Source organism: Zalophus californianus, chromosome X, assembly GCF_009762305.2.
Source record: "Zalophus californianus isolate mZalCal1 chromosome X, mZalCal1.pri.v2, whole genome shotgun sequence".
NCBI classification, from domain to species: Eukaryota; Metazoa; Chordata; class Mammalia; order Carnivora; family Otariidae; genus Zalophus; species Zalophus californianus.
Genome location: NC_045612.1, coordinates 82,107,046 through 82,251,224, shown reverse-complemented (window position 1 = coordinate 82,251,224; position 144,179 = coordinate 82,107,046). Strand labels below are relative to the sequence as shown.

The 144,179-nt window shown below is 43.0% G+C and overlaps 3 protein-coding genes, 1 non-coding gene and 1 pseudogene across 5 annotated transcripts; 4 read left to right on the top strand and 1 right to left on the bottom strand.

Moving 5' to 3' along the window:
* Nucleotides 1-76,745: 76,745 nt before the first annotated feature.
* On the bottom strand, nt 76,746-100,649 carry ITIH6 (inter-alpha-trypsin inhibitor heavy chain family member 6). The gene is given in 16 exon segments (XM_035725449.1): nt 76,746-77,249; nt 77,252-78,007; nt 78,009-78,361; nt 78,364-78,565; nt 78,568-78,994; nt 78,996-79,020; nt 79,887-80,058; nt 85,530-85,562; nt 85,564-85,650; nt 90,633-90,802; nt 91,083-91,201; nt 93,068-93,295; nt 94,347-94,457; nt 99,280-99,326; nt 99,328-99,435; nt 100,548-100,649. Coding segments are annotated over 16 exon segments (3,444 nt in total).
* Nucleotides 100,650-102,549: 1,900 nt separating this feature from the next.
* LOC113931405 lies at nt 102,550-103,155 on the top strand (annotated as a pseudogene).
* A 7,516-nt stretch (nt 103,156-110,671) lies between these two features.
* LOC113931282 (melanoma-associated antigen D2) lies at nt 110,672-118,903 on the top strand. 2 transcript variants are annotated; one of them, XM_027609106.1, is made up of 13 exons: nt 110,672-110,805; nt 112,278-112,351; nt 112,734-113,222; nt 113,830-114,138; nt 114,254-114,317; nt 114,576-114,655; nt 115,211-115,305; nt 115,988-116,067; nt 116,161-116,203; nt 116,526-116,588; nt 117,655-117,769; nt 118,168-118,586; nt 118,776-118,903. In XM_027609106.1, exons 2-12 carry the CDS (start codon nt 112,307-112,309, stop codon nt 118,576-118,578), a joined length of 1,794 nt encoding a protein of 597 aa, XP_027464907.1. In that variant the 5' UTR covers nt 110,672-110,805; nt 112,278-112,306; the 3' UTR covers nt 118,579-118,586; nt 118,776-118,903. The 2 variants fall into 2 exon arrangements, with proteins under 2 accessions (XP_027464907.1, XP_027464906.1); XM_027609105.1 differs by lacking the exon at nt 110,672-110,805 and adding an exon at nt 111,311-111,397.
* LOC113931683 lies at nt 117,353-117,477 on the top strand. Its single transcript, XR_003522835.1, has one exon. It is a non-coding gene; the product is annotated as a small nucleolar RNA SNORA11 (small nucleolar RNA).
* Nucleotides 118,904-124,727: 5,824 nt separating the features above from the next.
* Nucleotides 124,728-142,844, top strand: LOC113930400 (inter-alpha-trypsin inhibitor heavy chain H6). The gene is given in 12 exon segments (XM_027607594.2): nt 124,728-124,810; nt 128,389-128,507; nt 128,788-128,957; nt 133,940-134,029; nt 134,031-134,060; nt 139,532-139,703; nt 140,570-140,594; nt 140,596-141,028; nt 141,031-141,226; nt 141,229-141,581; nt 141,583-142,347; nt 142,350-142,844. Coding segments are annotated over 12 exon segments (2,931 nt in total).
* Nucleotides 142,845-144,179: the final 1,335 nt, after the last annotated feature.

Here is a 144,179-nt window from a genome sequence, read left to right as displayed (position 1 = left end):
TGCAGGTTTCACTATGATATGTCATGATGTTGACCTGTTGATTTTGGGAGGAGGTCTCTGTACCTCTTGCCCTTGAATGCCTGTTTTCTTCCCCAGATTAGGGAAGTTCTTGGGTATAATTTATTCAAATAAACCTTCTACCCCTTTTCCCCACTCTTCTTCTTCTTGGAGTCCTATGATAGAGATATTATTGTGCTTTATGGAATCACTGAGTTCCCTAAGTCTACCTTTGTGATCTAACAATTTTCTTTCCTTCTTCTTTTTAGCTTGTTTTTCATAGTTTTATCTTCTATAGCACCTATTCTCTCTCTGCTTCTTCAGTCCTCTGTGACTATATCCAGTAGGTTTTCCATCTGAGTTATAACATTTTTTATTTTGGTTTGAGTAGTTTTTAGGTCTTTTATCACTTCAGTAAGGTTTCTCTGGTGTCTTTTATGTTTTTTTCAAGCCCAGCTAGTAATCTTAAGATTTTTTGTTTTAAATTCTTGTTCAGATATATTGCTTACATCTCTTTTGAGCAAGTCCCCAGCTTTGATGTTTTCTTGACCTTTTTTTTGGGAGAATTATTCTGTTTTGTCATTTTGGCTAAGTTTGTCTTTTGTGTGTTGTGAAAATTTGTTGTTTTCTGCATCTGAGTGTCATGCTATATTAAAAAGGGTCATACACTGTCCAGGGCCTACGAAGAGTTTCTGGGGTATCCTGTGCCCATTCTGCTGTTGTGTTTTTGCTGCCTTTTCCCACTCTTTAACCCACTGCAGAGTTCCTCCTTGATTGCAGTGGGGTGTGTTTGGACCTTTAACTGAGTGTGCTTTGATTAGTTTGTTAAAATAAGTTTTTGGAAAAAAATAAAAAAAGGAAAGGAAAAAGCCTTACTAAAAAAAGAAAAAGAAAAGAAACAAAAACCCCCAAATAATCAAAAAACTATAAGCCTGATTCCAGAGAAAAAGAAAGAAAAGGAGAAGAAAAAAAAGAAACCTGATCTCAGTAAAAAGAGAAAAGGAAATGAAAAACAAACAAAAACAAATGAAAAACTATAAGGTTAATTCTAAAGAAAAGAAAAAAAAAATAAAAAAAGAAAGCCTCGTCCTACTTCCACCAGAACTGCAGTGATACTTTGAAGCACTCTATGATCAGGAGTCTTGGTCCATGTGGGGTGCTGCCTGGCTGGTCTTCTGGGGGAGAGGTCCATTGTGCTGAGTCAGAGTCAGACCTGCCCCATTAAACATGCACTTTTAAGAAATGAGGGGGGAGGGGGGCAGGGTTTGGTGTAAGTGTCTCCACTGGGGGCCACTGTGTTGCTTTGAAATCCGAGCCTATTTGTGGTGAGGAGGAAAATGGCACTCCCAACTCTCTCATCCTAGACAAGGGATCTTACACGCTTGCTATTCAGGAAGCCCTCACATATAGCAAGGGCCGTCAGCACATCAGGTACCACAGCTCTCCTCCGTTTTATCTTTGGTGTGCAGCTGGGTTTCAAAACTCCAAATCTTAAAGGACCTGGCACAGCATGGATCTGCTTCCCTCCTCCAGAGTAGAGCCTCGCCACACTGCATCTCATGTCCTCTGTCCCAGAAAAACAGTCTTATGCATATGCAGTGCATGGAATCAATGGTGTAGCACAGCAAAAAGCAGTGACCAAGTTATCTACCTTCTGTGCACACCTCTGTCCCCTGCTGATGAAAGGACATTTGCTGGTGTTTGCAGGTGTTTTGTCATTGGAGAGGCAATATACCCTCTTCCATATGTACTCCAGGAAGGGGAACGTTCTCTCCCAGTGTGACCCAGGAAATCCCTACACCATGTTGTAGGTGGAAGTGTGACACACTCCTGGGTTAGCAACTCCTTCTTCCTAGAAGTGCATGCCATAGCTCCACCTGGTGAAAGTCACACACTTCCAAAATCTCAGTTTTTGAACTCCAACACATTGTTTGCAAAACAAACAAAGACAAAACAACAATAACAACAACAACAAAAAAAACCTGTGCTACTCAGTACCCCTCACTCCCCAGTCCCTGGTCCGGAGACGTTTTCTTCTTGTGTGAAACTGACACCACAGTCTCTCAACCCCTCTCTCTCCCTTTTCTCTCCCCATGGAATGGGTTCTCTCCTCTCCATGGCACTGCAGTTTTTCTCTCCCCCATCTCACATCTACCATGCTGTATCTCTCCAGCTGTGGAGATACTTCTCCCAGTCCTCAGATCGATTTCCTTGGTGTTCCAAGTGATTCGACTTCAATAGAGCTGTGTTCAAACAGTGAGGAAAGCCTAGGGTCCCCCTACTTCTCTGCCGTCTTAACTCCTCCCCAATTTTAATATGAGGTTTTCCTTCCAGAGTATGAGTTTTCCTTTCCTAGCCATGAAATCCCTTTGTTACCATACTTATTCAAATGGCTTGATTCTTTCCAAATAAGTGTCTGAAGGGGAAGCCTGTGGGGCCTTCAGGGACAGACAGCTCTGTGCCCCAGAAAGGAGTGCTCAGTCTTTACCATCACAGTGGGTAAGAAGAATAAATTTATATCTAGAAAACTCTGGGACAGAGCTAAAAGGAACCCACTACAAGTGATAAATTAGGTTTCTTTGAGATCCTGTGTTTTATCTTGAATATTTATTTGATTTTTGTATTCTTCTCCATAATATATCAATATTATTTTCAAGTAAAATAATATTTCTAATGCCACCCAGTGCACAGTCCTGAGGCCCATTCTGAGCATGTGTACCATAAGGAACAGGCACTTTATTTTTTAAGTTTTTATTTAAATTCCAGTAAATTAACCAATAGGATCCAACAGTACATTAAAAGGATTATTCACCACAACCAGGTGAGATTTATTCCTGAGATGCAAGGGTGGTTCAATGTTCGTAAATCAATCAATGTGAACCATACAGTGTAATATTAGTTTCAGGTATACTGTATAGTGATTCAGCACTTCCATACAACACCTGGTGCTCCTCACAACAAATGCACTCTTTAATTCCCATCATCTATATTAACCTATCCCCCCCACCTCCCTTCTGGTAACCATCAGTTGGAACAAGCACTTTATATCAGTTAAGATATAGTTGCATTTGACAAGGACTCAAAATAATGGCAGTTTAAATATGATAAAAATAGACTTCTCTGTTATGTAAAAGTTCCAAACTGCTATGTCAGGTTGGCTCTGTGTCTCTCTACAGCCCAGATTTTTTTCTATCCCCTCACTACACAATCCCTGGGCAGTTGACTATATCCATATGGTCCATAAGATTAGAGATCCATGCAGAGGTTATTGATCCACCTGATGGTAAAGATAGAGAAACCTGGATAGGTTCAATAGATGCATAAGAGAAAGCTAGCTAGACATAACTTAGTGATAAATTGGTTATAGGGGGTGGCAAGGTGAGAGATGGAAAGTTATCAAGAATATGTCCTATATGGAGAGATAAATGAAGATAACTGGGAAACCTGAAAGAGGAACAGAGTTGGGGGGGGGAAGATCATGAGTTTGGTTTTGGATATGTTGAGACAATACTGAGTGGTTATTAAGAACATAGGTCCGACAGTCAAATTGACTGGGATTGAATTCTAGTCACACAAATTACTTCTCTAACTGCATAATCATAACCCTCTCTGTGCTTCAGTTTCCTTACTTTTAAAATGCAGATAATAATACTACTTAATATGGTTTCTTTGAGGATTAAGCATCTTAGTATATGTAAAGTACTTAGAATTGTGTTGGGGCAGAGAATATTTACAATAACTGGCGTCTATGATGTTAAATCTGAAGTATCTTTGTAATCTTATTGAAGTTATAAAGTAGACATAGATATAAGGTAAGATATATCATGTAGTTAGATATATGGGTCTGGAGTTCAGAGGATCCACCAGGAGCGGAGATAGTTTTTTTTCAAATTTAATTTAATTTTATTATGTTATGTTAGTCACCATACAATACATCATTAATTTTTGATGAAGTGATCCATGATTCATTGTTTTCGTATAACACCAAGTGCTCCATGCAGTACGTACCCTCCTTAATACCCATCACCGGACTAATCTATCCCCCCTCTCCCCTCCCCTCTAAAACCTCAGTTTGTTTCTCAAAGTCCATAGAATCTCATGGTTCCTCTCCCCCTCCGATTTCCCTCCAATTTCCCCTTCATTTTTCCCTTCCTTCTCCTAATGTCCTCCATGCTATTCCTTATGTTCCACAAATAAGTGAAACCATATGATAATTGACTTTCTCTGCTTGACTTGTTTCACTTAGCATAATCTCCTCCAGTCCCATCCATGTTGATGTAAAAGTTGGGTATTCATCCTTTCTGATGGCTGAGTAATATTCCATTGTATATATGGACCACATCTTCTTTATCCATTCAACTGTTGAAGGGCATCTCAGCTCTTTCCACAGTTTGGTTAATGGGGACATTGCTGCTATGAACATTGGGGTGCATATGGCCCTTCTTTTCACTACATCTCTGTCAATCTTATTAATTCTTTCAAAGACCCAGCTTCTAGTTTCGCTGATCTGATCTACTGTGTTTCTGGTTTCTAATCCATTGATCTCTGCTCTAATCTTAATTATTTCTCTTCTAATGTGTGGCATAGGCATCGTTTGTTGCTTTTTCTCTAGTTCTTTAAGGTGTAAAGTTAGATGGTGAATTAGGGATTTTTTTTTTTTTTTTGAGTGAGGCTTGGATGGCTATGTATTTCCCCTTTAGGACGGCCTTTGCAGTATCCCATAGGTTTTGGACTGATGTGTTTTCGTTCTCATTGGTTTCCATGAATAGTTTAATTTTTCTTTGATTTCTTCATTGACCCAAACATTCTTGAATTGAATGGTCTTTAGCTTCCAAGTGTTTGAATGTCTTCCAATTTTTTCTTGTGATTGAGTTACTGTTTTAAAGAATTATGGTCTGAGAATATGAAAGGAATAATCTCAATCTTTTGGTATCAATTGAGACCTGATTTGTGACCCAGTATGTGGTCTATTCTGGAGAAAGTTCTGTGTGCACTCAAGAAGAATGAGTATTCTGTAGTTTTAGGGTGGAATTCTGTATATATCTATGAGGTCCATCTGGTCCAGTGTGTCATTCTAAGCTCTTATTTCTTTGTTGAGTTTCTGCTTAGATGATCTGTCTATTGCTGAGAGTGGAGTATTGAGGTCTCCTAATATTAACATATTGTTATCAATATGCCTCTTTATTTTGGTGAACAGTTGGCTTATGTATATGGCTGCTCCCATGTTGGGGGTGTAGATATTTACAACTGTTAGATCTTCTTGTTGGATAGACACTTTAAGAATGATAACATGTCCTTCCGTGTCTCTAACTACAGTGTTTAGCTTAAAATCTAACTTGTCTGATATAAGAATTGCTACCCCAGCTTTCTTTTGAGGTCTGCTGGCATGGAAGATGGATCTCCATCCCTTCACTTTCGGTCTGGATGTATCTTTAGGTTCAAAATGAGTCTCTTGTAGACAGCATATGGATGGGTCCTGTCTTTTTATCCAATCTGCAAACCTGTGATATTTTATGGGAGCATTTAGGCCATTCACGTTGAGAGTGATTATTGAAAAATATGAATTTATTGTCATCATGTTGCCTGTAAAGTCCTTGTTTCTATATTGTCTCTGTAAATTTCTGTTGTATATCAGTCTTGGGGTCTTTCTCCTTTTATAGAACCCTCCTTAATATTTCTTGCAGGGCTGGCTTGGTGATCACATATTCTTTCAGTTTCTGCTGGTCTTGGAAGCTCTGCATCTCTCCATCCATTCTAAACGGATGGAGATAAAGTATTGCCAGATAAGTATTCTTGGCTGCATGTTCTTCTCGTTTAGTACCCTGAATATGTCTTGCCAGGCCTTTCTGGCTTGCCAGGTGTCTGTGGATAGGTCTGACATTATTCTGATGTTCCTCCCTCTGTACATAAGGAATCTCTCCCCCCTAACTGCCCTTAAGATGGTTTCCTTGGTTCTAAGATTTGCGAGTTTTACTATTACATGCCGAGGCATTGGCCTGTTTTCCTTGATCTTGAGAGGGGTCCTCTCTGCTCTAGGACACAAATGTTTGTTTCATTTCCCAGATTAGAGAAGTTCTCAGCTACAATTTGCTCAAATATATCTTCTAGTCCCCTCTCTCTCTTCACCCCCTCAGGGATCCCAATAATTCTGAAATTGGAACGTTTCATGGTGTCACTTATTTCTCTAATTCTGTTTTCATGGATTTTGAGTTGTTTCTCCCAGACCTCCTCGTTTTCTTTCTTTCCTATCAGTTGGTGTTCTAGATCACTAATTAATTCTTCTGCTTTGCTTACCCTAGCTGTTAGATTATCTAGATTAGATTGGATCTCTTTGATAGCATTTTTAAGTTCTGCCAATTCAGCTTTCTGCCCTTAGAGACTCTATGTTGCCATTAATCGATTTCTCCATTCTAGCTATTGTCTTCACAACTGCTACCTTGAATTCCATTTGCGACATCTTAGTTATATCTGTATCCATTTGTAAATCTGTGGCAGAAGTCACAGTCTCTGAGTCTTTCCTATTTTGGGGGTTCCTCCTCCTAGTCATTCTGTTGAGGGGTGGTTGAGGGAATGTACAGAGTCCAAATTATTGCCCACAACCCAAGCAAGATGCCCCTGTTTTATAGGGACCTTAGAGCTGTTGGCCTCTTGTTCTCTCAGCCTGTCTTCCCAGGGAGGGACCTGCCACGCTGTTACTCAGGCAACCCTGTTTGGGCAGAGTTGCCCTGCCCCCTGTGGGGGGGGATGGGCTCTGTGAAAACCAGTTTTGGGGGCTTTTATTCTCTGGAGGCTTTCCCTGGAGGCTTTCCGTGCCTCTTCCGTGAGTCAGAGCAGAAGAGATCATTTCCAACCCTCTGCCTCAGAGCAGAGAGATCACAGTCTGTTCTTCAGTGAGCTCTCCAGGCTCACTGGATTTCTGTCTGTGCTGTTATAAACCGCAGCATCCTGGGTTGTGCGCCCCTCAGCAGGGCTCCCAGTCCTAGCCTCCAGGTCGGGGCATGGGAGCATGTCTCTGCCCTTTGTGCTTCTAAAACTGCCAGCTGTCCCCAGTTCCCACACATGGCCCCACTGCTCTGGGTTTCGGTCCAGGGGGCTGCCCTAAGTTCCTTTGCCACTGCTACTGGTCTGTAAGTCTGTGCCCTGTCCCCAGCAAAGGAGGCTATTGCTCACCAGGAGTCTAGGATCCCTAGGGCTCCCACCCCCTTCCATTTATCTTTGGATATCTGCCCACAGAATCACAGTTCCCCACTTCATACATTGAAACCAACCATCTGCAATATTCTGTTTGTAGAAATCCAGATATATCTTACCTCTCAGGCTGATTTCATGGGTGTTCAGAGTGGTGTGGTAGATATCCAGCTCAATTCTGGGGACTGGTTGGAATAGGGTCCCCTACTCCTCCGCCATCTTCAGCCCCCTCCTGGAGATACAGTTTTTAAGTGTGCAGAAAAGATTTAACAGAGCAGGCTTGACCACTATCCTTTGAGGGCCTGATTACAAGGTTTGCCCTTGGCTGGTATCTGATAAGTTGGATTTTAGATGGTTTTTCATTATTCCTGAAAGCTGGCAAGAGTGGCTTAGTATGCCTAACTGTTTGTACAAACAATGTAGCTTATGCCGAACACTTGCTTTTGTTCTGGGAGTCTGGAATTTTGGTATGTGCTGGGTAGAAGGTACCTAGGCAGAAGATGTCTATAAGACCAGTTCCGATAAAAATCCTGGGTGTGGAGTCTCTAATCAGCTTGCCTGGCAGACAAGATTTCACATGTATTATTATACCTCACTGCTGGAGGAATTAAGCATGTCCTGTGTAAAACCACTTGAAGAGGAATCTTGGAAATTTGTGCCTGGTTTCCTCCAGATTTTATTCCATTTGCTGTTTCCCTTTGCTGATTTTGTCTGTATCCTTTTCCTGCAACAAATTTTAGGCAGCTGGTATGACTAAATGCTGAATCCTATGAGTTCTTCTAAGGAGTTACTGAACTTGGAGATTGTCTTCAGAACCCTCAAAACAGTGACACATGTAGAAACAGGTGGTGATTGAAGTCATCAGTAGTAATGAGATTCCTAAGAAAAGAGTGAGGCTAGGAGGGGGGACTGAGCCTTGAGAAACCACAGCATTTCGTGGTCGAATTGGAAGATGATCCCATGAAGGTAAGAAGGAAGAGATAGCAATGTCAGAAAAATCTGGTGATTCTTGTGTCACAGAAACCAAAGGAAGAGAAGGTGGCAAGCACTATTGGCAGTGGCCTGATGCTGAAGTATCAAGTAAGATGAAGCCTGAGAAGCTGTATTCAGCAACATCGAAGTCATTAGTGACTTATCAAGGCCTGTTTTGGCAGAGTGAGAAATGGAGGCTTGTTTGAATTTGGTAGCAATATAATGAGTGGGAAATGAATGTTCACTAAATATTCTGGTGTCTCCAGGATGGCTTTTGGGCTCAGAAAATCTTATTAAGAAAATTACCTTTTTCTTTTTTTATTAAGTAATAATTGACATACAACATTATGTTAGTTTTATGTGTACAATGATTTGATATTTGCATATATTGCAAAATGATCACCACAGTAAGCCTAGTTAACACCTGTCACCATACATATTTACAGATTTTTTTCCTGTGACGAGAGCTTTTAAGATCTACTCTCTTAGCAACTTAAAAGTATGCAATATAGTATTATTAACTATAGTCACCATGCTGTACATTGCATCCCCATGACTTACTTTATAACTGGAAGTTTGTACCTTTTGAACCCCTTTACCCATTTCACTCACCCCCACCCCTGACCCCTGGCAACCATCAATCTATTCTCTGTATCAATGAGCTTGTTTTATTTTTTTAAGATTCCACATATAGGGAATGCAAACTGGTGCAACCACTCTGGAAAACAGTATGGCGGTTCCTAAAAAAGGTAAAAATAGAACTACCCTATGACCCAGCAATTGCACTACTAGGTATTTACCCAAATGATCCAAAAATACTGATTCAAAGGGGCACATGTCCCCTGATGTTTATAGTAGCATTATCAACAATAACCAAGTTATGGAAAGAGCCCAAATGTCCATTGACTGATGAATGGATCTTTTACCATTCTTCTTCTTCTTCTTAACACACACACACACACACACACACACACACACACACACACACACACACACACAGGAATATTACCCAGCCATCAAAAAGAATGAAATCTTGCCATTTGCAATGATGTGGCTGGAGCTACAGTGTATTATGCTAAGTGAAATAAGTCAGTCAGAGAAAGACAAATACCATATGATTTCACTCATACGTGGAATTTAAGAAACAAAACAGATGAACATAGGGGAAGGGGGAAAAAAAGAGAGAGAAGCAAACCATGAGACTTTTAACTGTAGAAAACAATCAGGGTTGATGGAGGGAGGTGGGCAGGGAATGTGCTAAATGGGTGGTGGGCATTAAGGAGGGCACTTGTGTTGAGCACTGGGTGTTATATGTAAGTGGTGAATCACTAAATTTTACTCCTGAAACCAATATTACCCTATATGTTATCTAACTAGAATTTAAATAAAAACTTTAAACAAAAACAAAACAAAACAAAAAGATTCCACATATACGTGAGATCATGCATTATTTCTCCTTCTTTGTCTGACTTATTTAACTTAACATAAACAAGATTATTTTTAAAAATTAATACTTCAATTATTAAAGTTTCAAATCCCCAAGCCTATTTGTCCATTAAGTTTTTAAATTCAGCTTGCAAACCTATGTATATGTATAAGAATATACAAATATAGCAAATATAAGCATTTAATTTTAATGGGGTCTTTGATTAATATTTGATCCTACTTACAAATTTAATTAAACTCCTTAGCCTCATTTTACAAAGGAGGAAACCAAAGGTCAGAGAGCTTAAGTTACCTGCTTAATATCACAAAGCCTAGATCTGTCTGATTCCTCTGCCCCATGTTCTTTCCATTAAATTAAACTCTTTCATAATAATGTTGTATATTTTATTTCCCAGGCTCCACCTTCTTTTCTCATGGCTCCACTTGACCCTGTATTCTTACAATTGGTGAAATACTGCAGAGACTATGATCAAAGGACAACTTCTAGGGAAAGTATTTTAGTATTTTCTTCCCCATAGGGGAAGCGTGGAAGTGAAACTCTGCTCAGCTGGGAAAGGTATAGGTCTCTGAGGCAAGCCTTTAACTTCCTCTTTACCAGGTAACAGCAGTTTCTGAGGAACTTCCCTGTCTTAGGAATAGATCCCCCTTAAAGTTCAGGGACAGTAAGGTTAACCCTTAATGCTGTAAAAGATCCTGTTTTCCCTGACTCTGTCACTTTCCAAGATGCATGTCGTTACAGATTCATAAATGATCAGAAAGCAGGACCTTAGTTACATCAGTTTCAGCACAGATACTCTGAGATCTGACCCAATGCTCTTGACTTAGCACTTCACAAAGATGTTCTTCCCTGCTGGGTGCCTGGATTATCCTGGTGTGAACCATGTTGGGAGGGGGTGACTGTGTTATCAAGGAAGACATCTACAGCTCGGCATGTATAAAACAAGTGTACTGTTGTCATCATGAGTGGAAAGAGGATTTTTTTGGAGACAAACAGACTTTAGTGTGTATTCCAAGCTCTACCACTTGCTAGATGAGTTACCAAATCTCCATCACCTGTCTGCCTCTTTATAAAGAATCTTATCTACCTCTTGGAGTCTTTGTGGAGTGACAAATATAAAGGGTCCAGCAACAGTGAGATCAAGGCTATGATTCAGACAATAAGTCCATGTCTCTCTCCTTCAACACCGTGAGCTGCTGAAGGGCAGGAAATTTGTCTGGGTCATATGTGTTCCCCCATACATCCTGAACAGCTTTGTTCAGGCATATTCCTTCATCTGAAAACTGTGGGAGTTCAAGTTGGTGGTTCTTTGCAACTATGACACCCTGTATTTCTATGGAAACTGATATGTGGCTATGCTGATATCAACCTCCTTTACACAGAAAGTTAAATTTTCTGCATTATGATCATTTCCATGTTTTAAATATGCATCTTTGAGCTGCATATAACTTGGGCTGTTTCAGATATGGTTTCTCAATTTCCACTAGGATGGATGATACAGACACAGAATTGTTTCACACACAAAAGATTTAGTACCATAATATGATACTTATAATAAACAACATTCAGTCATTTATAACTAGGAATTTTAGTAAAGTGGGGGACTCCTTGGAGAGGGACATCCACACAGTTAGTGCACATGAAACCTGATGGAGATGAATTTCTTGGCTTTAGTTACTGCTGTGGCTCATACCATATCATCGATGCACAGAGATTTTTGAAAAATCTCAAACCCAGACCAGTAGAAGTTTGTAATAATGCCTTGCCTAGGACAGGACCCTCCTCCCTACCCCCCAGCCACTGTATCAGTTCTTACCAATACAAACCTAGCCCTGAAGTGCTCCCCCCATGCATCAGGACAGCCCTTTCTCATAATCAGGAGCTCCTTGGTTCTGCTCTGCTCATTTCTATGCCTTATATCGGTCACACTCAGAGATGCACACTACTCGTTCAGGCTTATCACACACCAAGTCTCTTACTTTACCCAGTATATATGAAAACAACCCCCAACCTGGCCCTGCTTGGTTCCCCTCAGGCCACACAAGGCAAAACCTGCCACTCCCAACTTATTTCAGCAGAAACTTACTACCCATACCCCAGGGTCTTCCTCATTACTTTCAAGTTTATGGTCAGCCATGCTCCAGCCCAGATCCTTCTCACTCCCACAGGTAGAATAGACACTAATATAGTTACCTTGACCGTGATCAGAATCCTTTTCATTTTAAGAGGACAGCCTGGAATCCACTATGTTCAGGTCAGGGTCCTTTCCAACGTATTGGCAGTTACATAGTAGGATCTGGAACATTAGAGGTGGAAGTGCTTCTAGTCTATAAAGGCAATTTTATATTCAGCATTACCTATACCAGTGATCTTCTGTACAAAACTTCTCTCACTACTTCTTAACACAGGACCCTTCTCTGTAAGCAAGCCTCAAGTCAGACTCTGATATCCTTAGGCCTATACTCAGTTCCACCACCATTAGATACCTTCACCTCTATAGGCCTGTGCCCTGCTAAGTCCCACCCACATCAGGGGCATTCTTCCCCTAATAGGTATATCTAAGAAGTCCACCCATTCCTGGGTCTCTTTATCACACCAACTCTTTTAGTGTTTTTTTTTTTTTTTTTTTTGTAAGCCAGCATCTGCTCAGTTCCTTCCATGACTGGATTCTTCCCTTTTCTATATGCTCCACACTCCTCAGTTCCCTTCCATTACAGGAATTTTACTTTACATATCTACTTGCACCTTCACACAATAGGCTTGAATTCTAATCGTGTCAGCATGTGTAGATCTCATCTCATTCTCCTTAACTCTTACACAGTGCAGGATGCCAGGTGTAGAAACCTTTCCTTTCCTTGGTATTCATTCTTATAGTCAACAAATACATAATGAGCACTTCCTGTGTGTCAAGCACTCATCTGAGTTCTAGGGGATTAGCAACAAAATGAAAATCCCTGCTCTTGAGGTCCATTCATGTTGTCATAAATGGCAAAATTTCATTCTTTTTTATGGCTGAATAATAGAGATAATATTCTTCTGGGGAAAACCAATAATGAAGAGATGAATGTATATTTCAGTGCAATGATCTCCTCCTGCATTCCTCTTGCCTGGTAGCTGTTATTTTGTTCTCTTTCTCACAGCCAATCTTGACAGTACAGATTGTTCTTCCACCTGACACTTCTACCAGCTATTCCTTACCCACCTCAAGCTTCTGACTCAAATATCTCACTGAAACCACTTTGGGCACCACTAGGGATGATCTTCATGAAAATCTCATGATATTTCCTGTTACTCATTTCCTTTAAACTCTCTGCCATCTCTTTCACTTTATGAAATTCTCTACACTCTGGCTTTTCTCTCCCTTCTCTGTTTACTTCTCTTTGTTTTTTTTCCTGAATTATCATCTACACCCTCATTAAGAATGATATTCTATATCTTCAGGCCAAAACTTTTTCTCCAACTCCAAGCCCACATATTCAACCATCTGCTACTCATCTCTGCTTGAATGCCCCACAGGCATTTTTAATCCACTAGGAGTAAAACAACTCATCACTAAAATGCTGATTCTCTTTGCCTCAATTCCTTATACCTCCTTGCTGGTGCATAGAGCCAATGTCCTCCCCAAACCTTCCCCATACTAGTGTCTACTCCTTGGTCCTGCCAACTCTAGAAATTTCTTGTCCCACTTCATTCAGGCCTATCCACATATTTTTGCTTCAGTTGGGAAGATTCTTCCTACTGCTTCAAAGTTGATACCTACATTAGTACATTAGACCCATTTTGAAACTGATACACTCATCATTCAAAGATAGTCAGAGATAGGAGGAAGATGGAGGCAGAGTAGGAGGACACTAAGCTTGTCTCATCAAATGAATACAACTAGACAACTATCATATCATCTTAAATACCCCAGAAATTGGCCTGAAGACTGACAGAACAAATTCCACAACTAAAGGGAGAAAAGAGGCCAAATCAAAGAAAGAGCAGGAGGCATAAATGGCTTTTCTGATGCAGAGAGAAGGAAAAGACTTAGACAAAATGTGAAGACAGAGGAATTTATCCCAAATGAAAGAACAAGATAAGGCCACAGCCAGATATCTAAGCAAAACAGATATAAGTAACAATCCTGAGTGCCTGGGTGGCTCAGTAGTTAAGCGTCTGCCTTTGACTCAGGTCATGATCCCAGAGTCCTAAGATAGAATCGTACATCAGGTTCCCTGCTCAGCAAGGAGTCTGCTTCTCCCTCTCCCTCTGCTGCTGATCTCTCTGTCAAATAAGTAAATAAAATCTTAAAAAAAAATCCTGATGGAGAATTTAAAACAATAATGATAAGGATATTCACTGGGTTTAAGAAAAGAATAGAAGATTTCAATGAGACCCTTACTGCAGAGAAAAAAGAGTTAGAAAAGAATGAATCAGAGATGAAAAATGCAATAAATGAGATTGGAAACATGTTTGATGCAATGAAACGCAGGATAGAAGGTGAGAAATGAATTAGTGACCTAGAAGACAAAGTAATGGAAAGTGATGAAGATGAACAAAAGAGAGAAGGAAGAATTATGGAACACAAGAATAGACATAGGGAAATCAGTGACTCTGTCAAATGTAATAACATTCATATTACATGAGTCCCAGAAGAAGTAGAGAGAGAAAGGGGGACAGAAAATTTATTTGAAGAAATACTAGCTGAAAATTTCCCTAATCTGGGGAAGGAGATCAACATATAGACCCAGGAAGCTCAGAGAACTCTCACCAAAATAAAAAAAAAGCAGGCCAAAACCAAGACACATTGTAATTAAATTTGCAAAATACTGTGATAAAGGAAAAAATCTTAAAAGCAGCAAGAAAAAAGAAGCCCTTAACTTACAAGGGAAAACCAATAATACTAGCTGGAGATTTCCCAACATAAACTTGGCAAGGCAGAAGAGAGAGGAATGATATATTCAAAGTGTTGAATGGGAAAAATCTGCAGCCAAGAACACCCTACCCAACAAAGCTATCATTCAGAATAGAAGGAGAGATAAAGAGTTTCCCAGACAAACAAACAAACAAACAAACAAACAAACACTAAAGGAGTTCATGACCACTAAACCAGTCCTGCAAGAAATATTAAAGGCGACTCTGAATGGAAAGGAGAGATCAAAAGTGACAAAGGATCAAAGAAAATCCCCAGAAACAATGACAAAACAAGTAATAAAATGGCAATAAATTCATATGCATTGAGAGGAGTTAAGATGGCAGAGGGCTAAGGGGACCCTAAGTTTGTCTCGTCCCTCAAACCCAACTAGACAGTTATCAAGTCTTTCTGAACATCCAAGAAATCAGTCAGAGATCTGAGGAAACAAATGTTGCAAGTCTACAAGTAGAAAAGCGACCGCCATTTGGAAGGTAGGAGGTGTGGAGACTTGAATCCGGTGTGATATACCTGAGGATACAGTGGAGGGGAGGGAGCCTGCTTAGGGAGGCTATTGTAAAGTATTACAAGCAGTGGAGTGCAAAAATCAGAACTTTTAGAAGTCTGGTACAGTGGGAGATGTGCCTGGCTTAAAGATGTTTGGGTGGTAAAGCGGGGCAGAATCCCAGGTGTGACAGCATAGTCTCAGGATCCTGGGGGTCGCAAGAAGAATGGATCATGCCTGAGTGCAGCAGAGTTCCCAGGCATAGGTACAAGGAACCTGGCTGAGAAGAGCAACTCTACATGTGGGCTTTTTGCTCTGTGTTGTCATAAAATGTGCAACACTGCATGGTTGTGTGACTGCTTTCCTGAGAGGGGCTCAGCAAAAGGCAGAAGCGTGGGGAGAGCCCCCCCTCCCCTGGGAGGAACAGCATGGGTCCCTGCTACAGGAGTCCCTAAAATTTGGAGCTTTGAAACTCATTCTTTTACCTGCAACAAAAAGGCTCAGACACAAGCAGGATGAACAGAGTTCTGATGGAAACTGGGGAGATAAGAGTGATTGCTTTTCTGTGGTGGCTCACTGAAGAGTGAGGGGTGTGAATTTTCAGCTCCTGGGCTAGAGAGCGGGTTGTCCCCATATTCATCCCGCCCATTAGTACTGAAAGACTTCAAGGAGCAACACAGCGCCACTTAGTGGAGTCCGGAGCCACTTACACTGAGTCCTGCCTCAGCACACTGGAGGCGCATTTCCATTAGGGTAAGTCCACCTGATTTTCAGTGCAACAGGCCACTCCCCCAGAAGGCCAGCACAAACAAATCACTCTCACCAAGCTCACCGATCATAGAGAGCTGCAAAACTTCAGCTCTTGGGGAAAACAGTATATCAAATTCTTTGTATCTTTATTCTTTAGTCTTTTAGTATTATTTTTCAGTTATTTTCTTAATTTTTCAATTTTATTTTGATTTTTCAATTTTTACATACTTTATGTGTGTATATATATACATATTTGTTTTCTTTCAATGTACTATATATATGAACTATATATATATACACTTCATGTGTTTTTTTCTTTGTTTTCTTTCAATGTAGTATATATATATTTTTTCCTTTCTTATTTGTTTGTTTTCTTTCAATGTACTATATATATGTACTATATATATATATACACTTCATGTGTGTGTTTTTTTCTTTGTTTTCTTTCAATGTACTATATATATATTTTTTTCTTCCTTTCTTATTTTTGGATCTAGTTTCTTTTAACAAGCAGAACACCCACACCCAGGATCTAGTTTTTGTTTTGTGTTTTTTTCTGTAGTTGTTGTTATTGTCGTTTTAATTTCTTCTCTTCTTTTTTGGACAAAATGACTATATGGAGAGGTTCACCCAAAAGAAAAGAAGAGGTAGTGCTCACTGCCAGAGATTTATCTCAGTATGGATATAAGTAAAATGTCTGAGCTAGAATTTAAAAAAGAGATTATGAGCACTGGGTGTTATATGCAACTAACGAATAATTGAACACAACACCAAAAATTATATTGGCTAATTGAATTTAAATAAAATATAAAAAAGGAATAAAAAATAAAAAATAAAACATGTTATAAAGATACTACCTGGGCTTTAAAAAGCATAGAAGACACTAGAGAATCCCTTAACATAGAGATAAAGAACTAAAACCTAGCCATGATGAAATTAAAACTGACATTACCAAGATGCAGTCACAAGTGAAGGTCATAAAAAAGAGGGTGAACAAATCAGAAGAGCAAATCAGTGAAATAGAAAAAATGATTTAAAAAAGGAAGTTGATAAATAAATGGTGCCAGGAAAATTGGACAGCTACATGCAGAAGAATGAAACTCGACCATTCTCTAACACCATACACAAAGATAAACTCAAAATGGATGAAAGACCTCAATGTGAGACAGGAATCCATCAAAATCCTAGAGGAGAACACAGGCAGTAACCTCTTTGACATCGGCCACAGCAACTTCTTTCAAGATACATCTCCAAAAGCTAGTGAAACAAAAGCAAAAACGAACTTTTGGGACTTCATCAAAATCAAAAGCTTCTGCACAGCAAAGGAAACAGTCAACAAAACTAAGAGGCAAGCCACAGAATGGGAGAAGATCTTTGCAAATGACACTACAGATAAAGGGCTGCTATCCAAGATCTATAAAGAACTTCTCAAACTCAAGACCCAAAAAACAAATAATCAAGTCAAAAAATGGGCAGAAGACATGAACAGACACTTCTCTGAAGAAAACATACAAATGGTTAACAGACAAATACAAATACAAATACATCATTAGCCATCAGGGAAATTCAAATCAAAACCACTTTGAGATACCACCTTATGCCAGTTAGAATGGCAAAATTAGACAAGGCAAGAAACAAATGTTGGAGAGGTTGTGGAAAAAGGAGAGCCCTCTTACACTGTTGGTGGGAATGCAAGTTGGTACAGCCACTTTGGAAAACAGTGTGGAGGTTCCTCAAAAATTTAAAAATAGAGCTACCCTATGACCCAACAATTGCACTCCTGAATATTTACCCCAAAGACACAGATGTAGTGCAAAGAAGGGCCATATGCACCCCAAGGTTCATAGCAGCAATGTCCGCAATAACCAAACTGTGGAAAGAGCCAAGATGCCCTTCAACAGTTGAATGGATAAAGAAGATGTGGTCCACTAACCAAAGAGGTAAAGGATCTATACTCTAGGAACTACAGAACACTCATAAAAGAAATTGAAGAAGATACATGTCTATACTACCCAGAGCAATCTATACCTTCAATGCCATCCCGATCAAAATTCCAATGACATTTTTCAAAGTGCTGGAACAAACAATCTTAAAATTTGTATGGAATCAGAAAAGACCCTGAATCGCCAAGGAAATGTTGAAAAACAAAAACAAAGCTGGGGGCATCATGTTACCCGATTTCAAGCTCTATTACAAAGCTGTGATCACCAAGACAGCATGGTACTGGCACAAAAACAGACATAGAGACCAATGGAACAAATAGAGAACCCAGATATGGACCCTCAACTCTATGGTCAAATAATCTTCGACAGAGCAGGAAAAAACATGTCATGGAAAAAAGACAGTCTCTTCAATAAATGGTGCTGGGAAAATTGGACAGCCACATGCAGAAGAATGGAACTCGACCATTCTCTAACACCATATACAAAGATAAACTCAAAATGGAAGAAAGACCTCAATGTGAGACAAGAATCCATCAAAATCCTAAAGGAGAACATAGGCAGTAACCTCTTTGACATCGACCACAGCAACTTCTTTCAAGATATATCTCCAAAAGGTAGTGAAACAAAAGCAAAAATGAACTTTTGGGACTTCATCAAGATCAAGAGCTTCTGCACAGCGAAGGAAACAGTCAACAAAACAAAGAGGCAACCCACAGAATGGGAGAAGAGATTTGCAAATGACACTACAGATAAAGGGCTGCTATCCAAGATCTATAAAGAACTTCTCAAACTCAACACCCAAAAAACCCCCAAATAATCAAGTCAAAAAATGGGCAGAAGACATGAACAGACACTTTTCTGAAGAAGACATACAAATGGCTAACAGACACATACAAAAATGTTCATCATCATTAGTCAACAGGGAAATTCAAATCAAAACCACTTTGAGATACCACCTTATGCCAGTTAGAATGGCAAAAATGGACAGGGAAAGAAACAACAAATATTGGAGAGGTTGTGGAGAAAGGGGAGCCCTCTTACACTGTTGGTGGGAATGCAAGTTGGTACAGCCACTTTGGAAAACAGTGTGGAGTTTCCTCAAAAATTTAAAAATAGAGCTACCCTATGACCCAGCAATTGCACTCCTGGCTATTTACCCCAAAGACACAGACGTAGTGGAAAGAAGGGCATATGCACCCCAGTGTTCATAGCAACAATGTCTGCAATAGCCAAACTCTGGAAAGAGCTGAGATGCCCTTCAGCAGTCGAATGGATAAAGAAGATGTGGTCCATATATACAATGGAATATTACTCAGCCATCAGAAAGGACGAATACCCAACTTTTACATCAACATGGATGGGACTGGAGGAGATTATGCTAAGTGAAATAAGTCAAGCAGAGAAAGTCAATTATCATATGGTTTCACCTTTTTTTGGAACATAAGGAATAGTGTGGAGGACACTGCAAGAAGGAAGAGAAAAATGAAGGGGAGTAATCAGAGGCAGAGATGAATCATGATAGACTATGTACTCTGAGAAACAAACAGGGTTTTAGAGGGGAGGGGGGAGGGAGGATGGGTTCTCCTGGTTATGGGTATTAAGGAGGGCACGTACTGCATGGAGCACTGGGTGTTGTACGAAAACAGTGGATCATGGATCACCACATCAAAAACTAATGATGTATAGTGACTAACATAACATAATAAAATAAAAATAAATAAATAAAAAAAATAAAGTCCAAAAAAAATATGGTCCATATATACAATGGACTGTTACTCAACCATCAGAAAGGATGAATACCCACCCAACTTTTACATCAATATGGATGGGACTGGAGGAGATTATGCTAAGAGAAATAAGTCAAGCAGAGAAAGTCAATTATCATGTGGTTTCACTTATTTGTGGAACATAAGGAATAGCATGGAGGATATTAGAAGGAAGGGATAAACAAAGGGGGGAATTCAGAGGGAGAGATGAACCATGAGAGACTATGGATTCTGAGAAACAATCTGAGAGTTTTAGAGAAGAGGGGGTTGGGGGATGGGTTAGCCCAGTGATGGGTATTAAGGAGGGCATGTACTGCATGGAGCACTGGGTGTTATATGAAAACAATGAATCGTGGGTCACTATATCAAAAACTAATGATGTATTGTATGGTGACTAACATAACATAATAAAATAAAAAAATAAAAAAATAAAAAGTAGAAAAAAAAGGAAGCTGACAAAAAGAGGGAAAGAAAACTATTAATCATGAAGGCAGACTTAGGGATGTCAGTGATTCTCTAAAGCAAAATAATATCCATATTATGGGAAGCCCAGAGGATAAGGAGCAGGAAAGGGGTCAGAAGGTTTATTTAAAGAAATTATAGCTGAGAACTTCCCTAGTCTGGGGAAGGAAATTGGTATTCAAGTCCAAAGGCACAGAAAACCCCCATCAAAATTAAAAAAAAAGAAAAATAACTCAACATAATATACTGAAGCTTAAAAATTAGAAAGATAAAGAGAACAACATGAAAGCAGCTTGGGACAAGGGGTCCTTAAGCTGCAAGGGTAGACACATAAGGCTGGCAGCCTTCTTGTCTATAGAGACCTGACAGACCAGAAAGGACTGGCATGATATATTCAATGTGCTAAATGGGAAAATATGCAGCCAAGAATAATTGAACCAGAAAGGCTTTCCAGCAAGAACAGTGTCCAGGACAAACAAAAACTAAAAGAATTCATAAACACCTGCAAAAATATGAAAGCCCTGCAAGAAATATTAAAGGGGATCCTTTGAGCAGAGAGAGAGCCCAAAAGTAACATAGACCAGAAAGGAACAGAAACAGTATATAGAAAAAGTGACTTCATAAGTAATACAATGACAGTAAATTATATATTTCAATAATTACTCTGCTTGTAAATGGGCTAAATGCTCCAATCAAAGGACACAGGGTATCAGATTGGATAAAAAAGCAAGGCCTATCCATATGCTGTCTACAAGAGACTCATTTTAGACCTAAAGACATCTTCAGATTGAAAGTTAGGAGGTGTAGGACCATTTATCATGCTAATGGACAATCCTCATAACAAACAAATTAGATTTTAAACCAAAGACTGTAGTAAGGGATGAAGAGGGACACTATGTAATACTTAAAGGGTCTATCCAACAAGAAGATCTAACAATTATAAATATTTATGCTTCTAACTTGGGAGTGGCCAATTATATAAACGAATTAATAACAAATAAAATAAATACGTTGATAATAATACAATAATAGTGGGGTACTTCAAAACCCCACCCACAGCAATGGACAGATGATCTAAGCAGAAGATCAAAAAAGAAACAAAGGCTTTGAATGACACACTGGACCAGATGGACTTCACAGATATATACAGAGCATTCCACCTTAAGACAACAGAATACACATTCTTCTTTAGTGCATATGGAACATTCTCCAAAATAGACCACATACTGGGTCACAAGTGAGGTCTCAACTGGTAGGAAAAGATTGGAATTATTCAGCGCATATTTCCAAACCAGACTGCTTTGAAACTGAACTCAATCACAGAGGAAATTGGAAGGAAAACAAACACTTGGAGGTTAAACAGCATTGTGCTAAAGAATGAATGGATCAGGGCGCCTGGGTGGCTCAGTTGGTTAAGCGACTGCCTTCGGCTCAGGTCATGATCCTGGAGTCCCTGGATCGAGTCCCGCATCGGGCTCCCTGCTCAGCAGGGAGTCTGCTTCTCCCTCTGACCCTCCCCCCATGTCATGTGCTTTCTCTCTCATTCTCTCTGTCTCTCAAATAAATAAATAAAATCTTTACAAAAAAAAAAAGAATGAATGGATCAACCAGGAAATTAAAGAGGAATTTTAAAAATTCAAGGAAACTATGAGAATGAAAACACATCGGTTCAAAACCTTTGGGATACAGCAAAGGCAGTCCTAAGAGGGAAGTACATTGCAAAACAATCCTCTCTCAAAAAAATTGGAAAAATCGGAAATACACAAACTAAGCTTACACCTAAAGGACCTGGAGAAAGAACAGAAAATAAAGACTAAACCAAGCAGGAGAAGAGAAATAATAAAGATTAGAGCAGAAATCAATAAAATAGAAACCAAAAGAACAGTAGAACTGATCAATGAACCTAGGAGATGGTTCTTTGAAAGAATTAATAAGATCAATAAACCTCTAGCAAGACTTATCCAAAAGAAAAGAGAAAGGACCCAAAATAATAAAATCGTGAATGAAAGGAGAGATCACAACCAACACCAAGGAAATACAGATAACTATAAGAACATATTAGGAGCAACTATACGCCAACAAATTAGGCAATCTGGAAGAAATAGATGCCTTCCTGGAAACTTATAAATTGCCAAAACTGAATCAGGAAGAAATAGAAAACATGAACAGACTCATAACCAGCAAGGAAATTGAAGTAGTAATCAAAACCCCCCCACCAAATAAGAGTCCAGGGATGGATGGCATCCCAGGGGAATTCTACCAAACATTTAAAGAAGCAATAATACTTATTCTACTGAAGCTGTTTCAAAAAATTAGAAATGGAAGGAAAAAATTCCAAAGTCATTCTATGTGGCCAGCATTACCTTGATCCCAAAACCAAAAAAGACCCCATCAGGAAGAATTACAGACTGATATCCCTGATGAACACGGATGCCAAAGTACTCACCAAGATACTAGCCAATAGGATCCAAGGGGTTTTTTTGGGGGGGGGATGCAAGGGTGGTTCAATTCTAACAAATCAACAATGTGACATATCACATTAATAAAAGAAAGAACAAGAGCACTATTATCCTCTCAATAGATGCAGAAAAGCATTTGACAAAGTGCAGCATCCTTTCTTGATTAAAACTCTCCACAGTGTAGATAGAGGGAACATACCACAATATCATAAAAGCCATCTATGAAAAGCCCGCAACAAATGTCATTCTCAGTGGGGAAAAACTGAGAGCTTTTCCCTTAAGGTCAGGAATATGATGGGGATGACCACTCTCACCACTGTTGTTCAACATAGTACCAGAAGTCCTAGTCTTAGCAATCAGACACCAGAAGGAATAAAAGGTATTCAAACTGGCAAAGAAGTCAAACTCTCACTCTTTGCAGATGACATGATACTTAATGTGGAAAACCCAAAAGACTCCACCCTAAAGTTGCTAGAACTCATACAGCAATTCAGCAACATGGCAGGATATAAAATCAATGTACAGAAATCAGTTACCTTTCTCTACACTAACAACATGACTGAAGAAAGAGAAATTAAGGAATCACTTCCATTTACAATAGCACCAAAAACCATAATATACTTAGGAATAAACCTATCCAAAGAGGTAAAGGATGTGTACTCTAAAAGCTACAGAACACGTATGAAAGAAATTGAGGAAGACACAAAGAGATGGAAAAACATTCCATGCTCATGGATTGGAAGAATAAACATTGTTAAAATGTCTGTGATGCCCAGAGCAATCTACACTTTAATTGTAATCCTTATGAAAACACCATCGACATTTTTCACAGAGCTGGAACAAACAATCCTAAAATTTGTATGGAACCATAAAAGACCCTGAATCGCCAGGAGAATGTTGAAGAAGAAAACGAAAGGTGGGGGCATCATGAAGCCAGACTTCTCTTCAACAAATAGTGCTGAGAAAACTGGACAGCCACATGCAGAAGAATGAGACTGGACCATTCTTTTATACCATACACAAAGATAAACTCAAAACAGATGAAAGACCTAAATGTGAGCCAGAAATCCATCAAAATCCTAGATGAGAACACAGGCAGCAGCCTCTTCAACCTCAGCTGCAGCAACTTCTTGCAAGACATGTCTGTCAAGGCAAGGAAAACAAAAGCAAAAATGAACTATTGGCACTTCATCAAGATAAAAAGCTTCTGCACCACAAAGGAAATAGCCAACAAAACTAAAAGGTCACCTACTGAATAGGAGAAGATATTTGCACATGACAAATCATATAAAGGGTTGGTATCCAAGATATATAAAGAATTTATCAAACTCAATACCCAAAAAACAAAAAAATCCAGTCAAGAAGTGGGCAGAAGACATGAACAGACATACAAATGGCCAACAGATACATGAAAAAATGCTCCACATCACTCGTCGTCGGGGAAATACAGATCAAAACCCCAATGTGATACCATCTTACACCAGTTAGAATGTTTAAAATCAACAACATAGAAAACAAAAAATGTTGACCAGGATGTGGACAAAGGGGAACCCTCTTATACTGTTGGTGGGAATGCAAGCTGGTATAACCACTCTGGAAAACAGTATGGAGGTTCCTCAAGACATTACAAATACAGCTACTCTACAACCCAGCAATCTCACTACTAGGAACTTACCCCAAAGATACAAACGTAGTTAAAAGAAGGGGCAATGCACCCCAATGTTCATAGCAGCAATGTCCACAATAACCAAACTATGGAAGGAGCCAAGATACCCTTCCACAGATGAACGGATAAAGAAGTGTGATTCATATATACAATGGAATATTACCCAACCATCAAAAAATGAATTCTTGCCGTTTGCAAGGACGTGGGTGGAACTAGAGGGTATTACGCTAAGTGAAATAAGTCAGTCAGGGAAAGACAAATACCGTAAGATTTCACTCATATGTCGAATTTAAGAAACGAAAGAGATGATCACAGGGGAAGGAAAAAAAATAAAATAAGATGAAAATTGAGATGGAAGCAAATCATAAGTGACACTAAACTCTAGGAAACAAACTGAGCATTTTTGGAGGGGTGGTGGGTGGGGGTAAGGGATAATTGGGTGATAGGCATTAAGTAGGGTACTTGATGTAATGAGCGCTGTGTGTCATTTCCAACTGATGAATCACTAAATTCTAACTCCAAAACTAATGAAAGGAAGAAAGCAAAGATGAAATTAAAAAATACATGGAGACAAATGAAAAAAAAATGTAATGTTTCGAAATGGTTGGGATGCTGGCTAGGAAGATGGTGGCAGAGTAGGAGAACCCTAGGCTCACTTCATCCTGGGAACACAACTAGATAGCTATCAAATCATTTCCTAAATACTCCACAAATAGACCTGAAGACTGAGAGAACACGCTCCAAGGTTAAAGGGAAATAAGAAGCCATACTGAAGAAAGTAGGAAGTGGGGAGACCTGGTTTAGGAAAGAAATGGATCACAGGTGCTATGAAGGGGAGGGAGCCATGGTCACTGCAAAAGGAGAGAGGGAGAGGTGCAAACAGGGGAATGCACAAGGAGAACATTTTCCCAAAGCCATTGGCTTGGAAATTGAGAGGGGCTGAATTTCATGAGTTCTTACAACCAGCGGGGCTTAAAGTCTAGACTTTTAAAGGTCAATGGGCCTAGATGGACTAGAGCCTAGAGGGCACTATGCAGCTCCTGGAGAGAAGGCAGGAAAAAAACCTGGGGGGCAGATGGCATGGAAACAGCAATCTGAAGAGCACCGAGGGCACACAGGTGGATTATTTGCTCTTCCAGGATCACCTCCCCAACAGGTAGCATTCACAGAGCACCTCTCAGGGAACAAAAGAGTGATCTGATGCCATTTCCCTCACCTGACCCTTAGCATAAACACTGAGCCACCTGCAAGAAGCAGCTCAGTGCCAACAGTGGCTGCCTAACTTGCATACCCCAAGCCCCAACCCCTGGAAATCTGGTGGGAATGCCCTTCTCAGTCATGCTTGCCTCAGTCCCAGTGTAGTGGGTCCTTCCTACAGAAGAACAGCACAAAGCCATACCCATACCACATCCCCCGACCAGAGTTCTGCAGGGCCTCAGTTTTGATGGATGTGGTTCCAAGCCTCATTTCACAAGCAGACCAGAACACAACTGGTTAAAACTCACCACACTCAGGCTAGAGACCAAACATTGCCCACAGCATGCAAGGAGAGCCTTTGCAGATGGCTGGCTGGAAGGAAAGAGTGGCCAAAATACAACAGCAGACATTAGAGACACAGCACACATTAGAGACACTCCTGAAGCACCAGTCTCTGGGGATTACATGAACTCTTTTTCATAAGGCCATTACTTTCAGGAACAGGAGACAAAAACTGGCTTTTCTAACACAGAGAAGAAGACAGAGACTTAGAAAAAATGCCAAGACAGAGAAATTGAGGCTGCGGGAAAAGATGGAGGGGTAGGGGGCCCTATTCTAAAGGGTTCCTGGAATTGAGCTGATTATCTACCAGCTGAACACCCACGAAATCAGCCTGAGATGTAAGAAGATAGATCTGGATCTCTACAAACAGAATATCACAGGTGGTTGGTTTCAAGGTATGAAGTGGGGAGCCATGATTCCGTGGGCAGATATCAGAGGATAAACTGCAGTGGGAGAGAGTCTGGCTGTGGGGATCCTACACCACCGGTGAGCGATAGCCTCCCACACTGGTGACTGGGCATAGACTCGCAGGCCAGTAGCACCTGGGAAAGGAATTTAGAGTAACCCCCACCAGGATGGAAACTGGAGCGGTGAGGTCACGCATATGAACCGGGGATGGCTGGCAGTTTTAGAAGCACAAAGGGCAGAAACGTGTCCCCGTGCCCCAACCTGGAGGCAAAGACAGGGAGCCCTGCTGAGGGGTGCATAACCCAGGATGCTGCAGTTTCTAGCAGCACAGACAGAAACAGAAATAGTGTGGCCTGGAGAGCTCACTGAAGAACAGACTGCAATTTCTCTGCTCTGAAGCAGAGGGTTGGAAACAGTCTCTTTTGCTCTGACTCTCAGAAGAAATGTGGAAAACTGCCAGAAAAAGCCGCCAGAGAACAAAAGCCCCCAAAACCGGTTCTCATTGAGCCCATTCCCCGCCACAGGGGGCAGGATAACTCTCTGCCCAAACAAGGTTGCTGGAGTAACAGCACAGCAGGCCCCTCCCCCAGAATAAAGGCTGGGAGAACAAGAGGCCAGCAACCCTTAGGTCCCTAGAAAACAGGTGCATCTTGCTTGGGTTCTGGTCAATAATTTGGACTCTATACATTCCCTCAACCACCCCTCAACAGAAGGACTAGGAGGAGGAACCCTCCAAATAGGAAAGACTCAGAGATTATGACTTACGTGGCAGATTTACAAATGGATTCAGATATAACCGAGATGTCGGAGATGGAATTCAGGGTAGCACGTGTGAAGACATTGGCTAAAATGGAGAAATCAATTAATGACAACATAGAGTCTCTAAGGGCAGAAATGAAAGCTGAATTGGCAGAACTTAAAAATGCTATCAATGAGATCCAATCTAATCTATATAATCTAACAGCTAGGGTAAGTGAGGCAGAAGAACGAATAAGCGACCTGGAAGACAATATAATAGATAAAAAGGGAAAAGAGGAGGCCAGGGAAAACCAACTCAGAATCCATGAAAATAGAATCAGAGAAATAAGTGACACTATGAAGCGTTCCAATGTCAGAATAATTGGAATCCCGAAGGGAGTGGAGAGAGAGAGAGGACTAGAAGATGTATTTGAGCAAATCATAGCTGAGAACTTCCCTAATCTGGGGAATGAAACAAACATTCATGTCCTAGAGGCAGAGACGACCCCTCCCAAGATCAAGGAAAACAGGCCAATGCCTCAGCATGTAATAGTAAAACTCGCAAATCTTAGAACCAAGGAAACCATCCTAAGGGCATTAAGGGGGAAGAGATTCCTTATGTACAGAGGGAGGAACATCAGAATAATGTCAGACTTAACCACAGAGACCTGGCAAGCCAGAAAGGCCTGGCAAAACATATTCAGGGTACTAAACGAGAAGAACATGCAGCCAAGAATACTTTATCTGGCAAGGCTGTCATTTAGAATGGATGGAGAGATGCAGAGCTTCCAAGACTGGCAGAAACTGAAAGAATATGTGACCTCTAAGCCGGCCCTGCAAGAAATATTAAGGGCAGTTCTATAAAAGGAGAAAGACCCCAAGAGTGATATACAACAGAAATGTACAGGGACAATCTATAAAAACAATGTCTTCACAGGCAACATGGTGACAATAAATTCATATCTTTCAATAATCACTCTCAACATGAATGGCCTAAATGCTCCCATAAAACGGCACAGGTTTGCAGATTGGATAAAAAGACAGGACCCACCGATATTCTGTCTACAAGATACTCATTTTGAACCCAAAGATATACATCCAGAATGAAAGTGAAAGGATGGAGATCCATCTTCCATGCCAGGGGACCTCAAAAGAAAGCTGGGGTAGCAATGCTTATATCAGCCAAATTAGATTTTAAACTGAAGTCTGTAGTTAGAGACACAGAAGGACACTCTATCATTCTTAAAGGGCCTATCCAACAAGAAGTTCTAAGAATTGTAAATATCTATGCCCCCAACATGGGAGCAGCCATCTACATAAGCCAACCTTTAAACAAAATAAAGAGTCATATTGATAACAATACGTTAATGGTAGGAGACCTCAATACTCCACTCTCAGCAATGGACAGATCATCTAAGCAGAAAATCAACAAGGAAACAAGAGCTTTGAATGGTAACACTGGACCAGATGGACCTCATAGATGTATACAGAATATTCCACTCTAAAACAGAATACTCATTCTTCTCGAGCGCACATGGAACTTTCTCCAAAATAGACCACATACTGGGTCACAAATCAGCTCTCTGTTGATACCAAAAGACTGGAGATTATTCCTTGCATATTCTCAGACCATAATTCTTTAAAACTGGAACTCAATCACAAGAAAAAATTGGAAGACATTCAAACACTTGGAAGCTAAAGACCACTCTGCTCAAGAATGTTTGGATCAACCAGGAAATCAAAGAACTTAAACAATTCATGGAAATCAATGAGAATGAAAACACATCGGTCCAAAACCTATGGGATATTGCAAAGGCGGTCCTAAGGGGGAAATACATAGCCATCCAAGCCTCACTCAAAAAAATAGAAAAATCCCGAATTCACCAACTAACTCTACACCTTAAAGAACTAGAGAAAAAGCAACAAACGATGCCTAAGCCATGCATTAGTAAAGAAATAATAAGATTAGAGCAGAGATCAATGAATTAGAAACCAGAAACACAGTAGATCAGATCAAGGAAACTAGAAGGTGGTTCTCTATAGAATTAATAAAATCGATCAACCACTGGCCAGACTTATCCAAAAGAAAAGAAAAAGGACCCAAATCAATAACATTATGAATGAAAGGGAAGAGATCATGACTAACACCAAGGAAATAAAAACAATTATTAGAAATGATTATCAACAACTCTATGCCAATAAACTGAGCAATCTGGATGACATGGATGCCTTCGCAGAAACCTACAAGCTGCCAAGACTGAAACAGGAAGAAATTGACCATCTGAATAGGCCAATAACCAGTAACAAGATTGAAACAGAGATCAAAAACAAGAGTCCAGGGCCTGATGGATTCCCTGGGGAGTTCAACCAAATTTTCAAAGAAGAAATAATATCTATTCTCCTGAAACTGTTTCAAAAAATAGAAACAGAATGAAAACTTCCAGACTTATTCTATGAGACCAGCATTACATTAATCACCCAAACTAGGCAAAGACCCCATGAAAAAGGAGAATTTCAGACTGATATCCCTGATGAATATGGATTCCAAAATCCTCAACAAAATTCTAGCTAATAGGATCCAACAATACATTAAAAGGATCATCCACCATGACGAAGTGGGATTTATCCCCAGGATGCAAGGGTGGTTCAACATTCGAAAATCAATCAATTTGATAGAACACATTAATTAGAGGAGAGAGAAGTACCAAATGGTCCTCTCAATTGATGCAGAAGAAGCATTTGACAAAATACAACATCCTTTCCTGATTAAAACTCTTCAGAGTGTAGGGATAGAGGGAATATTCCTCAATTTCATAGAATCCATCTATGAAAAACCCACAGCAAATATCATCCTCAATGGGGAAAAGATGAGAGCCTTTCCCTTAAGATCAGGAACATGTCAAGGATGCCCACCCTCACCACTATTGTTCAACATAGTACTAGAAGTCCTAGCAACAGCAATCAGAAAACAAAAAGAAATAAAAGGTATTCAAATTGGCAAAGATGAAGTCAAACTCTCTCTCTTCGCAGCTGACATGATACTTTATGTGGAAAACCCAAAAGATTCCACCCCCAAATTACTAGAACTCATACAGCAATTCAGTAATGTGGCAGGATACAAAATCAATGCACAGAAATCAGTTGCTTTCTTACACACTAACAATGCAACTGTAGAAGGAGAAAGTAGAGAAACGATTCCATTTACAAAAGCACAAAAAACCATAAGATACCTCAGAATAAATCTAACCAAAGAGGTAAAGATCTATACTCTAGGAACTACAGAACACTCATGAAAGAAATTGAAGAAGACACAAAAAGATGGACAAATATACCATGTTCATGGATCAGAAGAATAAACATTGTTAAAATTTCTATGCTACCCAGAGCAATCTATACCTTCAATGCCATCCCGATCAAAGTTCCAATGACATTTTTCAAAGTGCTAGAACAAACAATCCTAAAATTTGCATGGAATCAGAAAAGACCCCGGATCGCCAAGGAAATGTTGAGAAAGAAAAACAAAGTTGGGGGCATCACGTTGCCTGATTTCAAGCTATATTACAAAGCAGTGATCACCAAGACAGCATGGTACTGGCACAAAAAGAAACATATAGACCAATAGAACAGAATAGAGAACCTGGATATGGACCCTCAACTCTATGGTCAAATAATCTTCAACAAAGCAGGAAAACATATGCAGTGGAAAAAAAGAGAGTCTTTTCAGTAAATGGTGCTGGGAAAATTGGACAGCCACATGCAGAAGAAAGAAACTTGAGCATTCTCTAACACCATACACAAAGACAAACTCAAAATGGATCAAAGACTTCAATGTGAGACAGGAATCCATCAAAATCCTAAAGAACATAGGCAGTAACCTCTTCATCATCAGTCACAGCAAATTCTTTCAAGATACATCTCCAAAGGCTAGTGAAACAATAGATAAATGAACTTTTGGGACTTCATCAAGATCAAAAGCTTCTGTACAGCGAAGGAAACAGTCAACAAAACAAAGAGGGAACCCACAAAATGGGAGAAGATATTTGCAAATGACAGTAAAAAGTGCTGATTTTCAAGATCTATAAAGAACTTTTCAAACTCAACACCCCAAAAACAAATAATCGAGTCAAAAAATGGGTAGAAGACATGAACAGAAACTTCTCTGAAGAAGACATACAAATGGCTAACAGAGATATGAAAAAATGTTCATCATCATTAGCTATCAGGGAAATTCAAATCAAAACCACATTGTCATACCTCGCTACACCAATAAGAATGGCAAAAAATTGACAAGGCAAGAAACAACAAATATTGGAGAGGTTGTGGAGAAAGGGGAACTCTCTTACACTGTTGGTGGGAATGCAAGCTGGTACAGCCACGTTGGAAAACAGTGTGGAGGTGCCTCAAAAAATTAAAAATAGAGCTACACTATGACCCAGCAATTGCACTCCTGGGTATTGACCCCAAAGATACAGATGTAGTGCAAAGAAGGGCCATATGGACCCCAATGTTCATAGTAGCAATGTCTGCAATAGCCAAACTGTGGAAAGAGCCAAGATGCCATTCAACAGATGAATGGATAAAGAAGATGCGGTCCAGGCAGAGCGTTGGTGGTATAATGGTTAGCATAGCTGCCTTCCAAGAAGATGTGGTCCACATATACAATGGAGTGTTACTCAACCATCAGAAAGGATGAATACCCAACTTTTACATCAACATGGATGGGACTGGAGGAGATTATGCTAAGTGAAATAAGTCAAGCAGAGAAAGTCAATTATCATATGGTTTCACTTATTTGTGGAACATAAGGAATAGCATGGAAGACATTAGGAGAAGGAAGCAAAAAGTGAAGGGGGAGAAATCAGAGGGGGATTCGAACCATGAGAGTCTATGGACTCTGAGAAACAAACTGAGAGTTTTAGAGGGGAGGAGATGGATTAGCCCCGTGATGGGTATTAAGGAGGGCACGTACTGCATGGAGCAATGGGTGTTATATGAAAACAATGAATTGTAGATCAGTACATCAAAAACTAATGATGTATGTTGATTAACATAGCATAATAACATAATATAAAATTTAAAAAAAGAAACAAAAGAAATGAACAAATGGAAGAAAAAGAGAGAGATGCAAACTAACAGACTCTACTATAGAGACCTACCTGATTGCTACACAAGCTGTTTCCACATGGTAACTCCAAAAATAAACTATTGGGATTACAGCACGAGAAGTCTTTATTTATTTATTTATTTATTTATTTCGGTCATATCATGTCCTTCTGTGTCTCTAACTACAGTCTTTAGCTTAAAATCCAATTTTTCTGGCAGGCCAGAAAAGACTGGCATGATATATTCAGAGCACTAAATGAGAAAAATATGCAGCCAAAAATACTATATCCAGCTAGGCTGTCATTGAAAATAGAAGGAGAAATAAAAAGCTTCCAGGACAAACAATACCTAAAGGAATTTGCAAACACGAAACCAGCCCTACAAGAAATATTGAAAGGGGTCCTCTAAGCAAGGAGAGAGCCTAAAAGTAACATAGACCAGAAAGGAACACAGACAATATACAGTAACAGTCACCTTATAGGCAATACAATGGCACTATATTCATATCTTTCAATAGTTACCCTGAATGTAAATGGGCTGAATGCCCCAATCAAAAGAAACAGGGTATCAGATTGGATAAAAAAACAAGATCCATCGATATGCTCTCTGCAAGAGACTCACTTTAGACCCAAAGACACCCCCAGATTGAAAGTGAGGGGGTGGAAAACGATTTACCATGCTAATGGACACCAAAAGAAAGCTGGGGTGGCAATCCTTATATCAGACAAATTAGATTTTAAGTCAAACACTATAATAAGAGATGAGGAAGGACACTATATCCTACTGAAAGGGCCTATCCAACAAGAAGATCTAACAATGGTAAATATCCATGTCCCTAACATGAGAGCAGCCAATTATATAAGCCAATTAATAACAAAATCAAAGAAACACGTTGACAACAATATAATAAGAGCGGGGGACTTTAACACCCCCCTGACTGAAACGGACAGATCATCTAAGCAAAAGATCAACAAGGAAATATAGACTTTAAATGACACACTGGACCAAATGGACTTCACAGATCTATTCAGAACATTCCATCCCAAAGCAACAGAGTACATATTCTTCTCTAGTGCCCATGGAACATTCTCCAGAATAGATCACATCCTAGGTCACAAATCAGGTCTCAACCGGTACCAAAAGACTGGGATCATTCCCTGCATATTTTCAGACCACAATGCTTTGAAACTAGAACTCAATCACAAGAGGAAAGTCGGAAAGAACTCAAATACATGGAGGCTAAAGAGCATCCTACTAAAGAATGAATGGGTCAGCCAGGAAATTAAAGAAGAATTAAAAAATTTCATGGAAACAAATGAAAATGAAAACACAACTGTTCAAAATCTTTGGGATGCAGCAAAGGCAGTCCTAAGAAGAAAGTATATAGCAATACAAGCCTTTCTCAAGAAACAGGAAAGGTCTCAAATACACAACCCAATGCTACACCTAAAGGAGCTGTAGAAAGAAAAGCAAATAAAGCCTAAACCCAGCAGGAGAAGAGAAATAATAAAGATCAGAGCAGAAATCAATGAAATAGAAACCAAAAGAACAGATCAACAAATCTAGGACCTGGCTCATTGAAAGGATTAATGATTGATAACCCCCTGGCCAGACTTATCAAAAAGAAAAGAGAAATTACCCAAATAAATAAATCATGAATGAAAGAGGAGAGGTTACAGCCAACACCAAAGAAATACAAACAATTATAAGAACATATTATGAGCAGCTCTATGCCAGCAAATTAGATAATCTGGAAGAAAGGGATGCATTCCTAGAGATGTATAAACTACCAAAACTGAACCAGGAAGAAATAGAAAACCTGAACAGACATATAACCACTAAGGAAATTGAAGCGGTCATCAGAAATCTCCCAACAAACAAGAGCCCAGGGCCAGATGGCTTCCCAGGGGAATTCTACCAAACATTTAAAGAGGAAATAAACCTATTCTTCTGAAACTGTTCCAAAAAATAGAAATGGATGGAAAACTTCCAAACTCGTTTTATGAGGCCACCATTACCTTGATCCCAACACCAGACAAAGACCCCATCAAAAAGGAGAATTACAGACCAATATCCTTGATGAACATGGATGCAAAAATTCTCACCAAAATACTAGCCAATAGGATCCAACAGTACATTAAAAGGATTATTCACCATGACCAAGTGGGATTTATTCCTGGTTTGCAAGGTTGGTTCAACATCCTCAAATCAATCAATGTGATACAATACATTAATAAAAGAAAGAACAAGAACCATATGATCCCCTCGATAGATGCAGAAAAAGCACTTGACAACGTACAGCATCCTTTCTTGATCAAAACTCTTCAGAGTATAGGGATAGAGGGTACATACCTCAATATCATAAAACCATCTATGAAAAACACACAGTGAATATCATTCTCAATGGGGAAAAACTGAGAGCTTTCCCCCTAGGGTCAGTAACACAGCAAGGATGTCCACTATCACCACGGCTATTCAACAAACTATTAGAAGGCCTAGCCACAGCAATCAGACAACAAAAATAAATAAAAGGCATCCGAATTGGCAAAGAAGAAGTCAAACTCTCACTCTTTGCAGATGATATGACACTATATGTGGAAAACCCTAAAGACTCCACCCCAAAACTGCCAGAACTCATACAGGAATTCAGTAAAGTGGCAGGATATAAAAATGCACAGAAATCAGTGACATTCCTATACACCAACAACAAGACAGAAGAAAGAGAAATTAAGAAGTCGATTCCATTTACAATTGCACCCAAAACCGTAAGATACCTAGGACTAAATCTAACCAAAGAGACAAAGAATCTGTACTCAGAAAACTATAAAATATTCATGAAAGAAATTGAGAAAGACATAAAGAAATGGAAAAACGTTCCATGCTCATGGATTGGAAGAACAAATATCGTGAAGATGTCAATGCTACCTAGAGCAATCTACACATTTAATGCAATCCCTATCAACATACCATCCACTTTTTTCAAAGATATAGAACAAATAATCCTAAAATTTGTATGGAACCAGAGAAGACCCCGAATAGCCAGAGGAATGTTGAAAAAGAAAAGCAAAGCTGGCGGCATCACAATTCTGGACTTCCAGCTCTATTACAAAGCTGTCATCATCAAGACATTATGGTACTGGCACAAAAACAGACACAGAGATCAATGGAACAGAATAGAGAGGCCAGAAATGGACCCTCAACTCTATGGTCAACTCATTTTTGACAAAGCAAGAAAGAATGTCCAATGGAAAAAAGACAGTCTCTTCAACAAATGGTGTTGGGAAAATTGGATAGCCACATGCAGAAGAATGAAACTGGACCATTTCCTTACACCACACACAAAAATAGACTCAAAATGGTTGAAAGACCTAAATGTGAGGCAGGAGTCCATCAAAATCCTAAAAGAGAACACAGGCAGCAACCTCTTCGACCTCAGCCGCAGCAACTTCTTCCTAGAAACATCACCAAAGGCAAGGGAAGCAAGGGCAAAAATGAACTATTGGGATTTCATCAAGATAAAAACTTTTGCACAGCAAAAGAAACAGTCAACAAAACCAAAAGACAACTGACAGAATGGGAGAAGATATTTGCAAATGACATATCAGATAAAGGGTTAGTATCCAAAATTTATAAAGAACTTATTAAACTCAAAACCCAAAGAACAAATGATCCAATCAAGAAATGGGCAGAAGACATGAACAGATATTTTTCCAAAGAAGACATCCAAATGGCCAACAGACACATGAAAAAGGGCCCAACATCGCTTGGCATCAGGGAAATCCAAATCAAAACCTCAATGAGATACCACCTCACACCAGTCAGAACGGCTAAAATTAACAAGTCAGGAAACGACAGATGTTGGCGGGGATGTGGAGAAAGGGGAACCCTCCTACACTGTTGGTGGGAAGGGAGCTGGTGCAGCCACTCTGGAAAACAGTATGGAGGTTCCTCAAAAAGTTGAAAATAGAGCTTCCTTATGACCCACCAATTGCACTACTGGGTATTTACCACAAAGATTAAAATGTAGGGATCCGAAGGTGTACGTGCACCCCGATGTTTATCGCAGCAATGTCCATAATAGCCAAACTATGGAAAGAGCCAAGATGTCCATCGACAGATGAATGGATAAAGAAGATATGCTTCATCTATACGATGGAATATTACTCAGCTGACAGAAAGGTGAATACCCAACTTTTACATCGACATGGATGGGACTGGAGATTATGCTAAGTGAAACAAGTCAAGCAGAGAAAGTCAATTTTCATATGGTTTCACTTATTTGTGGAACATAAGGAATAGCATGGAAGGCATTAGAAGGAAGGGAAAAATGAAGTGGTGGAAATCAGAGGGGGAGTCCAACCATGAGAGTCTATGGACTTGGAGAAACAAACTGAGAGTTTTAGAGGAAGGGGATGGATTAGCCCGGTGATGGTATTAAGGAGGGCATATACTGCATGGAGCAATGGGTGTTATGTGAAAACAATAAATTGTGGATCACTACATCAAAAACTAATGATGTATCGTATGGTGACTAACATAACATAATAAAATAATATAAAATTTAAAAAAGAAACAAAAGAAATGAACAAATGGAAGAAAAAAGAGAGAGATGCAAACTAACAGACTTTTTACTATAGAGAACAACCTGATTGCTACACAACCTGTTTCCACATGGTAACTCCAAAAATAAACTATTGGGACTATAGCATGAGAAAATTTTCTGCAGAGCAAAGGAAACAACCAGCACAACTAAAAGACATCCTATTGAATGAGAGAAGATACTTGCAAATGATATACCCAATAGGGTTAGTATCCAAATATCTATGAACTTATAGAACTCAACAATGAAAAGAAATAAAAAACAAATGATCAAGTTAAAAAATGGGCAGAACAGATGAACAGACATTTCTCCAAAGAAGACATACAGATCTCCAACAGACACATGAAAAGATACTCAGCATCACTCATCATCAGGGAAATGCAAAGTAAAATCACAATGAGATATCACCTTAACCCCATCAGAATGGCTGAGATAAAAAACTCAAGAGAAAACAGTTGTTGGCAAGGATCCATAGAAATAATGACCCTCATGAACTCTTGTTGGGAATGCAAATGGGTACAGCTACTGTGAAAGAGAGTATGGATGTTCCTCACAAAATTAAAAGTAGAACCACCCTATGATCCAGTAATTGCACTACTGAGTATTTATCCCCCAAATACAAAAACACTAGTTCAAAGGGAAGCATGCACCCTTATGGTTATTGCAGCATTATTTACAATAGCCAAATTATGGAAGCAACCTAAGTATCCGTTGATAGATGCTTGGCTAAAGACGAAGTGGTAGTATACAAATGCAACAGACTATCATTCAGCCACAAAAAGGAATGAAATCTTGCCATTTGCTACAACCTGGATGGAGCTAGAGAGTATAATGCTAAATGAAATACATCAGAGAGAGATAAATACCATATGCTTTTACTCATATGTGTAATTTTTTTCATGCCTGATATTTATTTATTTATTTGTTTGTTTGTTTATTTATTATTTTATTTTTTAAAATTTTTTATTAACATATAATGTATTATTTGTTTCAGGGGTACATGTCTGTGATTCATCAGTCTTCCACAATTCACAGCGTTCACCATAGCACATACCCTCCCCTATGTCCATCACTCAGCTATCCCATCCCTCCCACCCCCCTCCACTCCAGCAACACTCATTTTGTTTCCTATGATTAAGAGTCTCTTATGGTTTGTCTCCCTCTCTGGTTTTGTCTTGTTTCATTTTTTCCTCTCTTCCCCTGTGAGTAATTTAAGAAACAAAACAAACAAAGGGAAAAAAAGAGACAGAGCAAAAGACCAGACTCAACTATAGACAACAAACTTGGAGTTAACAGAGTGTGAGTGGGTGGGTGTATGGGTGAAATAGGTGAAGGGGATTAAGAGGTATAAACTTCCAGGTATAAAATAAATAAGTCATGGAGATGAATGTTGCAGCATGGAAAATATAGTCAATAATATTGTAACTATGTTGTATAATGACTAATGGTGACTATACTGATCTCGGTGAGCACTGAGTAATGTAGAGAATTATTAAATCATTATGTTGTTCACCTGAAATGTAGCATTGTATGTCAACTATACCTCAATAATAAAATAGAAATAAAGAAAGGAAAAGAAATAGCATAGTTGTTGGAGACAGAAGTGCCTGGGATAATTTATGTCTCTTTCAGTTATTGATTGCATATACTTAGATCAGTTTACATTACATTGCCAAGTATCCTGTAAAAATGGGCATAAAATGACCAACTCCTTTGAATGACATAAAGCAAAATGAGATAATGACGGTAAAATCAATATATATAGGTACACACATGTATTTAGCATAAAGTTGTCAATAAATATTATTTATATTAATGATTTTGATTTTAATGATTCCATTCCAAACCTGTTTTAAATACAATATGCCTCTAATCAGAGGGAAAAGGAATTGCTCCCATTCACAATTACATCAAAAGCAACGAAAGACTTAAAAATAAATTAAACTAAGGAGGGGAAATATCTCCATACTGAAAACTAGAAGGAACTGATGAAAGTAATTGGAGAAGACCCAAATCAATGGAAAGGGATCTTGTGGTCATGGATCAGAAGGGTTAATATTGTTAAAAATGTCAATGCTACCATAAACCATCTATAGATTTGATGCACTCTCTATCAAGATTTCAATGCATTTTTTTACCGAAGTAGAAAAAGGCCCTCTAAAATTTATATAGAACCACAAAAGACCCCAAATAGCACTACCACCCCCCAAAGAAATCTTGAGAAAGGAGAACAAAGCCATAGATATCACACTTTCTGATTTCGAGTTATACTCTAAAGCTATCGTCATCAAAACGGTATGGTACTGGCATGACAATGGAGAAATAGACCAATGGAGCAGAATCAGGAGCCCATAAATAAACCCAAGCACATATGGTTAACTAATATTTGACAAGGGAGCCAAGCATACTTAGTGGAGAGAAGACAGTCTCTAAATGGTGCTGGGATAATTGAATAGTCACATGTAAAAGAATGGAACTGGACCCATATCTTACACCACGTACAAAAATCAACTCAAAATATATTAGACCTGAAGCCATGAAATTCCCATAAGGAAACAGGAACAAATCTCCTTGACATGGGTCTTGGTAATGGCTTTTTTGGATAGGACACCTAAAGCAGAAGCAACAAAACAAAAAATAAACGAGTTGGACTACATCAAACTAAAAATCTTTTGCACAGTGAAAGAAGCCTTCAACAAAGTGAAAAGACAACCTACAGAATGGGGAAAACATTTGCAAACCATATATCTAATAATGGGTTAATATCCAAAACATATGAAGAACTCATACAACTCAATAGCAAAATATCAAATAACCCAATTAAAAACTGAGCAAAGTATCTGAATAGACATTTCTCCAAAGAAGATCTATGAAAAGCCAACAGGTACATGAAAAGATGCCGTTAAGCATCATTGGTCATGAGGGAAGTGCAAATTGAAACCACAAAGAGATATCACCTCACAGCTATTAGAAGGGCCATCATCAAGAAGACAAGAGATAGCACAGGCCGGCATGTATGTGGAGAAAAAGGAACACTTGTTCACTGTTGGTGGGTTTGTAAATTGGTGCAGCCACCATGGAGAACATTATGGAGGATTTTCAAAAAATTAAAAATAGAACTACCATATGATCCAGCAATTTTGTGGATATTTATTTCTTAGAATGAATCCAAAGGTAATAAAAACATTAACTTGAGACTATATCGGCACCCCCATGTTCATATCAGCATTATTTACAATAGGTAAGATATGGAAAGTGCCTCTGATGGATGAATAGATAAAGGAGTTGTGATGCACACACACACAAACATATACATATATATACTCACACATATACCACACTATACATATGTCTATACCACATATATACATATATATGTATATACATATATACCACACTATATGTAACATGGACATACCACATTATATATTATACATTTGAATGTTATTCAGACATAAAAAGGAAAAAAAATCTTACCATTTGTGAAAACATAGATGGACCTTGAAAGGATTACGCGAAGTGAAATAATTCAGGGGCCCCTGGGTGGCTCTGTCGGTTAAGCGTCTGCTTTCGGCTCAGGTCGTGATCTCAGGGTCCTGGGATGGAGCCCCACACTGGGGTCCCTGCTGAGCAGGGAGTCTGCTTCTCTCTTCCTCTGCCCCTCCACCCCGCTTGTGTCCTCTCTCTCAAATAAATAAATAAAATCTTTAAAAGAAGTGTAATAATTCAAACAGAGACAGACAGATACTGTATGATCGCACTTGAATGTGGTATCTAAAAAAACAAAACCGTCATAGAAAAGGAGATCAGACTTGTGGTTACCAGAGGCAGAGGGTGCAGTGAAGGGGAATTGGAGGAAAGTGGTCAAAAGGTGCAAACTTCCAGTTATGATAAATAAGTACTACGATATAATGTACAACATGATGACTATAGCTAACACTGCTGTGTGATATATAGGAAAGTTGTTAAGAGAAGAAATCTTCTTTTAAAAAAATTTAATTCCATACACTTAACATACAGTGTTATAATAGTTTCAGGTGTACAATATAGTGAATCAACCCTTCCATACGTCACCCAGTGCTCATTGTGATAAATGTACTCTTTAATCCCTGCCTTCTATTTTACCCACCCTCCCCCCACCTCCTCTCTCACAACCACCAGTTTCTTCTCTATAGTTAAGAGTCTGTTTTTTGGCTTCTCTCTCTCTCTCTCTCTCTCTCTCTCTCTTTCTTTTATACTTTGTTCATTTGTTTTGTTTCTTTCTTTTTGTTACTTAAATTCAATTAGCCAAGGTATAGTACATCATTAGTTTTTGATATGATGTTCAATGGTTCATTAGTTGAATTTGTTTTGTTTCTTAAATCCCACATATGAGTAAAATCATATGGTATTTGCCTTTCTCTGATGGACTTATTTCACTTAACATTATACTCTCTAACTCCATCCACGTGTTGCAAATGGCAAGATTTCAATCTTTTTTAGGGCTGAATAATATTCCATTATATATGACTTCTTCTTTATCCATTCATCTATCAGTGGACACTTGGGCTGCTTCCACGATTTGCCTATTGTAAATAGTGCCGCAGTGAACATAGGGGTGCTTATACCTTTTCAAGTTAGCATTTTCATATCCTTCATGTAAATATCCAGTAGTAGATTTACTGGATCATATGGTACTTCTGTTTTTCCTTTTTTGAGGAACCTGCATACTGTTTTCCACAGTGGCTGTATCAGATTGCATTCCCACCAACAGTGTACGAGGGTTCCCATTTCTCTGCATCCTTGCCAACACTTGTTGTTTCTTGAGTTTTAGATTTTAGCCGTTCTAACAGATGTGAGGTGATAGCTCATTATAGTTTTGATTTTCATTTACCTGATGATGAGTGATGTGATTTTTTCATGCGTCTACTGGCCACCTGTATGTTTTCTTTGGAGAAATGTCTGTTCATGTGTTCTGCCCATTTCTTCAAATTTTTATTTTATTTTATTTTATTATGTTAGTCACCATACAATCCCTCGTTAGTTTTTTGATGTAGTGATCCACGATTCATTGTTTTCGTATAACACCCAGTGCTCCATGCAGTATTTGCCCTCCTTAATACCCATTTATTTTTTATTTTCATTACGCATATATATTATATACATTATATATATTATTGGATTATTTGTGTTTTTTGGGTGTTGAGTTTGATAAGTTCTTCATAGATTTCGGATACTAGCCCTTTATCTGATATGTCATTTGCAAATATCTTCTCCCATTCTGAAGACTGCCTTTTAGTTTTATTGATTGTTTCCTTTGCTGTGCAGAAGCTTTTTATTTTGATATGGTCCCAAAAGCTTATTTTTGCTTTTGTTTCCCTTGCCTCAAGAGACGTATCTAAAAAAATGCTTCTGTGGCTGAAGTTGGAGAAATTACTGCCTGTGCTCTCTTCCAGGGCTTCTGTGGTTTCAGGTCTCACATTTAGGTCCTTAATCCAAGAGAGTAAATCTTAAGACTTCCCACTACAAGGAGAATTTTTTTTCCTTTATTCCTTTCTTCTTTCTTTTCTTTTTATTGTATCTGTATGAGATGGACATTAGCTGAACTTACTGTGATAATCATTTCACAATACATATAGATCAAACAATCATGCTGTATGCCTTACATTTATATGGTGATGTTTGCCAGTTATTTCTCAATAAACCTGGAAAAAATAGAAACACACACACAAACACATACACACAAGTATAAACACGTCTGAGATTGTTGTATTCCTTTGGTTTCCAATACAGTTGGGGTTTTTAAAACCAATTTTGTCTGCTTTATGGTTACTTTATGAGGGGAGCATTTGCTGATCTTCTCATTAAGCCATAGCTGGAAGTCTCTCAGGATTATTTTAGTCACACTTTACAAAAGATTGAGAAGCTGTAATTGTCCATAGAAAGAACATCATTGCCATTTAACTTATTTGATATGGATGTGGATTGATTTATGGATTTTATATGGGGGGAGAGGCTAATATCGTTAACATCCCTTAAAGTCACCCTTTAGTCCCTTCAGTACCTGACACACACACAAATCTCTAGTTTTTGTTAGTTTGTTTGTTTGCAGTTGTCTGTGTTTGTAACCATCTTCTCTCAGGTCTTGGAATATCTCAGGGGCAGGGATCAGGTCTGAGTCCTCTTTAGTCCCTAACCTTGTCTAGCAATAACCTGGCATAGATAAATTTTCTATATATCTTAGATGAATAAGTCCTCCAACTGTTGAAGACAGGCCAACACCCATGGGAGGGATGACCCATTGATTTTACCCCCACAGTGTGGACTGTAATCAACATGACTCAACAAGAAAAAGGTTAAAAAAAAAAAAAAGCCTTGGAGAAGTTGGGAAGAATGGTTTACAGTTCTTTCTCTGCCATTAACCTGTGTGACCCCAGGCAATGTTTTTACCCCCTTTAGGCCCTAGCTACCCTAAGAAACAAGTGTTAGATGGGTAATTTTATTTATTTATTTATTTATTTATTTATTTATTGTTGTTGTTGTTGTTGTTGTTATGTAAATCACCATACTACATCATTAGTTTTTGATGTAGTGTTCCATGATTCATTGTTTGCATATAACACCCAGTGCTCCATTCAGTACGTGCCCCTTTTAATACCCATCACCAGGCTAACCCATCGCCCCACCCCCTCCCCTCTAGAACCCTCAGTTTGTTTCTGAGAGTCCATAGTCTCTCATGGTTCGTCTCCCGCTCCGATTTCCCCCCTTCATTTTTCCCTTCCTACTATCTTCTTCTCTTTTTTTTTTTAACATATAAACTATTATTTGTTTCAGAGGTACAGGTCTGTGATTCAACAGTATTACACAATTCACAGTGCTCACCACAGCACGTACCGTCCCCAGTGTCTATCACCCAGCCACCCTATCCCTCTCACCCCTCACCACTCCAGCAACACTCAGTTTGTTTCCTGCGATTAAGAACTCCTCACGTCAGTGAGATCATATGATACATGTCTTTCTCTGATTGACTTATTTCGCTCAGCATACTACCCTCCAGTTTCATCCACGTCATTGTGAATGGCAAGATTTCATTCCTTTTGATGGCTGCATAATATTCCATTGTGTATACACACACACACACACACACACACACACACACATACACACGCATATCACATCTTCTTTATCCGTTCGATGGACATCTTGGCTCTTTTCATAGTTTGGCTATTGTGGACATTGCTGCTATAAACATCGGGGTGCACGTACCCCTTTGGATCACTACATTTGTATCTTTGGGGTGAATACCCAGTAGTGCAATTGCTGGGTCATAGGGAAGCTCTATTTTCAACTTTTTGAGGAACCTCCATACTGTTTTCCAGAGCGGCTGCACCAGCTCGCTTCCCACCAACAGTGTAGGAGGGTTCCCCTTTCTCTGCATCCTCGCCAACATCTGTTGTTTGCTGACTTGTTAATTTTAGCCATTCTGACTGGTGTGAGGTGGTATCTCATTGAGGTTTTGATTTGGATTTCCCTGATGCCAAGCGATGTTGAGCACTTTTTCATGTGTGTTGGCCTAGATGGGCAATTTTTAAAGTTCCTTTAACCTCTGGCTTTCTAAGAGGAATGATAATAACATCGAATACCATTTATGTGTTAGGCATTGAGCCAGGTACTGTAAAGGTGTATATGTATGTATGTAAATACGTACATACATACATACATATTTTTTTATTTCAACCTCATAGCCCTGCAAAATATGACTAATTCTCTCCATTTTACTGAGACTTAGAGGGAAAAACTCAGTACCTTGAGGTTACGTGAAAAGGGAGAAGGAAATGGTGTGTGTGATCACATATCCTACTGGGTGACAATGGAGACCATTGCTGGGCCTCATTTGGTCTATACCATCCAGCCATTTGTACCATGTGTCTGTTTGCTGCTGGCCCCAGCATGGCCCTTAGCTCTAGCCCTGGAAATCCAGAGGCAATGGTGATGTTCAACCATCCTCTACACATGTGAATAGGTACTCAGACAGCCAGCAACCAGGTAGGGACCAGATGAAAAAGAAGAGGATTGAGAGTGGAGACTAGATGCAATGCTCTTTTCCTCTTCTTTTCCTCTCTGGTGTCTACCCATCCTCAAAGGCCCAGACCAAGTTTTATTCCCCTGGAAGCCTTCCCAATCTTTTTTTTTTTTTTTTTAAGTAGACTCCAAGCCCAGCATGGAACCTAATGCAAGGCTTGAACTCACAACCCTGAGATCAAGACCTGAGCTGAGAACAACAGTCAGATGCTTAACCAACTGAGCCACCCAGGTACCCCTGGAAGCCTTCACAGTCTTAAACCTTGTTCAAGAGTATTTGGTGCTATTTACCAAAGAGCTCCTGTGTGGGTGGAACACTCCAACCATCCTGGAAGGAGGACAGGGAGAACATATGCCTCCTCCTATCCCCTACATTTTTCTCCTAGTGTTGGTAGTTTACCATACTTGGGGAATGCTTATTGAACAACTGGTTGCAGAATAAGTGGTTCCATTGTAGAAGCCCTAGGTAGGGTGACAATAAGCCAGGTATAATGAGGACTTACCGCCATTTTTGGTTACTGACTCCTTTTCTGTGTTTGGTAATCCCCTGCCTTATAAAGCAGAGCCCACCTGCCACAACAGAAGCTGAAAAAGCCACCTCTTCACTTGCCTAGACTCCTTTACAGCTAAGGCTTGGGCACATGACTAGACTACAGTAATTAGATCAACTTATCCTAGACTTATAATCAGGGGTTAAGCTTAAGGAAGCAGGGGCTGCATGGAATCCATTGTGTTGGTGGGTGAATGCAGCTGCAGCGGCTACATCTGATTTCCAGAGGCAGTGGAAGAGTTGGTGAGGTGGGAACTGCAAATGATGGCATCAGTTTCCAGTGGCCGTCATGAGCAGTATCTCCTCTGGAAAAATTCTGAGGTGGGAGTCTGGGTATCATTCCTGGGTATGTTGCCTTTGCATCTGGTTTTCCTGCTCTCACAGACTCTGTGAACTATCTAAGAACTGTTTAACAAGTTTCTTTGTGCTTTAATCAGCCAGAGTTTATTTCTGTTGTTTATAGCTAAGAAACATTGGGGGTTCTAGTCCTGGCTCTGCCATTGACTTGCTTTGTCCTCCAAAGTAGGTCACACACACTCTCTTGGCCTCTGTCTTATCCTCTGCTAATAGTAGCATTGCTGAGTTGTAGATTCTACCCAACTTACATAGAAGATAGAGGGGACTGTGGCTGTTATGGCAGTAGCAGTCATTTGTTACTATGAAAAAACAGCTACCTGAAGATCACCTTCAGAGATCATCACTGTATTGTCATTTTGCACCATGGTTGCTAGGAAGCTCAAGCTTCTGGGCTGTGTTGAGTAGCTTTCCCCAGTATGGGTCTTCGGATATAATTACTACTCCATCATTGCTGGGCACTTATTCCTTTGACCTGGTCTGCAGTGTTTGTTATAGCCAAACCAGTTATTCTAATGTAGTGACATGCTTGGTGGTCTGTCCAGCGTTCATTTTACCCTTCACACAATGTGTAGCAGCCCTGTAGTTGGTTGAGGCTGACTCAATCTTTACATCCAAGAGTGGGCTCAGGTTTGGTTTAAGCCAGTTAACACAACCCTATATCCCAGGACACAATAACTGATTTGAAAGTGGGCATGTACGTGAGGTAGGGTGAAACTCAGGACTTCCCTTCAGTGTTTGTTGCTGCTGGCAGTCACCTTGTGGTTAAGGGAGCCAAGCTTAGGATAGAGTGACTGTGGAAGGCAGTGAAGAGATAGAAAGAAGTTGAATGTTACCTTGGTGATATCATTGAACAGCTGAACTGGTTCTGAAGCCCACCCTACTTTTGAATTTTTTTTCAGTTGCATGAGCCAGTAAGTCCCCTTTATTAAAATAGTTTGAGTTGGATTCTCTACTACTTGCAACCAAAATTATCCTAACAGAGATCTATGCATCAAATCTGAAGACTTTTGGAGAAAGAAGAGAGATTAATTAAAGAATAACTGTTTTTGAAGGCCTACAGACACCTTAAACTAATGTAGGCTCCCCACCAAAGCCTACTTCTTCTCCTAGGTTCCCCTGTCTTAGGAAATGGCTCCATCATTCACCCAGTCTCTGTATATCCAAGTGTTTGTGTGTCTTAAGGTCTATGTGTCTTAGCGTCTATGTACCACAATGTCTTTTGTATTTCAATTTCTCTTTAAGTCTATAAGTGAGTGCATTAGTGTCTCTGTGCCCCCGGTGTCTGTGTGTCACAATGCCAACATGTTGGTTGCGTATCTCAGTTCAGTGTTTCTGTGTGCCCTAGTGTTTTTGTACGAGCATCTGTGTGTCTCAATATCTGTGAAAAGAGTGTCTGTATGTCCCAGTGTCTGTATCCCCACATCTGTAAATTCCAGTGTCTATGTGTTCTCCTGTCCGTGCATGTCCCAATGACTGTAGGTTCCAGTGTCTGTGTCAATGTCTGTATGTTCCAGTGTTTGTGTGTTCCAAAGAAAGCATGTTGCAGTGTGTTTATGTGTTTCATTGTTTTGTGTGCTTTAGTGTCTGTACTCCAGTTTCTGTGTGTTTGGGTCAGAGTATCTTAATGTCTCTATGTTTCAGTAACGATGTCCCTGTGTCAGCATGGTGTAGTATATCTGAGTTTCAGTGTTTCTGTGTGCCTCAGAGACTATATCCCTGTGTCTGTATGTCCTAGTGTTTATGTGTCCCAGAATTTGTAGGTTTAAGTGTTTGCAATCAGTGTTTGTATATCCCATGGTCTATATGTTTTCTGGCATCTGTACCTCCCAGTTTCTGAGAACCCCAGCGTTTGTGTGTTCCATTACCTACGCATTGCAACGTCTGTGTGTGTCAGTGTCTGTATGTCCCAGTGGTCGTTTGTCTCTGTCTGTGCACCCTGTTTCCCTGTGCTTGAATGTCCCAGGGACTGTATTCTTCTGTGTCTCTAGATCCAAATGTCTATGTGTCTCAGGGGCTGTGTCCCGGTGTTTATGTCCCCCACGTATCTGTGTATTCCAGTGTTTTTGTATCCCAGTGTCTGTGAACCTCAATGTCTATAAATCCCAATTTCTTCCTCTTCCCTTAGCTGTGCATCAGTGTCTGTGTCAAAACGACTGTGCATCACAGTGTCTGTATATTTCCCAGTGTCTGCAGATGAGAGTTTCTCTGTACTCTAATGTCTGGGTGTCCCCAGTATTTGTTTATGTCCTAATGACTGTATGTCCTAGTGTCTGTGTGTCTTGGTATCTATGCATGTTCCAGTATCTGCATTCCTCAGTTTCTATATGTCCCACTTTGTGTAACTTGACCATTTGCATGTTACATGTGTCTATTAGTTTCAGTGTTTCTGTGTACTTCAGTGTCTGTAGCCCAGTGTCTATGTATCACAGTGTCTGTTTGACCCAGTGTCTATATGGCCCAGTTCTGTGTAGCCCCATGGCTGTATGTGTCACTGCCTGTGTAAGCCTCTATAAGTGTATGTCCCAGGGTGTGTCCCAGTTTCTGTGTGTCCCAATGCCACTGTACCTCAGTGTATGTATATTCCAGTGTTTGCTTGTTCCACTATTTGTGAGTCGAAGTGTCTGTGTGTCTCAGTGTTTTTGTCTGTCCTTGAGTCTGTGTGCCTCAATGCCTGCATCCTATCATCTGTGTGTCCCAGTATTGGCATGCTACTGTGTGTCTCTGAGTTTCCTCTTTTGTGTGCTTCAGTCTTCATACCCCAGTTTCCTTGTGTCTCAAAGGTGTGTGTATCCCAGTGTGTGTGTCCATCTCAGGTTCTATGTGTCCCTCTGTGCATCCCAGTGTCTGTATGTACCGATACTTGTGTGGCAGTGTCTTTTCCCATTGTCTCTGTGTGCCACCATCCCTGTGTGTTCTGACATCTATTCTAGTGTCTGTGTGTTTGTGTGTATACCTGTGTCTCTCTGTGTGTTAGTGGGTTCCCATGTTTCTTCATGGCTGTGTGTATCTTAATATTTATATGGGCAAGTGTCCAGCTGTGTTCCAGTGTCTGCATATTTCAGTTTCCCAAGGTTTCTGCATCCCAGTGTCCCTGTGCTCTGGTGTCTGTGATTTCCATTGTATGTTGTCGTCCAGTATCTGCATGTCCTTGACCCCCTGTGAAGTCTGTAAGTTTCTGTGTCCCATTCTTTATGCATCCCTGTGTTGTACATCCTATTAGTCTCTGTTTCAGTGTCTGTATATCACCATCTCTGAGTGTCCCTGAGTCTCTGCCTGTATTCTTCGGCTTCTATGTTCTTGTCTCTGTGTGTCCCTCATCACTGTGTTTTAGTGTCTGTGCATCCTTGTCCTTGAAGGTACTTGAGTTTCTGCATATCCAGAGCCTCTTCAATCTAGTGTCTGTGTCTTCCTGTCTCTGTGTGCCCATAGATCTCTGTGTCTCAGTGTCTGGGAATCCAACAATTCTCTGTGTTTGTGCATCCCTTCTTCTGTGCATCACTGAGTTCTGTGTATTCATGATTCTTTACATGACCCTGAATCTTTGCATGTTCCTGAGTCTTTATGTGTCCTTGAGTCATTGTGCATCCCTGAGTCTGCATGTCCCTAAATCGTTACATGTCCCTGAGTCTTAGCTTCTGAACTAGCATCTGTGTATCTCTGTATCTGGATGCCCATGAGCTTCTGTGTTCCAGTGCCAGTATCTCTATGTTTTTATCTGTGTGCATCCCCAAGTCCTTGCATACCCCTGAACCTCTGTGATCCACTGGAAGTGTGTCTCAGGGTCTCTGTATTCCTGTATCTGGGTGTCTCTGAGCCTCTGTGTTGCAGTGTCTGTGCTCATAAATCTGCATATGCCTCCTTTCATGTACCTTTTGTTGGTGAGTCTCTGAGTCTGTGTATCTCTGGGACTTTGTTCTCCATGTCTGTGATTTGGTATTTACTGTAATTCCCCATTTACCTTCCCCAGTTTTGGCCAATATCTCTGTATTTGTTTCTTGATGTTGCTGTGACAGTGTCTTAAGTTGTTTTGTGACTCAATCACTCTATTTCTTGGTTCCTGCCTCATGTTCTCTAGGTCCCCGTGGCTGTGTTCTTGTTTCTATGCATCTATTTTCCAGGGTGCCTCTCTGCATCTGTTTCTCTTACCTTCTTGTTCTGACCCTGCTTTTGTTTTGATCTGACTCACCATCTCTGTGTTCCTGTCTCACTCCTTGTGTCTGGTGTCTGATCAATGTCTTTTTTTTTTTTTAGTTTTTATTTAAATTCCAGTTTGTTAACATACCATGTAATATGACTTTCAGGTGTACAATATAGTGATTCAACACTTCCATACATCACTGGTGCTTATCACAACAAGTGCACTCCTTAATCCCCATCACCTATATCACCCACCCCCTCCCTTCTGGTAATCATCAGTTTGTGCTCTATAGTGAAGAGTCTGTTTCTTGATTTCCTTCTCTCTCTCTTTTTTTCTCCCATCTGTTCCTTTTTTGTTTGTTTGTTTCTTAAATTCCACATGAGTGAAATCATATACTATTTGTCTTTCTCTGACTGACTTATTTTGCTTAGCATAATGCTCGGTTGCTCCATCCACGTCGTTGCAAATGGCAAGATTTCACTTTTATGGCTGAGTAATATTCCAACATACATATACCACATCTTCTTTATCCACTCATCAGTCGATGGACACTTGGGCTGCTTCCATAAGTTGGCTATTGTAGATAATGCTGCTATAAACATTGGGGTGCATATATCCCTTCACATTAGTATTTTTAGATTCCTTGGGTAAATACCTAGTAGTGCACTTGATGGATTGTAGGGTAGTTACCCTTTTAACTTTTTGAGGAAACTCCATATTGTTTTTCAGAGTGGCTGCACCAGTTAGCCTTCCCACCGACAGTGTAAGAGGGTTCCCCTTTCTCTGTATCCTCACCACACCTGCTGTTTCCTGTGTTCTTAATTTTAACCATTCTGACAGGTGTGAGGTGGTAGCTCATTGGGGTTGTCCATTGCATTTCCCTGATGATGAGTGGTGTTGAGTATCTTTTCATGTGTCTGTTAGCCATCTGGATGTCTCCTTTGGGAAAATGTCTATTCATGTCTTCTGCCTATTTTTTTTTTAACTGGATCATTTGCTTTTTGGGTGTGGAGATTTATAAATTCTTCATAGATTTTAGATACTAACCCTTTATCAGATATGCCATTTGCGAATATCTTCTCCCATTCTGAAAGTTGCCTTTTAGTTTTGATGATTGTTTCCTTCACCGTGCAGAAGTGTTTTATCTTGGTGAGGTCCCAATAGTTTGTGCTTTTGTTTCCCTCGCCTCAGGAGTCATATCTAGTAAGAAGTTGCTATGGCCGATGTCAGGGAGGTTACTGCCTGTGTTCTCCTGTAAGATTTTGATGGATTTCTGTCTCACATTTAAGTCTTTCGTCCATCTTGTGTATGATGTAAGAGAGTGGTCCAGTTTCATTCTTTGGCATGTTGCTGTCCAGTTTTCCCAACACCATTTGTTGAAGAGACTGTCTTTTTCCCATTAGATATTATTTCCTACTTTGTTGAAGATTAGTTGACCATATACTTGTGCGTCCATTTCTGGTTTTTATTCAGTTCCATTCATCTATGTGTCTGTTTTTGGGCCAGTACCATACTTTCTTGATCACTACAGTTCTGTAACATAACTTGAAATCCACAATTGTGATGCTTCCAGCTTTGCTTTTCTTTTTCAAGATTGCTTTGGCTCTTTGGGGTCTTTTGTGGTTCCATACATATTTTAGGTAGTATAGACATTTTAACAATATGTGTTCTTCCAATCCATGAGCATGGGAAATCTTTTTTTATATTATTATGCTATGTTAATCACCACACATTACAACATTAGTTTTTTTTTTTTTTTGGTTTCTTTTTTTATTTAATTTTATTATGTTATGTTAGTCACCATACAATACATCATTAGTTTTTGATGTGGTGATCCATGATCCATTGTTTTCGTATAACACCCAGTGCTCCATGCAGTACGTGCCCTCCTCAACACCCATCACTGGTCCAAGCAATCCCCCCTTCCGTCTCCCCTCTAAAACCCTGTTTGTTTCTCAGAGTCCATAGTCTCTCATGGTTCATCTCTCCCTTTGATTTCCCTCCCTTCATTTTTCCCTTCCTTCTCCTAATGTCCTCCATGTTATTCCTTATGTTCCACAAATAAGTGAAACCATATGATAATTGACTTTCTCTGCTTGACTTATTTCACTTAGTATAATCTCCTCCAGTCCCATCCATGCTGATGTAAAAGGTGGGTATTCATCCTTTCTGATGGCTGAGTAATATTCCATTGTATATATGGACCACATCTTCTTTATCCATTCGACTGTTGAAGGGCATCTCGGCTCTTCCACAGTTTGGCTGTTGCAGACATTACTGCTATGAACATTGGGGTGCATATGGCCTTTATTTTCACTACATCTGTGTCTTTGGGGTAAATAGCCAGGAGTGCAATTGCTGGGTCATAGGGTAGCTCTATTTTTAAATTTTTGAGGAAACTCCACACTGTTTTCCAAAGTGGCTGTACCAACTTGCATTCCCACCAACAGTGTAAGAGGGTTCCCCTTTCTCCACAACCTCTCCAATATTTGTTGTTTCTTTCCCTGTCCATTTTTGCCATTCTAACTGGTGTAAGGCAGTATCTCAATATGGTTTTGATTTGAATTTCCCTGATGGCTAATGATGATGAACATTTTTTTCATGTGTCTGTTAGCCATTTGTATGTCTTCTTAGAGAAGTGTCTGTTCATGTCTTCTGCCCATTTTTTGACTTGATTATTTGTTTTTTGGGTGTTGAGTTCGAGAAGTTCTTTATAGATCTTGGATAGCGGCCCTTTATCTGTAGTGTCATTTGCAAATCTCTTCTCCCATTCTGTGGGTTTGCCTCTTGGTTTTGTTGACTGTTTCTTTTGCTGTGCAAAAGCTTCTGATCTTGATGAAGTCCCAAAAGTTCATTTTTGCTTGTTTCACTAGCTTTTGGAGATGTATCTTGAAAGAAGTTGCTGTGGCCGATGTCAAAGAGGTTACTGCCTCTGTTCTCCTCTAGGATTGTGATGGATTCCTGTCTCACACTGAGGTCTTTCATCCATTTTGAGTTTATCTTTGTGTATGGTGTTAGAGAATGGTCGAGTTTCATTCTTCTGCATGTGGCTGTCCAACTTTCCCAGCACCATTTATTGAAGAGAATGTCTTTTTTCCATTGCCTATTTTTACCTGCTCTGTCAAAGATTATTTGACCATAGAGTTGAGGGTCCATATCTGTATTCTCTATTCTGTTCCACTGGTCTATGTCTGTTTTTGTGCCAGGACCATGCTGTCTTGGTGATCACAGCTTTGTAATATAGCTCGAAATCCCGGCAACGTGATGCCCCCAGCTTTGTTTTTTGTTTTCAACATTTCCTTGGCAATTCGGGGTCCTTTCTGATTCCATACAAATTTTAGGATTGTTTGTTCTGGCACTGTGAAAACTGTCATTGGAATTTTGGTCGGGATGGTGCTGAAGGTATAGATTGCTCTGGGTAACATAGACATTTTAACAATGTTTATTCTTCCAATCCATGAGCATGGAATATTTTTCCATCTTTTTCTGTCTTCTTCAATTTCTTTCAAGAGTGTTCTGTAGTTCCTAGAGTATAGATCCTTTACCTCTTTGGTTAGGTTTAGTCCAAGGTATCTTATAGTTTTTGGTGCTATTATAAATGGAATCATTTCTCTAATTTCTCTTTCTACAGTTGCGTTGTTAGTGTATAAGAAAGCAACTGATTTCTGTGCATTGATTTTGTATCCTGCCACATTACTGAATTGCTGTATGAGTTCTAGTAATTTGGGGGTGGAGTCTTTTGGATTTTCCACATAAAGTATCATGTCGTCTACGAAAAGAGAGAGTTTGACTTCTTCTTTGCCAATTTGAATACCTTTTATTTCTTTTTGTTGTCTGATGGCTGTTGCTAGGACTTCTATTGTTCTATGTTGAACAATAGTGGCGAGAGTGGGCATCCTTGACGTGTTCCTGATCTTAAGGGAAAGGCTCTCAGCTTTTCCCCATTGAGAATGATATTTGCTGTGGGTTTTTCATAGATGGATTTTATGAACTTGAGGAATGTTCCCTCTATCCTTATACTCTGAAGAGTTTTAATCAGGAAAGGATGTTGTATTTTGTCAAATGCTTTTTCTGCATCAATTGAGAGGACCATATGGTTCTTCTCCCTCTTCTAATGTGTTCTATCACATTGATTGATTTGCGAATGTTGAACCACCCTTGCATCCCAGAGATGAATCAGACTTCGTCATGGTGGATGATCCTTTTAATGTATTGTTGGATCCTAATAGCTAGGATTTTTTGAGGATTTTGGAATCCATAGTCATCAGGGATATCGGTCTGAATTTCTCCTCTTTGATGGGGTCTTTGCCTGGTTTGGGGATTAAGGTAACGCTGGCCTCATAGAATGAGTCTGGAAGCCTTCTTTCTGTTTCTATTTTTTGAAACAGCTTCAGGAGAATAGGTATTATTTCTTCTTTGAATGTTTGGTAGAGTTCCCCAGGGAATCCGTCTGGCCCTGGACTCTTGTTTTTTGGGAGGTTTTTGATCACTGCTTCAATTTCCTTACTGGTTATTGGCCTATTCAGATTGTCCATTTCTTCCTGTTTCAGTCTTGGCAGCTTATAGGTTTCCAGGAAGGCATCCATGTCATCCAGATTGCTCAGTTTATTGGCATATAGTTGTTGATAATAATTTCTAATAATTGTTTCTATTTCTTTGGTGTTAGTCGTGATCTCTCCCCTTTCATTCATCATTTTATTAATTTGGGTCCTCTCTCTTTTCTTTTGGATAAGTCTGGCCAGTGGTTGATCGATCTTATTAATTCTTTCAAAGAACCAACTTCTAGATTCGTTGATCTGATCTACTGTGTTTCTGGTTTCTAATTCATTGTTCTCTGCTCTAATTTTAATTATTTCTCTTCTAATGCGTGGCTTAGGCATCATTTGTTGCTTTTTCTCTAGTTCTTTAAGGTGTAGAGTTAGTTGGTGAATTTGGGATTTTTCTATTTTTTTGAGTGAGGCTTGCATGGCTATGTATTTCCCCCTTAGGACTGGCTTTGCAGCATCCCATAGGTTTTGGACCAATGTGTTCTCGTTCTCATTGATTTCCATGAATTGTTTAAGTTCTTCTTTGATTTCCTGGTTGACCCAAACATTCTTGAGCAGAGTGGTCTTTAGCTTCCAAGTGTTTGAATTTCCGCCAATATTTTTCTTGTGATTGAGTTCCAGTTTTAAAGCATTGTGGTCTGAGAATATGCAGGGAATAATCTCAATCTTTTGGTATCGGTTGAGACCTGAGTTGTGACCGAGTATGTGGTCTATTCTGGAGAAAGTTCCATGTGCACTCATGAAGAATGAGTATTCTGTTGTTTTAGGGTGGAATATTCTGTATATATCTATGAGGTCCATCTGGTCCAGTGTTATTATTCAAAGCTCTTGTTTCCTTGTTGATTTTCTGCTTAGATGATCTGTCCATTGCTGAGAGTGGAGTATTGAGGTCTCCTACCATTAACGTATTGTTATCAATATGACTCTTTATTTTGTTTAAAGGTAAGCTTATGTAGATGACTGCTCCCATGTTGGGGGCATAGATATTTACAATTGTTAGAACTTCTTGTTGGATAGACCCTTTAAGAATGATAGAGTGTCCGTCTGTGTCTCTAATTACAGACTTTAGTTTAAAATCTAATTTGGCTGGTACAAACATTGCTACCCCAGTTTTCTTTTGAGGTCCGCTGGCATGGAAGATGGATCTCCAGCCCTTCACATTCAGTCTGGCTGTATCTTTAGGTTCAAAATGAGTCTCTTGTAGACAGCATATGGATGGGTCCTGTCTTTTTATCCAATCTGCAACCCTGTGCCATTCTATGAGAGCATTTAGGCCATTCACGTTGAGAGTGATTATTGAAAGATATGAATTAATTGCATCATGTTGCTTGTGAAGACATTGTTTTTATAGAATGTCCCTGTACATTTCTGTTGTATATCATTCTTGGGGTCTTTCTCCTTTTATAGAACTGCCCTTAATATTTCTTGCAGGGCCGGCTTAGTGGTCACATATTCTTTCAGTTTCTGCCGATCTTGGAAGCTCTGCATCTCTCCATCCATTCTAAATGGATGGCAGCCTTGCCGGATAAAGTATTCTTGGCTGCATGTTCTTCTCATTTAGTACCCTGAATATGTCTTGCCAGGTCTTTCTGGCTTGCCAGGTCTCTGTGGATAGGTCTGACGTTATTCTGATGTTCCTCCCTCTGGACGTAAGGAATCTTTTCCCCCTAACTGCCCTTAAGATGTTTTCCTTGGTTCTGTGATTTGCAAGTTTTGCTATTACATGCTGGGGTGTTGGCCTGTTTTTTTTTTTTTTTTATCTTGGGAGGGGTTCTCTCTGCCTCTAGGATGCGAATGTTTGTTTCATTCCCCAGATTAGGGAAGCTCTCAGCTATGATTTGTTCAAATACGTCTTCTAGTCCTCTCTCTCCACTCCCTCCAGGATTCCAATTATTCTGACATTGGAACGCTTCATGGTGTCACTTATTTCTCTGATTCTATTTTCCTGGATTCTGAGTTGTTTTCCCCTGGCCTCCTCTTTTCCCTTTTTATCTATTATATTGTCTTCCATGTCACTTATTTGTTCTCCTGCCTCACTTACCCTAGCTGTTAGATTATCTAGATTGTATTGGATCTCATTGATAGCATTTTTAAGTTCTGCCAATTCAGCTTTCATTTCTGCCCTTAGAGACTCTATGTTGCCATTAATTGATTTCTCCATTCTAGCCATTGTCTTCACAATTGCTAGCCTGAATTCCACCTCCGACATCTTGGTTATATCTGCATCCATATGTAAATCTGTGGCATAAGTCATAATCTCTGAGTCTTTTCTATTTTGGGGGTTCCTCCTCCTAGTCATTCCGTTGAGGGGTGGTTGAGGGAATGTATAGAGTCCAAATTATTGACCAGAACCCAAGCAAGATGCACCTGTTTTCTAGGGACCTTATGGTTGCTGTCCTCCTGTTTTCCCAGCCTGTCTTCTGGGGGTGGGGCCTGTCGTGCTGTTACTCAGGCAACCCTGTTTGGGTGGAGTTGCCCTGCCCCCCTGTGGCCGGGGATGGGCTCAGTGGGAATCAGTTTTTTGGGGCTTTTGTTCTCTGGCAGCTTTCCGTGGCGGCTTTCCACATCTCTTCCGCGAGTCAGAGCAGAAGAGACCATTTCCAACCCTCTGCCTCAGAGCAGAGAGATCGCAGTCTGTTGTTCAGAGAGCTCTCCAGGCCACACTGTCTCTGTTTCTGTCTGTGCTGCTATAAACTGCAGTGTCCTGGGTTGTGCACCCCTCTGCAGTGCTCCCAGTCCTGCCTCCAGGTCGGGGCACGTCTCTGCCCTTTGTGCGTCTAAAACTGCCAGCCACTCCCAGTTCGCACGCAGGACCCCGCCGCTCCGGGTTTCCATCAAGTCCTTTCCCCGCCACTACCGGTCTGCGAGTCTGTGCCCTTCCCCAGCGCGCGAGGCTGTCGCTCACTGGTGGTGTGGGATCCCCATGGCCAGGCTCCCTCCCGCTGCCCTTTATCCTCAGATATCTGCCTGCGGAATCACGGCTCCCCGCTTCGTACCTGGAAACCAACCCCCTGTGATATTCTGTTTGTAGAGATCCAGATGTTCTTACATTTCAGGCTGATTTCGTGGGTGCTCAGAGTGGTCTGGAAGATATCCAGCTCAATTCCAGGGACCAGTTGAAATAGGGTCCCCTGCTCCTCCGCCATCTTTTCTTCCCCCTCCCACAACATTAGTTTTTGATGTAGTGTTCCATGATTCATTGTTTGCATGGGAAGTCTTTCCATTTCTTTGTGTCCTCTTCAATTGCTGTCATCTGTTCTTTATAATTTTCAGAGTGCAGGTCTTTCACCTGTTCTGTTAGGCTTATTCCTAGGTATCTTATGCTTTTCGGTGCAATTGTAAATGGGGACAATTCCTTGATTTCTCTCTCTGCTGCTTCATTATTGGTGTATAGAACACAACAGATTTCCATTTGTGGATTTTTGTGTCCTGTGACTTTACTGAATTCATACATCAGTTCGAGCAATTGTTGGGGGGAGTCTTTTGGGTTTTTGATATAGAGTATCATGTCTTTTGCAAATATCGAGTTCTACCTCTTTCTTGACGATTTGGACGTCTTTTATTCCTTTTTGTTGTCCGATTGCTGTGGCTAGGACATCCAATACTATGTTATAAAACAGTGGTGAGAGTGGACATCCCTGTCTTGTTCCTGACTTCAAGACATCCCTGTCTTGTTCCTGAAGAAGAAAAGCTCTCAGGTTTTGCCCACTGAGGATGATATTAGCTGCGGGTTTTTCATATATGACCTTTAGTATGTTCAGGTATGTTCCCTCTACTCCACTGATGGTGTTTATCCTGAATGGATGTTCTACTTTATCAGATACTTTTTCTGCATCTACTGAGAGGACCATATGGTTCTTTTTTTTTCTTTAAATTTTTTTATTGTTATGTTAATCACCATACATTACATCATTAGTTTTTGATGTAGTGTTCCATGAGTCATTGTTTGTGCATAACACCCAGTGCTCCACGCAGAATGTGCCCTCTTTAATACCCATCACCAGGCTAACCCATCCCCCCACCCCCCTCCCCTCTAAAACCCTCAGTTTGTTTTTCAGAGTCCATCGTCTCTCATGGTTCGTCTCCCCCTCCGATTTCCCGCCTTCATTCTTCCCCTCCTGCTATCTTCTTTTTTATCTTTCTTAACATATATTGCATTATTTGTTTCAGAGGTACAGATCTGTGATTCAAGTCTTGCACAATTCACAGCGCTCACCATAGCACATAACCTCCCCAATGTCTATCATGCAGCCACCCCATCCCTCCCACCCCACCCCCACTCCAGCAACCCTCAGTTCCTTTCCTGAGATTAAGAATTCCTCTTATCAGTGAGGTCATATGATACATGTCTTTCTCTGATTGACTTACTTCACTCAGCATAACACTCTGCGGTTCCAGCCACATCGTTGCAAACGGCAAGATCTCATTCCTTTTGATGGCTGCATAATATTCCATTGTGTGTGTGTATATATATACACCACGTCTTCTTTATCCATTCATCTGTCGATGGACATCTTGGCTCTTTCCACAGTTTGGCTATTGTGGACATTCCTGCTATAAACATCGGGGTGCATGTACCCCTTCGGATCCCTACATTTGTGTCCTTGGGGTAAATACCCAGTAGTGCAATTGCTGGGTCGTATGGTAGCTCTATTTTCAACTGTTTGAGGAACCTCCATACTGTTTTCCAGAGTGGTTGCACCAGTTTGCATTCCCACCAACAGTGTAAGAGGGTTCCACTTTCTCTGCATCCCCGCCAACATCTGTCATTTCCTGACTTGTCAATTTTAGCCGTTCTGACTGGTGTGAGGTGGTATCTCATTGAGGTTTTGATTTGGATTTCCCTGATGCGGAGCGATGTTCAGCACTTTTTCATGTGTCTGCTGGCCATTTGGATGTCTTCTTTGGAAAAATGTCTGATCATGTCTTCTGCCCATTTCTTGATTGGATCCTTTGTTCTTTGGGTGTTGAGTCTGATAAGTTCTTTATAGATTTTGATTACTAGCCCTTTATCTGATATGTCATTTGCAAATATCTTCTCCCATTCTGTCGGTTGTCTTTTGGTTTTGTGGACTGTTTCTTTTGCTGTGCAAAAGCTTTTTATCTTGATGAAATCCCAATAGTTCATTTTTGCCCTTGCTTCCCTTGCCTTTCGCGATGTTTCTAGGAAGAAGTTGCTGCGGCTGAGGTCGAAGAGGTTGATGCCTGTGTTCTCCTTTAGGATTTTGATGGACTCTTGTCTCACATTTAGGGCTTTCAACCATTTTGAGTGTATTTTTGTGTGTGGTGTGAGGAAATGGTCCAGTTTCACTCTTCTGCATGTGGCTATACAATTTTCCCAACACCATTTGTTGACGAGACTGTCTTTTTTCCACTGGACATTCTTTCCTGCTTTGTCGAAGATGAGTTGACCATAGAGTTGAGGGTCCATTTATGGGCTCTCGATTCTGTTCCATTGATCTATGTGTCTGTTTTTGTGCCAGTACCATACTGTCTTGATGATGACAGCTTTGTAATAGAGCTGGAAGTCCGGAATTGTGATGCCGCCAGCTTTGCTTTTCTTTTTCAACATTCCTCTGGCTATTCGGGGTCTTTTCTGGTTTCGTACAAATTTTAGGATTATTTGTTCCATTTCTTTGAAAAAAGTGGATGGTATTTTGATGGGGATTGCATTGAATGTGTAGATTGCTCTAGGTAGCATTGACATCTTCACAACATTTGTTCTTCCAATCCATGAGCATGGAACGTTTTTCCATTTCTTTGTGTCTTCCTTAATTACTTTCATGAGTATTTTATAGTTTTCTGAGTACAGATCCTTTGCCTCTTCGGATAGATTTGTTCCTAGGTATCTTTTGGTTTTGGGTGCAATTGTAAATGGGATCGACTCCTTAATTTCTCTCCCCTCTGTCTTGTTGTTGGTGTGTAGGAATGCCACTGATTTCTGTGCATTGATTTTATATCCTGCCACATTACTGAATTCCTGTATGAGTTGTAGCAGTTTTGGGGTGGAGTCTTTTGGGTTTTCCACATAAAGTATCATATCATCTGCAAAGAGTGAGAGTTTGACTTCTTCTTTGCCAATTTGGATGCTTTTGGTTTCTTTTTGTTGTCTGATTGCTGTGGCTAGGACTTCTAATACTATGTTGAATAGCAGTGGTCATAGTGGACATCCCTGCCGCATTCCTGACCTTAGGGGGAAAGCTCTCAGATTTTCTCCATTTAGAATGATATTTGCTGTAGGTTTTTCATAGTTGGCTTTTATGATATTGAGGTATGTACCCTCTATCCCTATACTCTGAAGAGTTTTGATCAAGAAAGGATGCTGTACTTTGTCAAATGCTTTTAATGCATCTATTGAGAGGATCATATGATTCTTGTTCTTTCTTTTGTTAATGTATTGTATCACGTTGATTGATTTACAGATGTTGAACCAACCTTGCAGCCCAGGAATAAATCCCACTTGGTCGTGATGAATAATCCTTTTAATGTACTGTTGGATCCTATTGGCTAGTATTTTGGTGAGAATTTTTGCATCCATGTTCATCAAGGACATCGGTCTGTAATTCTCCTTTTTGATGGGGTCTTTGTCTGGTTTTGGGATCAAGGTAATGGTGGCCTCATAAAACGAGTTTGGAAGTTTTCCTTCCATTTCTATTTTTTGGAACAGTTTCAGAAGAATAGGTATTAATTCTTCTTTAAATGTTTGGTAGAATTCCCCTGGGAAGCCATCTGGCCCTGGGCTTTTGTTTGTTGGGAGATTTTTGATGACTGCTTCAATTTCCTTAGTGGTTATAGGTCTGTGCAGATTTTCTATTTCTTCCTGGTTCAGTTTTGGTAGTTTATACATCTCTAGGAATGCATCCATTTCTTCCAGATTATCTAATTTGCTGGCATAGAGTTGCTCATGATATGTTCTTATAATTGTTTGTATTTCTTTGGTGTTGGTTGTGATCTCTCCTCTTTCATTCATGATTTTGTTGATTTGGATCATTTCTCTTTTCTTTTTGATAAGTCCGGCCAGGGGTTTATCAATCCTGGTAATTCTTTCAAAGAACCCGCTCCTAGTTTTGTGGATCTGTTCTACTGTTCTTTTGGTTTCTAGTTCATTGATTTCTGGTCTGATCTTTATTATTTCTCTTCTCCTGCTGGGTTTAGGCTTTGTTTTTTCTCTAGCTCCTTTAGGTGTAGCGTTGGGTTGTGTATTTGAGACCTTTCTTGTTTCTTGAGAAAGGCTTGTATTGCTATACACTTTCCTCTTAGGACTGCCTTTGCTGCATCCCAAAGATTTTGAACAGTTGTGTTTTCATTTTCATTTGTATCCATGAAATTTTTTAATTCTTCTTTAATTTCCTGGCTGACCCATTCATTCTTTAGTAGGATGCTCTTTAGCCTCCATGTATTTGAGTTCTTTCCGACTTTCCTCTTGTGATTGAGTTCTAGTTTCAAAGCATTGTGGTCTGAAAATATGCAGGGAATGATCCCAATCTTTTGGTACCCGTTGAGACCTGATTTGTGTCCTAGGATGTGATCTATTCTGGAGAATGTTCCATGGGCACTAGAGAAGAATGTGTATTCTGTTGCTTTGGGATGGAATGTTCTGAATAGATCTGTGAAGTCCATTTGGTCCAGTGTGTCATTTAAAGTCTATATTTCCTTGTTGATCTTTTGCTTAGATGATCTGTCCATTTCAGTCAGGGGCGTGTTAAAGTCCCCCACTATTATTGTATTGTTGTCGATGTGTTTCTTTGCTTTTGTTATTAATTGGCTTATATAATTGGCTGCTCCCATGTTAGGGGCATAGATATTTACAATTGTTAGATCTTCTTGTTGGATAGGCCCTTTCAGTAGGATATAGTGTCCTTCCTCATCTCTTATTACAGCCTTTCGTTTAAAATCTAATTTATCTGATATAAGGATTGCCACCCCAGCTTTCTTTTGGTGTCCATTAGCATGGTAAATCGTTTTCCACCCCCTCACTTTCAATCTGGGGGTGTCTTTGGGTCTAAAATGAGTCTCTTGCAGTCAGCATATTGATGGGTCTTGTTTTTTAATCCAATCTGATAGCCTGTGTCTTTTGATTGGGGCATTCAGCCCATTTACATTCAGGGTAACTATTGAAAGATATGAATATAGTGCCATTGTATTGCCTGTAAGGTGACTGTTACTGTATATTGTCTGTGTTCCTTTCTGGTCTATGTTACTTTTAGGCTCTCTCTTTGCTTAGAGGACCCCTTTCAATATTTCTCGTAGGGCTGGTTTCGTGTTCGCAAATTCCTTTAGGTTTTGTTTGTCCTGGAAGCCTTTTATCTCTCCTTGTATTTTCAATGACAGCCTAGCTGGATATAGTATTCTTGGCTGCATATTTTTCTCATTTAGTGCTCTGAAGATATCATGCCAGTCCTTTCTGGCCTGCCAAGTCTCTGTGGATAGGTCTGTTGCCAATCTAATGTTTCTACCATTGTAGGTTACATATCTCTTCTCCCGAGCTGCTTTCAGGATTTTCTCTTTGTCTCTGAGACTTGTAAGTTTTACTATTAGATGTCGGGGTGTTGACCTATTTTTATTGATTTTGAGAGGGGTTCTCTGTGCCTCTTGGATTTTGATGCCCGTTTCCTTCCCCACATTAGGGAAGTTTTCTGCTCTAATTTGCTCCAATATACCTTCTGCCCCTCTCTCTCTTTCTTCTTCTTCTGGGATCCCAACTATTCTAATGTTGTTTTGTCTTATGGTATCGCTTATCTCTCGAATTCTGCCCTCGTGATCCAGTAGTTGTTTATCTCTCTTTTTCTCAGCTTCTTTATTTTCCATCATTTGGTCTTCTATATCACGGATTCTCTCTTCTGCCTCATTTATCCTAGCAGTTAGTGTCCCCATTTTTTATTGCACCTCATTAATAGCCTTTTTGATTTCAACTTGGTTAGATTTTAGTTCTTTTATTTCTCCAGAAAGGGTTTCTCTAATAACTTCCATGCTTTTTTCAAGCCCAGCTAGTATCTTTAAAATCATGATTCTGAACTCTAGGTCCGACATTGTACTAATGTCTGTATTGAGTAGGTCCCTGGCAGTCGGTACTACCTCTTGTTCTTTTTCTTGAGGTGATTTTTTTCCATATTGGCATTTTGTCCAGAGGAGAATAGATAAAAGAGATCAAAATGCTAACAGGGTAACAACATCCCCAGAAAATATACTCTAAACAAATCAGAAAAGACCTGAAACCAGGGGAAAAGAAAGGGAAAGAAAGAAAAAAGAAAAAAAAAGGAAAAAGATAAAAACAAACAAAACAAAACAAAACAAAACAAAAAAACCCAATATGATCAAATATGATCAGGCTGGTGCATAGATCAGTGCCACACACTAGATTTTGGGTGTATTTTGGTCTGTCAGAAGAAAGTGCCTCCCAAAATTTTAAAGAAAGAAAAACTTATATATGTACAAAAATAAGGGTTGATACGATGAAGGGGTGGAATATGACTGTAAAGATGGAAAATTATAAAAAATTTTATAAAAGGAATTGATAAGAAGTTGTTTGAAAAAAGAAAGAAGAGGATTTTTAAAAAAAGAAAAAAAAAGGGGGAGAGAATGTGATCAGGCAGGAGACTAGAACAAAGCCATACACTAGAGATTTAGTGTATATTTTGATCTGTTAGAAGAAACTGTATCTCAAAATTTTAAAGGGAGAACAACTTATATATATATATGTATATATATGTGTGTGTGTGTATATATATATACATATATATGCCAAAAACAAGGGAACTATGATGAAGGGATAGAATATGACTCTAAAAATGTTTTTTCAAAAAGGGATTGATAAGATGGTTGAAAAAGGGAAAAAGAAAAATTCAAAAAAGAAATTAAAAAAAATTAACTTTGAAAGACTAAAGAATCATGGTAAAAAAGCCATGAATTCTATGTGCTGTATTCCCCTAGCACTGGAGTTCTGCCGTTCTCATTGATCGGTAAACTTGGTCTTGGCTGGCTGTTCTTGCTGATCTTCTGGGGGAGGGGCCTGTTGTCGTGGTTCCCAAATGTCTTTGCCGGAGGCAGAATTACCCCACCCTTGCCTGGTCCGGGCTAGGTAATTTGCTTGGGTTTGCTCTCGGGAGCTTTTGTTCCCTGCATGCTTTCGGTACAGCTTTGGAGGATGGAAGTGAAAATGGCAGCCTCCCAATCTCTGCCCCGGAGGAGCCGAGAACTCGGGGCCCCACTCCTCAGTGCGCCCCCAGAGAAAAGCAGTCAATCACTCCCGTCTCCCCAGTCTCCGGCCACACTCCGTGCTCACCTGGCCTGTGACCGAGCATTTCTATCTCTGGCACCCGACTCGGTGTGGAGTCTCCAAACCCAGCAGATCCCTACAGGGTGCTCCCACGCCGCTCCTCCCAGGGGAGGAAAGGGAGTCTCCCCGGATCTGCTGCTTGTTGGGTCCCCGTTGGAGGAGCAGTGGCCTGACTGTGTCGCCGATCACAGTTTATGGCAACCCCAAGCTGACAGTCCGCGCCTGGCTCCGTCTCTGCAGCCAGCTTCCCCGCTCTGATACCTGAGAGCTCTGCCGCGCTCAGGCACCCCCGGTCTTTCTGTGACCCTGAGGGTCCTGAGACCGCACTGTCCCGTGAGGGTTCCACCCCCCGCTTAGCCACTGGAGCGACGTCCCTCAGCGGAGCTGACTTCTAAAAGTTCCGATTTTGTGCTCCGCTGCTCTATCACTTGCCAGAAGCGGCCGACGGAGACCCCCTCCCCCGCCATCTATCCTCCCGAATATCGCCTCGGATTCACTTCTCTGCACATCCTACCTTCCAGAAAGTGGTCGCTTTTCTGTTCAGAGTTGTTGCTAGTCTTTTCTTCGATCTCCTGTTGAGTTCGTAGGTGTTCAGAATGGTTTGATCCCTATCCAGCTGAATTCCCGAGACCAGACGAAATCCAGGTCTCCTATTCCTCTGCCATCTTGCTCCGCCCTCTCAGGACCATATGGTTCTTATCCTTTCCTTTTTTAATGTGGTGTATCACGTTGATTGATTTGCAAATATTGAGCCGTCCTTGCAGCCCAGGAATAAATCCCACTTGATCCCGGTGAATGAATCTTTTAATGTACCGTGGGATTGAATTTGCCAGTATTTTCTTTTTCTTATTTATTTATTTATTTATTTATTTACTTATGTTAATCACCATACATTACATCATTAGTTTTTGATGTAGTGTTCCATGATTCATTGTTTGCGTGTAACACCCAGTGCTCCATTCAGTACGTGCCCTCTTTAATACCCATCACCAGGCTAACCCATCCCCCACCCCCTCCCCTCTAGAACCCTCAGTTTGTTTCTCAGAGTCCATAGTCTCTCATGTTGCGTCTCCCCCTCCGATTTCTCCCCCTTCATTTTCCCCTTCCTAGTATCTTCTTTTTTTTTTTTTAACATATAATGTATTATTTGTTTCAGAGGTAGAGGTCTGTGAATTTGCTAGTATTTTCTTGAGAACTGTTTACATCCATGTTCATCAGGGTTATTGGCTTGTAGTTCTCTCTCTCTCTCTCTCTCTCTCTCTCTCTCTCTCTCTCTCTCTCTCTCTTTTGCTGGAGTCTTTGGTTTTGGAATTGGAGTAATGTTGACCTCATAGAATGTATTTGGAGGTTTTTCTTCCATTTTTATTTTTTGGAATAGTTGAAGAAGAATAGGTATTAACTCTTCTTTTCACGTTTAGTAGAATTCTCTTATGAAGCTCTCTGGCCCTGGACATTTGTTTGTTGGGAGATTTTTTTATTACTGATTCAATTTCTTTGCTGGTTATTGGCCTGTTCGAGTTTTCTATTTCTTCCAGTTTCAAGTTTGGTAGTTTATATATTTCTAGGAATTTATCCATTTCTTCCAGGTTGTCCAGTTTGTTGTCATATTGTTTTTCACAGTATCCTCTTATACTTGCTTATAATTCTGTGGTGTTGGTTTTCATTTCTCCTCTCTCATTTGTGATTTTATTTATTGGGGTCCTTTCTCCTTTCTTTTTTATGAGTCTAGGTAGGGGTTTACCAATTTTACTAATTTTTTCAAAGAACCATCTCCTGGTTGCATTGATCTCTTCTACTGTTTCTTTAGTTTCTACATCATTTATTTCTGCTCTAATCTTTATTATCTCCCTTCTTCTGCTGGTTTTAGGCTTCATTTGTTGTTCTTTCTCCAGCTCCTTTAGGTGTAAGGTTAGGTTGTTTATTTGAGATTTTTCTTGCTTCTTGAGGTAGGCCTGTATTGCTATATACTTCCCTCTTATGACCGCCTGTGCTGCATCCCAAAGGTTTTGAACTGTCCTGTTTTGATTTTCATTTGTTTCCATGCATTCTAAAAATTTCTTCTTTAATTTCCTGGTTAGCCCATTCACTGGTTAGGAGCATGCTGTTTAACCTCCACCTATTTGTGGTCTTTCCGAATGTTTTCTTCTGGTTGACTTCAAGTTTCATACTGTTGTGGTCAGAAAAGATGCATGGTAGGATCTTGATCATTTTGTACTTGTTGAGGCCTGATTCGTGACCCAATATGTGAGCGATTCTGGAGAACGTTCCATGTGCACTCCAAAAGAATGTGTATTCTGCTGTTGTGGGATGAAATGTCCTGAATATATCTGCTAAGTCCATCTGGTCCAGGGTGTCATTCAAAGCCATTCTTTCCTTGTTGATCTCTGCTTAGATGATCTGTCCATTGCTGTAAGGGTAGGGGTGTTAAAGTCCCCTACTATTATTGTATTATTATCAATGAGTTCCTTTATGTTTGTTATTAATTGTTTTATATATTTGGGTGCTCCCAAGTTGGGGGCATAAATATTTATAATTGTTAGATCTTCTTGATGGATAGTCTCCTTTGCTATGATGTAGCACACTTCTTCATCTCTTGTTACAGTCTTTGGTTTAAAATCTAGTTTGTCTGATATAAGTATTGCTACTCCGGCTTTCTTTGGATTTCCATTTGCATGATAAATATTTCTTCATCCCCTCACTTTCAATCTGAAGGTGTGATTTAGGTCTACAATGAGTCTCTGGTAGGCAGCACATAGATGGGTCTTGGGTTTCTATCCATTCTGACACTCTATGTCTTTCGATTGGAGCGTTTTGTCCATTTACATTCAGACTAATTATTCATACATATGTATTTGGTGCCTTTTTGTTGCTTGTTTTGTCATTGTTTCTGGACATTTTCTCTGTTCCTTTCTTGTCTTTGTCACTTTTGGTCTGCCCTTCCCACTCAAAGAGTCCCCTTTAATATTTCTGGCAGGGCTGCTTTAATGGTCACAATCTCCTTTAGTTTTTGTTTGTCTGGGAAACTCTTTAAACCTCCTTCTATTCTGAACGATAGCCTTGCTAGATAGAGAATTCTCAGCTGCAGATTTTTCCCATTCATCATGTTGAATATATCATACCACTCCCTCCCGGCCTGTCAAGTTTCTGCGGAGACACCTACTGCTAGCTGTATGGGTCTTCCCTTGTAGGTTAGGGATTTCTTTTGTCTTGCTGTTTTTTGGATTTTTTTCTTTATCACTGTATTTTGCAAACTTCACTACAATATTGTCTTGGTATTGGCCTGCTTTTGTGGACTTTGTTGGGAGTTCTCTGTGCCTCCCAGAACTGAATGTCTGTTTCCTTCCCCAGATTAGGGAAGTTTTCAGCTATTATTTCCTCAAATAAAACTTCTGCCTGCTTTTCTTTCTCTTCTTCTTCTGGGACTTCTATGATATGAATGTTACTACATTTGATGGAGTCACTGAGTTCCCTCAGTCTACTGTTGTGATCCAAAATTTGTCTTTCTCTCTTTTGTTCAGCTTTATTATTTTCCATAATTCTATCTTCTATATCACTTATTCATTCCTCTGTTTCTTCCATCCTTGTGGTCATTACATCCAGTCAGTTTTGAATCTCAGTTATTGCCTTTTTCATTTTGGTCTGATTGGTGTTTAGCCCTTTTATGTCTGCAGTAAGGGTCTCCCTGATGTCTTCCAAGCTTTTCTCAAGCCCAGCTAGTACCCTTATGATTGTTGCTTTAAGTTTTGGATCAGGTATATTACTTATATCTGCTTCGTTTAGATCCCTGGCCATGACCTTTTCTTGTTCTTTCTTTTGGGGTGAATTCCTCCATCTTGGCATTTTGTCTCAGTTTCTGTCTTCTTCTGCGTGTTAGAAAAGCCCACTATGTTTCCTGCTCCTGCAAGTAAGGGTTTTACAAAGAAGGGTTCATATAATGTCCAGGGCCTGGTGCTTCAGGAAGTGTCTCTGGTGTGTGCTGTGTGCCGTCTGATGCTGTGTTTTGGCTGCTCTATCCCTCAGGCCAGTGGTCTGCAGAGGTTCTCCTTGCCTACAGAGGGGAGCGTTTGGACCTTGGCCAGAATGTGGTGAGTTTTAACTAAGTGTGCTCTGGTCTGCTTGTTAAAAGGGACCTGATACTATTTCCCCTAGAACTGAACCTTTGCGGAACTCTGTGGTCAGTAGACATCCTGCGTGCAGGGGTTTCTGCTGGTCTTCTGGGGGAAGTGGCCCACCGAACTGGTCCTTAAGCACACTTGCCCAAGAACAGCAGTAGTACCAGCAGAGCAGAGGGAGGCAGGACTTGGTAGAAGCAGGTAAGGCAGCCTGTGTTGGCACTGTGTTGTTTACTGAAGTTAGTTTATGCTGACGGGTGAGACAGAAGTGGCGCCAGCCAGCTCCTTTGTCCCCGGAGACAGGAGTCTGGGAGCCCGTTTTTGCTGCTCTCAGGGAAGCACTTTCAGAGGAGCAAATGATCTCCCCTCATGCATCCCAGAATTTTTCAGATCGCTGTTTTCACACTTTCTGTCTCTGGGTTGCTTGCCTACCTGGAGCAGTGCAGCACACCTTGGGCTCTATCCGAGCCACACCTGCTGATTTTTAAAATTTCGAACTTCAGGGACCTGGTATGGCGGGGACCTGTGCTGGTCCTCTGGGGAAGGGTGTCGCAGTGCTGGGACTGATGCAGGTGTGACCCAGAAGGGAAGTCACGCCAGAGCACAGGGGCATGGGATTTGGAGCAAAGCAGGCTAAACAGCCAGTGTCTGGGTTTGCTGCCCTCAGTAAGTGTCTCTGCACCTATGCTGAAGGGCAGGGGAGGGAAGTGGCGCCTACCAGTTCTTTGTCCCCAGAGAGGCCATGCCATCTCTTGCAGATGTGCTCCAAAAAAGTACAAAGAGTCCCTCCCATGCACCTTAGATGATCCTCAGATCGCACAGTCTGTCCCGGGGTTGCTTGCCTGCCTCGTCTCCAGGAGTAGGACAGTGTCTTCAGGCCTCTACCCCAGCCAAGCTCAGGGACCTCTAGAACTCCAGTCTTTGTGTCCCGCTGGTTGCAAAAACTCACGAAAATCAACCCCTCTCGTTTTCCCAGCCAATGGCTTTGGAGAAGTGTTCTCTTTGTGTGTATCCCTGTGCACTCCAGTCTCTCTTGCCCTTCTCTGCAGCCAGGGCACCCTCCCCTCCGCAGCTCCCATGATCCCTTTCTCCCACAAACCACATCTCTGTATTTCCTACCTCCCTCAATGTGGCCTCTTCTCTCCCTCTAGTGGTGCAGTCTGTTCTATTAGTCCTCAGGTTGATTTCTTGGGTATTCAGAATGATTTGACAGTTATCTAGCTGTGTTCAAAGGATGAGGTAAGTCTAGGGTCCTCCTACTATGCTGCCATCGTAGCTCTCCCATCAATGTCTTAGAGTTTACAGGGAACAGGTCTTTTGCCTCTTCAGTTAGGTTTATTGCTAGGTATCTTACGGTTTTTCCTGCAAGTGTAAATGGGATTGATACCTTGATTTCTCTTTGTGCTCCTTCAATACTGGCGTATAGAAGTGCAACAAAGTTCTGTATGTTGATTTTGCATCCTGCAACTTTACTGAATTTGTGCATCCGTTCTAGCAATTTTTTGATGGAGTCTTTCAGGTTTTCTATATTGTATCATGTCATCTCAGGTTTTCCATATTGTATCATGTCATCTGCAAATAGTGAAAGTTGTATTTCCTCCATGCTGGTTTGGTTGCTTTTTATTTCTTTTCGTTGTCTGATTGCTGTGGCTAGGACTTCCAATACTATGTCAAATAACAGTGGTGAGAGTGGACATCCCTGTCTTGTTCCTGATTATAGAGGAGGAGCTCTCAGGTTTTGCCCATTGAGGATCACAGTGGCTGTGGGTTTTTTGTATTTGGCCTTTATTAGGTTATGTTCCCTCTACCCTAGTTGGTTGAGGGTTTTTATAATGAATGGATGTACTACTTTGTCAAATGCTTTCTCTGCATCTGTTGAGAGGATCATATGGTTCTTATCCTTTCTTTTATTAATGTGGTGTATGGCATTGATTGATTTGCAAGTATTGAAGCATGCTCGCAGCCCAGGAATAAGTCCCACTTGATCGTGGTGAAAGATTCTTTTAATGTATTGTTGGGTTAGGTTTGCCAGTATTTTCTTGAGAATTTTTGCATCCGTGTTCATCAGGGATATTGCCCTGTAGTTCTCTTTTTTGCTGGAATCTTTGTCTGGTTTTGGTATCAGGGTAGTGCTGACTTCATACAACGAATGAGGAAGTTTTCCTTCCTTTTCCGTTTTTTGGAATTGTTTGAGAAGAATAGGTATTAAGTCTTCTTTAAATCTTTGGTAGAATTCCCCTGTGAAGCCGTGTGGTCCTGGACTCTTGTTTGTTGGGAGACTTTTTATTATTGATTCAATTTATTTGCTGGTAATCAGTCTGTTCAAGTTTTCTGTTTCTTCCTGTTTCAGTTTTTGTAGATTATATGTTTCTAGGAATTTATCCATTTTTTTTCCCAGGTTGTTGGCATATTTTTTTTTTTATAATATTCTCTTATAATTGTCCATATTTCTGTGGTGTTGGTTGTCATTTCTCCTCTCTCATTTGTGATTTTATTTATTGGGGTCCTTTCATCCTTTCTTTTTTATGTTTAGATAGGGGTTTACCAATTTTATTAATTTTTTCAAAGAACCAGCTCCTGGTTTCATTGACCTGTTCTATTGTTTTTTGTTTGTTTGTTTGTTTGTTGTTTTTAGGTTCTATGTCATTTATTTCTGCTCTACTCTTTATGATTTCCTTCCTTCGGCTGATTGTAGGCTTTGTTTGTTGTTATTTTTCTAGCTCCTTTAAGTGTAAGGTTAGGTTGTTTATTTCAGATTTTTCTTGCCTCTTAATGTAGGCCTGTATTGCTATATACTTCCCTCTTACAACTTTTGCTGCATCCCAAAGGATTTGCACCATTTTGTTTTCATTTTCATTTGTTTCCATGTATTTTCATATTTCTTTGATTTCCTGGTTGACCCTTTCACTCGTTAGTAGCACGTTGCTTAACCTCCATGTACTTGTGATCTCTCCAATTTTTTTTTTCCTTGTGGTTGACTTGTAGTTTCATAGTTTTGTGGTCAGAAAAGGTGCATGGTATGATCTCAATCTTTTTGTATTTGATGAGGCATGATTTGTGACCTAATATGTGATCTACTTTGGAGAATGTTCCATGTGCACATGAAAAGAATGTGTCTTCTGCTGTTTTAGGATGGAATGTTCTGAATATATCTCTAAAGTCCCTCTGGTCCAGTGTGTCATTCAAAGCTATTGTTTCCTTATTGATTCTCTGCTTAGATGGTCTGTCCGTTGCTGTAAGTGGGGTGTTAAAGTCCCTTACTATTATTGTATTATTGTCAATGAGGTCCTTCATGTTTGTTATTAATTGTTTTATTGGGGCTCCCATGTTGGGTGCACAGATATTTACAATTGTCCGATCTTCTTGCTGTATCGTCCCCTTTATTATGAATCGCGTCATTCTTCTCTTGCTGCAGTCTGGTTTAAAGTCTAGTTTGTCTGATACAAGAATCAGTATGCTGGCTTTCATTTGACATCCTTTTGTGTGAAAAAAAAGTTTCTCCATCCCCTCACTTTCAATCTGCAGCTGTCTTTAGGTCTGAAATGAGTCTCCTGTAGGAAGTATATAGATGAGACTCAGTTGTTGTTGTTGTTGTTGTTTATCCATTCTGACACCCTATGTCTTTTAACTGGAGCGTTTTGTCCATTTACGCTCAGAATAATTATTGCTGGGTATGTACTTATTGCCAATTTATTACTTGTTTTTGTCTTTTCTGGAGATTTTCTCTGATCCTTTCTTGTCATTATCCCTGTTCATCTCTCCTTTGCAAAGAGTCCTTTTAATATTTCTTCCAGGGCTGTTTTAGTGGTCATGAACTCCTTTAGTTTTTGTTTGTCCGGACAACTCTGTATCTTTCCTTCTATTCTGAGTGATAGCCTTGCTGTAGAGTATTCTTGGCTGCAGATTTTTCCATTCAGCACTTTGAATATATTATGCCACTCCCTTCTGGCTTGCCAAGTTTCTGTTGAGAAATCTCACCTAGCCTTATGTATCTTCCTTCATAGGTTAAGGACTTCTTTTGTCTTGCTGCTTTTAAGATTTTTAATTTATCGCTCTATTTTTCAAATATAATTACAATATGTCTTAGTGTTGGCCTGTTTTTGTTGATTTTGATGGGAGTTTTCTGTGCCTCCTGGTTCTGGATGGCTGTTTTCGCCCCCAGATTAGGGAAGTTTTTAGCTATTATTTTCTCAAATAAACCCCCTGTCCCCTTTTCTCTCACTCCTCTTCTGGGACTCTGGGACTCATATCCTATGATACGAATGTTATTATGTTGGATGTAGTCACTGAGTTCCCAAAGCCTTTCCTCATGATCCATAGTTTGGCTTTCTCTCTTTTGTTCAGCTTCTATCTTCTATATCACTCATTCATGCCTCTGCTCCTTCCATCCTTGTGGTTATTCCATCCAGCCGGGTTTGAATCTCAGTTATTGCCTTTTTCATTTCTGTCAGGTTGGCTTTTAACTCTTTTATCTCTGTGGTAAGGGCCTCCCTGAAATCTTCTACTCTTTCTCACGCCCAGGGAGTATTCTTATGATTGTTGGTTTAAATTCTCCATCACTCATGTTACTCATATCTGTTTTGCTTAGATCTCTGGCCATGACCTTATCTTATTCTTTCATTTGGGATGAATCCCTCCATGTGACATTTTGTCTAGGTCTCTGCCTTCGTCTGTGTGTGAGAATAGCCAGTTATGTTTCCTGCTCCTGAGAGCAATGGCTTTATGAAGAAGAGGTCATGTAGTGTCCAGGGCTTGGCACTTCAGGGAGTGTCTCTGGTGTGTGTCGTGTGCACTCTGTAGGAGTGTTTTGGTTGCTCTATCCTTCAGGGTAGTTGTCTGCAGAGGCTCTCTGCCTGCAGTGGGCAGTGTTTGGTCCTTTGCCAGAAAGTGGTGAGTTTTAAGTAGGTGTGCTCTAGTCTGCTTGTTAGATGAGACCTGAAAGTGCCTCCACTGGAACTGAAGCCCTGCAGAACTCTCTGGTTGGGAGATGTGGTGTGGGCATGGTTTTCTCCTGGTCTTCTGGCAAGGGGCCCTCTGCGCTGGGACTGGAGCAAGCTTGACTGAGAAGGGCAGTCCCATCGGAGCACAGGGGTGTGGGGCTTGGTGTAAGCAGGTTAGGCAGCCAGTGTGGGCGCTGTGTTGCTTGCTCCAGGTGGCTCCCTGTTTATGCTGTGGGTCAGGGGAGGGAAATAGTGCCAGTCAGCTTCTTTGTCCCCAGAGCAGCATCTCCACAAATACTGGCTCTCAGGGACACACTACGAGAAGAACAAATAAACTCTCCCACTGTGTGTCCCAGGTGATTTCAGATTGCTGTTTCCACACTGTCTGCCTTCAGGTCCTTTGCCTGCCTTCTCTCCGGGAGCAGCGCAGTGCCCTCCAAGTCTATTCCAGCCAAGCCCACTGACCTCTAAAACTCCAGCCTTTAAGCCCCCTTGGTTGCAAGAACTCGTGAAATTCAGCCACTCTTGTTTTTCAAGCCAATGGCTTTGGGGATGCATTCTCCTTGGGCATTCCCCTGTGTGCTCCTCATTCTTACCCTTCTCTGTGACCACAGCTCCCTCCCCTCTGCAGCACCCAGGATTCTTTTCTCCCCTAAGCCATGTCTCCCCACTTCCTTACCTTTTTCGATGTGGCCTCTTTTCTCCCTTTAGTTACAGAGTTTGTTCTGTCAGTCTTCTGGTCTATTTCTGGGGTATTTAGGATGATTTGATAATTATCTAGTTCTGGTTGTGTGACGAGGTGAGCATAGCATTCCCCTACACTGCTGCCATCTTTGTATTCTCCTACTCATGTCTTTTTATTTTTGAGCCACTCTCTGTGTCCCTGTGTCTGATTCACTGTCCCCAGCTCTTCATTTGTGGCCTATTTGTGTGTTTCTATTTCTGGGTACCCCCGGGTTTATTTTTATTCTGTGCCTTTGCCTCCCCGCCTCTCTAGATAGATTTCCTTGTCACTGTGTCTCTGCCCATTTGTTTATGTTCTGTGTGTCTCTGTTTCTATGTGTCTAGGTTTCTTTGTTCCTATCTTGATCCTCCCAGACATGTTCCTGTGTATCTGTTCCCATTTCTAGCTTGTATCCATATGGCTGTATTTGTGGGTTCACATCCCCATGTCTACTTATTCTAGGATCTCTCTCTCTCTCTGTCTCTCTCTTTCTCTCCCTCCCTTTCTAAATTCCTGTGTCCCTATGTCACAGTGTCTCCATTATATCTGGGCCTCCAGCTTGCCTGTCTTTATGTCTCTCTGTTACCTAGCCTAACCCCTGTGTCTTAGCTGGTGTTTGTCACAGTTTGGGTGTCTGCTTCCCCACGTTTTTGCCCCTGGATCTCTGAGTATATAAGTTTGTGCTCCAGTTCCACTCTTAGTGTGCTCCTCTGCGTGTGCCCATGTCCTTGGATCTTTGCTACCAAGTCTTGGTGTGTGCAGCATCTCTGTTTCTATGCTTTTGTAGATCTGTGGTCCTGTGTCTCTGTTTTCTCCTCTCATCCCCTATCCCGTGTCTGTAAGTCATCATGTCAGCATGTCTCTGTGCTTGTACTTCTTAGTCCTTGGTGTCTTGGACTATGGTGTTGACCTATGTCTCCCTGGTTACCTCTGTGTCCTTGTGTCTCTATGTATCACTGTGTTTCTTGTCTCCTCCGCTTCTGTGTCTGGGTCTTTGTGAATATCCCTCTCTGTCTGTCTGTCTGTCTGTCTCTCTCTCTCTCTCTCACTTGCTCACTTTCTCTCTTTTTAAGGTTTTATTTTTTTTAGTAGTTCAAACAAAATTTTATTTTTTTTCTTTTCGAATTTTTATTTAAATTCTAGTTAGTTAACATGCAGTGCAATATTGGTTTCAGGAATAGAATTCAGTGATTCATCACTTACATACAACACCCAGTATTATTTTTAAGTAATCTCTACATCCCAACATGGGGCTCGAACTCACAACCCCGAGATCAAGGGTCACATGCTCTACTGACTGAACCAGCCAGGAGCCCCAGAAAAAAATAATAAAGTGACTGAGGGAATTACAGGTATTTGATTAAGTCTGGGGCGGTTGGGGAGAGGGTGGGAAGGACATCTGAGCTGAGATCTAAGGTGTGATCTGGAATTTGAGTGGCAATGCAAGAGATGAAGATGGTACACAGGGGGCAGGGCAGGGCAGAGCGATTATCAAACAGAGGGAATAGCTTGAGAGAGATCCCTGAGTGGAGATGGGGTTGAGGCAGGGCCCATTAGTGAATAGAGAGGAGGCCAGGGGGGCTAGAGTTCAGAGAGTGAGTGGGAGAAAGTGAGGTCAGAAGGGTATGAGATAGAGGGCAGATCACGCAGGGCCTTGTAGGCTATAAAGAAAACTTTGGACTTCATTCCTGGTGTGATGGGAAACCCTTTAGGGGGGCTAAGTAAGAAAGGGACATGAAGTAATCTTTGTTTTTTAAACGATCCTTTTGCTGCTGGGGAAGAATGGCAAAAAAAAAAAAAAAAAAAAATCTCCTGAGAGAGGAAGCAGGGAGACCAGTGAGGAGACTGGACCGGTTTTCTAGGGTAGACACGATGGTAATCTGCCCTAAGATAGTGACAGTTGGGGTGGTGAGAAGTGGGTGCATTTGGCAAATATGTCAGAGGTAATATTGCCAAGAATTGAAGATGGATGGGATATTGGCGGGTGGTGGAGGGGCATGTCAAGGATCTCATGCCCAGATTTGTATCCCTGTGACTTACTGCCACCACCAACTGGTTCTAATCCCGTCCTATAAGGTCTCCCAGGAAATGTCACTCTTCTTAGGAAGACAGAACAAAGGAGTGGTGGAGCACATTCAGTCTACGACCAAATTAATGTAGGTCCAAATCTCTTCCTAGTTGTGTGACATGGAATAAGTTACTTCAGTTCTCTGTACTTCAGTTTCCCCCCATGAGTAAAATGCAGATGTCAACAGGTTGTGTGTGTGTGTGTGTGTGCGTATTAAATGAGGGACTGAAAGTGCAAAATGTAGACGACTACCTGCACATAGGAAGGACTAAAAAAATGTTAACTGTTATTACTTCACAGTCTTTGGGCAATTTAAAGATAATAACTATTATCTTTTCCAATTTGTGTACCCCTCTCTGTTAGCAGGGCGGTTTACAGAGCACAAAAGAACTAATCAGACCTGTCTTACCCAGTGGTGCTTCCATTTAGAACCCTGTATCCCTACCCTGCTTGGGAAGCATGAGCAATTCTCTTGTCCGACAAAGCAAATGTCAAAACCTCAGCTTGACCAGATTGTTTCTGTTTAGCCTTCCCAGTCTTAACCTCCCTCCCCTAATTCTGTGCTTATGTACTGAGGCCCAGAGAGGTTAAGTAGCTGATTCAAAGTTTCAAAGCAAGCAATCAGGCAACTGTCATCACTAGATTCTGCAGAAGCCTTGTACGCTCCCAATCCCTGGAGCTCTCCATTCATACCTCCCCCGCATGGCTTGACCTCTTGCCCATGGCACTCACCATCTTCATCAGGAGTGAGGAAGGTATAGAAAGCCGGTGGATTCAAGGACTCCATGATCATGGACTCCACCATTGACTCAGACAGCAGCTCTAGCTCCTCAGGGAGATGGAGTAGGCTGACTGCCTCAGGGGGGGTGCCAGAAGGCAGCGAGACTGGCAGGTTTGGGGGGCTGCCTTCTGGCACAGGCCTGGAGCTGCTCGGTAGGCCCACTGTTGGGACTTCTGACACAGAGAGTCCCAGAATTTGCCTGGTGCTTTGGGGCCCCAGCAGCAGGTCATGCTGATGCCAGAGCTTTCTCGGGGCAGCTGAGAGGGCAAGGCGGAGTCAAAGGTAATAGGGAGGGCTTCTCCAAGGACAGAGGTGGTCATGGTACTGCTGGGACTTGCGGGACTTGAGGTTGTGCTTGTGAATGTGCTTAGATCCTGAGGAGGTGGGGGCATAGGTCTGGCAGGTCTGGGGGGTAATGGGGTTCTGGGTTTATTGGGGATTGGGGTCTTAGGTTTGGAAAATGATAAGCTTGGGTAATTTTGGGGAGGTAGGGTACTAGATTTAAGAGGTGATGGGATTATCTTAGGGGTCTAAGGTAAGAGGATCCTGGGGTTAGGGTGTGACAGATTGTCTGGGGTCGTGTGAGCAGGAACATTTGGTCTAGTGTGTGGTAGGTATTTGAGGATCTGAAGTGTGGAGACTCCAGGCTTGGGCTGTGGCAAGCTTTTGGGTGACTGTGATGTGAGTACCCCAGGTTGAGAGTGTGATAGAACACCCAGTTTGGGTTGTGATGGAGCACCAGGTTCGGAGGGCAGTGGAATAACATGTTTCATAATGCCAGCTTTGGGCTGGGATAGGGTGCCAGGATTCAGAGGTGGGACTTGTGTCTTGGAATTCATGGGTAATAGGGTACCAGGATTCTGGTGTGATGGTGCGCTGGGCTTCGTAAGCAACAGGGCACCAGAGTTTGAGGGCCCAAAGGCAGCAGTTTTTATTCTGAGAGTTGGCTGAACCAAAGGTCCAGAATCCTGTCGTGCTGGATTTGGGGGCTTTGGGTGTGCTGGGGTGGATAGGGTACTTAGTGCTCTGACCCAGCGGCTCCAACTCCTTGGAACTGGGCATAATTTCTGTAGAAGCAGGAGTCGTTGAGGATAAATAGGACCTTGGTTTCACAAGCCTTGATTTGGGAGACACCTTGGGTACCAAGGCTGACTGGGCTGTGCCTGTCTCTAGGCCATGCCTGCTGGTGGGTGAGGGCATAATGGTGCCTGGTCCAGCTGCAGTGGAAGTCTGTATCCTAGCCTTCCCACTTGCCTCCTTGGGCTGCACCATGACCAGTGAAGTCAGAGGTGTGACAAAGTTGTATTCAAGGGACAGGTTGAGGACTTTGGCAGCCAGCAGGTGGAGAGTGGTGGTGTCACGGGCTGGGAAGCACCCCTCAGCAACTCTCCAATGGTGATGTAGGCCCAGAGGCAGCCAGTGAAGTGGGCTACATAGTAGGCTGGCTCCCCTGGGACACCAAAGTTCTTCTGGCTGCTGTTGGTGGCCACCTCACTGTGGCAGGCCACAAGAAGCTGACCCTTGGGGCCACGGGCTGCCAGGTGGATGCCCAGTTCCTGCTTGCCTGCCTGCCTGCCTGCACTTGTCCTGCCACCACCAGTTCTGAGCCCCCAGAATAACTGGGGGGAAAGGCCCAAGGGGAGGCCCCAACCAAGCCACCCAGGCAGTCCAGATGCACGTCTGCCAGCAGAGGCATGGAGAGGCCCTCCTCATAGAGGTCCTCCAGCTGTAGGGATGCATCAGTGCCCTCATACATGCACCGGGCTGCTCCCTAGTTCTCCAGGGGCAGGTGACACAGCAATGGGAAGTCAGCCTCATCCCCAGAGGCCAAACTGAAAAGGGACACCCTGTTGCCCAGCACCTGACAGATGTTGGAGAGGATCACCCTGGGGGTCATCACACTGGCTGTGGGCTCCCCATCTGTCAGGAAGATGATGAGAGGAATCCTCCCCACACTGGGGCCCCGTCCAGTCTCCTGATTGCTGTGGTTTAGCATTGCTATGGTTTAGCAGAGCTGGTTGAACGTTGGTCCCTAATTGGGAAGCTGACTGTGAGACCATCTTTTCTCGTTATTTCTATCCCCATTGCAGACACTCTGGGCACCTCACCAACCTCTCAGGCTCAGTCATTTCTCCTTATCTTTGCTCAGACTGTTTCTGCTACTTATCCTTCCCAACTCCCCCACTCCCACACAGGTTCCCTGAGATCTGACAGTGGGGCCCACATGTCCTTGGCTTTTATCATTCCCTGTCTCAGACTATGATTTGCCTGTTTCTTGGGGGGATATCTTAATTCTCTAGTCAGACAGGCAGCTCCCCAATGATAGCAACCCCACCTCCATGCTACAGGGTAAGAAAGGGCTGAGTTGACAGGAGGTGGTGGGTGGGGGAGACTTCAGTACTTCTCCGAGAGACGACTGATCAAAAGCCAGAATCAGGACGGCAGCTTGACCAAATGCTTGGAAATAAATATGTAGATTATTGATTTTAAAAAGTTTTGGCAAATTCTTCTGAGTATATGCTTTAAAGAAACTCAGGGCCAAAGAAGAATGTGCCCTAAAATACATAGTGCTATGTCCTTTCTGCTAGGAAAAGGGACCCAGAAGGATGAAGGGACATATTTGGATAAAATATAATAGTGATATTTCAGGTATTGTGAGAGGTGAGGTGGATGGGGGAATGAAGGGAGCATTTCAAGAGTTCCCCACATCTGGGACACCTGGCTGGCTCAGGCGGTAGAGCACATGATTCTTAATCTTAGGGTCACGAGTTTGAGCCCCACGTTGAGTGTGGAGCCTACCTAAAACAGAAAACATAAATAAATAATAAATAATAAATAAAAAGGAATTCCCCACATTACCACAGCCCATCCATTTGAGTGGGTAGGTCTAACACTTACAACCATCAGCTTCCATGTGACCCAGGTAGTCCTTGGTGCTGTGGATATTCTGGATGGTAGCCTGGATGGAGCCTCCAGCTTTCTAGACACTAACCGAGTCAGAAAAGGTGATGATGTTGGAGTGGTCGTTGACCCGCAGGTCACCCAGGATCACATTCGTGGCCTTTTCAGTCTGTGGGATATGGATGAAGTGAAGGAGATGGACCAAGGCTGGAGGTCTTGCTCAAGACTGAAAGGTTATGTCTATACAAGGTACTAAGGCCTAAGTGCTGTATGGTTTTAAGGCTCTCGGACTCTGGCACTCCGGAAGTCTAGAATTCTCAGGGCAAAATGCTATAGGCCCTATGGATCTAAGTCTAGACCTACACTGTCCAATGGTAACTGCTAGCCACATGTAGCTACTTAAACGTAAGTTAGTTAAAATTAAAAGGAAAAAAATGTTAAATCCTGTTTCTTTATTTTCAGTAGCCACATTTCAAGTGTCCAATAACCACACGAGAGTTATTGCAGAGCAGTGGCTACTGTATGGGACACCTCAGAACTTTAGAACATTTCCATCATCAAGATAGTTCTATTAGACAGTGGTGGTCTAGAAGGTTCAAGCTCTGTGCATTCAGGGTGCTAGAATCCTGTGTGTTCCATGGTTCCTGGACCGCATGACCCAGGATTCAGTGATTCCAGGACCTTAAAGCTTAAGAGCTTTATGATTCTAGGTCTTTATAACTTCCTTTCAGCGACTTTGGCATGCTTTAGTTCTGCCCTATGTAATCTGTTCTTTTACCTCATCTTCCATTTCTTCCAGGCGGGTCTTCTCACCAGCCCCCAGATAACCCAGATTCCATTTTTTTTTTTCTCCACAACTTTGCTCTTGTTGAGCCCCTTGGATAACAGACCTTCCCACTTCCCCTTTACTTATCCGTATCTTCACTGCTCCTTCTCTGAGCAGCCCTTCCTTGATTGCTTACTTTGACCCACGCCCCTTGTACCCAGCTTTTCCCTGTCCCAGATGGTTTGCTGACTGTCATACGTAGAATATTTTCATTTTCCACAGAGATGTTGAGCCCTCTGAGAACAGGGCTTCGAATGCTTCTTCCTTTTGGCTCCCTTCTCCATGACAATACCTAGCATAGGGCTGGGCACATAGGAGGTTCGGGGAATACGGAATGTAGGTCCTAGAATTAGGTACCACTTATGGGGCACTTGTTATGTTCCAGGCACTGTGCCAAATGCTTAGATGCATCAGCTCATTTAATTGTCATAGCAACACAATGAAAAAGGTACTGATATTATACCCGTTTTATCAGTGACAACGCTGAGGCTCAGAGAGTTGGAGTGACTTGCTCAGGGTCACACAACTAGTCACCGATGAACCAGGGACTCAAATCCATATTCTGGAGATGTTAAACATTATGCCTTCAAAATTTTATATTGTTATAGATTTCAGAGACCACAAGGAATACCACTTGTGGCCCACCTTTCTCTACACCTTAAACTGATAGAAGATGCCTTGAATGCTTTCAAGTGGATCAGAGTCTTTCCTGCCACAGGATGAGCTCAGGTCACACATTCTGGAATAGGGAGCTGAGGTCTTGCTCAAGGCTGAAAGGTTATTTCTATACAAGGTACTAAGGCCTAAGTGTTGTATGGTTTTAAGGATTTAACCATTCATTCTTGTTTTCATTCAGAGGACTGCAACATAGAGCATGATGGCCCTTCCCGAGAATCTCCCGTTAACCAGAGACAAATTATGTTTTTAGAAGTATGTTGTTTAATCTACTGAGATTTTCCAGCTATCTTTCTGTTACTGATTTCTAGTTTAATTCCACTTGGTCTGAGAGCATATATTTATTGTACGATTTATATTCTTTTAAATTTGTTAAGGCGTGTTTTATGGCCCACAATGGAGTCTACCTTGGCAAATGTTTGACGTGAGCTTGAGACGGTTGTGTATTGTGCTGTTGTTGGATGAGGTACTGTGTAGATGTCAATTAGATCCAACTGATTGATGGTGTTGTTCAGTTAAACTATGTCCTTACTGATTTTGTGCCTGCTGGATCTGTCCATTTGTGATAGAAGGGAGCTGAAGTCTCTAACTATATAACAGCGGTTTCATCTATTTCTCCTTGCAGTTTCTATCAGTGTTTGCCTCATGTCTTTTGACGTTCTACTGTTAGGTGCATTACACATTAAGGATTGTCATGTCTTCTTGGAGAGCCATTATATAATTATAGTTATATAAGATTTCTTTTTCAGTCTGAAAGCAGTCGTTGTGTATTAACTGGCCAGATTGCAGGAATAATGATGGTAGATACCTTAGTTTATCCTTCTAATAAGCTGTTGATCTGGTCTTCCCTATTGCCAGCATCTGCACCTTCCACAAAATGGGTGATCTTTTCTTCATTCCACCTCATGGAGAAGATAATTTGAAGGGCCACTGGAAGTCTTTTGCTTCTTTGAAACACTTTACAGTAATATAGATCTTGTGAATCAGATCCTCCATGCAAACGATGCCATATCTACCAAGAGATCAAGCAGTGTGTTATCTGTCAGGGAAATTTGCTTTTTGTTCCTTTATACAATGCATCTCTTTATCCCTGATAATTTACATGCTCTAAAGTCTACTTTGTCTGAAATTAATATAGCTGCTCCAGCTTTTTTATTAGTGTTCAGCATGGTATCTTTTATTTTTTTCCATACCCACTACTTTTAATCTGTCTGTGTCTTTATATTTAAAATGGGTTTCTTGTAGACAACACATCGTTGGGTCTGGTTTTTTTGTTTGTTTGTTTTTGTTAGGTTCTGTTTGGTTTTAATCAACACTGAGAGTCTCTGTCTTTTAATAGGTGTATTTAGACCATTCACAGTTAAAGTGATCACTGTTATAGGTACAATAATATTTGCCATGTTTTTAACCCTTTTCTACTTGCTGCCCTTGTTTTTCTTTTCTTTTCCTTCCTTCCTTCCTTCCGTCCTTCCGTCCTTCCTTCCTTCCTCCTTTTTTTCGGTCTTCTACTCTTTTTCTGTCTTCTGTGGTTTTAACTGAGTGTTTTATATGATCCCATTTTCTCTTGTCTTTTAGCAGAGCCATTATGGTTTCAAATTATTTTTCTTAGTGGTTTCCCTAGAGTGTGCAATATGCTTTTACAACTAATCCAAGTCCGCTTTCAAAAAACACTATAGCTTCATGTGTAGTACAAGTACCTCATGACAGAATATTCCCAATCCACCCCTCCTGTCTCTTATATAACATTGCAGTCATTAATTTCAATTATCAATAAGCTGTATTCACTGAACACATTATTTCTGTTATTATTTTGAACAGTTTTTGTTAGAACAATTAATTAAAAAAGAAAAGAGTTCATTTTACCTTAATTCATTCCTTCCCTAACACTCTTTCTTTCTTTATGTAGACCCAAATATCTGAACTACACCACTTCCCTTCTCTCTGAAAACTTTTTTTCACATTTGCCTGTGCAAGGCAGGTCTACCAGCAACAATTCCCTCAATTTTTGTTTGCCTAATAGTCTTTCTATCTCTTTCACGTTGGAAAGACAATTTTGCTGTATACAGAATTTTAGGCTGGTAGTTTTTGGGGTTTTTTTGTTTGTTTGTTTGCTTTGTTTTGTTGTTCTTCCACACGTTAAATATTTCAGTTCACTCTTTTTTTTTTTTTTTTTTTTTGGTTGCATGGTTTCTCAAGAGAAGTCCAAGGTAATTCTTATTCTTGTTCCTGTATAAGTAAGGTGATCTTCTCCATGGGCTTTTTTTTTCTTTTTTAGAACGTTTCCTTTGATTTTCTGCAGTTTGAATAGGATATGCCTATGTGCAGATCTTTTTGGTATTTATCCTGCATGGTGTTCTCTGAGCTTCCTAGACCTGTGGTTTAGTGACTGTCATTTATTTTGGAAAATCTGTACCCAGTATTCCTTCAAATATTTCTTCTGTTATTTTCTTTCTTCTCCTTCTGGTGTTCCCATTACACATATGTGTTGTACTTTTGTAATTGTACACAGTTCTTAGATATTCTCTTTTGTCTTATTTTGTTTTACATTCTTTATTCTCTTTGCTTTTCAGTTTGGGAAGTTCCTATTAACACATCCTCAAGCTTATTGACTTGTTCTTTGTCCATGTTCAGTCTCCTAACGAGCCCACACCAAAGGCATTTTTCATTCCTGTTACAGTGTTTTATATTTCTAGCATTTACTTTTGCTTTTCTCAGGGTATCCATCTCTGTTTGCATTACCTGTCTGTTCTTGCATGTTATCCACTTTTCCCATTAGAGCCCGTAGCATATTAGTCATGGCCATTTAAAATTCCAGGTCTAATAATTTCTCTGCCATATCAGTGTGGTTCTGATGGTTGATTCATCTTTTTGGACTGTGTTTTTTCATTTTAGCATGGCTTGTAAGTTTTTGGTGAAAGCAGACATGATGTATCACGTAAAAAGACCTGAGGTAAATAGGTCTTTAGTGGGAGATTCTATGTTTATCTGGCTAGGAATTAGGTTGTGCTTGCTAGTTGCTACAGTTGCATGTGTCAGAGGCAAAAATTTCTTTTAGGGTCCTTGTTTTTGACTCCTCCATTGTCTTGGGTTTCTCGGGATATTCTTTCTTAAAGAGTCTAGGTTTCCAGTTCTGTCAGCTGTAATCTCCTGTTGTTATACAGGAATGCAGTGCATGTGGTGATACTGTGTGGGGGAAGGAGAAGCATCTCATAGTTCGATGCTCAGGTCTCAGTCTTTTAGGGCACCTATGCCCCTGAACTATGACCTCCACAAGTGCTCCTCAGCTTTTTCCTGACCTTAGTTGAGATGGAAAGGCTAGAAAAGTTTGGAGTTGGGTATATCCTTTCCCCTACACTTAAGACTGCAAAAGACAGCTCTCAATATTTCCCTTCCCCCGGTTTGGTTACACCCTAAAATACAAGTTAGTAGCCTTAGGTCCCATGGGCTCTATGGTTCAGAACTTCAAGGCACATAGACTATACTGCTCCAGGTCACTTGAATTTTATAATTCTAGAGTCCCAGAGTATTGGAGTTCAAAATACTGCTTCCAGAACTTTATGGATTCAGGTTCTAAACTCAAAATCTCTTTGGCCTATGGCTCCAGTATTCTGTTCTAAGGGTACTCTGGTAGAAGGGCTACAATATTTAGATCTAGATGGACCCAGGACTCTGTAGTTTCTAAGCACGCACTACAATACCAGTGCACTGTATTTTTCTGGCTTTGAAGTAAAATAAACAAACCAGCACAAAACAAACCTGTGGCCTCTGGAAGGTTCAGAGTCTAAATTGACTATGATTTTCTTTTTATTTGTTGACTCAGGTTTTATGACACCAGAGTTCTCCAGCTTGCAGGTTCTATGACTCTGGGCCCCTTGGCGATCTGAAGTTTTGTCATTAAGGGTCTTGATGGTTACAGTCCCATTGTCCAGTGTTTCAATGTTCCCAGTATTCTGTGGTTTCGGGTCTACATGGCTCCTGATGTGCAAGGTTACCAGGACCCTAAGGTAGGCCTCGGCCTATAAGATCCCAGGGTGAAGGGAGGTAGAGTCTCTGGTCCCAGGGGACCACTGTTCCCATACTCTCTGCTTTCCGAGCCTTCTAAAACAAGAACTATGACAGGTCTGCTGGGTCCTTGCTACCTGCTTCATCGTGGTGCCAAACTTAGAGCCAGCCGCTCATGTCAATAAGGAATACCACGTTTTTCTTGACAGGTGGGAGGGCTATGGGGGCAAAGTAATGAATAAAATAGCCCTCGTAAATCTGGACAAAAAGAAGTGAAACCAACAAGAACTGTGAAAGGCAGTCTAACTCAGGTCCCCTCTTGTTCTCCAACATAACACCCTGCCTTTTTCCTCCCTAGGCCCTGCCTCTGTTTCTAGTTAAATTAGGCATCTGTGCGATTGTTTGTTTCAATGTCCATCTCCTCCACCAGAACTGTGTCTCTGCTGTTCAGGCTGTCAGCCCAGGGCCTGCCCCAGAGCTGTGGAGTGAATGAGACTGGCTTGTGGCCCAAGGCTCCAAGGATCAGGATCTCTGTAATATGTGAGTTCCTGTCCATGAGAGCTGACTTGCACAGTCTTGAGGGCCCCTGGGGACATTTTGCCTGGGCTCCAGGAACTGTAAGTATTGTTTTAACCTCCCTCTATAGAGTGAGCCAGGGGCCCAGCTCCATTGCTGCCAGGGGCTGGGAGTTTGCAGGGCTTCCCTCTCCTCCTTAAACCTCCTTTCTGCTGTTGCTGGGCAGAGTAAGCAGGGAAGGAGGGAGCAGAGGCTGAGTGAGCTGTTTGTTCAGAGGGGATTGGTTAGACCAGGTGCAGATGCCTTGGCCTGCCAGGGATGTGATTGGCTGCTGACCCCCTTCCCCCACTCCATCTCCCCTCTGCAGAGCCTGGGGGCTGGAACAGCTAAGGGAAGTGGAGGGGGGAGCTGGGAGGGCCCCCAGGACCAGTGTCAGCTCAGCCTAGGGAAGTATGGGCTTGCGGAGGGTCTATGCTGCTCAGTAGCCTGAAGTAAGCCCTGCCTTGGGACAGCCAGCTTTATTCTCCTCTCTGCCATTCAGGAGCTCTCTGAATGGCAAGGCTGAACACACTATCTCCTCCTCTCTCAGGGGGAAAGGAGGATAAAGGAGGACATCTTGCTCTTTCCTTCCACTCCAGCCTTTGAATTAATTCACAAGTGCATATGGGGGCTCTGTCTCCACTTTCCCCTGGCACTCTACAGCAGTTCTCAAAGGCCTGGGTCGTCCATCTTGCAACTGCCCAGGCCCAACCAAGGCAGAGACCAGCTGCCCTCCTATTCCTCCCATAACCTGGGCAGGTGAGTGTTTCCAGAAAAATCACATTCTTATCTCCTCATGGTGGCCTCACACCTCACATCTTATAAGCCAGAAGCATGACCCAGGGCACCAAACTCTCACGCTCCCCTCAGCTGCCATGCCACCTCACTTGGCAGGAAATGTTTCCTTTCCTTCCTAATGAAGAAAATTAAGGGCACCAGGCCATGTCCCTTGGACTGCCCATGCCACCCTTGCACAGGGTTCACACACCCATACACCTCTTCCTCTATTAAGGACCAGACAGTCCTGTCCTGGACCCCATGCACTCCCAGCCTCCGGCACCTCCTCCACCAGTCAGACCCTTCTCTCCAACCTGCCCCACACATGCTACTGGGTCTTCTTTAGGATGCGGAAAGTGTTGTGTCTCTTCCATCCACTAAGACAGTCCCCATTGATCCCAATCCCATCAAAACTTCAAACCATCTTCTCTCCTCCCTGCAGCATGCCAAGGTAATGAAATCATCACCTACAGTGGTCTGCCCACCTCCAGCTTATTCCTCTCCACACCACAGACTGGCTTCAGCCCCCACCACACACTGACTCTTCTCTCACTAAAGGCAACAATAACTAGTTGGTTTCCAAACTCCATGGGTGTATTTTGATTCTTATTGGACTGCAGCTCCCTGATGTATTTCACAACTGGCAATCACTTTTGGTCCCAAGAAGAATCTTCTGTCCTGGGAATCAGAGATGGCAAACTCTCCTTATTCTCCTACCAGATTTCTGGCCCATTTGATTCAGCCTCTTACTTGAGCTCCATTTTCTCCCCCGTCCCTTAAGCAGTGCTTCCTGATAAATTTTTTTCAGTCGTGGCATGCAAAGAAAATGATTATGCTTGTGTAGCACAATGGAGGGAAATGGTGGGGATATAGAGCTCTGAGCAGACTGCTGGCAGCTGGTGGGGCTGGATACCCAGAGAGCTGAGGAGATCAATGGCTGCTGGACTGGGAAGCTGTGCCTTAGCAATTGCCATCCTGGATCTGCTCTTCTGGCTCAACACATTCTCCCTGGGTCACTTCCCTAGCTCTCGTATTTTCAGTCCCTGAATCTCCATGATGACCCAATACCTCTTTCTCCAATCCAATGCTCTCCACTCTTTCCCCTCCACAACTGCATACCTGATCACCGTTGGACCCATTCCCTTGGGTGTCTGAAGATGCCTCCAATGTATTTTGCCCAAACAATAAATTCATATATTTCCCCCATCCTGCCCTTGTGTGCCTTTGTCATTTACAGACCCTATCATCCACATGGTCACTCCAGATACAAACCTTGGTGTCACCCTTGAATCTTCCTGTGCCCCTCACTCCCCACATCCAACCAGCCACAGATTCCTTCTGGTTTAATCTGCTGGATATATCTCAGGCCCACCCTTCCTCTCCATCCCAAACTAACAAAACCCAGATTCAAGACTTCTTTCTCTTTGGTTCTGCTGCTTCTATTGTGGCCCCTCCCATCCATGCATCTTTGCAGCAGCTGCTCAGTCGGGTCTTTCTAAACTCAAACCCCATAATGTTATTCCCTCTCATGGCTCCCTTGTCACCTTCAAGACATATTCCATGTTCCTTATCATGCCCCTGCAGCACTCGTAGCCTTCGGTCTCACCTCTTACCGTTTCTTGTGCCTCAAATCAATGCTCCAGGAACTCCAACCTACTTGAGGCTCCCTAAACACCCCTGGGTATTTCCAGCCTTTATTCCCTGTATCAGGCAGCCCCCGGTTGGCTAGAATGCCTTTCCCTTTCCACAGCCCCTCTCCCAACTTGGTACACGGTTTTGTATTCTTTAACCCAGGTCGGTCTTTACTTCGGCCGGGGAGCCCTGCTTGACCACCTTCTTCCCTCGCGATGGCATCCATCCCAGCTTGTGTTGTCACTGGAAGAGCACTTCTCATCTTGTGTGTGTGTGTGTGTGTGTGTGTGTGTGTGTCTGTCTGTTTCACCCAGAGACAGTGAATAGGATCTGTGTGTGATGCACTTCAGGGTTCCCAGCATCAGCCAGCAGTGGGCATGAAGCAGATTAGGTACGTACGGAGTCCCAACTGAGTGAATGAAGGGGTGAATGTGCTGGATTTTGAAAGATGGGCATACTCAAGCAGGAATGGGAGGTCAATTGAGGGGTTCTTGGTAGGGGATGCAGGAGTCAGGGCACACAGTAAATGGGAGTATCTGTCTTGCTATTTAGTGCCTAATTACATCTGTTCTAATTATAGTTCTGCTCCAGGCAATGGTCAAAAAGGTAAAGAATAGGAAGCCGACAAATACCTCAATTTACACACCCACATGATTGAACACCAGGTTAAGGCCCCTGCTGCCACCTACTGGCAGGGTACCCTCAGCTCCTATTCTGAGAGAGAATTATTTTATTCCCCCTACACAACAGGCTGTACCATACCTCTGTGCCTCTGCACATACTGTCCCCCACTCTCTCTGCATGCTATTCCCTTCACACTATCGATCCAGGCAGAGGTAGAATCTATTCATATTTTCCCAGGCTAATTTAAAGGCCAACTCCTTTAGGAAGGCTTTCCTGGAACCCTCCTCAGCGGTATCTGCACATAACCCATTACAGATTTATACGCAGCATTTAGAACTGTTTATGACTGCCGAAGCTCTGTGTATCCGGCTGCTTAGGGACTGGGATGTTCCAAAGGAAGACTAGGGGTTGTGTCCACCTCATTTCTGAGATCCCAGAGTCAATGAGGACAGGACTGGGCTAGAGTAGCTCTGCTTGGTGGTGATGTATCCACGTATGAATGAATGAGTAAATATGTGCATGGGAAGAGGTGTTACCAAAGCACTATATTAGCCCAGAGCAGACAGAGGAATTGTCCGTGGGCTGGGGTCATCAGAGAGGTGGCACTTGAGCTAGGTCTTCAAGGACGAGGACAAGTGGAGAAAAGAGGGAGAAGACATTCCCAGGGCAAGCAGATAGTATGAGCAAATGCTCAGAAACAAATGGGTGGCAAATTCAGGTGTTTTTGAAGAAAGGCATGTGGTGTGGTGTTGTATGGTGTGGTGTGGTGTGGTGTGGTGTGGTGTGGTGTGGTGTGGTGTGGTGTGGTGTGGGGCAGCCAGAGGGTGGTTTGTGTGCTGCAGGTGGTGAGAGGTATGGCAGGAAAGGAAGGCTGGGAGCAGACATCTCAGGCTGCCATGCAATCGTTGTTGTCAAGCCAAGGGTCTTGGATCCGTGCTCTAACCCTCTGGCAGAGCATGGGATCTCTGCATATTCTTCACGAATGTGTGAGCTCAGAATTAAGGGCTCCCTGTTTAGGCCGATGGCTCAGGTGAGGCAAAAAGAATTCTTAAAACTTAGAGACGGCAAGAAAGTGTGAGGGAACATGAGAGCATCAGAGCTGCAGAAATTGTGAGAGCCCCATGAGTGTGAGAGACCAATTACGGGCCAATGGTTCACTTTCCAAAAGGACTGGTTAAGAGTGGGCTATAACTCGATTCAATTAGGAATGGATACACTTCAGAGTGCCTGGGTGGCTCGGTGGGTTAAGCATCTGCCTTCAGCTCAGGTCATGATCCCAGGGTCCTGGGATGGAGCCCTGTGTGGGGGGCTCCCTGCTCGGTGGGGAGTCTGCTTCTCCCTCTGCCCCTCCCCCTCCCCCTGCCCTGCTCCTGCGTGCTCTCTCTCTCTCACTCAAATAAATAGAATCTTAAAAAAAAAAAAAAAGGAATGGGTTCATTTGGAGTTTTATTCAATTTATACAGTTCCAGGTCTCTAACACTTAGAGGAAGCACATGTGTCTCCTATGGTGTGAAGTCATGTGTCCCTATACTACATTCTGTCCGTGTTCACTCGTCCTCACTGATCTCTAGGGAAAACCAGATGAGCAACTTGCAGAAGCCAGATTACTGGCCAGGCCTGTCTGACTCTTTCCATTCCCCTGGCTCCCTCACCTGCACGTCTCCAGTGATGCCCTCCATGACTACATCGTACTGGACCACAAAGTGGGCCAAGATGCCTGAGCTGGAGAAGGCAGACTGGTCTTGCAGTGTTGGGCAGAAGGTGATTCAGACACAGGTCTCTCCCTTCTCAATCCTGGTGGATGGGGGCAAGTCAGCCTCACCTGTGTGGGTGGGGAGGGTTGAGATGGGTGGCATGGAAGGCTCACCAAGCAGAAATCCAGGAAAGCGGACAGCAAAAGGGGCAATATCTGAGCATGGGGAAAAGCAAACCCTGCACCACCTGCTGCTCCTCCTGCTTACAACACCCTTCCACTTGCCCCAGTGCTATAATCCTCTCCAAATCCCACAACTAGCTCCTCCTGTTCTGCCTCTTCCTGCAGGCCCAGGCTGACAGACCCAGCCCTCCCCACAGCTCCCAGGCTCTGGAAGTCTGACCCTCACCCACAACACCAGCCTGGCTCACGTGCCCTCCATCCCTGGGCCCAGTCTCTGGAGGAGTGTCATGTCCCCAGGTAGACCAGGGACCTGCGTCTCCTCCCACAGAGGCTGTGTGGTGTGTGCTGTGGAGAGAGACAAACACAGAAACAGGGCCTAGGTCCCCTCCCATGCCCCTTACTGCTGTGGGAAGTTGCAGCCTAGCAAGGTTCTCCTCTGGGATAGAATTTTATGTGTTTTCTTCCCCCTCTGCCTTCTGACTCTCAGAATCACGTGTGAGAATAAGGCTTTTAGCGCCTCATGAAATCACAGATGATTTTCTGGTCCCGGATGTTTGCCGAGCCGGCCACAAGATCAACTCTTCTGGAATTCCAACCCAAGACAAATGTCCATTTAGACATGTCTCTGTGCCTCCTTTTTTCCAGAAAATGGAACCTTGGGAATTCTGCTTCCCCCCTCCTTCCTGCTACAGCTGCCAGGAAGCTTAGGGGCAAACTGAGCCCCCATACTCTCTGAGGCGCCTGCTTACATACATTCCCTTGGCTTCCTTCCTTTGAGAGGTCTTTGTTCTGTTTTTTCCCCACAGGATTGGCTCTACCCTCTGTTTTAACCTTTCAGGAGAAGGGGGAGGGAGCTGCCATTTATAGCTTAGGGCTTAAGAGTGCAGCCTGCAAGGACTCAGATGCTGCCTGTGGGACCTTGGACAAGTTATTCACACGCTCTAAGCCTCAGTCTCCTCATCCATAGCACGGGAATGATAATAGCTCTTATTTCATAGACAGTGATTGTGGGGATTAAATGAGACCATTTATGTAAAGCATTTGGAACCGTACTTGGTTCTTAGTAAGTGCTCAAACAATTACAGTTATCATCACATCTTCATGAGACTGCACCAGTGATTTGTAAGAAGGAATTTTCTCAAATTCTCACAATGGTCCTGGGCTATAGATGGCATCTCCCCATTGTACTGGCAGGAAAAGTGAAGTAGAGCAATTACAAGATTTGCCTTGGGTCCCACCTTACAAGAAGGTCAAAGCTGGGATTGGAACCCAGGCCTGTGTGGCTGTCTCTCTCCTTTACGTATGTATACCACCCTGCCCCTCTGGACCAGCAGGCTCAAATGAGGCAAGGCCTCCAAGCTAAACAGCTTTGGTGAGGGTGGCCACATGGCATGAGTGATTTCTCTGTGCCTGTCCATTCATCTCTCAGAGGAGGTGGGTAGGCCAGCTCAGTGGTTCTCCCATCTGGCTGGATATCAAATTCACCTGCAAATGGGTTAAAAACATAGATTCCTGGGCCCCTCCCCAACCTACTGAAGCAGAATCCAGAAGGGTGGGGTCCAGGAATCTGTATTTCTAACAGCTCACATAGTGATTCTGATGTAGCCAGTCTGGCCTTCAAACATCTGCAGACGAAATTTAAAGCGAGGTTGGCAGTCGGGATAGCTCTTGGGTCTACAGAGCCTGAGATGGTATCCTCAAGGGCAGCTTGCACTTTACACTGTCTTCCCATTGCCCTCTGCAAGGTTTGGTTAAGTCGGCTTCTGCAACTTCAGTATTTATCACCACATGATTTTATGGAGCCCAACAAGCACCCCCTACTGCAAATTTTATTTTTTCATAAGAGAAATTTGGAAAGTTATTGGACTTGTTAATTTCACACAGCTTGCAAGGGTCAGACCAAGTTTATAACACAAGTATTTTGAAGTACAAACATTACCCCTTCTCAATGAATGCAGAGGGTACTTGGCATTTGGAAAGTTATTGGACTTGTTAATTTCACACAGCTTGCAAGGGTCAGACCAAGTTTATAACACAAGTATTTTGAAGTACAAACATTACCCCTTCTCAATGAATGCAGAGGGTACTTGGCAGTAAGGTTAAGGCAGAAGTGATACTAAAAGGAATCCCAAGTGCAGTTTCCCATTTAGGGAAGGCCAATATGATGGTTGACACATAGTGCTGCCGACATTCTTCTGTGGGTGTTGGTACAGGCGGCTGGCCCTCAGAGACGGTATGTGAATATAGCCAATGCCCATTCTTTCTGACACTGTGACCTCTACACTCAGCCTTGTGACCAATTGGCCAAGCCTCAGGCTAACCACCAGCAGGTACTGGCCCTGGTGCCACTGCAGCAGCCCCTGATAGACCAGGGGAAAAGTGACCTCTGTACCTGCTGCCAGGCTAGTAGAGATTCCAAACTTGTCTGATATCCAGTCTCTGGACATGAAAGGGAGGAGTGTGGAAAGGGGATGGGATCTCATAAGGGGGAAGAAAACAGATAGATGATCTAGTTCTGCCCATACCCACCCTGGCCCCAGCAGACCTGACCAGGCTTCCAGTTCAACTAAGTCCCTTACCCATAGCTTGTCATCCGCTCATTAATCTCTCTCCCTCATTCACACTCCTAAATATTGTGCCTGAGAAATTGATCCACAGACAGCTTACACATAAAGAAACTCTGTGGGTGAAAATCTAAATGTAGAATAGAACAATAAATGGCTAATGTTTTGTTTTATGAAAATTGTTTTTCATTTACACACAATGCCTCTTTCCCATCAAATAGTCCTTCACACCCATCCTCTCCCCATGCTTTAGAGTAAACTTGTTTATATGTCATTAATTCCTCAGTGTGCAGTAGCCAAACCTAAAGTTTATGTGTTTGATGAAACTTTTTTGGAAGCTGAGAGGAAACACTGAAGGAAGACTTTATATTTCTGCCAGTAGAATGGAACTCAGTTAGGAAACAGGATTCAATTTAGAAAAATCTTACTTGAATATAACCTTACTAGAATGTGCCAGTTCTTTTTTTTTTAAGATTTTATTTATTTATTTGACAGACAGAGAGCGAGAGACAGCAAGAGCAGGAACACAAGAAGGGGGAGTGGGAGAGGGAGAAGCAGGCTTCCCACGGAGCAGGGAGCTTGATGCGAAGCTCAATCCTAGGACCCTGGGATCATGACCTGAGCCAAAGGCAGATGCTTAACGACTGAGCCACCCAGGTGCCCCAGAAAGTGCCAGTTCTTAAATAAGCCACATCCTGCTAGGAGGAGGAAAGTGGAAATGGTGATGTAAACTCCCATTTATTGAATACCTACTTTCTTACAAGTTTGGATATTAACTTACATCATCTTCATGTAATCTTATGAAGTAGAGGTCATTATCTCCATTTTACAGAGGTAGGAACTGAGGCCCTGGGAAAACATGTGTAAGTTCCTGATCGCACAGCTAAGATGAAATTGGTCACATTTCAGACTGGATGAAGCCTTACCTGATGTCTACATGAGCAACTGTCTTTCCCTGCTGATCGGCTTTCTCATAGATTTTCTTTGCCTGGTGCTTCTCTTTGACTTCTGCAATGTAGACTTCATTGTTGATGGTCCTTACAGAGAAGGAATGAGAGAGACAGAAACAGAAAAAGGAAAAGAAGAGGTGGTTAGCAACACAGAGAGAAGGACACAAACAAAAAAGTTGGAGGAAGAGAAGGATGGGGGATGGGGAGGGAGAAAGAGCAAAATAGTACTATAGAACCAGAGTGAGAAAAGGAACAAGAGAAGAGAAGGGGAGGCCAGGTAGATAAAATCAGGTGAAGCAGTTATCATTATCTCCATTTGTCAGGTGGGGAAATGGAGACCACACAGTTGGCATATGGTGGACCTGGTGTTGGGACTTTTACATTTCTCAAAGTGTTGAGTGAATTCCATGTTTTGGCACATAAGGGTATGGGACACAACTGAGCATTTTTATTGTAATTATTATGTGTCTAAGGTAATATGTATTAAAATATAACTAACGCATTGAACCCATGAACTCACAGATATTGCTGCTTAGGATAAGACTAATTTAGGTAATCTTAAAAAGTGTATCTATTTTTTAAAAACTATATTAAGTAAATAATATGGTGGGTGGTACATGTGGTAAAAATTGTGAAAGCAAAATGCAAATCCCTGCAAAGGCATCTGGCCTGACTAGGGAGGGGGCCTTGATCTTAGAGAACTCAGAGACTAATGGGATACTAAATCAGATTGCTTACCATCCCCCTTCAATTTTTTCCATTGCTCTAAGGAAGCTAATAGAGTGTAAATTTCAAAGAAGGGAGGGAGCACTTTTTTCTCAAGTCTTTAAGAAAGGGTCCTAGAGGAAGTGGCCTTAGTGATAGGTCTGAAAAACAGGGAGACTTTGGATATACGTTCTTCACTGACCATGCCTTTTTAGTCTCTTTTGTTGGCTCTTTCTCTTCCTGGCCTCTAAGTCTTTGGGACACTCCAAGACTGTTCTCAACTTCCCCTTCCCCTCCTCTGTTCTTTCTACAGTCACTCTCTAGGTGAAGTCATCTATCTTCATGGCTCTAAATTAAATATCATTTATATGCAGATGACTCCCAAATCTGTATCTCTCTTGTTTACCTGTCTCATGAACTCCAGAGGTACATATCTAATTGCTTAGTTGACATTTCCACTAGAATGGCCAATAGATACCTAAAGCTTAACATAACCCAAACTTAGTTCCTGGTATTGCCCTCACCTCCACAATCTACTCCTCCCCAGCCTTCCTTATCTCAGGAAATAGTTGTTTGGCTGAAAAATTTTAGAGTCATGCCTGACTCCCCTCTTCTTCTCACACTCCACATCTAATCCATCAGGGAATTTTGGCTCTATCTTTAGATACATCCACAATCTGACTACTTCTTACCACTCCCACCATTACTACCCAAGTCCAAAATACCAACATCTCTTGCTTGGACAAATGACCTATTAACTGGCTTCCCTCTTTAAAGCCTTGCCTCTTTATGATCTGTTCTCTTCACAGTAGTCAGAAAGATCATTTAATCCTAAATGAGGCCATGTCCCTTCTTCACTCAAAACTCTCTGTGACTGTCTTAACTCAGAGTAAAAGCCAAAGTTCTCACCAAGGGCCCCATGGCCCTTTACAGTCTGGCTCACTGCCACCTCTTTAACCCCATATCCTCCTAATCTTTCCCTCATTTATTCTGCCCCATCCACACTGCCCTCATTGCTGTTTCTTGAATTTGTTCAGCATACTCCTGTCTCAGAGCTTCTACAATGACTGTTCCCTTAGTCTGGAACACTCTTCCTCTAGAGCTTTGCAAGTCTTACACCCTATCTTCTTTCAGGTCTTTGTTCAAATGTCATTTCCTCAGAGAGATATCTTTGATTACTCTAAAATAGCACCTTCCTATTCACTCTGTATCTCCCTTGCTCTACTTTCTATTTCTTTGTAACACTTCTCATCCACAAACTGACATATACTTCTATGTTTAATTTTTCCTTGTCTGTCTTCTCCAGTGGACTGTGAGCTCCTTTAGGGCAGGGATTTTGTCTGTCTCATTTGCTGCTGTATACACAGTGCACGGAATATGGCCTAGCACGCAGCAGGCACTCAACAATTATTTGTAGAATGGCCATTCTGGATAGACAGCACAAAAACACAGACTGTGTTTCAAGGAACAGCAAGTATTTAGTTAGAGCAGAGGTACAGGTAAAGAAGGTATGGAGGGAAGTTTGGAGTGGTTGGGTAGGCCTAGAGAATAAAGGGATTTGAATACCAGAATCAAGGAGCTCATATGGCAGTGAGGTCTTTTGCTATGGAGAATAAGGAGTCAGGGATAAATCCTGAAAAGGGAAGGGATGGGTCAGAGCTGTCCTTTAAGGAGTGATAGATAATTCAGTGTCCTAGAGAATATTAGTGCAACTCTGTAAGAGGCAGAAACAACAGTCTCCATTTTCATATGGAGAAACTGAGGCACAGATATGGGGGTGGGGTGGAGGTGGGGGTGAAGTTATTTGACCAAAGCAGTGTCTGCCAGGAACACTTGAGGAGGATATGCAGCTTGTAGAAGAGACCACTCAGGCGGGAAGTGTTTCTAGGCAGCTGAAACAGACTATTGCTGCACTAGTGTGGGGGTGGGCTGGGCTGGCACTGTCCCAAGGTCTCCTGGGAGGTGTGGGGGTGTAGGGTGGAGCTGGTCTGGCAGCAGCACACTGGGGCCTCTGTGTATGTGCTGCCTCCAGCAAGCATACTTTCCACAGAGTCTGCCCAAGAACATTTCCTCCAGCCTACTTTGCTTAATTAAAAAAAAAAAAAATTCTTTTGGTGTTTTTTTTTCCCTATTGAAGCAAAAAACCAAATTCTGCCCCACTACTTGGCCCTTGCATCGTTTGACCAGCAACCTCTCTGGTTAGCCCTCATACTACAAATCCATACTAACTTTTTTGCTTTTGATCCTCCCTCTTTTCCCTGGTTTCTCACATGCAATGGTTCTGGTCCCTTCAAATCTTACCTATATGGAAAATCATGGTTCTAGGAAGCCCTCTTTAATCACCTCAGCACCTCTCCCCTGAACTCCCTGGCCAGGAACACACATCTCACCTCCTCCAAACTTTCCTCTCCCTAGGGGAGTGCCATCTGCCCATCAAAGCCAGGAGGTTCCAGATGACAAAGCCCAGGGCTGTTGTTAAGGCTTACCGGTTGTTTACAGTCCAAGGACCCCCTCTGGTGAAGGAGGTCAGAGCAAAGACTTAAACTGCCTGTGCTGGCCTTACTCAACTGCTAAATCTGAGTCCTCTCCCCAAAGCCAGGGAGGGCCTTTTCTAGTTCACAATAAGGGGTTATTTGGGCGAATGAGGCCCCACTTATCTCCCCTTGACCTGCTCCTTCTCCCATTTTTATCATTGCAAAGAAGGCATTGTCATCTACCAGGTCAGACAAGGTGAAATCAGGTTGGCATCTCTGTATTACTTACTTTTCACATACATCAAGTTGTTTCTCCCTCTTTATGGTCTCTAATCCCACCACCACTGCACTGCTCCAGCCCTCAGCAACCCTCAGGTTCCTTAACAAGCTCTCTGTTTCCCAGTTGGCCCCTCCAGCCCACCTCCATTTCATTATTGTCATTCCTTGCTTAAAACCTTGCCATGTCTCCTCATTTTGGGCCACAGTTATTTCTTTGTTTTTTAAAGATTTATTTATTTATTTGAGAGACAAAAAGAGAGAATGAGGTGGAGGGGCAGAGGGAGAGGGAGAGAGAGAATCTCAAGCAGACTTCCCGCTGAGGCGGGGAGCTTGATCTCAGAAGCCTGAGATCATGAGCCAAATCAAGAGAAGGACGCTTAACCAACTGTGCCACCTAGGTTCCCTGGGCCATAGTTATTTCTAAAGTGAGGTGCACATGCTCCAGGGGGTGCTGGAGATAAATCATGAGGGAATGGGAAAGATTACCACTCTACTTATAGTGTTTTTTCCCCTCATCCTTTGTTTATATTTTTGCATATGCCTCATACTATAACTAATATAGTTGCTCAGTAGTATATATAATTTATAAGTTAATAAATATACATATTTGGAGATTACCTGATCAAGTTTTTTTCTGTTGGGTGTGCAAACACATAAGATGGTTTTGGACACTACCAAGTAAGGGCCAGGAACTTGATCTGGCATTGGCAGCCTTCTAGTACCTAGTCTTTCCTTACATCTCCAATCTCATTTCTGACCATTCTCTACTCCTGCTTGTGCCCTACACTCCAATGACATTGAAATTCCCCAGCCCTGCCCTCTCCTTGCTCACCTGGTGAATATCTCATATTTCAAGCCTCAATTTATGTGTCATCTCTGTAAGGCTTTCTCTGCCTGCCTGGGGGTGGGGGAACTAACAACTGTTTCCTGGTAGACCCCACCATTCCCATCATCCTGCATTCACATTTCTCTTTTCTCCCAACATATTATTAAAACTATCTGCTTCCTTTTTCCTGTCCCCCATTAGACTGTGAACTCTTTGGGAGCTGGGACTGTGTGTAATTTATCTTCCTCTTTCCGTAGTACCCAGCACAGTGCAAGTCACACAGTCGGCATCAGGAAATGTTTGCTAAAAAAATAATCAAGCTAACATTATCAGGGACTTATGTCCCTGGCACTGATTTTAGCAGACACTTTCACATATGTAAACTCATTTAATCCTTCCAAGTGGGTCCTAATTTTATCCCCATTTTACAGATGTGTAAAATGAGACCCTGAGAAGTGAAGTGACTTGTCCTGAGTCCCAAAACTGGCAGAGCCAGGATTCAAACTCAAGAAGTCTGATCTCAGAATGCATGCTCTTTATCACTATGCTCTGCTGAAAAATGGACAAAAGAATGAAAAAGTGTTCACACAAATGAATAAAACAATAAGTTTGGAAGCAGACATATATAGTGAAATTGGAGATAAAGGCAAGGTGAGGCAGATGCAGGTCAAAGAATGGCTTTATGGGCCTCAGCTTGTGACTTGAACAGGACAGAGATGATCAAGGTGTGAGCACAGTGAGAAGGCACAGTAGAATGTATGCAATAGCTTGTTATCAACAGCTGAGAGAGAAGACAGGGAGGTGGGTTAAGTAGACTCTACCTTGGGCCTACATGTGCTTGGGAACATGTACTTGGGAACCTAGAACTCCTGAACAGACCACAGGGTACAGGTGGAGAAACTGAGGACCAGAGAGGGAAAACAGCCTCTGTCATCCATTTCATAAATCTGCTTAATATTCTGTGAGCTTTATCAAGTCTCAGAACCAGATTTTCAGAAGATCACAAATTAAGGGACCTCTGGACAAGTGTTTCAACACTTTAACATGCACATGAGTCTCCTGGAGATCTTGTTAAAATGTAGGTTCTGATTCAGCAAGTCTGGGGTGGGGCCTGTGATTCTGCTTTTTCTGAACAGCTCCCAGGTGATGCTGATGCTGCTAGTACATGGATTTTACTTTGAGTAGCAAGGCTTTAGAGTATAATAGAGTGGCTGTCATTCATTGAGCCCTACTCTATGCAAAGCACTGTGATAAACATATATATTTTCTTCCTCTGTAGGATCTCAGGTATAAAAAATTGCATCTGATAAGTGCCATCATGCACTGAAAGCACAATAACCACCTGGCACCCATGATCTTATTTAATTCTCGAATTGACTCTCTGAGCTAGATACTACTCTTGTCCGCATTTGCCAATGTGTTAACTGGGCCTAGAGACTGAGGTCACATACAAGTAAGATATTGATCTTCTTCCTCACCTTTCCTGAAGCCATGATCCCTCCGTTTACCCACATATAACATACATCTAGTTCATTCTCAGTGTCAGGCAGTGGGAAATGAAGGTATTTGGGATCAGATGGACCTAGGTTCAAATTTTGGTCCTGCCACTTCCTAACTATGTCTTAACCTCTGAGCCTCTGTTTCCTTCTCTGTGTGATGTGGATAATAATAGAGCTTAGCTCACGAGGACACTGTGAGGACTAAATGAAATAGTAACTCTAAAATCTCTGGTGCAGCACCGACATATGCTCAGCAATAATAACTCTTTCCTCTGGTCCTAGCTTCTGAGTTGTAGGACTGAGAAAACAGACTCAATAACTTTCTCTTATTCCCCTCCAAAGAGCTAATTTTCTCAAAAATCCCAGAGCTTTGTTCCCTCATCCCAGAACTGACTTTTGTGCTGGGTGAGCTGGGGCCAGGAGGTCCCTGGTATATCAGTTCAAGGAGGATGGTCATCAAAAACCTGACACAGATGAGGCATCTTCACCCAGACATCTCACCTCTGGGCTGGGTCTGTTGTTTACATCCATAGGGTCTGAGCTGATCCCCAAATTCTTGCTCTTTTACACCTCCAGGTATTCCTTCTCTTGAGAGAGAGGAACTATCTTGAAGGGTGGGGAAGGCTCTGAATATGGCACCGAGGCCCATACAATCCAGGATTGTCCAAGAGCTGGGGTTGGCATCTTGCCTGGAGAGGGACCAATTCCATGCCTCCCTTTTTCCCCTCACCCAGCTGTAGATGAATAAAAGCTAAACATACTAGAGTGCTGGGTCTGTCTGTTTGCTATGTTGGCTCAAGGTGGCATTTTTCTTTCCTATAAACATCCAGAGGAGCCCAGAAACTGAGGCCAGAGAAAGGTCGCTTAACACTGATCATCTTAAAAAGGTTGCAGATATGAGAGAGGGTTTGGTGTGGCAAGGCCCCAATCCTGGTCCCTTCTGACACTGACTTTAACTTTGAGACAAGAAAGACTTACTTTGGGTCCCATAACTAATTAGAGGTTCCACAGACATGAGACTTACAATCTTCAAAATAGTCAGAGGCCAAGACAGGCTAGGGCAGGAGTGAGAATATAACATAGTGGTTCAAAATAGAACTAGTGGATTCAGATCATCTGGGTTTGAATCTCAGTTCTGTCACTTACTGAAATGTAACATTGAGCTAATAATATTAATAATTAATATTTAATAATATTAAGTTAATTAACCACTCTGTAGCCTCTGTTTCTTCCTATATAATGAGGATAATAATAACACCTACTTCATAAGGTTCAGGTAAAGTTGTGATAAAGATTAAGTGACACTGTACTTTTGGAATACTTGGAACAGGATAAGCGTTCAGTAAATATTAGCTGCTAGGACTAGAGTGAGATGAGGCCGGACTGAGATGAAAAGTATGGGAAGCTCCCTGTCCCTCTGGAGACCTAGGTGGAGGAAGGTTGGGGAGAGGCTGAGTTGATGGGCATCAGTCAGTATGTGGGAACCTGGAGATGCTCTGGACTGTGTCTGCAGGTACAGTGGAGGATGAGAGTCAGGAGATGAGGTGAGAAAAAGATTACCTGAAGGCCTGCACATGGGATATCAGCATCAGTCAGAACCCCTATCTCCCTGCGCTTTTCACCCACATAGAGAACACGCAGCTCCAGTACTTACCTTCAGGCAAAATCTCTAAAGTCATTTTACAAACTCTGTAGGGAACATTCAGACTTGTCCTATGGCATTTGGTACCACAGAATAAAGCCTCCTCATTTTGGTATTTGGACAACTCATAGCCTGTCAGTTGCCACCTCCCCCAAGTTCACACAAAGCTTCCTGTCAGAATTTCCTCATGGAGGAGAGCCCTATTTAGAAAACAGCCCTGCTTTTACAAAAACAGAGAAACCAGCTACCAGTCTTATCCCTTACTAGAAATGGATAACGAAGGATCCTCAGGCAAATTAAAAGAAACTGCAGCATGAAAGAAAAAGAATAAAGTAAACAAATAAAACTACTGATCCCAGAGCAATCTGGGAATTTTGGAAACAAAAGAGAATTGCAGAAAAAAATGATAATATTCTCAGTAAAATTCAAGAAAACATAGTATGAATAAAACAAGAGCTAGATGCCACAAAACAGGAACAATCAGAGAAAAGAAAGACTCCTTAGAAATGGAAAATAAGTTGTTGAAATAAAAAAAAAATCAACGGCCTCAGGGCTGTGCTCGCGCGCGCGCTCTCCTGCCCGCCCGCCCTCTCAGCGCGCGCTCGGTCGCCCGACGACGCGGGAGCCACACGCTCCGGACTAGGCTTGCCGCCGAGCGCCGGCCCGCTGAGGCGGCGCCCTCGGTTCCCGGCCCGGAGACGGTCGGGACCGCCAAATCTGCGGCCCCAGGGCGGCGGCGGCGGCGGCGGTAAAGATGAAGAACGAAATTGCTGCTGTTGTCTTCTTTTTCACAAGGCTAGTTCGAAAACATGATGTCCTGAAAGCCTGTGAGAACAGCTGCATCTTGTACAGTGATCTAGGCTTACCAAAGGAATTCATTCTGTGGGTGGATCCGTGTGAGGTGTGCTGTCGGTATGGAGAAAAAAACAATGCATTCATTGTTGCCAGCTTTGAAAATGAGGATGAGAACAGGGATGAAATCTCCAAGAAAGTTACCAGGGCCCTTGATAAGGTTACCTCTGATTATCATTAAGGATCCTCTTCTTCAGATGAAGAAATAAGTAAGGAAGTAGAAGTGAAGCCCAGTTCGGTGACTGCAACCCCAAGCCCTGTGTACCAGATTTCAGAATTGATATTCCCTCCTCTTCCGGTGTGGCACCCTTTGCCCAGAAAAAAGCCAGGAACGTACCGAGGAAATGGTCATCAGAATCACTACCCTCCTCCTATTCCATTTGGTTATCCAAATCAGGGAAGAAAGAATAAACCATATCACCCAATTCCAGTAACATGGGTACCTCCTCCTGGAATGCATTGTGACCAGAATCACTGGATTAATCCTCACATGTTAGCACCTCACTAGCTGCTTTTGATTCTGTTGGTGTCAGTGTTGAGAGAAGGTAGAATAAGCCTGACCACATTAAAAGTTAAAAGTTCATACTCATAGTAGTAAAGTTAGATGGGCCAAACCGTCAAACTTATTTTTATAGAAAAGTTATTGATAATCTTTCTTAAAAAATATATATGCACTTTAGATATATTGATATAGTTTGAGAAACTTTATTAAAGTTAGTCAAGTGCCTGAGTTTTTAATATTGGACTTGAGTATTTATATATTGTGCATCAACTCTGTTGGATATGAGAACACTGTAGCAGCAGACGATCTGTTCTAGCACCTTTGAGCATTTACTTTATGGAGAGTAAGTTATTTATACACAAGGAAATCTATTTTATGTCATTGTTTAAAAGAATTGCGTGAAATCATGTAGTTGCAAATAAAAAGTAGTTTGAGGCAAAAAAAAAAAAAAAAATCAACAGAAGGACCGTGAAATAAAGTTGAGGGAATTTCCCAGAATGTAGGGCAAAAAAAAAAGAAAGAAAGAAAGAAAAACAAAAACAAGGTATGAGAGAAATTTTAAGAGATAGAGATCAGCCGTTTCAACATCTGAATAATAGTTCTAGATAGAGAGAACAGAAAAAAATGAAAAAAATGTTAAAAACATATTAGAAGTTAATTTTCCAAAGCTGAAGAAGGATTTCCAGAACAGATGCCCAGAACAGTGAACCCAGGAAATGGTTAATCCAACCCAAGGGATTACTGCAGCCTCCTCACTGGTCCTCTTGCTTCCCCCTTTGTCATCTTCACTTTCACCCTCCTCTCCACCACCAGTGTATATTCCAAATAGCCTGAGTGATCCTTATAAAACCAAAGTCAGATCCTCTCCCACTTCTGCTCAAAACTCTCCTGTGGATCCCACTGTGGCTTACAGGGCCTGGTAAGATTCAGCCCTATTACCTATCTGACCTCATCCTATTACTTCCCTCTCTGCCTTCCTCCGCCACTCTAGCAACAATGACCTTTATGCTCTCTGAAAATGTCAGACAGGAGAATTTGCAATGAAGTGGATGGAACTGGAGGGTATTATGTTGAGCGAAATAAGTCAATCAGAGAAAGATATGTATCATATGACCTCAATGATATGAGGAATTCTTAATCTCAGGAAACAAACTGAGGGTTGCTGGAGTGGTGGCGGGGGAAGGGATGGGGTGGCTGGGTGATAGACATTGGGGAGGGTATTTGCTATGGTGAGTGCTGTGAATTGTGCAAGACTGTTGAATCACAGATCTGTACCTCTGAAACAAATAATACATTATATATTAAAAAAGAAGAAGAAGAAGAAAATAGCAGGAAGGGAAAAATGAAGGGGGCGAAATTGGAGGGGGAGATGAACCATGAGAGACTATGGACTCTGAGAAACAAACTGAGGGTTTTAGAGGGGAGGGGGGAGGGGGGATGGGTTAGCCCAGTGATGGGTATTAAGGAGGGTACATACTGCATGGAGCACTGGGTGTTATACGCAAACAATGAATCATGGAACACTACATCAAAAACTAATGATGTAATGTATGGTGATTAACATAACATAATAATAAAAAAAAGATGAAAAAAAAATGTCAGGCAGGAGAAAAAAAATGGTAGGCACAGTCCTGCTCCAGGGCCTTTACACTGACTATTCTTTCATTTGAAATGTTCTTTCCCCAGGTGTCCACTTGGTTAGCTCTCTCATGTCATGCAAGTCTTTGTTCACATTTTACCTTTTCAGTGAGTCTTTCTCTGACTATTTAAAACTATAGTAATCTCCCACCCTCACTGGCATTCCCCATTTCTTTTACCATGATTTATTTTTCCCCATAGCACTTACCACATTTTAACTTGTTGTATATTTTACTTGTTTATCTGATTATTTTCTCTCTTGTTCTCACTAGAATATTTTCTCCATGGGAACAAGGATGTCTGTCTTCTCCACTGCTGTAACCTCAGCTTCTAGAACAGTGCATGGCACATAGTAGATATTCAATAAATATTGGTCGAATGAATGAATATGATAAAGGCAAATGACTCAAAGAAAAAGGAAAGGCTATTAGAAACTGTGTGTGTGTGTGTGTGTGTGTGTGTGTGTGTGTGTGTGTGTGTGTGTGTGGTGTGTAACTGTTTGAGAAAATCATGGTCCAAATATAAAGCAAAATAAAATATAACATTATTATAAGCAGCTGACAGACTATAAGAGAGACTCTCTTCGACCTTGATGGTAGAAACATTCTTCTTTGAGAGGACCAAAGATTTTGTCTTTGGACTTGTAGAGAAGTAAGTGCATTCCTGGCTTAGTACCCAGCTGGGTTTTGAAAAATATTTACATAGTCATGATAATGCAAATGCTATTTATTGGTTTTCAGGTTTTAGAGCCAACTTGGGGACAAAACGTGAAAGACCTGGTTGTGGCTGTAGAACAGAATGTAAATGTTAATAACCTGAACTATGTAAAGGAAAGATGAAACTGACAATGTGAGTCATTGAATGGGCAGGGGAGTGTAGTGACCCTAATATCTTTTTCCTAAAAAGTGGGCAGTTGAAATTATCTGTTAAAAATGGATGGAATAAGGAATGGAGGTTATATTTTTTCAAGTTATAAAATTAACCTAGAACAACAACAACAACAACAAAAGAATATCAGTGTTTAAAAATGCAGGGGAGTGGAGGAAAAGTAAGACTGTGTATGTACATAAACAAAATCCTCATTGCCATACAGGAGAGACAATAGGATATTGTCTAAATTTTATAAACCAAGAAACAGCTATATACATGTTATCTAGAGTTATAAAGGGAACTACCAGCAGAATAACAACAAAAACTTTTCAAGGTTGCTTGGAGGGAGTGAGAGGGAGATGGGGAGGGTTGAAGCAAGGGACTTTTGGTTTTGATCATATGCTCTTCTGTACTGTTTGATTTGTTGCCTTGTTCATGCATTACTTTAATAAAAATAAAATTCTAAAACCTTTATGTTGATCTCACAAAAACAAAATAATTATATATCCTATGATACTTTATGATAGTATCAAAGTGGGTATATGAAGATCCAGTTAAGTTCACCTCCACGGAAGATAATCATACTGTAACGCACCACACAAATGTTTACGAAGAGGGTTGGAAAAGATATTCTCACACTTAAAACTTTGGAAGTAGTACTGCACAGTGGTGAAGACTCTGGTATTTGGCATTGTACCGACTTAGGTTCAAGTCCTCTCTCTCCCATTCACTAGTTGTTAGTTCCTTTGCCATGGGCAAGTTACTTCCCTTACCACCAATTTTTTCCTCTGTAAAATGAGGCTAATGCTCATACAGTAGAAATGAAAGCCCCTCAAGAGCAAGGACTACCTCTATAGAGGTGCTTAATATATAGTTTGTGCTCAATGACTGTTGAATGGCCTGAACCCGCTTCACAGACTTGTGCTGAGAAAGGACTCAGTGTGCAAAGAGCAAGGGAGAAAGAGTCTTAGCCCAAAAGTGGGTAGCCAGTTTCTTCATCTATGGGAAATTTGCCTTTGGTTTAACAAAATGAAGTCACTTTGATTGTGGAAAGATAGCTTTCTGGGCTTAGAGTATTACAAGATAAATTAAATTTACCCTGCACATAAAAGGAAGAAAAAAAAAGAGAGTTTCCACCAGCAGCTCATGATAGGGGACATAGGAATCTGAAAATTGGAAATAGAAGAGTTGCTCCCTCTTGATGTTGAAGGACAGAAAGGGCCCAAAAGCAATGAGTGGAGCCCAGGAGAAGGGATGGTTAGTAGGCCTTTCCTAGTGATGCGAATGGCTGAAAAAAAGGTGAAGAACAGGAAAGTCTGATGTCCAGTTTTAAGCTGATTGCTATGCTATGCAGACTTAGATGACTAAAAACATGATCGGTATCTTTGGAAAGAAACTTTTGCCACCTATCTTATCTCTAAATCTTCTTATCTCTAAATTTTCCAAAATTTTGGAAAAATCAGAGGTACTTATTTTGTATAGTTTGGGGGAAAGGGAAATATGTTAGGAGAGGGTTGGTGGTTAAGGATATTCTGGGTTTCCAATTTAAGCCTCAGGGATCTAAAATCTTAGATGTTCCAGGATTAGGCAGTTTCACCCCCTGACATTCTGCACTAAGCAATCTTTAGCCTGCCTTTCCTTATCTCCTGAACAGAGCTGCCTGGTGATAACTCAGCTTTTCATCCTTGTTCTTAGTTGATATGTAGGATCTGTATGCTCTCAGGTATTTGCCTGCTGATATATGGATGCTGGAAACTTGTCTGGGACCCAGGGACCTAGGTTCTTCAGGTTTTATGGGTAGGTGCTAAAGATCAAAAGATTCCAAGAGTTCGCAAGGATAAGGTGGAAAGAAATCTCTCTGATCAAAGGGTTAAGATTGTGAATGAATTTGTCTTTTCTATTCTGATAAGGTTTCTTCCTCTCCTCTGATTCCCCAGGTCGTAAGATAAGGGTGGCTATGGTATTATGTTAGGAAGATGGTGGTATTGAGAGGGGACTGGGGAAGTTTGGCTTCAGAAATCTTTGGGAATGCCTCGCTGATGGACTTGAGATTTTGCTTGAGTCCATTGCTTGAATCCAGTATCTCCTAAGCTTCTGACTGTGTATTCCTTTAAAGTTACTCCAGGATCCCAAAGGCCACAACTGGGACTTAAAATGCTGTGGAATTTAATAATGGTGGACGTTGTGACAGAGGATATGTAACAGAGGGTGTTCCATGGGGAAGAAACTGTACAAACAAAGGCTCCTAAGCAAGAGAAGGCAGGGCTTATCTGGTAATAGTAAGTGTTTTGTTTGGTTGGAATATAGGCAGCGTTCAGAAAAACAGCAAGAAAAAGGCTGAAAAACTAGTTAGGGCTAGATTTTGGGAGAATCTTCAAATCAGGCTCAGGTGTTTCTTGAAAGAGTAGTCTATATTCATTGTCATGTATACCTCATCTACCATTCCCATCTCAACTCACTGCAATCATGAAGCTATTGCATGGCATAGACTCCCAAGTAACAATGGCTTAAATAAGACATACATGTTTTTATCTCACCCAAAAGAAATCTAGAGGGTAGGCAGTCCAAAGCCAGTATGGTGGCACTGTGAAATTGTTAAGAGATCCAGGTTCTTTTTAGTTTACTGCTCCACTATCTTGTCTTCATGGCCTTTATTCCAGGAGACTGGGTACAGCTAAAACTCAAGATGTTTTATTACTAAGGAAGAAGATAAGAATGGATATTGGAGTAAGCAATTAGGAATCTATGCCACAAAGGTGTGCACTGAAATTATCCCCTCCAAGGTCACCAGAGACCAGACCACCACCTGATTGTTATAATCCCTAGACATTTTTCCAGGATTTTTCTTGATCTCTTGATAGCACTCAACACCATTGACTCCTTCTTCCTTTTGAAATAATCTTTTCCCTTGGTTTTGTGACACCACTTTCTCCTGCTTTTCTCCCTATCTCTTTGGTCACTACCTACCCATCTCTCTCATGGGCTCCTTTTCCTCCACGTATGCCATAGTCACTGCTGGTCCCCAGGGCTCTTCCCTAGGCCCCATCTCTTCTAAGGCTGCACAGTCTTCTCAGGTGCTATTGCCCTTTCCATAGATTAAAGAACCATTTATATACTGATGACTTCTAGATCTGTAACTTCAGTCCAGAACTCTTTCCTAAGCTTCAGACATGTATATTTAACGGCCTGTGGAATATTTCTTCTTGGATGTCCCACAGGTATCTCAATATCAATGCCTAGTTGCCCTCTGTTCATATTCCATATCTCAGTGAAATGGGTTACCATTTACACATTTAATCTCTCAAATCAGACCCCCAACCATTGACACATTTGATCTCTCAAATCCAGATCCCCAAGAGCTCCCTTTGATACTTCCCTCCTCCTCATCCCTTTCCCCACACCCAATTATTTGTAGTCTTGTTGCTTTTTACTTCTTTAATACATCCTGAATTCAATCATTTCTCACTACCTCCATTGCTACCACTCTAGACCAGACCACAATTATTGTTTACCTAGATGACCACTCACCCTCTTTCTAGGTAGACATCTAATCTATACTCCTTATGGATTAGGCAGCTAGGATGTTCTCTCTAAAACACAAATCTGTATTGTATCAAAACTTAAAACCCTTCAAAAACCTCTCAGTGCTCTCAAGATCAAGACCAAAATTCTTATATTGGCATTCAAGGCTTGCTATGATTTGGAAGCAATGGGAATTTGGGTACGAGAACTGGAAGACAAGGAGGAGCTGTGTCTAGTGTGAAATAAAGCCCTGTGGATGGGGAAGAGAACCCAGGAGGCAAGAAAGTGGTAAACTGATATAAACTTGGAGGAAGCAACAATTCAGAGAAAGAGAGGAGTCAGGAGAACAGAGGCCCATCTTGAATGAGTGGTGTGTGTGTGTGTGTGTGTGTGTGTGTGTGTGTGTGACAGAGAGAGAGAGAGAGAGAGAGAGAGAGAGAGATAATTACTCCTAGAATATAGGGATTGATGTTTTATTAGCTTAGTAAAGGAAAAGGTGACCTCATAAAGCAGAAGACGTACGACCATTTGAATCACTTTTGAATGTAAGAAAGGTATTGAATTTTATTTCTGTAACTGACCACTGTGCTGAATTTTATTATGGTTTCTAATAACTTTTTAGTTGATGCTCTTGGGTTGTCCAAGTCTGCATTCATATACTCAGTAATTAATGATAACTTTGTTTACTTTCCATTATTTATACATCTTATTTTGTTCTCTTGAATAGACCCAATTACTTATGTGAATTTATTATGTGATAAAGGTGTTATTTCAAATCAGTGGGAAAAAAGGTGGATTAATTCGCACATGGTGTAGGGATAAGAGACTGATTTTGGAAAATAATTAAGCTGAATACTTTTATGAAACAGATTTTTGGAATAATCAAATATTTAAATGTAAATACTGAAGCCATAAAAGTGCTTGGAAAAAAAACCCAGAATGTTACAATATAGGAGTGCGGAAAGCATCACTAAGCATGAAGCAGAGAGAGAGAAACAATCTAAATGTCCATATTCATGTATCCTGGGCTGGTTAAATAAATTATGGGCCATCTCTACAAGAAAAAACTATGCAGCTGTTAAAAAAATGTGCACTATGGAAAGCTGTTTAGAATATATAATGGGGAAAAATAGGTCACAGAACAGTAGGTGCTGGATACTATTTGTGGGAAGAAAACCCAAATAATTAGTATATAAATAAAAAATATCTGAAGGGATGTATATCAAAATGTTAACAGTGGTTATTTCTGGGAAACGAGGTAAGGGTGGCCTTTCATTGGTGTGTTACATATTTTTGCATTTATTTGAATTTTCACAACACATTACCTTTGTAATAAGAAAAAATGAAGTTATAAAAATAAATACATTCAATGAATGAATCGCTTTGAGGGGGTGATTTTAGTTGGAAGGTCTGCAGACTGAGCCTGGTACAGTGGCATAAACACGGGCTTTGGCGTCAGACAGCCCTGAGCGGGGCCCCATTGCCCCACCCCCAAGGAAGGAGGGGGGTGGCAGGGGGCTGCGGAAAGGGGCTGGGCTGGGCTGGCTGCAGCTCTAGTCCAGGAGGCTGAGACTTCGAGAGGGACTTCGAGAGGGCAGACTCATCCCGGACTTGCTCGTGGACAAGGTGAGGGGCGTTGAGATTTGGGTTTCCTGGCAGCCAGTGATTTCAGTCCCCTCGAACCTGTAGCCAGGCAGGTGGGCAATCCTTACTGCACCACTGCAGCTGAGGGTGAGATGACCTGGAGTAGGATGTAGGCAACAAGGACTACTGAGGGTAGTAGGCGGTAAGGACTGGGGATCAGAGACTAGTGGGGGAGGAGGGGAACCGGGTTTGTTAGGTGGCGGACTGGGAGGGGGAGGGGAATACTGAGGGAAAGTGGAAATCCAGAGAAGAAAATAGAGAATGCAGAGAAGGGTTAAGGAGTGCTAGGGAAGGGGGTGCATAGGTGACACGGGAGGAGGATGTAAGGAATAAGGAATTCTGTGGGGTAAAATAGGAAATGCGAGGGGTAATAGGGAGCAGGGAGCAAGGCAGAGGGAATACGGGGGGGTGATAAGGAATGAGGAGCAGAGACGGGGGGAAGGGCAGACTGGCTGCGACGGAGGCCCCCTAGGGAGGCGGAAAGGGGCGGGACCACTTCCGGCCTGGAGCGGGGAGGGTAGTCTGGGAGTTTTGGAGGGGCTTGGAGAGTGGAAGCACTCTGGAATTTGAGGAGGTGAGCTGCGGGGCCCGGCTCTGGATCACAGCCCAGTAGGGATCGGCCCCACCCTCTGGGATCTGGAGAAAACCTGCTGTAGGGACCGGATCGTACCGGATCCATCCGGATGGGAAGGGAGGGGACTGGACCCGGTTTGGCTGGGCCCAAGATGGGAATCACTGGCTCTATTCTGATTTGAGGAGGGGGTGTATTAAGGAAGGGGCGGAACCAAGATGGGCTTTGCCCCTGGTTGGAGGGGGCGTGTTGTGAAAAAGGGCGGGACCGGGCTGTAGTGTGGTCTTGGGGTGGGTGTGAGTAGGGGAGGGGCCAGGACCACCCGACACTGCGACAATTTTAGAGGGAGGGTTGTAGGGGAGGGGGTGGGACCGAATGGTCCTGCGGACCTGGAGAAGGGCGTGTGTTGGGAAGGGGTGATGGACGGAGTCGGACCATTGCGCATGCGCACTGTGGATCTCTAGGAAGGGGCGTGTAGAGAAAAGCCAGCATGGAGACGGGGCAGCTGCCGAATGCGCATGTGCACGGTGGACATCAAAGAAAGAGCTTGTGCTGGGAAAGCGGGCGGGGCTGAGGTGGGCCCTGCAGCGAACCCGCATGCGCATTGTTGGCCTGCGGCTTGAGGGGGGGGGGTGCACTGGGAAAAGGGGCGGGGTCCTTAGAGCTGCCGCGCTGGCACATCTTCCTGGAGAAGGGGAGGGTGCGGCTGCAGAGAACTGAGTTCTAGACGCTTTGGATTACTGAATTTGAGAACGGAGTCATTGGGGGTGGGGGAGGGGTTTGGGATTGGGGCCCTAGGGAAAGTGAGGATCAGCTTGCAGGCAGAACAGAAGAGAGGACGTTCAGGAGGCTCCCCCTTTGACACAGGCCTTCTCTCCCTCAGGCTCAGCTCTTGCCAGGCGAACTTGAGACATGTCTGACACAAGCAAGAGAGGTACGGGTCCAACCCGCTTCCAGGTAAGGCCTCTTTCTGTCCTCTCCCTTGTTACTTTTCTTTTCCAGCCCCTGTTGTTGCCTCAGTTCCCTTGGCACCACCCCTCCCATCCTCGTCCTTCTTTACCCGCTTTCCTGCCTGGGTGCCCCCCCCCCACCAGTAGAGGGAGGGAGGAAAGAAGGAAGAAATGAAGGATGGAGGAAGGAGGGAGGGAGGGGCAGGCCTACCCTTCTTCTGCCATCACTTCCTGCTCAGAGGAAGGAGAGGCCTTGTTGGGGTTAGGTTGACAGAGCACACTGCAAGGAGGAGTTAGTATAGGTCAGAGGAGTGAGGCCCTGGAATTTTGGAGCCATTTGCCTAGTTGGGGGTGGGGAGGTCTGTGAGCTTTCCTGCTTCCTCTTGCAGGCTGAAGCTTCAGAGAAGGCCAGTGGCTTGAAGATACAGACCCTATTGACAGTGACCCAGAACTTGGAGGTCTCAGAGATACCAAAGACCTCAAAGGCACCAGAGGTCTCAGAAACCATGAAGGTGTCAAATGCTGCAGGAGTCTCAAAGGCCACAGAGGTCTCAAAGGACCCAGAGGCTCAGGAGGCAGCTGCCACTCAGGCCTCACCTACCACTAAGCTGACTGATACCCAGGTTCTGGCAGTTGAAAAGAAGAGTCCAGCAGCTGACACCAAGATGCAGAGGGCTGACCCTCAGCCTGTGACAATGCCTGCCACTGAGACCCAAAAGGTCAGCTGTGTGGCTGATACGAAGGTCAATACAAAGGTCTTGAAGACTGAGGCTCCTGCCTCTCAGGCTTTGGCAGATGAACCTAAGCCTGAGGGTGCAGCTGCTCAGGCTCAGAATCAGGATACTCGGCCCAAGGTCAAGGCCAAGAAAGCCAGAAAGGTAAGACCTCTGTAATCACCAGTCTTCCCATTCCACTTCTCAGTTGATTCATTTGTTCTGCAAACATTTAGAAAGTTCCCTGTGCTCATCAAGGCTTTGGGGGACAATAGGTGGAATGTGATATAATTTCTCTCTGCAGAGAGTTCACAGACTCGTGGCAAATTGAGATCATACACTTAGCTGCAATGTGAATATAAAGCAGTTTGTATTTACATAGTAGCTACCATGTGTTAGACCTTGAGCTAGGCACATTCATACAGGTTATTTCATTAAATCCTGAAAGTAATCCAGTTTTATAGAGAAGGAAGCTGAGTTCCAGAGAGGTGGGGTGACTTATGCAGGGTGATACAAGCAGAGCCAGTAGTGGACATAGGAAGAGGAGAATCCTTAGGCCCCACCCTTAGGTTGCTTCTGGCCTGATTCAGAGATGAAACTCCTTTGTGGGAGTCCGTGAGAAACAAACCCAAGACTCAGCACTGCCAATGTCTAGTCAGGCTGTTACTCTAGCGGTGGGATTCGATGGGCCTTCCAGAAGAGATAGGATGAGGGAAAAGGACCACCTACTTCATCTGACAATATTGTGCTTCCTTCCTCTCTGTTGATGCAGGTGAAGCATCTGAATGGCGAAGATGATGGCAACAGTGATCAGAGTCAGGCTTCTGGAACCACAGCTGGCCGAAGGGTCTCAAAGGCCCTAATGGCCTCAATGGCCCGCAGGGCTTCAAGGGGCCCTATAGCCTTTTGGGCCCGCAGGGCATCAAGGACTCGGTTGGCTGCTTGGGCCCGGAGAGCTTTGCTCTCCCTGAGGTCACCTAAGGCCCGTAGGGGCAAGGCTCGCCGTCGAGCTGCCAAGCTTCAGTCATCCCAAGAGCCTGAAGCACCACCACCTCGAGATGTGGCCCTTTTGCAGGGGAGGGTAAGAACCCTGTCCTTTCCACTCTGCCTTATCTACTGCCTTGCCTATCTTTTCTGCCTTCTCAAATCTTCTGCAAACATATTTTGATCTTTCTACCTTGTTTTCCCTTTCCCAGGCAAATGATTTGGTGAAGTACCTCTTGGTTAAAGACCAGACGAAGATTCCTATCAAACGCTCAGGTAGAGTCCTGCTAACACTCCATCCCCTAAGCTGTGCCCTCCATTGCCCTCTTTCCCATGTGCTGAGGACATTCCTTGCCCTTACGCTCCTACCTTTGTACTCCCAGAGTTCTAATTTCGCAGTGCTAGCATCTCTATTCATTACTTCAGAACCTGTTTGTGCCACCTACAGCAGGGTTGGCAGAGGGTCTTTAGCTTGGATTTGGGGCCACCTGGCTTCACTTCAGCTCAGGTGCTCGCAACACTCTCCCCTTGCAGACATGCTGAAGGACATCATCAAAGAATACACTGATGTGTACCCTGAAATCATTGAACGAGCAGGCTATTCCTTGGAGAAGGTGAAGGGGCAGCCATGGGGGATGGATGCAGTGGGGAAGCTTTGACTTGAACAAGTATACATGTCTTTTCTGGGGTGGGACCACAGAGACTCACTATTCAGTCCTATCACTGAATGGATAGATAGGAAAGGGCCTTCCCATATCCAGAGTGCCTAAGGAGGGGCATAGACTAGCCCAGGGTCACACAGCAAATCTCATAAAAGCACAGCTATGACCCAAGCCACCCAGCTTAGTCCTGGCTTCTCTCTGCAGTTGGAGATGTCCTGTAATGTATTTTACATGCTCACATCTTCCTTCTATTCCCTATTCTCTGTCTCCCTAGATTTCTACTAATCACAGAAATGATACTGAAGAAAACAGTAGAGTTCTTACCTGTTGGCTGTGTGCCAACCACTTAGGTTTATGTACATTATCTCACTGGCCCCTCCCCTCACACAATGCACACACACATCCTCACCCACACCCACGTACCCCCACACACATAGGTACATGGGAGCTGTGGGATGCTCAGGAAGCTGAATTTGTGATCTTACAAGCTGTTTTCCCCATCCATAGGTATTTGGGATTCAGTTGAAGGAAATTGATAAGAATGACCACTTGTACATTCTTCTCAGCACCTTAGAGCCCACTGATGCAGGCATACTGGGAACGTAAGCTGGGAAAGGGCTGGGGTGGGAGGAAGGCTCTGCTTCTGTCTCTGGCACTACCCCATCCCTGTCGTCTCTCCCCCCATCTCCTTGGAGAGACAGGAAGACAGGACCTAAAAAGTCCCCGTTCCAGTTCCTGCACATAGTTGGAGTCCTGCACATGGTAATGGTGCTTGATTATGATTGACTGAAGGGTGTAGAAGCCTAGAGCAGTGCATTCCTCCTGTCAGATTTTCTGTTTCTCCAGAAGCTTCCCAGGAAAGCAGCCCTGTCATTGCTTGTCTCTTCCTACTGGCTTTGGTAGAGTGGTTCTCAAGGGAGGGCTTCCTGGTGTGGGTGAATCATGATGCTTGAAGGACAGGAGCACCACTGGGGCTGTGCCTAGAGTTCTTTTGGGGCAGAGGGGTCTGGGAGAGAAGGTCCCTGGGTTGTCCCAGGTTGATAGGCATTCTTCCATCCTCTTGGCTACCTGGGGTGGGGTAAGATTGGGTTTTCCCCTTCTACTCAATAGGAGACTGAGACTCAAGAGTCCAAGAGCTCAGGGTCACATAGAGCTTGAAGCATAGACTGGGCAGAATTCTGTCATGTCTGAGGAATCTGGGAGAGGATAGCCTAGTGAGCTGGCTGGTGTGTTTTTTGCAGATGGCCGCTGGACATAAACCTCTCTACCTTGTTATTCCCCTAGGACCAAGGATTCACCAAAGCTAGGTCTCCTCATGGTGCTTCTTAGCATCATCTTTATGAATGGAAATCGGTCCAGTGAGGGTGAGTGGCTGGGCATGCAGCTGAATGGGTGGCCACAGTTGGAATTCCACATGCTCATTTTCTGTCCCTGTCTCCTCTTGCCTCCCCTTGCAGCTGTCATCTGGGAGGTGCTGCGCAAGCTGGGGCTGCGCCCTGGGTATGATTGGGCTCTCTCAGTGCTTGCTGTCCATGTTGTCGTTTGGAAAGAGAGGATGGTTCCAGGATTGCATCAGTCTGGTGGTCTGGTGGAATGGGTGGGGGTGCTGGTAAAGGGTCCAGGGTTCTGACCTGGGTGGATGGGGAAATGGTCCCAAACTCTGCTTCCTGTCTCACTATCTCTTGGGCTTCTGTGGAGTTTTCCTCTTGTGCTAGTAACCTCTTTTCCATGTTGAAAATGCCTCTGCATACATCTGGGAAGTGCCATATCTGATTGATTGATTAATTGATTTATTGATGGATTTTTCTTTCTCTGCTATCAGGATACATCACTCACTTTTTGGGGACGTGAAGAAGCTTATTACTGATGAGTTTGTGAAGCAGAAGTAAGTGTGTGTCTGATGATGGTGTGTTCCATGTGTTTTGCTTGTTTCAGAGCTGTGTAATTAACCTATGGTGCGTGTGTGTGTGTGTGCAGGTGGTAGGTAGCTTATTCCTGAGGTAGTGAGAGGGAACAGGAGGACACATTTCCTGACCTACATGTACTTTCACATATGTTTGCAGGACAGTTCTTCAAGGTAGGGATTGTCATCACCAGCGTTGTACATGTGAGTAAACTGAGGTTCAGAGAAGTGAAGTAATTTGCTCAAGTAAATTGCTACACAGGTAGCAAATGGGAGAGTCATATTTAGATCCTGGCCCCAATGCCTAGGTTCTTTTTACTGTGCTAACCAGGGCTTTATAGAAATTAATCTCCATAAAGAGACACTATAGAATGATAGCTTTAGACAGCCAGGTACTGTGCTGGGGACTTGACTTGTGTATCTCACTTCATTTTTGTAACTGCCCCGCAGAATAGGTGCTGCCATTCCATCCCCATTTTCAGTTGAGGGACCTGGGTCTCAGAGAGTGGAAGTCTGACTGTGGCCCTGGCTGGTAAGGGGACGATTTGGTCATGGAGCCCTTCTGACTTTCTGGCCAGGGCCCACCATACCCTTTATCCTTAGAGAGCACATGTGTGCATGCGTGTGCGTGCAATTGGAAATATGCACGAAGTATGCTATTCTTGGTGGACTGTTTCTTCCCTTTACAGTCATTTTCTATGGTAGATTGTCCCAGGGCTCACCAGGTTGTGGACATGCCCCAGTTTGGGGTGTGCTCAGAGCAGGGGGCCTATGCAAATGGCTTCTCTGTTTATAAGACACCCAACAAGAATCTGGGTTCATTGTGACCAGTGAAACTTGTGGCCTTCTTACAAACATATAGGCTACACGTGTCCCACCCTGCACCTCCATGTGGCTTCCCTAGACAGGACCAATGGGACAGGGCTCAATACTGGAAGAAAAGTTATTGTACTTAGTGGGGGAGGTTGCCACTTAGAACCTGTCCAGTCTATACATGGGTAGGCTGTGGTTGTCTTGGACATAAAGGCTTTTCACTTCTCTTTTCAAGGTACTTGGACTATGCCAGAGTCCCTAATAGCAACCCCCCTGAGTATGAGTTCTTCTGGGGCCTGCGCTCCTACTATGAGACCAGCAAGATGAAAGTCCTCAAGTTTGCCTGCAAGGTAATTGTATAGCTGCCCAACCTTGGCATATCAAGAGTATAGCGTGCTGCTGACTAGGGTAGGCTGTGTGTGGAGCAGCCTGCAGGTCATATGTGAACATTCTGAAGCCTCTGTTACTGTGCCAAACATTTATCTGAATCATTTAATTTGTACAGCTAACATGTCATTACCCTATACCGGATTAGAAATATCAGGCTCAGAGAGGTTGTTAGGTGACATGTCCAATTTCCCAGAGCTAATAAATGTCAGAGCACGGATGGAATGTTAAGTACATAAGTACTAGTAGTATTTGTTATATCGTCATTATTGTGTAGAGCCTGCAGCGTGGTACCTAGCATACAGTTAGGTGCTCAGTTCTTGGATTCTGATTCTTCTGATGGTGATTATTTCTGTTTCAGGTACAAAAGAAGGATCCCAAGGAATGGGCAGCTCAGTACCGAGAGGCAATGGAAGCAGATATGAAGGCTGCTGCTGAGGCAGCAGCTGAAGCCAAGGCTAGAGCTGAGATTAGAGCTCGAATGGGCATTGGGCTTGGCTCTGAAAATGCTGCTGGGCCCTGCAACTGGGACGAAGCTGATATTGGACCCTGGGCTAAAGCCCGGATCCAGGCTGGAGCTGAAGCTAAAGCCAAAGCCCAAGAGAGTGGTGGTACTAGCTCTGGTGCAAGTGCCAGTGCGAGTGCCAGTGGCAGCTTCGGTGCCAGTGCCAGCCTGACCGCCACTCTCACGTTTGGGCTCTTTGCGGGCCTCAGTGGAGCTGGTGCCAGCGCCAGTGGCAGCTCGGGCGCCTGTGGTTTCTCCTATAAGTGAGATTTCAGGTATCTACTTAGACTGGGTTGGGACAGCTGGGGCTTACAGGGTTGGGATGAGGAGCTGGCTGGTTATAGGAAGGCCAAGGTTGCAGGACCGTATGGAGCATGTGGGAAAACCCCACTCTTGGCATTTTATTCCTTCCTTTTTGGTGGCTATCAGTTGACTTTCTGCATTTCTTTTACTTGTGTTTTCAGATATTCCTAATCCCAGCAGTCTTTCTCTTCGAGCCAGGGTGCCTCCTCAGAAACCTACTCAACATAGCACTCTAGGCAGCCACTATCAATCAATTGAAGTTGATATTCTACATTAAATCTATCTGCCATTTCTGAGTTTATTGCTTTTTTTTTGGTGGACTGTCATATTTTGGTATCACATTTAAAAATAAATCTATGTTTACTTGGATTCAGGGGAGAAAGATTAGCATCTCTCTGGGATAGCTTGGTCTGCATCTCTAGTCTGCAGTGTAGGCAGGGTTGCAGTGGGGTGGGGAGTCATGAAGATTCTAAGCACAGAGGACACACTTTGAAGAAGAGCCGTGAGGTGGGCAAGTCAAGCAGAAAGCAGAGGTAGAGGAGATTGGATATCAAATACAGGCTCTCATTTTGAGAAATTTGGATGAGAAAGGGAGGAGTGGGAGAGAGAGGTAGCTAAAGGGAGATAGAACAAGTGAGGATTTTCTTGGGAAAGGAGAGAGAGGCTTGAGCAGGCAGGAGCCAATAAAGAGGGAGATGTTAAAGACTGACCCATGTAGCCCTGAGGAGGTGGGAGGTTAAGGCCTGGGAGAAGGGACTGTCCAGAAAGGATTTGGAAAGGGGACTATGGAAAGATGTCAGGCAGAGGGGAGGCTCCAGTAGAGGATGGAGCCCATGATTTTTGGGAGACCTTTTCCCCATGGCAAGGCGCTCAGCAATTTTGGAATCAAGAAGATGAGTTAATTTATCCCAAGGTTTTGGTTCTGGAATAAGGACATAAGGTCAAGAGCAGTGAGTATGTGGGTCTGTGTCTTCATTACTGTGTGCATAATGTCTGACATAGTAGATACACAGAATGGTAGAAGAGATGGATCATGGGACCCAGGCAGGCTTGAGGGGGCAGATGAGGAAATTGATGAACTGGGAGACTGTAGGAGTTTATGGGCAGGAGTTTCATTGAAGTCTATGAACAGGGCAGAATGTTAAGTGCCCGCTCTGTGTCTGGCAGTGTTCTAGGTATCTGGGAAGGGTTGTTGAGAGAACTAGAAAGATGATCTGGGGGACTAGTCATATGGTCAGACAGTGGGATGATTGTATTTAAGAAGACAGAGCAAAGAGAACGCTGAGTGATATAAGGTCCAAGGATTGGGTACTTAAAGGGGAGAGAAGGTGGCATTTTCTGGAAATGAGGAGTCAGTAGCCTGGGGTGCCAGGGTGTTGGTTGGGTTATCCCTGTGGACAGTGAAATCACCAGGGATGGTGTCAGGAGTTGGGGTAGAGCGGAACGTTAGGAATGAGTTGCCAAAGTACACTTGTGTGATTGAAGGTGTTCTCTCGGCTACACTGCCATTAAGACATAGGGCCTTCAGTCAATCAGAGATTTATCTTCACCCTATCTTGGGGAGTATTTCCCTCGACCTTTCTCTCCAGGAAGCCCCCATCATCGAATTCCCCAATACCAGACCCCTAATCACTAGGACAGAATCTTATGGAGGACCTAGTAATGGCTGCCTCTTTCCTCCTGTAGACTAAGCAATAGAAGAACAATCTAAAAGAACAAAAAAAAAACCCACTCCCATTTAGAACAAGGCAGCTCCTTGCCTATGGCCATGAATGGAGACTTGCTTTTGCTGTTGAGGTGTTCTCCACTGGAAGCAGATGTTCTTCCATTGATTTCATAGACTATGGTTTCTTCAGGCTGGGTAGTACCTGGAAGGGTAGACAAGGTCAAGGACAGCTTAGGCTTAGGAAGGACTTTTTAGTGGATGGATACTGTGTCCAGGGTCCCCCTCAGGTTCTCAGGTAATGTCCATCTGAAAGTGGAATGGGGAGGTGATGGGGCCTGGCAAGGAACTTGGGGATTATAATTCTAATAATTGAGTTAAAAGTGCTTGATAGAAATAATGGTGTATCATAGTCATGGGGAGAACTCTGCCCTTTCCACTTCCCTCTGCAGACCACTGGGCTCGCAGGGCTATCCACCTCTTCTCCCTTCATGCAAGGCCTGGAATTTGAGAGGATGGGTTGGCTCATTCCTTCCCAAATGTAAGGACTGAAGGCATGTTGGGTAGGGGGGAAGAGATGAAGTCTGGTTCCAGGCAAGTGGGGAGTGGCCAGAGCTGGGAAGAGGAAATGGGGATAGACTCCAGTTCATGTTTTTGCCAGTTGTCAGTTTGGAGGCCATTACTGCAATGAATGAATTCCCACAATTTTCATTCTTTGTTTCAGTACATATTAAATTCCAAATAATTCTAGATTATATTGTATGTCTTCCCCTTGGCTAGGAGATGGAAGAGCTCCTAGAGCAGTTTCTCCACCTATTCATTATCACTCCTGAAGAAGCCTTTTTAGATATTTTTGTCCTAATTGCTATTGCTCCCTCCCATGAAATTTCGATACCACAGTTATACTGTATATGTATTTAATAACTATATATGTGCTTAATACATAAAATATTTTTATTAAATACAGGGTTAGTGATGACTAAAATGTTTGTTAAAAGTTTAAAAATCATAAAAGCTATTAACATTTAACTTTATAACTATTTGCTGAATAACTTTTTTAAACTTTTTTTTTAAAGATTTTATTTATTTATTTGACAAAGAGAGACACAGAGAGGGAACACAAGCAGGGGGAGTGGGAGAGAGAGAAGCAGGCTTCCCGCTGAGCAGGGAGCCTGATGCGGGGCTTGATCCCAGGACCCTGGGACCATGACCTGAGCCGAAGGCAGACGCTTAACCGACTGAGCCACCAAGGCACCCCTTTTTAAACATTTTTTTAAAGATTTTGTCAGAATGAGAGAGAGAGCACAAGCAGGAGGAGCGGCAGGCAGAGGGAGAAGCAGGCTCCCCACTGAGCAGGGACCCCCCCAATGCGGGGCTCAATCCCAGGACCCTGAGATCTTGACCTGAGCCAAAGGCAGACACTTAACTGACTGAGCCGCCCAGTCATCCCTATTTGCTGAAAACTTTAAATGCAATTTATTTATAGTATAATGTAACTTACATTGTAATGTATCAAATTACATATGAAAATTAGCCATTTATTTTAACTAGGCTCCACACCCAGTGTGAGGTTTGAATTCATGACCCTGAGATCAAGAGTCACATGTTCTTCCAACTGAGCCAGCCAGGTGCCCCTGAAAGTTAGCCATTTGTATTTTTATTTTTTTCAGCCATTTTTATAACATAATACAATGTAATAATTTTTTTAAAAAAGTTATTCACAACTTATTTTTTCTAGCAAAAGTAAAACAATTGGAAATTTAAATTAATTTAAAACTATTTTTGGGCGCCTGGGTGGCTCAGATGGTTAAGCGTCTGCCTTCGGCTCAGGTCATGATCCCAGGGTCCTGGGATCGAGTCCCGCATTGGGCTCCCTGCTCCTTGGGAGCCTGCTTCTCCCTCTGCTTCTCTCTCTGTCTCTCATGAATAAATAAATAAAATCTTAAAAAAAAACTTTTTAGTGAACTTAATTTTTAAGTGTTACTTGATACAAGAAAATAACTAGCTGCTAGATATTCATTCAGGTATTAACAGTTTTTCTTTTCAGTACTTAACATAAGTAATGATGGAATGAATAACTTTTGTAGGATTAAATAAAAACTATTTTAATTTCATTCTCTAAGCCCAAATAACACAAAGGCACTGAGGATCAAAGGCAGTCAATGGCAGCCAAAAGGCACACATAGGCCACTTCTCACTGTATGACTGCAGTGGAGCAATGGATTGAAAGTCCTCCAGTCACAGCCATCCAATCTCCGAGATTTTGTAACGCTGACCTTCCATAGGTTTTGTGTATCTTCCGTGACCTCAGCATCATTGCTGCTCATGTGATAGCCAAGAAAACCCAGAAGAGAAATTAAAATTTGAGGAATAAAATTTTAGGGTAGGCTTGAGCCTTAGAGGACCATAAACTATCATAATAGCTGATTAATTTTGCTCCCCAAGAGCCGGTTTTCACCCCTCTGGGGATAATTACCCACTGCTCTATCCACCAACACTCCCATGTTGAAAATGCAAGCCCTAGAGTAATATTTCCTGTGGAATGAATAAAACAAGGTAGAATGAATGCTGGGTATCCAGGAAAGGGGGGTGAGGGGAGAGAGAATATCTTCTAGAGATCAAGCATTTGTGAGAACAAAATGGAGAGCAAACTTTTCCCCAAACTTACACTTTCAAAAATGCCTTGGTTCAACATAATGCTACTAATCCATGTATAACCACACTCACCCCTTATCCAAAAGGAGATTACCACAAATCTTATCACTATCTCTAGCTCCAAGTCCAGTAATTTTGGGTGATAGCCTTTCCTATTCTAGTTACCTTACAACCCTTTCTAGATATGCTACAAGCTATGAACTAAATTGTACGTTGGGCCACCAAGCATACACTATGTTCTACAATGGGACAAAGATGAAGAGGATGGAAATAAATTACGCATACACACACAGAACAAAGAAGGAAATAAGGAGAATGGTTATAGTCTTTGTTACTGAAACTAGCTTAGTTTCAGTACTCTCTTAAGTATTTTGTTCCATTATTGTTATTGCTATCAGTTCTCCAGTCTTATTCCTTCCCTGTCTTGGATCATCTGGCCAGAGTGTTAGTTGGTATTGATTGTGTGCCTGGCCAGGTCACTTTCTAGATAAAGAGATCAACCAGATTCATAGCTCCAAGTTTTGCCTTCTAAGAGGATTTTTCTTCCTTTACTTCCCATCAGGGTCACACCTGAGTGGAGCTATTAACGCTACAGCTGTCAACTTCCACCTAGTTCCTCCTTATCAAGCAGCAGCACCTGCAAACCATGGCCCTGGGTTTTTTCTTCTAAAGTAAGCTGGTTATTGGAAATTACCCACAAACACTTAGGTGTGAGCTGACAAAGAGCAAGCAGTGTGGCAGGAGTAGGGGCTATGGGAGTGTGAACCTCCTGCAACTCACTTTGTTCTTTTAGGAACTTCTCCAGACTGATTTTGTTTATACCACTGTCCTTTGGTGATGGAGTGCTGTTATTGTCTGCCCAACTTTTTGGCTTGGTGGATCAGATGGCACCAAGCCCAGGATGGGCTGCTCAGTTTGCATGGTCACTGCAGATCCCATGGTTAGGTATTTGAACTCTACCAGGGCCAGTAATTTAACTTTGCTGAATTAGTCAATAGGTGCCAGGAACTGTTTCTTAAAAGGAGAGTAGTTATTTGACAAAGTGCATGACTTTTGCTTTAAAACTCTAGAGGCTTGTGCTTTGATTCTCCAGCTGGGGCTTGTCAGAGGCTCCATACAGCATCCCAATCTGTCACACTCACTCAACTCACTCAGACATTTACTTGTTTATTAAACAAACATGCATTAGAGACTAAAGTATTCATGGGTCCCAGAGTGTCCCATTCTCAAGACACAACCAGTCCACTGAAGGAAACAATGACAGCACCGAGAGGAACCATGAAGAGCTATGAGAACCCAAATGAGCAAGTGATTCGCTCTTCTTTTGCAAAGGCATGTTATTAGTCACAGATAGCATGTGATGAACATCAACACAAATGCATAGACACAAGCACACATGTATATGTCTAAATATAAGCATTGTGTACACACATTTTGATTATGGATTATGAGTCAGCAGTGTGCTCTGGTGGAAGGAGACCTTGATTGGGAGGTAGGCAACAAGAGTTAAACTGCTCTAGCTTCCTTACATGGTCCCTGTGTGACCTGAGACACATCCCTGCTTCTCTCTGGCCTTGTATCGCCTGCCTGTAAGATGAGAACAGCATTAGCTCATACAGCCTGGTCCTGTGAGCATCACATTAGATAGTGGATGAGAAGCACCCAGGGTGCTCCCTGATACACAGTAGGTGACGTCCTCTGTGACTGATTTTGAGTGAGAGTCGATGGGAAAGTGCTTTGTAAACTGCATGGTGCACTGTGCCCCTAAGTATGAAGGTTGGTACCAGGCATTTACATGTACCTGCACATGTTTGTGTGCGACGGCGGTATGCACTGTGGAGATGGCTATGTGTCCAAACTGGGCATTGAGCTGTGTGGGTAGGGCCATACCTGGCCCCAACCAAGAGACCCCTGGCTGCAGGTGGTGCCATGGAGCGGGGGTGATGCCACCAGTACCCTCTACTCTGCTCTGAGGAGTAAGATGGGTGGGAGTCAAAGGTCTGAGTCCACCTCAAGGGGAGCCTGCCAGTCTGAAGGAAACAGAAAGGGGGCCACCTCTGCAGTGGGAGGATGCTGAGGGAAAGGCAGGAAAGCCTGGTTTTCAATCCTGGCTCTTTTTTTTTTTTTTTTTTTTTACATTGTATTTCTGGCTCTTTTTTACTGGCTGCATGACCTGGGGCTGCTCTTCTCTCCTCCCTGGGCCTCAGCTTCCTCAGGTTTCATAAACCATTAATGGTAATGTCCACCCCCACAGAGCTGTTGTGAAGATTGAAAGGGGCCACACATGTGGAAGCAGATGGTGCTGTGACTGCACAGGTGCCCAATAAAAGAGAATGCTCCCTCCCTCTTGCATCCCATTTCCCATTTGTTCTACCCAAGCCATCCTCCCTGCAAGAACAATACCTGTGTTAACAAGCCTAGGCACAGGGCCAAACACTAAGAAAAATGTGTGCCTTTATTTTATTTTATACCCGTAATGTGCAGGTTACTATGCTTGGCTAGAGAGGAGACTCATGCCATAGTCAGAGAAGTGCCAGAACTGGGAGAGATGGACCTGCCTGGGAGGGCAGGAGAGGACAGGGGAGGGCTTCCTGGACCAAACCATGGAGCAGCAGCTGGGCCCTGGAAGGGGGTGGGGGGGAGGGCAGGAAAAGAGCAGTAACTGGTGGGGGACAAGTGCTAACAGTGGGATGGCCTGAAGTGGGGGTGGGGGCCTGTGGCATCAACCCTAGGGAGAAAATAGATTCAAGGATGGGGCACCTCAGGGCAGCTGTCAGGGCATGTGGTGGTCACCAGCTGACAAAGGAGAGCAGCCTAGGTGGGGGAAACTGCACAAGCAAAGGCATAGAGTTGTGAAAGAGAGGAGGGGAACCAGTCAGGCAGGGGTGAAGGGTGCTCACTGTAATGGGGCTGGAGGAGCAGCCAGATCTGGGGAGGCCTGAAGTGCCAAGACCAAGCTAACAGATGTGCAGATGGTGTTAGCACATGGGAGCCATTCAAGGATGGATCAAGACTGAGTGGCTGATTGGTTGGAAGAGCAGGTATGACCAGAACCTGCTTTTACCTGTCACTGAATCCTCCCATCCTCAGGACCCAGGCAGTGGCTCTACCACCCACCCACAGCCCACCTGGGCCAGCTCAGCCAATGCCTGGAGTCGCTTGGGGCCCTTCCTACCTGCTTGCCCTGAGCTGAGAGACCAGAGTCACCTCTGATGTGGCCTCTGAGGTTGAGTTCACTCTCACCATGCTGGCATAAGTATGGAGTGGGGTGTGACTTGGATTTTCCTAAGATAGTAGACAATGTGGCACTGGATGTGGTCCTGCACTCAGTTCACCAGGTAATGTGTGCCCTGTCAAAGATCTTGATGTAGGACTGATGGCTGGGTCTCCCCAAGCAGGTACAAAGTTAGCTGAGGAGGTGATGGTGATGGGCTCTCTTCATTATTCCCCATTTGCTCCTCTTGAGCCATGTCATTCCCATTCTGTGCCCCAGGATAATGATTTTTCTTGATTACGTCCTCGCAGCTCCCCTTTTCTGCAAACGAGACACATTGGCATGAGATGGAGGATGATCAGAGAGTTTAGGGTGTTTTTTCCCATGTATTCCTATCTACTGGGTTGTCTTTTGGCGTTGTCTGAGTTCCCTAACCATGGCCATAAACTCCTGTGGGCAGTCCTTGTCCCCATTTATAAACCACTGTCTTATAAACTATTCCCTTGATCTTTAAATTTTTGGAGTGGAAATGGATTTCAGCTGATCAGTCCTTGGGTATCTGGCCATCCCTTGTAAGTTCCCTTAACACTACCCAACTCTGAAAATTATGTCTTCACTAATTTATCTTCAGTTACCCATTGAGTGTGCCATCTGTTTTTTGACAACGTTCTGATTGACACAGAGAGAATGTGAAAAAAATGGAATGTATGAATGTGTGAGTAAAGGATGGAGTGGATGAATGTAATGTGAATAAATACGTGAATGAGGGAATGAGAGAATAGGTTGATCTATAAACTTCCATATTTATTCCACTAATTGCTTCCTCAAATGACCACTGAGAATACAAGGACAATGGGAAGACAGTGTAAATAAAGTGCAGGCTGCCCTTGAGGATACCATCTCAGGCTCTGTAGACCCGAGAGCTGTCCCGACTGCCAACCTCGCTTTAAATTTCGTCTGCAGATGTTTAAAGGCCAGACTGGCTACATCAGAATCACTATGTGAGCTGTTAGAAATACAGATTCCTGGACCCCACCCTTCTGGATTCTGCTTCAGTAGGTTGGGGAGGGGCCCAGGAATCTATGTTTTTAACCCATTTGCAGGTGAATTTGATATCCAGCCAGATGGGAGAACCACTGAGCTGGCCTACCCACCTCCTCTGAGAGATGAATGGACAGGCACAGAGAAATCACTCATGCCATGTGGCCACCCTCACCAAGCTGTTTAGCTTGGAGGCCTTGCCTCATTTGAGCCTGCTGGTCCAGAGGGGCAGGGTGGTATACATACGTAAAGGAGAGAGACAGCCACACAGGCCTGGGTTCCAATCCCAGCTTTGACCTTCTTGTAAAGTGGGACCCAAGGCAAATCACTCAATTGCTCTGCTTCACTTTTCCTGCCAGTACAATGGGGAGATGCCATCTATAGCCCAGGACCATTGTGAGAATTTGAGAAAATTCCTTCTTACAAATCACTGGTGCAGTCTCATGAAGATGTGATGATAACTGTAATTGTTTGAGCACTTACTAAGAACCAAGTACGGTTCCAAATGCTTTACATAAATGGTCTCATTTAATCCCCACAATCACTGTCTATGAAATAAGAGCTATTATCATTCCCGTGCTATGGATGAGGAGACTGAGGCTTAGAGCGTGTGAATAACTTGTCCAAGGTCCCACAGGCAGCATCTGAGTCCTTGCAGGCTGCACTCTTAAGCCCTAAGCTATAAATGGCAGCTCCCTCCCCCTTCTCCTGAAAGGTTAAAACAGAGGGTAGAGCCAATCCTGTGGGGAAAAAACAGAACAAAGACCTCTCAAAGGAAGGAAGCCAAGGGAATGTATGTAAGCAGGCGCCTCAGAGAGTATGGGGGCTCAGTTTGCCCCTAAGCTTCCTGGCAGCTGTAGCAGGAAGGAGGGGGGAAGCAGAATTCCCAAGGTTCCATTTTCTGGAAAAAAGGAGGCACAGAGACATGTCTAAATGGACATTTGTCTTGGGTTGGAATTCCAGAAGAGTTGATCTTGTGGCCGGCTCGGCAAACATCCGGGACCAGAAAATCATCTGTGATTTCATGAGGCGCTAAAAGCCTTATTCTCACACGTGATTCTGAGAGTCAGAAGGCAGAGGGGGAAGAAAACACATAAAATTCTATCCCAGAGGAGAACCTTGCTAGGCTGCAACTTCCCACAGCAGTAAGGGGCATGGGAGGGGACCTAGGCCCTGTTTCTGTGTTTGTCTCTCTCCACAGCACACACCACACAGCCTCTGTGGGAGGAGACGCAGGTCCCTGGTCTACCTGGGGACATGACACTCCTCCAGAGACTGGGCCCAGGGATGGAGGGCACGTGAGCCAGGCTGGTGTTGTGGGTGAGGGTCAGACTTCCAGAGCCTGGGAGCTGTGGGGAGGGCTGGGTCTGTCAGCCTGGGCCTGCAGGAAGAGGCAGAACAGGAGGAGCTAGTTGTGGGATTTGGAGAGGATTATAGCACTGGGGCAAGTGGAAGGGTGTTGTAAGCAGGAGGAGCAGCAGGTGGTGCAGGGTTTGCTTTTCCCCATGCTCAGATATTGCCCCTTTTGCTGTCCGCTTTCCTGGATTTCTGCTTGGTGAGCCTTCCATGCCACCCATCTCAACCCTCCCCACCCACACAGGTGAGGCTGACTTGCCCCCATCCACCAGGATTGAGAAGGGAGAGACCTGTGTCTGAATCACCTTCTGCCCAACACTGCAAGACCAGTCTGCCTTCTCCAGCTCAGGCATCTTGGCCCACTTTGTGGTCCAGTACGATGTAGTCATGGAGGGCATCACTGGAGACGTGCAGGTGAGGGAGCCAGGGGAATGGAAAGAGTCAGACAGGCCTGGCCAGTAATCTGGCTTCTGCAAGTTGCTCATCTGGTTTTCCCTAGAGATCAGTGAGGACGAGTGAACACGGACAGAATGTAGTATAGGGACACATGACTTCACACCATAGGAGACACATGTGCTTCCTCTAAGTGTTAGAGACCTGGAACTGTATAAATTGAATAAAACTCCAAATGAACCCATTCCTTTTTTTTTTTTTTTAAGATTCTATTTATTTGAGTGAGAGAGAGAGAGCACGCAGGAGCAGGGCAGGGGGAGGGGGAGGGGCAGAGGGAGAAGCAGACTCCCCACCGAGCAGGGAGCCCCCCACACAGGGCTCCATCCCAGGACCCTGGGATCATGACCTGAGCTGAAGGCAGATGCTTAACCCACCGAGCCACCCAGGCACTCTGAAGTGTATCCATTCCTAATTGAATCGAGTTATAGCCCACTCTTAACCAGTCCTTTTGGAAAGTGAACCATTGGCCCGTAATTGGTCTCTCACACTCATGGGGCTCTCACAATTTCTGCAGCTCTGATGCTCTCATGTTCCCTCACACTTTCTTGCCGTCTCTAAGTTTTAAGAATTCTTTTTGCCTCACCTGAGCCATCGGCCTAAACAGGGAGCCCTTAATTCTGAGCTCACACATTCGTGAAGAATATGCAGAGATCCCATGCTCTGCCAGAGGGTTAGAGCACGGATCCAAGACCCTTGGCTTGACAACAACGATTGCATGGCAGCCTGAGATGTCTGCTCCCAGCCTTCCTTTCCTGCCATACCTCTCACCACCTGCAGCACACAAACCACCCTCTGGCTGCCCCACACCACACCACACCACACCACACCACACCACACCACACCACACCACACCACACCATACAACACCACACCACATGCCTTTCTTCAAAAACACCTGAATTTGCCACCCATTTGTTTCTGAGCATTTGCTCATACTATCTGCTTGCCCTGGGAATGTCTTCTCCCTCTTTTCTCCACTTGTCCTCGTCCTTGAAGACCTAGCTCAAGTGCCACCTCTCTGATGACCCCAGCCCACGGACAATTCCTCTGTCTGCTCTGGGCTAATATAGTGCTTTGGTAACACCTCTTCCCATGCACATATTTACTCATTCATTCATACGTGGATACATCACCACCAAGCAGAGCTACTCTAGCCCAGTCCTGTCCTCATTGACTCTGGGATCTCAGAAATGAGGTGGACACAACCCCTAGTCTTCCTTTGGAACATCCCAGTCCCTAAGCAGCCGGATACACAGAGCTTCGGCAGTCATAAACAGTTCTAAATGCTGCGTATAAATCTGTAATGGGTTATGTGCAGATACCGCTGAGGAGGGTTCCAGGAAAGCCTTCCTAAAGGAGTTGGCCTTTAAATTAGCCTGGGAAAATATGAATAGATTCTACCTCTGCCTGGATCGATAGTGTGAAGGGAATAGCATGCAGAGAGAGTGGGGGACAGTATGTGCAGAGGCACAGAGGTATGGTACAGCCTGTTGTGTAGGGGGAATAAAATAATTCTCTCTCAGAATAGGAGCTGAGGGTACCCTGCCAGTAGGTGGCAGCAGGGGCCTTAACCTGGTGTTCAATCATGTGGGTGTGTAAATTGAGGTATTTGTCGGCTTCCTATTCTTTACCTTTTTGACCATTGCCTGGAGCAGAACTATAATTAGAACAGATGTAATTAGGCACTAAATAGCAAGACAGATACTCCCATTTACTGTGTGCCCTGACTCCTGCATCCCCTACCAAGAACCCCTCAATTGACCTCCCATTCCTGCTTGAGTATGCCCATCTTTCAAAATCCAGCACATTCACCCCTTCATTCACTCAGTTGGGACTCCGTACGTACCTAATCTGCTTCATGCCCACTGCTGGCTGATGCTGGGAACCCTGAAGTGCATCACACACAGATCCTATTCACTGTCTCTGGGTGAAACAGACAGACACACACACACACACACACACACACACACACAAGATGAGAAGTGCTCTTCCAGTGACAACACAAGCTGGGATGGATGCCATCGCGAGGGAAGAAGGTGGTCAAGCAGGGCTCCCCGGCCGAAGTAAAGACCGACCTGGGTTAAAGAATACAAAACCGTGTACCAAGTTGGGAGAGGGGCTGTGGAAAGGGAAAGGCATTCTAGCCAACCGGGGGCTGCCTGATACAGGGAATAAAGGCTGGAAATACCCAGGGGTGTTTAGGGAGCCTCAAGTAGGTTGGAGTTCCTGGAGCATTGATTTGAGGCACAAGAAACGGTAAGAGGTGAGACCGAAGGCTACGAGTGCTGCAGGGGCATGATAAGGAACATGGAATATGTCTTGAAGGTGACAAGGGAGCCATGAGAGGGAATAACATTATGGGGTTTGAGTTTAGAAAGACCCGACTGAGCAGCTGCTGCAAAGATGCATGGATGGGAGGGGCCACAATAGAAGCAGCAGAACCAAAGAGAAAGAAGTCTTGAATCTGGGTTTTGTTAGTTTGGGATGGAGAGGAAGGGTGGGCCTGAGATATATCCAGCAGATTAAACCAGAAGGAATCTGTGGCTGGTTGGATGTGGGGAGTGAGGGGCACAGGAAGATTCAAGGGTGACACCAAGGTTTGTATCTGGAGTGACCATGTGGATGATAGGGTCTGTAAATGACAAAGGCACACAAGGGCAGGATGGGGGAAATATATGAATTTATTGTTTGGGCAAAATACATTGGAGGCATCTTCAGACACCCAAGGGAATGGGTCCAACGGTGATCAGGTATGCAGTTGTGGAGGGGAAAGAGTGGAGAGCATTGGATTGGAGAAAGAGGTATTGGGTCATCATGGAGATTCAGGGACTGAAAATACGAGAGCTACGGAAGTGACCCAGGGAGAATGTGTTGAGCCAGAAGAGCAGATCCAGGATGGCAATTGCTAAGGCACAGCTTCCCAGTCCAGCAGCCATTGATCTCCTCAGCTCTCTGGGTATCCAGCCCCACCAGCTGCCAGCAGTCTGCTCAGAGCTCTATATCCCCACCATTTCCCTCCATTGTGCTACACAAGCATAATCATTTTCTTTGCATGCCACGACTGAAAAAAATTTATCAGGAAGCACTGCTTAAGGGACGGGGGAGAAAATGGAGCTCAAGTAAGAGGCTGAATCAAATGGGCCAGAAATCTGGTAGGAGAATAAGGAGAGTTTGCCATCTCTGATTCCCAGGACAGAAGATTCTTCTTGGGACCAAAAGTGATTGCCAGTTGTGAAATACATCAGGGAGCTGCAGTCCAATAAGAATCAAAATACACCCATGGAGTTTGGAAACCAACTAGTTATTGTTGCCTTTAGTGAGAGAAGAGTCAGTGTGTGGTGGGGGCTGAAGCCAGTCTGTGGTGTGGAGAGGAATAAGCTGGAGGTGGGCAGACCACTGTAGGTGATGATTTCATTACCTTGGCATGCTGCAGGGAGGAGAGAAGATGGTTTGAAGTTTTGATGGGATTGGGATCAATGGGGACTGTCTTAGTGGATGGAAGAGACACAACACTTTCCGCATCCTAAAGAAGACCCAGTAGCATGTGTGGGGCAGGTTGGAGAGAAGGGTCTGACTGGTGGAGGAGGTGCCGGAGGCTGGGAGTGCATGGGGTCCAGGACAGGACTGTCTGGTCCTTAATAGAGGAAGAGGTGTATGGGTGTGTGAACCCTGTGCAAGGGTGGCATGGGCAGTCCAAGGGACATGGCCTGGTGCCCTTAATTTTCTTCATTAGGAAGGAAAGGAAACATTTCCTGCCAAGTGAGGTGGCATGGCAGCTGAGGGGAGCGTGAGAGTTTGGTGCCCTGGGTCATGCTTCTGGCTTATAAGATGTGAGGTGTGAGGCCACCATGAGGAGATAAGAATGTGATTTTTCTGGAAACACTCACCTGCCCAGGTTATGGGAGGAATAGGAGGGCAGCTGGTCTCTGCCTTGGTTGGGCCTGGGCAGTTGCAAGATGGACGACCCAGGCCTTTGAGAACTGCTGTAGAGTGCCAGGGGAAAGTGGAGACAGAGCCCCCATATGCACTTGTGAATTAATTCAAAGGCTGGAGTGGAAGGAAAGAGCAAGATGTCCTCCTTTATCCTCCTTTCCCCCTGAGAGAGGAGGAGATAGTGTGTTCAGCCTTGCCATTCAGAGAGCTCCTGAATGGCAGAGAGGAGAATAAAGCTGGCTGTCCCAAGGCAGGGCTTACTTCAGGCTACTGAGCAGCATAGACCCTCCGCAAGCCCATACTTCCCTAGGCTGAGCTGACACTGGTCCTGGGGGCCCTCCCAGCTCCCCCCTCCACTTCCCTTAGCTGTTCCAGCCCCCAGGCTCTGCAGAGGGGAGATGGAGTGGGGGAAGGGGGTCAGCAGCCAATCACATCCCTGGCAGGCCAAGGCATCTGCACCTGGTCTAACCAATCCCCTCTGAACAAACAGCTCACTCAGCCTCTGCTCCCTCCTTCCCTGCTTACTCTGCCCAGCAACAGCAGAAAGGAGGTTTAAGGAGGAGAGGGAAGCCCTGCAAACTCCCAGCCCCTGGCAGCAATGGAGCTGGGCCCCTGGCTCACTCTATAGAGGGAGGTTAAAACAATACTTACAGTTCCTGGAGCCCAGGCAAAATGTCCCCAGGGGCCCTCAAGACTGTGCAAGTCAGCTCTCATGGACAGGAACTCACATATTACAGAGATCCTGATCCTTGGAGCCTTGGGCCACAAGCCAGTCTCATTCACTCCACAGCTCTGGGGCAGGCCCTGGGCTGACAGCCTGAACAGCAGAGACACAGTTCTGGTGGAGGAGATGGACATTGAAACAAACAATCGCACAGATGCCTAATTTAACTAGAAACAGAGGCAGGGCCTAGGGAGGAAAAAGGCAGGGTGTTATGTTGGAGAACAAGAGGGGACCTGAGTTAGACTGCCTTTCACAGTTCTTGTTGGTTTCACTTCTTTTTGTCCAGATTTACGAGGGCTATTTTATTCATTACTTTGCCCCCATAGCCCTCCCACCTGTCAAGAAAAACGTGGTATTCCTTATTGACATGAGCGGCTGGCTCTAAGTTTGGCACCACGATGAAGCAGGTAGCAAGGACCCAGCAGACCTGTCATAGTTCTTGTTTTAGAAGGCTCGGAAAGCAGAGAGTATGGGAACAGTGGTCCCCTGGGACCAGAGACTCTACCTCCCTTCACCCTGGGATCTTATAGGCCGAGGCCTACCTTAGGGTCCTGGTAACCTTGCACATCAGGAGCCATGTAGACCCGAAACCACAGAATACTGGGAACATTGAAACACTGGACAATGGGACTGTAACCATCAAGACCCTTAATGACAAAACTTCAGATCGCCAAGGGGCCCAGAGTCATAGAACCTGCAAGCTGGAGAACTCTGGTGTCATAAAACCTGAGTCAACAAATAAAAAGAAAATCATAGTCAATTTAGACTCTGAACCTTCCAGAGGCCACAGGTTTGTTTTGTGCTGGTTTGTTTATTTTACTTCAAAGCCAGAAAAATACAGTGCACTGGTATTGTAGTGCGTGCTTAGAAACTACAGAGTCCTGGGTCCATCTAGATCTAAATATTGTAGCCCTTCTACCAGAGTACCCTTAGAACAGAATACTGGAGCCATAGGCCAAAGAGATTTTGAGTTTAGAACCTGAATCCATAAAGTTCTGGAAGCAGTATTTTGAACTCCAATACTCTGGGACTCTAGAATTATAAAATTCAAGTGACCTGGAGCAGTATAGTCTATGTGCCTTGAAGTTCTGAACCATAGAGCCCATGGGACCTAAGGCTACTAACTTGTATTTTAGGGTGTAACCAAACCGGGGGAAGGGAAATATTGAGAGCTGTCTTTTGCAGTCTTAAGTGTAGGGGAAAGGATATACCCAACTCCAAACTTTTCTAGCCTTTCCATCTCAACTAAGGTCAGGAAAAAGCTGAGGAGCACTTGTGGAGGTCATAGTTCAGGGGCATAGGTGCCCTAAAAGACTGAGACCTGAGCATCGAACTATGAGATGCTTCTCCTTCCCCCACACAGTATCACCACATGCACTGCATTCCTGTATAACAACAGGAGATTACAGCTGACAGAACTGGAAACCTAGACTCTTTAAGAAAGAATATCCCGAGAAACCCAAGACAATGGAGGAGTCAAAAACAAGGACCCTAAAAGAAATTTTTGCCTCTGACACATGCAACTGTAGCAACTAGCAAGCACAACCTAATTCCTAGCCAGATAAACATAGAATCTCCCACTAAAGACCTATTTACCTCAGGTCTTTTTACGTGATACATCATGTCTGCTTTCACCAAAAACTTACAAGCCATGCTAAAATGAAAAAACACAGTCCAAAAAGATGAATCAACCATCAGAACCACACTGATATGGCAGAGAAATTATTAGACCTGGAATTTTAAATGGCCATGACTAATATGCTACGGGCTCTAATGGGAAAAGTGGATAACATGCAAGAACAGACAGGTAATGCAAACAGAGATGGATACCCTGAGAAAAGCAAAAGTAAATGCTAGAAATATAAAACACTGTAACAGGAATGAAAAATGCCTTTGGTGTGGGCTCGTTAGGAGACTGAACATGGACAAAGAACAAGTCAATAAGCTTGAGGATGTGTTAATAGGAACTTCCCAAACTGAAAAGCAAAGAGAATAAAGAATGTAAAACAAAATAAGACAAAAGAGAATATCTAAGAACTGTGTACAATTACAAAAGTACAACACATATGTGTAATGGGAACACCAGAAGGAGAAGAAAGAAAATAACAGAAGAAATATTTGAAGGAATACTGGGTACAGATTTTCCAAAATAAATGACAGTCACTAAACCACAGGTCTAGGAAGCTCAGAGAACACCATGCAGGATAAATACCAAAAAGATCTGCACATAGGCATATCCTATTCAAACTGCAGAAAATCAAAGGAAACGTTCTAAAAAAGAAAAAAAAAGCCCATGGAGAAGATCACCTTACTTATACAGGAACAAGAATAAGAATTACCTTGGACTTCTCTTGAGAAACCATGCAACCAAAAAAAAAAAAAAAAAAAAAGAGTGAACTGAAATATTTAACGTGTGGAAGAACAACAAAACAAAGCAAACAAACAAACAAAAAAACCCCAAAAACTACCAGCCTAAAATTCTGTATACAGCAAAATTGTCTTTCCAACGTGAAAGAGATAGAAAGACTATTAGGCAAACAAAAATTGAGGGAATTGTTGCTGGTAGACCTGCCTTGCACAGGCAAATGTGAAAAAAAGTTTTCAGAGAGAAGGGAAGTGGTGTAGTTCAGATATTTGGGTCTACATAAAGAAAGAAAGAGTGTTAGGGAAGGAATGAATTAAGGTAAAATGAACTCTTTTCTTTTTTAATTAATTGTTCTAACAAAAACTGTTCAAAATAATAACAGAAATAATGTGTTCAGTGAATACAGCTTATTGATAATTGAAATTAATGACTGCAATGTTATATAAGAGACAGGAGGGGTGGATTGGGAATATTCTGTCATGAGGTACTTGTACTACACATGAAGCTATAGTGTTTTTTGAAAGCGGACTTGGATTAGTTGTAAAAGCATATTGCACACTCTAGGGAAACCACTAAGAAAAATAATTTGAAACCATAATGGCTCTGCTAAAAGACAAGAGAAAATGGGATCATATAAAACACTCAGTTAAAACCACAGAAGACAGAAAAAGAGTAGAAGACCGAAAAAAAGGAGGAAGGAAGGAAGGACGGAAGGACGGAAGGAAGGAAGGAAGGAAAAGAAAAGAAAAACAAGGGCAGCAAGTAGAAAAGGGTTAAAAACATGGCAAATATTATTGTACCTATAACAGTGATCACTTTAACTGTGAATGGTCTAAATACACCTATTAAAAGACAGAGACTCTCAGTGTTGATTAAAACCAAACAGAACCTAACAAAAACAAACAAACAAAAAAACCAGACCCAACGATGTGTTGTCTACAAGAAACCCATTTTAAATATAAAGACACAGACAGATTAAAAGTAGTGGGTATGGAAAAAAATAAAAGATACCATGCTGAACACTAATAAAAAAGCTGGAGCAGCTATATTAATTTCAGACAAAGTAGACTTTAGAGCATGTAAATTATCAGGGATAAAGAGATGCATTGTATAAAGGAACAAAAAGCAAATTTCCCTGACAGATAACACACTGCTTGATCTCTTGGTAGATATGGCATCGTTTGCATGGAGGATCTGATTCACAAGATCTATATTACTGTAAAGTGTTTCAAAGAAGCAAAAGACTTCCAGTGGCCCTTCAAATTATCTTCTCCATGAGGTGGAATGAAGAAAAGATCACCCATTTTGTGGAAGGTGCAGATGCTGGCAATAGGGAAGACCAGATCAACAGCTTATTAGAAGGATAAACTAAGGTATCTACCATCATTATTCCTGCAATCTGGCCAGTTAATACACAACGACTGCTTTCAGACTGAAAAAGAAATCTTATATAACTATAATTATATAATGGCTCTCCAAGAAGACATGACAATCCTTAATGTGTAATGCACCTAACAGTAGAACGTCAAAAGACATGAGGCAAACACTGATAGAAACTGCAAGGAGAAATAGATGAAACCGCTGTTATATAGTTAGAGACTTCAGCTCCCTTCTATCACAAATGGACAGATCCAGCAGGCACAAAATCAGTAAGGACATAGTTTAACTGAACAACACCATCAATCAGTTGGATCTAATTGACATCTACACAGTACCTCATCCAACAACAGCACAATACACAACCGTCTCAAGCTCACGTCAAACATTTGCCAAGGTAGACTCCATTGTGGGCCATAAAACACGCCTTAACAAATTTAAAAGAATATAAATCGTACAATAAATATATGCTCTCAGACCAAGTGGAATTAAACTAGAAATCAGTAACAGAAAGATAGCTGGAAAATCTCAGTAGATTAAACAACATACTTCTAAAAACATAATTTGTCTCTGGTTAACGGGAGATTCTCGGGAAGGGCCATCATGCTCTATGTTGCAGTCCTCTGAATGAAAACAAGAATGAATGGTTAAATCCTTAAAACCATACAACACTTAGGCTTTAGTACCTTGTATAGAAATAACCTTTCAGCCTTGAGCAAGACCTCAGCTCCCTATTCCAGAATGTGTGACCTGAGCTCATCCTGTGGCAGGAAAGACTCTGATCCACTTGAAAGCATTCAAGGCATCTTCTATCAGTTTAAGGTGTAGAGAAAGGTGGGCCACAAGTGGTATTCCTTGTGGTCTCTGAAATCTATAACAATATAAAATTTTGAAGGCATAATGTTTAACATCTCCAGAATATGGATTTGAGTCCCTGGTTCATCGGTGACTAGTTGTGTGACCCTGAGCAAGTCACTCCAACTCTCTGAGCCTCAGCGTTGTCACTGATAAAACGGGTATAATATCAGTACCTTTTTCATTGTGTTGCTATGACAATTAAATGAGCTGATGCATCTAAGCATTTGGCACAGTGCCTGGAACATAACAAGTGCCCCATAAGTGGTACCTAATTCTAGGACCTACATTCCGTATTCCCCGAACCTCCTATGTGCCCAGCCCTATGCTAGGTATTGTCATGGAGAAGGGAGCCAAAAGGAAGAAGCATTCGAAGCCCTGTTCTCAGAGGGCTCAACATCTCTGTGGAAAATGAAAATATTCTACGTATGACAGTCAGCAAACCATCTGGGACAGGGAAAAGCTGGGTACAAGGGGCGTGGGTCAAAGTAAGCAATCAAGGAAGGGCTGCTCAGAGAAGGAGCAGTGAAGATACGGATAAGTAAAGGGGAAGTGGGAAGGTCTGTTATCCAAGGGGCTCAACAAGAGCAAAGTTGTGGAGAAAAAAAAAAATGGAATCTGGGTTATCTGGGGGCTGGTGAGAAGACCCGCCTGGAAGAAATGGAAGATGAGGTAAAAGAACAGATTACATAGGGCAGAACTAAAGCATGCCAAAGTCACTGAAAGGAAGTTATAAAGACCTAGAATCATAAAGCTCTTAAGCTTTAAGGTCCTGGAATCACTGAATCCTGGGTCATGCGGTCCAGGAACCATGGAACACACAGGATTCTAGCACCCTGAATGCACAGAGCTTGAACCTTCTAGACCACCACTGTCTAATAGAACTATCTTGATGATGGAAATGTTCTAAAGTTCTGAGGTGTCCCATACAGTAGCCACTGCTCTGCAATAACTCTCGTGTGGTTATTGGACACTTGAAATGTGGCTACTGAAAATAAAGAAACAGGATTTAACATTTTTTTCCTTTTAATTTTAACTAACTTACGTTTAAGTAGCTACATGTGGCTAGCAGTTACCATTGGACAGTGTAGGTCTAGACTTAGATCCATAGGGCCTATAGCATTTTGCCCTGAGAATTCTAGACTTCCGGAGTGCCAGAGTCCGAGAGCCTTAAAACCATACAGCACTTAGGCCTTAGTACCTTGTATAGACATAACCTTTCAGTCTTGAGCAAGACCTCCAGCCTTGGTCCATCTCCTTCACTTCATCCATATCCCACAGACTGAAAAGGCCACGAATGTGATCCTGGGTGACCTGCGGGTCAACGACCACTCCAACATCATCACCTTTTCTGACTCGGTTAGTGTCTAGAAAGCTGGAGGCTCCATCCAGGCTACCATCCAGAATATCCACAGCACCAAGGACTACCTGGGTCACATGGAAGCTGATGGTTGTAAGTGTTAGACCTACCCACTCAAATGGATGGGCTGTGGTAATGTGGGGAATTCCTTTTTATTTATTATTTATTATTTATTTATGTTTTCTGTTTTAGGTAGGCTCCACACTCAACGTGGGGCTCAAACTCGTGACCCTAAGATTAAGAATCATGTGCTCTACCGCCTGAGCCAGCCAGGTGTCCCAGATGTGGGGAACTCTTGAAATGCTCCCTTCATTCCCCCATCCACCTCACCTCTCACAATACCTGAAATATCACTATTATATTTTATCCAAATATGTCCCTTCATCCTTCTGGGTCCCTTTTCCTAGCAGAAAGGACATAGCACTATGTATTTTAGGGCACATTCTTCTTTGGCCCTGAGTTTCTTTAAAGCATATACTCAGAAGAATTTGCCAAAACTTTTTAAAATCAATAATCTACATATTTATTTCCAAGCATTTGGTCAAGCTGCCGTCCTGATTCTGGCTTTTGATCAGTCGTCTCTCGGAGAAGTACTGAAGTCTCCCCCACCCACCACCTCCTGTCAACTCAGCCCTTTCTTACCCTGTAGCATGGAGGTGGGGTTGCTATCATTGGGGAGCTGCCTGTCTGACTAGAGAATTAAGATATCCCCCCAAGAAACAGGCAAATCATAGTCTGAGACAGGGAATGATAAAAGCCAAGGACATGTGGGCCCCACTGTCAGATCTCAGGGAACCTGTGTGGGAGTGGGGGAGTTGGGAAGGATAAGTAGCAGAAACAGTCTGAGCAAAGATAAGGAGAAATGACTGAGCCTGAGAGGTTGGTGAGGTGCCCAGAGTGTCTGCAATGGGGATAGAAATAACGAGAAAAGATGGTCTCACAGTCAGCTTCCCAATTAGGGACCAACGTTCAACCAGCTCTGCTAAACCATAGCAATGCTAAACCACAGCAATCAGGAGACTGGACGGGGCCCCAGTGTGGGGAGGATTCCTCTCATCATCTTCCTGACAGATGGGGAGCCCACAGCCAGTGTGATGACCCCCAGGGTGATCCTCTCCAACATCTGTCAGGTGCTGGGCAACAGGGTGTCCCTTTTCAGTTTGGCCTCTGGGGATGAGGCTGACTTCCCATTGCTGTGTCACCTGCCCCTGGAGAACTAGGGAGCAGCCCGGTGCATGTATGAGGGCACTGATGCATCCCTACAGCTGGAGGACCTCTATGAGGAGGGCCTCTCCATGCCTCTGCTGGCAGACGTGCATCTGGACTGCCTGGGTGGCTTGGTTGGGGCCTCCCCTTGGGCCTTTCCCCCCAGTTATTCTGGGGGCTCAGAACTGGTGGTGGCAGGACAAGTGCAGGCAGGCAGGCAGGCAAGCAGGAACTGGGCATCCACCTGGCAGCCCGTGGCCCCAAGGGTCAGCTTCTTGTGGCCTGCCACAGTGAGGTGGCCACCAACAGCAGCCAGAAGAACTTTGGTGTCCCAGGGGAGCCAGCCTACTATGTAGCCCACTTCACTGGCTGCCTCTGGGCCTACATCACCATTGGAGAGTTGCTGAGGGGTGCTTCCCAGCCCGTGACACCACCACTCTCCACCTGCTGGCTGCCAAAGTCCTCAACCTGTCCCTTGAATACAACTTTGTCACACCTCTGACTTCACTGGTCATGGTGCAGCCCAAGGAGGCAAGTGGGAAGGCCAGGATACAGACTTCCACTGCAGCTGGACCAGGCACCATTATGCCCTCACCCACCAGCAGGCATGGCCTAGAGACAGGCACAGCCCAGTCAGCCTTGGTACCCAAGGTGTCTCCCAAATCAAGGCTTGTGAAACCAAGGTCCTATTTATCCTCAACGACTCCTGCCTCTACAGAAATTATGCCCAGTTCCAAGGAGTTGGAGCCGCTGGGTCAGAGCACTAAGTACCCTATCCACCCCAGCACACCCAAAGCCCCCAAATCCAGCACGACAGGATTCTGGACCTTTGGTTCAGCCAACTCTCAGAATAAAAACTGCTGCCTTTGGGCCCTCAAACTCTGGTGCCCTGTTGCTTACGAAGCCCAGCGCACCATCACACCAGAATCCTGGTACCCTATTACCCATGAATTCCAAGACACAAGTCCCACCTCTGAATCCTGGCACCCTATCCCAGCCCAAAGCTGGCATTATGAAACATGTTATTCCACTGCCCTCCGAACCTGGTGCTCCATCACAACCCAAACTGGGTGTTCTATCACACTCTCAACCTGGGGTACTCACATCACAGTCACCCAAAAGCTTGCCACAGCCCAAGCCTGGAGTCTCCACACTTCAGATCCTCAAATACCTACCACACACTAGACCAAATGTTCCTGCTCACACGACCCCAGACAATCTGTCACACCCTAACCCCAGGATCCTCTTACCTTAGACCCCTAAGATAATCCCATCACCTCTTAAATCTAGTACCCTACCTCCCCAAAATTACCCAAGCTTATCATTTTCCAAACCTAAGACCCCAATCCCCAATAAACCCAGAACCCCATTACCCCCCAGACCTGCCAGACCTATGCCCCCACCTCCTCAGGATCTAAGCACATTCACAAGCACAACCTCAAGTCCCGCAAGTCCCAGCAGTACCATGACCACCTCTGTCCTTGGAGAAGCCCTCCCTATTACCTTTGACTCCGCCTTGCCCTCTCAGCTGCCCCGAGAAAGCTCTGGCATCAGCATGACCTGCTGCTGGGGCCCCAAAGCACCAGGCAAATTCTGGGACTCTCTGTGTCAGAAGTCCCAACAGTGGGCCTACCGAGCAGCTCCAGGCCTGTGCCAGAAGGCAGCCCCCCAAACCTGCCAGTCTCGCTGCCTTCTGGCACCCCCCCTGAGGCAGTCAGCCTACTCCATCTCCCTGAGGAGCTAGAGCTGCTGTCTGAGTCAATGGTGGAGTCCATGATCATGGAGTCCTTGAATCCACCGGCTTTCTATACCTTCCTCACTCCTGATGAAGATGGTGAGTGCCATGGGCAAGAGGTCAAGCCATGCGGGGGAGGTATGAATGGAGAGCTCCAGGGATTGGGAGCGTACAAGGCTTCTGCAGAATCTAGTGATGACAGTTGCCTGATTGCTTGCTTTGAAACTTTGAATCAGCTACTTAACCTCTCTGGGCCTCAGTACATAAGCACAGAATTAGGGGAGGGAGGTTAAGACTGGGAAGGCTAAACAGAAACAATCTGGTCAAGCTGAGGTTTTGACATTTGCTTTGTCGGACAAGAGAATTGCTCATGCTTCCCAAGCAGGGTAGGGATACAGGGTTCTAAATGGAAGCACCACTGGGTAAGACAGGTCTGATTAGTTCTTTTGTGCTCTGTAAACCGCCCTGCTAACAGAGAGGGGTACACAAATTGGAAAAGATAATAGTTATTATCTTTAAATTGCCCAAAGACTGTGAAGTAATAACAGTTAACATTTTTTTAGTCCTTCCTATGTGCAGGTAGTCGTCTACATTTTGCACTTTCAGTCCCTCATTTAATACGCACACACACACACACACACAACCTGTTGACATCTGCATTTTACTCATGGGGGGAAACTGAAGTACAGAGAACTGAAGTAACTTATTCCATGTCACACAACTAGGAAGAGATTTGGACCTACATTAATTTGGTCGTAGACTGAATGTGCTCCACCACTCCTTTGTTCTGTCTTCCTAAGAAGAGTGACATTTCCTGGGAGACCTTATAGGACGGGATTAGAACCAGTTGGTGGTGGCAGTAAGTCACAGGGATACAAATCTGGGCATGAGATCCTTGACATGCCCCTCCACCACCCGCCAATATCCCATCCATCTTCAATTCTTGGCAATATTACCTCTGACATATTTGCCAAATGCACCCACTTCTCACCACCCCAACTGTCACTATCTTAGGGCAGATTACCATCGTGTCTACCCTAGAAAACCGGTCCAGTCTCCTCACTGGTCTCCCTGCTTCCTCTCTCAGGAGATTTTTTTTTTTTTTTTTTTTGCCATTCTTCCCCAGCAGCAAAAGGATCGTTTAAAAAACAAAGATTACTTCATGTCCCTTTCTTACTTAGCCCCCCCTAAAGGGTTTCCCATCACACCAGGAATGAAGTCCAAAGTTTTCTTTATAGCCTACAAGGCCCTGCGTGATCTGCCCTCTATCTCATACCCTTCTGACCTCACTTTCTCCCACTCACTCTCTGAACTCTAGCCCCCCTGGCCTCCTCTCTATTCACTAATGGGCCCTGCCTCAACCCCATCTCCACTCAGGGATCTCTCTCAAGCTATTCCCTCTGTTTGATAATCGCTCTGCCCTGCCCTGCCCCCTGTGTACCATCTTCATCTCTTGCATTGCCACTCAAATTCCAGATCACACCTTAGATCTCAGCTCAGATGTCCTTCCCACCCTCTCCCCAACCGCCCCAGACTTAATCAAATACCTGTAATTCCCTCAGTCACTTTATTATTTTTTTCTGGGGCTCCTGGCTGGTTCAGTCAGTAGAGCATGTGACCCTTGATCT

Excerpts from the sequence above, each read along its gene's own strand:
- LOC113931282 (XM_027609106.1), top strand. The coding sequence starts at position 112,307 with ATGTCTGACACAAGCAAGAGAGGTACGGGTCCAACCCGCTTCCAG. Across the intron at positions 113,223-113,829 it reads AGGCCAAGAAAGCCAGAAAG|GTGAAGCATCTGAATGGCGA; the intron begins GTAAGACCTCTG and ends CTGTTGATGCAG. Across the intron at positions 114,656-115,210 it reads CAGGCTATTCCTTGGAGAAG|GTATTTGGGATTCAGTTGAA; the intron begins GTGAAGGGGCAG and ends CCCCATCCATAG.